The sequence below is a fragment of the Excalfactoria chinensis genome, chromosome 1 (assembly GCF_039878825.1).
Source record: "Excalfactoria chinensis isolate bCotChi1 chromosome 1, bCotChi1.hap2, whole genome shotgun sequence".
Taxonomy (NCBI): domain Eukaryota; kingdom Metazoa; phylum Chordata; class Aves; order Galliformes; family Phasianidae; genus Excalfactoria; species Excalfactoria chinensis.
The window spans coordinates 34,333,634-34,477,812 of NC_092825.1; the positions used below are offsets into that span (position 1 = coordinate 34,333,634).

Here is a 144,179-nt window from a genome sequence, read left to right on the forward strand (position 1 = left end):
TCATAACCTGGGTGGTATGTAGGAAACAGTATTTTGCCAGCCTTTTCAGACTTAACTATAGATTCAGAAACAGCATAGCTGAAAACCTGTGACTAATCCTCCACAGCGCACAGCAAGCAGCTTGACCAACCATCCAGCCACCAGTTTAAACAAGACTTGGGCTGGAACTTGGTTATTAATCCGGTTGCGAGCCCTAAGCGTGGAGCCTGTGGTGTGACTTGGAAGGGGACAAAAAAGAACAACCACAACACCGATGTGGCACAACAAAAAAAGGCTCAAAATGTTGCCATCCTCGCCGCTCCCTCGGCTTTGAGGGAAAAGAAAGGAGGCAAAGAGGGGGGCAACCGCCATTTCACGACTGCTCCCCGCGCGCCGCTGCCCTGAGGGAGCTCCCGCCCTGAGCCGAGCCCTGAGGCGCTACGGCCGCCCCGCCCCGGGTACCCCCCGCCTCCCGCCTCTCCCCGCCCGCCCGCTCGCTCGCACGGCGACGCGGGCAGGGCCGCCGCGCTACGGCGGGCAAGGCTGGGGCGGCGTCAGCGGGCGCGCGGTGCCGGCCGCAGGGCTTTAAAGCAGCGTGTAAGCTGAGATGCTACCACAGACAGCGGCGCGGCGGCCGCAGCTGCTACACGAGCCCAGCCGGCCGCGGGGCGTGCGAGCCGGGACCCATGGCGACGTCCCGCGCTGCCCGCGCCCTCCTCCTCCTTCTGCTCCTGCTTTGCCTGCCCGCGCTGAGGCGGGGGGCGCGGGGCGGCGGGCAGCGCCCGCGGGGCTGTCCTGCGCCGTGCCGCTGCGAGCAGGAGGGCATGCTGCTCCGCGCCGACTGCTCCGACCTGGGGCTGACGGCCGTGCCCGCCAACCTCAGCGCCTTCACCTCCTACCTGTAAGTGCGGGACGGGAGGGGGCGACTTCCATAAGCGCCAACGGCATTTTGAGCGGCGGGCGGGCTGTAAAGCGTTTATGGGCGTCTCGCTGTCGGCGCGCCCGCTCCGGTGTCCGTAGGGGATCGCCGTGCGATGTGCCACTCGGAGGCTAATTAAAAGCGGTTACAATGGCAAAAACTCGATTAGATCCGCGGGATATTATCTCCACCTTCGCTTTCCGGGACAGCGCTTTGAGCTGCGGCTGCTGCCGGTGTGACAGCGGTTAGCGGCTGAGAGCGGCGGGCAGGTGGCCGGGCCCGTCCCGCAGCCTCCGCTCTGCCCCGGGCACTGCCGCAGGGAGCCCCGCGCCGGCGCCAGGTGAGCTCCACGCTGCGCAGCGCCGTACGGAGCGGCCGGGGCAGAAAACCGCTGCATTTACTGTGATAACAATAATAATCCCACGGAAAGTTTCTTTCTTTGCTTGCTTTTGAGAGGGCTCGCCGATAAACCTCTCTCGGTTTTGTGCTGGTGCACAAAGGTCTTAGTACCCTTTTAGTGCCGATTTCATGCAGTTCTTCGCGGCTGCGCGTTTAGTAGCTTGTTAGCGGGATGCTTCTCTGCATCCAGCATTTCTTGTGTCTGTCTTGTCCACCTGTGTATGACTGCTGACATCTGCGCTACTGTGGTTACTAAGCCTGTGAGGTCCTGATGCGGTAACTCTGAACTAACTTGTCAGTGCTGTGCTTCAGAGGGCATAGGACATACGTTGCATGTGGGGAAGTGGATGGCACTCGGCTAGAAATGAAAGACGTGACAACATAGGCAAGGTAGAAATGAAATTCAGCCAATAAAACTTAAATAGTGTGTTAGGAGAGGGCTTGGTTGAGAGAAAATAGTGGCTTAGAAAGAGGATGTGCAGCTGAAAGCCTTTTCTAAATATTCTGCACATCAATACCGTTCTGGAATTTATCTCCGTAAGATCAATTTTAGCTTGTTTTATCCTAAACATTTCAAAGTCAAACCTATTATTAATGTTAAAAGGCGGGAGTCCATGGCATTTAATGGCTGCTTACAGCAGAGCAGAACTTTGGCTACAGACAACTGAACAGCAGTCTTTAAGATGGGCACATCATTTTTCACTGGTTTCTCAAGCAGCAGGTGAGGACTTGGGGCATGCACAAGACTCAATACTTTCTCGTGCTTTGCAAAGTCATTACAAGAAAGATAGGTAAAGAACGTATAACAGCGTACGTATTTAAGCTGTACATGTCCTGTGTCAAGAAATAGATCTCCTAAACTCGGTACTGCTTGTAGGAATGCTAAAACTGGGAAATAATAATAATAAAAAAACTTCTGAGATCCTATTGTTTTACTGTTTTATGAAGAAAAAGAGAACATAAATATGCGTGATGATGTCAAAACACCACTGCTATGGACGTCTGCTGTTCAAAAGCTGTGTGTCTCCAGCAACCTGCTTCTAAGCTGGTTTATGACCTGCTCCACACTTTTGTTTTTTCAGCCCTCTTGTCCTTTAGTGGGAGAATGTCTTTCTCCAGTCAAGGATTCTGTTCTGCTCAGTAGCGTGCACCCTGAAGTGTAAAAACTCCACTGCAGGGCAGACAGACTTCTGAATGACCTAGGCTGTTTGCATGCAGTGCAGTAGACAAGTGGGCAAAAGACTGGCACATGCACTGGTGCACCCACACTTACAAGGCTGTTATTCTTGGATTGATTAATTATTGCCTAATTATGCAGAGCTGTAGCTCCTGCCTGCCTTCTGTACTGAGCTGCCAAGACTCATTTTCTTTAGATGGCTAAGCAATGGTAAGTTTTAAAACATGCCTGCTCGTTATAGAGATGTTTCCCTCCTAAAGTTTCATGGTGCCCAACCAATTGCTTTTTGATTTATTCTTTTGCCTTTGGTTTTGTGTCCTGAACACAACAGAAATGTCTTTTTGGGCTGTGACATTTTTTGCTTTAGGACAAAGCAGGAGGTTAAAGCTTCATGCTCAAATTAACTCTCCTTCCAGCAAAGAACATCTTCTCTGGCAGATTCCCCTATAGTACAATATAGTACATCTGGCCAAAAACTGCCTGTGGTAATAGTACCTTATTCTAAGGTTGTGTTTTTGTAGGGGTTTTGTTTGTTTGTTTTGTTTTGTTTTTCTTGATTTTCTATCATTAATGTCTCGTCTAAGGCACTTGCATGGGGGGAAAAAAAACGATAACGATATCTTGTATTTTGCTGGATATTGTGTGAAAATTTGAAAAGCTGAGGCCATGTTTGTCTTATGCTGGGACAAATGTGTACAGATGACAATATGTCATGATGGCTAGATTCCATTTCTTGTATGAAGGTGCTTTTTGCATTAAAACCAAATGTAGTCTACAGCTGTACCTGTTGTATGTTTCCGCATTCTCATACGAAGTTTCAATCCTTGTTTCCCCATCAAATATCATTTCATTGATGGTTTTGTATCTGCTGCCATGAACTGTTAGACTTTTTAAGTACAGACCAGGAGAATCCAGGAGTTTCTTGCCATTTCTTCTTCATTTGCTTCCAGGCTAAATAATGTACTCAGTGTATGTAACGCAATTCCTGTTGACATTAATGTGAATTCCATGTGCTGGTGAAGGGCAGCACTGAGTCTCTGTTTCAAATTAAGAACATGTCACTTTCCTATCAGTACACAGTGAAAAGATGAAGCCAGGATCTACAAGTCTGTGGCACATGGGACCTCATTAATTCTCAATCCAAGCCTGTGAGTTAGTGAAGTATTATTACCGTTTATTGTGATGTGGAAAACTGAGGCAAAGAAGGGTTTGCTCAAAGTTAAAGTTTATGACAAAGTCAGTAATTAAAGCCAGAATGCCTTATCCTAACTCCATTCTTTAACCACAGGCTCAGCCTATTTCTCCTACATAACTGCTCATTAAAAATAGCGTAAGATTTGCCTACTTCTGCTCAAGAATATTTAATATGACAAGTATATTAAAAGAAAAAAACAAAACTGTTTCATATCTCTTGTGATGACAGTCCAGAATATAGTATTTAAAGATCCTAAGGGTCTTTGTTATGTGGTTGGGTAGCACAAAAAAGAAAATTAATCATAAATGCCAGTGCTGTCCGACAGTTCAGCTGCTGTGTTCTTCATGATCAGAAACTTTCCATGAGGCCCTTAACAAGAAACTCTTAAGTGGAATATCTTCATAATGTTAAAATCTTGGATTGATATAGATGTATGTGCATACAGGTGTAACTAGCGCAGGATATGGTGTGTTACCTTTTCCGTCATGGTTTACTTAATAGGTTATTTTAGGATATGTGTTAATCGCATTTTAAATATGCTAATTTTGAGTACATTGTAAATCTGTATAGTAACATTTAGAAAAATCTGGTTCTCGTTATTGTTAATCCCTTATAGGAATTACTCGTTCAAAAGATATTCTTTTTTAAAACTATGTTAACACTGGCAGTATTGCAATCAAACCTATGAATATAATAAGTTTTGTAACGTATTCCTTGGATAAACTTTGGCCTTCTCTTTCATTCATTTCCATAACGTTGTATTTAATAGTAATTACTCCTGTAAAGCCCACTCAAAGCTTTTGAGGGTCTTTGAAAGTATCTAAGAGAACCCCCCAAAAAAATAAAAAGGACAATTCTGGGAGAAAAATTATTTATCTTTAAAGGTTAAAAAGTACATTTGCATGAATTATCTGCACTTCTGAAATGAGGCAGTGGCTTCTGTGTTGGGAATATAGAAAAGCGTGAAGCCAGACTCTTTGGGGTAAGTTTGCCCTGTTTTATTATCACATTCTAATATCACAGTGCAAACTCAAGTTCTGTGTGCCTCTTCATGTAGCGTTCCATGGGAATGACTGCAGTGTAAGTAAGGTACTATCTTCATCAGGAGCGAGCTTTATAAAGTCTCCAGCAACTTGACAAGGCTGAGATGTTAGATTGCTAGTAAAATGCCAGCCTTTCCTTAGAAAGTATTTCTTTACATAGCTACAAACTTGGTAAACCATTTTTTCTCCTTTCTAGTTGGAGTGTTTGGCACATGGCTTCAGGTCATAATCTGAGCCTCGTCCTAGTTAAAGATGAAAGTAAATCCAGATTCTGGGTTTAGAATTTAGTGTTACATTCCCTTTTTGTAACAAAAACAGGGCGTTTCCTCTCTACTTGTGGCAATGGTCGGTATAGAGAGGTAAAATGTATGCACAGGTAAATCAGAGATGCATGAAAAACAGGGAACTAACAACCTATTTAATGTTCCTGTTCATCAGCTTCCAAGGGACTTGCTTTAAATTTCAAAACCTAACGTGTCAACTCAAAGTTAGTTTCTTTGTGAAATAATTTAGATTGAGTTTGACAGTGTCGCTCTTCACACTTGAGAATACAGTGCTCAAATTAACTCTTTACACTGCTCTCAGTATAAAGGTTGAACAGCCTTGTGCTGCCCAGAGGGGGGAAAAGGCGCTCGTGCTACCTCTCTCCTTCTTAGCATTTACTGTGTGGAACTGCTGCAAAAATTGACAGAGAAAAGGAAGCTGTCTTTAAGCTGGAAGAATACAAGGAGTTGGCAGGGTGGAGGCACCTTCAGTTCGGTTTGGTGTCTGAAGTGTACAGGACAATTGGCCGAGCAGAGGGGGCCCGACTCCAGCTGGGAACGCGTGCTCCAGGCTGACCTTCCCAGCCAGCATGCCAGCAGAGATTAGACTTCCCTCAAGTGCTCCCTTGTTAACCCAGTCTTTGCTCCAACATGATTTGTCTTCCAAATGTGTGAAATTGCTACTAGTTTTGCTGTCTAAATTGCTTTCTTTTATTCTGTGTTTGCTGGCCAAAGATAATATTTCATCCACATGCACTGCTTTCCTAATTCTCTGTTGGTCATTTAAGTGGTCTCGATTAATGCAATTTATGGTATTTTCCTTCACTTACTTCCTTGAACTGTCCAGCAGATCTGATTCTTTTCTCAGTAAAAATCATGGTAAATAAGGTGTGGTTCCTTTGGCTCTGAGTAAACTGACTGAGGGCAGAACATGATGTGGTGTTTTTGACATACCAAAACAGCTTTAGACTTCGGCTCAAAGAAAATACCCTAACGTCTTTAAAAAAGAACGAGATGTGATCAAAGCACGCTTACTCCTCAGAGATTTAGCAATTCAAGTGGCAAATCCTTATGCTACATGCTCTGTACTGTTTGCTGAGGAGGCCTGAGTAATGTCTGCTCTTCTGATTATCAGTTGTGGGAAGGTTAATGCCTGAAGAACTGTAAGAGAAATAAATGTAGCTGGAGAGGGGTAGGGTCTGAAGTGGTATTGCTGTTGTGCACTGTACAGAGTACAGTCCTCTTGTCTCTCTTGGAATGGAGATTTAGATGAAAACGGTACAAAGATCTATCAGCTGCTGCTTGGAAAGAAGCAAGTATTCAAGCTGGGAGAGCATGAGCCCACTGGTACAAGGCACAACCATTGTAATTAGGTACAACTACCACCTGTTACGCTGAACAGTAAAGAAATGCGATAGCAGTGCAGACCCCCAGGAACTAGTACAGAATGTTCCCATCTTGATATGGCCTTTGCAGAGCCAGCACGTTCTGTATCACCTTTAGACTGATGATTTTGCTATGTTTTATTACACTTTTTTTAGCTATGAGCTTTAGGTTTTGGGATCAGTGGCCACAGCAATAATGTCCACCTTTAGGAAAGAGAAGTGTCCTGTCTAGATACTGCTGCAAAAGTAATCATTCTAAAGCACAGTGTAATCCAGCAGTGATAACTGTCATAATCAACCACTCCCAAAATAAGACTTTATTGGTAACAAATGGACTCTTAGTTCGGGCCCAATTGTATAATTTGGCTTCAGTCCTGCAAATACTTATCCAGATACTTAACTGTAGTGTCAGGAGTGGTTCCACTGAAATCACACGTGAAAATGATTGTAGGAGCAAGGCCTTTTGTAATTTTAAAGCAGTTCTCACCTTCATTTGCGTGGCATAGTTTTATTGCAGTGTTCTTCCACGCTGTCTCATTGCACAGCCTAAAGCATTAGGTATATTATAAATAAACGAAAGGCTGTAGTAAGTAATGAGAAGAGCACTATCTTTCAACAATTATGTAGTTGCAAGTAAGCAATTTTATGGGTAGATTTTTTATAAATACTGTTGAAATACTTTATGCAGTATATTTCAAGAGAGGCGGGAATCACTTTGGCTGTGGATAAGACACGTTTGCATGTAGGGATGTGTGTGGGTAGGCAGGCAAATGTGTAGATACTTTTTTACCAGTGTACCCAAAGCATTTTGGCACCTTACAGTACAAACAAATGCTGCTTCCGTCACACAAAGTTTCTTGCAGAAGCTTGAATAAATGTTTCTTTTTTTATTAAGTGTAACCATGCTTACTAATGTCACTTAATACTTAAGTGTTTGAGTAAGGCAGAAGTATTTGTGGAATTTATACTTTATCTGTATAATGATTGTGTATAAATTGAACCCTTTTCATCTTAAGAATTTTTGTTGTACTTATAGATACAGTAAAACCTGTTCAGTGGTTTCTTGGTGCTGTTCATGAGGGGAATATAAAGATGGTGTTCAGTACTGCTTGTTTAGTGCTAATGCTTTTCTATTTTGTTTATGTTTTTTGCTACCAGTTCATTTACCAAAGACTTTAATCCATTTTGTTGGAGGATTAAACAGTTACAGCACCAGTGTTTGACGGAAATAAAACTTCCCTAGCTCTTGTTTCTGCAGCAGTAAGCATCTTATGATGCCAGTTACACCATGTCTACTGGATCCTACGATAATATAAATGCTAGTCTTAGTGAATGAGAGAGCAGATGTGAGATGATGTCAGCACTAAGAGAAGTGTAACTGCACTGATTTGGCATTCACTGAGTTTGTAAATGAGTCTCTGTGTACTCTGTGGGGAAAAGTAGGTCATAGCTGGCAAAGGAAACAAGATAAGACAAAGCTCTCTCTCACCCATCTCTGAAATTTACCTGTTGTAAACCACCTTGATGAGTAACTTGCCTTTTGGTCTCTTAGCCCAAAAAGTTTAACATTTATTAAATGCCCTGCTTTACAGAGGTTGCCATTTTGGGAGCATGAGGAAAGGGAAGGAACTGCTCCTGCAAACAGGGAATGTGATCAGATAGCTATAGCCAGGATTCAGATAGCGAGACCTTTGGGTTCTGCTGCTGAATATGGTCGTAAGTAATTTACAACTTCGAGCAAGTCATACAGCAGTTCTGTAATCTTACTTTATGGGTGAGGCAGCTATCTACGTCTGAGTTTAACTAATTTGGTAGTGACTGATAAATGCTGGAGATCTATAGATTAAAAACATGTAATGAAGTGCTAATTATGAGTATGACATGGTAAAATAAGGTGAAATCCCAGAGGATTTTTGTGTGTGTGTATGTACATCTCCCTTTCAGTTTTGCTCATGGTTGCTTATGTGGTCTCAAATCAGTGATATATATGATTCTTATTGGAACAAGTAAAATCTACGCAGGCATCTGAAAGCAATATTTGACCTGCTGACAAAAAACATACAGGATCCATATGTTTGGAAGTATTGCCTGCACTCATGCTGAAGTTGTACAAAGACAAGGATTTGGAAAAAGGCCAAAAGAAGTTCAGGTTCAACCTTGTGACCTGACAAAGGTCTCAGGTAGTAAATTGCAGTCCTGTGGTGTCCCTGGATAAAGCTTCAGTATATTGAATTTAACCTGCAACAGGCACACACTATTTCAAAGGGATTAACAGAGGCGTTAAATGCGCATTGTGAAGAGAGAAGCAGCAGGTAGCCCAGGAATCTGTCTGTATTGGAGCTGTGGAGCAGTGAAACGTGCCTCTCATCAGGCAGTTCAACCAACTTTAAACCCCTGGGAGAAGTGACAGGAATGGAAATCACAGTTTTCATTTGTGCCAGGTGTCAGCAATAAGATTTTGTAGGGCACAATTACCTTGGCATAATTATTACCTGAAAAGTGTGTGACTAACTGGACCTACAGGAGGTAACGCATAAGTATGGTTGTGGTGGGGTGAAAAGTATGTGTTTGCTGTGCTGCTGCTGTTTGTTTTGAGTATGGGGCACTGTGAAAGTGCAATTGGAAACAAGATCAGGTGTCCGCATGGTCAATACTGAGAAAGGACAGTGAAAGCTCATAATGCGGAGAATAGCATATGGAAAAGGTGTTTCACAGCATATAGTCTACTCATCTGACCTGTTCTCTGTACATACAGAGAGTAGTGTGAACTGCTGAGTGCCAGAACGTTTCTGGCTAAGACAGAAGATGTGAAAATAAAGGGCACAACAAGCATCATGGAACATCCTGTCTGCCTAAAGGCCAGAGATGGTAAGGAGGGTAGCAAAGTAGATTCTGGAAATCTTGAAGTAGATGCATTTTTATATTCTAAATACTTACTGAATACTGATAAAGGGAAAAATTAATCTCGACTAGAAAAAAACAAAACATTGTGTAGAAACAGACATATGTAGAAGAACATTATACTAACATACTAACATACCAGATTTATATCTGCATGTTACTCCGTCCGTGTGTGTAATTCAATGCTTATGCCAAGAAAGACCTCAGGTAGGTTTATCTTTGCTTATACTGATGGAGCTAAATTGATTATCTGGAATTAGGACTGCTAACACAAATTGAGTTTGAAAAACTCATAGATTTTAGAAAAGTGTTAATATAATTAAATTGAAACATTCATTTCAGTCATAATGTGGTGGCTTTTGAAGGAGAAGCTTCTGATGTGTCATTACTGTGCAGGGTATCTGTCGCTTTCACTATATTTCTTATGGACAGATATAATCCCACCAGATAGAGTTATCAAATCACTTTTGTCCACATATCAGGGCCTCAGTCTTTAATGGCTATCTCCAGTCATCTGTGAAGAATCCTGTAAACTTGAAGCCAGATGTGGTCTGTTTTCTACATTTATCATCTATCACGACTATAGCATCTTGCAGGCATGTAGCTCTGTGTTCCTGCCTGTCTGACCATAGGGCACTGCTGTAAGAGCATCAGATTTCAGAAAGAATTTGCAATATCCAAATTTGCTGGATAGTATTATTTTCAGTGTTATATCTCTGTGCGGGAAGCATATAGGGAAATGCTGCATGCTGTCAACATGCCACTAGTTTAATCTGTTCTGATAAGGGCTTGCGAAAACTAATTATGAACCAGTTCAGTTCCCAATGAAGCTAAAACAGCATCTCCTTGTGAATATATGAATTGAGCTCCCGGAATGTCAGTTAGCTCTACTGTAGTACACTCTATTGGGTCACGGTGAGTCTAGTCTTTATCCAAATATCACTGTGTGTTGAGTATGCAAACAGATTTGTTTTTCATATTTGGTGAATGAATAATTGCCTGAGAACACAACGAGAGTAATTAATTGTAAAGTATATTCATTAGTGGTTTTGTTTATCACTGCATTGAGGGCTTCCATTAAAAATGTTCCCAGCTTTTATAAGATAGCATTAAGGTGGTTGTTCTGATCAAGATTAGACCATAAGGAAATAAGTGTATCATCATGTAATGGTATGAATTCAGTAATGGCTGGCTGTCCTAGCTGAAGGAGAACAATAACAGGAAAACATAGAAGAAAAAAATACTTCTTAGCAGCACAGCACTGTGCCTCTGTTCATTCAGTCAGCAATACTATTACTAACATTAAAGATAAACAAAATGCATATCAAGCTGCAACAGTGTGAAACAAAATCAGAGATGCACCACCATGCCTTCTATTTGCTGTTTGCTGACAGCAACATAGTGTTGTTCATCGGAAGCAATTCAAGAATATAAAACATTTGGTAATCTAACATTTACTGCCAAGTTTAGACACTAATCTGAGTGCACCTCCATGCCACCAAGTCCATCGCAATAAAATGCCTCAGACCATTACTCTCAAGTGTGACTCTGTCTGACAAACACCTGGTATGTTTGCAGACTTTTTGACTCATGGAGCAGCTCCTGGCTTATTAGACAGGCTGAGGTGTTCAGCAGTGTGACAGGCAAACTCCTGCATTGGTCCCCTTGGGTGCAATTAGAGCAGGCCTGTTGCTACTGCAGTGACCTCGGGTGCACTTTGGGAACACGTGGCTCACTGCTGCGTAAGCTGACCTGAAAGAAACAGCCCAGGGCTGCTCCAGGTGGGGAGGATGACACAGAACAAAGGGAGCTCAGAATTTTTCTTTATGTACTATGGCAGAATTATTGATGTAGTTGAAATTGATGGAGGTGGAATTTCTCAGTAGTGACAGTGAAAAAAATAGGCTTTGAAGTTGTGATCTAGGGTGATTCTACAATGGTGTTTCAGAGTGTATCATTCTTTAGTATGTTAATGATGTAATGCATATATGTTTTTCACTTCTAATTAGAAGAGTTTTGAATAGCTTCTAAAACATCAGGGCAATTACAAAGAAATAGTTGAGGCTGAGGTTTTTTATTATACAGGTAGTGAAGCACTGAAATGGTTTGCCCAGAGAGGTGGTGGATGTCCTGTCTCTGGTGACATTCAAGGTCAGGCTGGACAGGGCTCTGAGCAACCTGATCTAACTGTGAGCGTCCCTGTTCACTGCAGGGGAGTTGGACTAGATGGCCTTTAAACGTCCCTTCCAGTTCAAAAGATTCTGAGACTCTATGATCTCAGTGCATGAGGATCTAGGTGTGGAGAAAGGAATCCTGTCAACGTTTATGAATTCGAACTCAATCTTACATCAAGGTGTATCTGAATAGATAATGCAGCTTATGTAAAAACATGAATGCTATTTCCTGATAACATTTTTATTTATTTAATATTAATTACAGTCTTGCTGACAAGGTTGTCTCTGACCATTGGATTTAGTAAAATTATGTAGTTGTATTTTCTTATTAGAAAAGGTGACGGTTAGCTTTATTGCTGTTTTCTGCTGGCATGGGATCATACACTACTGTAAAATTGCTGTAAAGCACTCAGAGCACAGATAGCATTTCTGTAATATATGAGAGTATTAACATAAGACACGTGATTGGTGGATTAAAAATTCTAACTAGAGAAACGAAAGAACAAGATTGACCATGAAATACTGTTGATAAACTATGACCAAAAAAGAAAAAAAAAAAAAAAAAAAAAAAAAAAAAGCCTAAAATGAATACAGGATTGATTTTAATACCAATTCTGTACCTCATGCTGCTCATTCAGTATTTTACAAAATAACAACATGCAGCTGATTTTGAAAGATGCTAATTAAGAATACTGATTAAAACCACTTCTATAAGGGATACTGAAGTAGAGCTTATGCTGCTTCTAAAAGCCAGGTCTGGCAGGGACAGCTAGAGGTTTCTTCTGTATTTTTTTGCGTATTTCCTACCCAACGTAGGCTACTTAGGACAGCAATACAATTTACAGAGAAAATGTAGAAGAGATAGAAAAGAGATAGAAGTCGTCGTAATTTTTTTCAGTATCTGAATATTTCCGTTTGTCAAAGGAAAAATACTTTTGTTGTTCTATTAGATAGATCTGTTAGATTAATTAGATACCAATGAATCATGTATTCTAATATGTTAGGCAATGGTGTCGTTTTGAACAGAGATACAGACCTACTTATTTTGTGTTTGGAAGGAATGACAGATCATGGTGTAACTTGTGTGACATCGGGTAATACAAATGTGGCGACTATTACCTCCATATTATCCACTCAGTGCCAGCTCCATTCCCAGTGTTTGCTATTTGCATCTGTAAGTGCAAGTACTGCTTTTAAGTTCTTTATCCCTTCAATCTTGAAACTATTAAAATAGGAAGGAGATGCCTTACAATGGAAAGCTAATAGCTTACTCAAGCTTCTCAGTTTACAATTCCAGATCAAGGAAGAGATTGTTTATAAGAAGTTTCTAGCTATTCTGTCTGAATTTAACCTCCCTTTTATGATGTTAGCAGATAAGATGAAGAATGGGTATCAGAAGATTGCCTTTGCAAGTTGCATTTGGTAGAACACAAATATATTTGTGCACTGGTATGCAGATTGGGAAAGAAGTTCTGACAAATATTTGGGACTTAGAATATTTATTTTTACATTTATTTTTATATTTTATATTGTATAAATGTGACTGGTGCTTTCTTTGAGGACCTGCTGATGTAGACACGTTCTGGCACCTTGGAAGGCCCTTTTTCTTGGCGCACCTCTCCATCTATATTGTTCTTCTTCATAGGAAACTTGTCTTTCTAGGAAATCCTAAATCTGTAACTCTTCACAGCTTACAAAAAAAGTGTTTTGGTTTCTTCTGCTTTTGAATGAGGAGATTCTGTGCTGATGGAACCGGAAGAGAATGTGCATAGCTATATCAGGAAACAAAGCGTATAAATCAAGCTTGTACCAAATACATTTTGTAATCACATTTTATATATATTTAATATATATAACATGATAAGGATTTGCATTAGAAGTCTAACAAGATGAGCAAAGCTGTATTTTGTAGCTTTGGCTCTCCTACAAAGTGTTTAAAGCAAAGAAAACTGCTATATATTCTGTTACAAAAAGTATTTCTTAAAATTGACTTTATTTGTTTTGCAGTTCAGAAGACTCTGCAGGTAGTCTGAAGAGCATGTACATTTCATTATTATTAAACCAACAAGCAGAGCTTCTTTCTGCCATTCTCTGGCAGGATTAATGGATTTTGGCACGATTTTGGCAAGAGTGAAAGCTCTTGCTGCGTAAGCTAGCAAGCTTGACTAATTCTCAGTTGTGCTAACTTCATAAACCTATTTTAAGGTTTTAACTTTGACTAAAGATTAAAGGTAATGACTTCATGCTGCTGCCTTTGAATATATGATACTCTAATACGATTACAGTTAGTAAGTGTAAATAAAATATAGCATACGTGTATCTTATGGTACACATGAAAAAAAAATGCATGTAATGGATATTTTACAACTTCCAGCAAACTCTCACGTTTGAGAATTTAAAATGAGATTCCACAAAATAATTGATACATTTATGTTAAACACACGCAGCCATTAAAGTGCTTGAAATACTACATGACAGATGGAACTAGTAAGCTGTGTAATATGAACAGATCATCTATGTTTCTAACAATTTACACTTGAATCAAAAAAAAAATGAACAGTTTTGATTTGATTTGCTCTGATTTAAGGCTGGCTTGCAAAGCAAAGCCATTTTAACCTGTAGAGCATTCCAGAGCCTATCGGGTTTTTCACCTTGCCAGACAACCCTAGAATCAGCATTCAGAAAAGCCTAAAGAAAGGAGAAAAGAGAGGAAAAAATATTTTCAGCCTGTCTGACAAGACTACATAAAAAGCTCGTGATCAAAGGGTCTTAAATACACGTTACTGGTGTGACAAACAACATTTTTGTCCCTTTATTAGATTTATTTTTCTTCTGAAAACTGCAGTGGCCAGTGCATAGCTTGTGAAAGAAAGCTGGCAGGGTTGTATTCTTTGATTCCTAATTAACACCTTCAGTCTCAAAAGAGAACTAACAGAAATACCATAAAATGTTGCAGCTGCATTGTTATTCCGCTTGGTTGGTTTGTTAAAAGTCGGCTGGGCATTGGCAGCTGCAATAAAGGAATAGCTCAATGGATGTTTTGTATTGTGCCCACTGAAGTGAAAGAAGGCAACCATTTTATTTTCAAATGGGCAGCTGCATAGTGATGTTTAAATGGAGCTAAATGTGAGATTTACTGTTAATTTATAGTAATTGGTTATAAATAAAGTAGCGGTATAGCTTGGCTTTCATGTGTTAAAGCCATAGAACACAAGTTGAAGGGAGACTAGTTATGAAAGGCAAAAAGTGAATCGTAAGATACTTGAATGGTAGGAAGTGCTGCTTAAAGCAATTACTTAGACGGAGTAACATCCAGTTTTGCAATGTAATGTAGCAGGCACCTTGAAAGCATCCAGCCAAGTCATTCTTTAGGTTGTGCTATGAGAAGTAAAGGTAGACAGTGCTTCACCAAAATTGAAGTGATGGGATCAGAAGCAAATGCAACTCTGCCTGCAGTGCGTAGATTTGTATTTTGGGTGGTAGAATAAAGGAAGCATTTAACTCTGGTCAGATAAATCTCACTCACATTCAAAAAATGCAATTAGGGAAATATGTAAATCTAGATGTTTCATCAAATGCTAGCAGAGGGGTTACCAGTTCTTTCCGTGCACAATGACTGAACTAAAGAACTTCAGTGTCTGTGTAAGAACCATTGTCCCAGCCTCAGAGCCTGTTGGAAACAGAGTCCAGACCGGCCGTGGGAAATACCTACATATTTGACACAGGCCCCATTTCTGAGAGAAAAGGGGGTGGAATAGAAAGTATGGAGATTTTACTGTTGCATTCTAATCAGCCATGATCTGCCTAATTTGCTTTGATCGGGAAGATAAACTAATTTTCCTATAGGCTGGATAAAAGTAATTAGCAATCCAATGCTTTCATGTTTTTGAAAAGGGTGAAGAAAGGAAGAGCAGAAATTGTAATGGTGGGAGCAAAGTACATCTTTTCGGCTCATTTGAAATCATTGTTCCTTGAAAATAGGATGGTGCCATAAGAGAGAGGCCCTGATTAAGGTGGTTTTGTGGGCCAGGGTATCATTGTACACTGTGATCTATAGCGCTGTGCAGCTAATAGTTTCTGAAGATCAGTTTAACTTGAGTTTTGGAATATTTAGATTCTGTTCTCCTTTATGGGAAAGAATTATCCCTCATAAACAGTGCGTCTGTCATTCTCTAAGGATGCTGTTTGATTTCCCAAGGTATTTTGGTGTCTTTCTCCATAGTCATTGAAGAATAATTCAGTGGTTAATTAAAGGTTGGATCTGCTGCTGACATAAGACTTACAAATGAGGGTTTTTAATCCCACAAAGTGAAAGCAAAAAAGCCATAGCCTAACCCAAATTACTGGACATCTTGATTCCTGATTCAGGTAGGTAGCAGCTCTGCAGGCCTCGCTGTGGCTGTCAACCCAGCACGTGCATGTGGTATGGCAGAACTCAGCTAGGTTTTCTGGGAAATGTTATTCTTCTTCTCCTTGGCTTCAACTATTCTATTTAAGTATAATTCAAGATGCCCTGAAAGAGATTAACTTTCACTCCAAAACCATTAACATGCAATCAGCATGAAATGCCAGGGCACAGTCCTGCAGTCTTTACCCAGACAAACAGTTTTCACTCATACAACGTTACTGAAGTCCATGGGTTACAAAATCTTCCACTTTTAATCCCTGTCTTTAAAATGAAGATTGTTCTGGAAATGCCTACTAACCAGCCTAACTAGTACTATACTAAGAAGCCTTCAAAGAATATATGTGCCTGTCATTTTGGAAGCTTGCTGCCAATCAACAGTCTGACATTCTGTCTGTAACACATCTACTATTGTAAGCAGATCTCTAAATTGCCCATCACATGTGACTTAGAAGAAATTATTGAACTGCTCTGTTCAGTGTTCAGCTATCTCACTTTCACTAATGTGTCTTACAAGTATATAGAAGGTATTTTGTGGAGGTTATTGGAGTTTAAAATACCCTTTCCATGCAGGTCCAAGATGAACCTCAGAGCCTCGCATTTGCACATATACTTTCGTGCTATGTAATAATAATGCAGAGAAAAATTATATAACTGTACTAAAGGAAGGTTAGGGATCACATCTTCCCCCAGGCTTCCCCGTTTTTCAGAATCGAGTAGTTCAGCAGGCAACTGCAGCCAGTCTGCTTAATAATTCCATCCACCTACATCTTTATATACTGAAAGTTACATTTAAAAGTCAGATAAGCATAAGGATTCTATTTATCATTTGTGTTTCAGTTATATTGCAGTCCACAGTCATAATCAGGATTGTGGATCCACTGTGTCAGGTACAGTTAAAATACAGAGGTAGGCTCTATAAAAGCTTTTCCAGGGAAAGAAAAAAAACAAAAACAGCTATTTGTGATGAATGGGAAACCATTTTATGGTGTGGGTAGAAAAAATGGGGCATATGTTCTGTCTCAAAGACGCTCCTATTAAAAAAAAATAATATCCTTTAAAGACTGAGTTTGGAAAATTAATTTCCCCTGCCAGCAAGATGCACTGAATAGTGTTTGGGGGGGGGGGAAGTGTATTTCTGTATGATGTCATTCATAAACTGGTTGACTTTTTATCTCCTACAAAATGTTGGCATTGTAAACATCTGCAGTACTTGTATCCTGACCTATGTGATGTCAGCTGCAAAAGCTATGTTAGTTTGAATGTGAGAACATGGTCCCAACAATAAAAACTGATGGAAGAATTGCAACAAAATGTAGATACATTCATTGAAGCACTACTGGCCCTTCCAGGAGAAGAGGTAGCAATTGTGTCTCAGAACTTTAAGTTACATCACATTTTCTGTACAATGCAAGCTAGAATGCAGATACCTACAGCTCTTTATCCACAAATCAGAGGAAGGATGAGGTTGCCTTTTCTCTTTTTCTGAGCTGCAGAGGAGTTAGCTTCCTCAGCCGTGGGCCTATTTGGAATAAAACTGAGGAAATAAAAGGATCTGCGACTCCTACAAGAGGAAAACACTGGCCTTTGTTATGAAACTCATCCTTCTTCCATTAAAAAGCCAAGTTTTTTTTAAATAACATTCTCATGGCAGTCTGGCAATCCAGCTCTCGTAGTGGTACAGACAAAGTTTTACAAGGAACACTTCACTCTTCTGTGATAGCACTCATTCCTAGTCCCAAAGGATTCAACACACATTTGAAATAACATCTACCCAGATTTTTTAGAAAGAGGTGTGAACTCAGCCTGTGTTCTGACCACCTGGAAACCATCAGCAAAACACTGAGTCTAACCTTACCTGGCAGGACAGTGTGAATCTCAATCTCAGAATTCAGTGTAATTGCCAAAACATAAGTAACTATAGCACTTGATTTGCCCTAGGATATCCTGCCTGATCTTCAACTGTGTCTTCAAAAGGTAGTGGGTCTTGTTGTAGATCGTAATGTTCTGTTTGCCATGCCATCATGGATATCTCACATAACTTAGGCTATTTCAGATGGCTCTATATTTAGCTAACTAGATTGTTTCTCTGTTCTTTAATGCAGTATTTAGCTGCTCACACATACTTAACTCATGCAAGCTAAGGTACCTCAGGTTGTCTGACGTATCCCCATGGGGTAAAAAAGAAATAATCTGTGCAGGAAGCACATCCCCTGTGGTGTGGAAAGTATTTGGAAGACAGACAGGATACCCTAAGGCACCTCACGGAGGAGCTCAGAGATAAAAATCTGTCGCAGTTTACATTTAATCAGCCAAGATACCAGTGGCACAGTTCCTCCAGAAATCTTCAAGATAAATTATTGTGATATTATTAATACAGTAACCTGGAGTATGGAGAGGTGCCAGTTTTGTTTTGGAAAAACCCTGCTGCTTAGGCGGCGTGGCACACTTCAGATTAGTTTTGCAGTAAGTTGGACTGAGCATGGATGATCTGCTTGGCCACATTCATGCTGCAGCTCATACTTAAAAGTATGAAGTCTCTTCAGCTGGTAGCAAAAAAAGTGGGGGGCACTTGTCCGCATAGGTTGATAATAAGTTAAACAAAAGAAGATGATACAAGAACTGCCGTTCAGGTACGGTTCATGTAAATTCATAGAATCACCAAGGTTGGAAAAGACCTAAAAGATCATCCAGTCCAACCGTTCACCTATTACCACTCCCACTAAACCATGTCCCTCAACACAACATCCAGTCTTTCCTTGAACGCCCCCAGGGTCGGTGACTCCACCACCTCCCTGGGCAGTCCATTTCAGTGCCTGACCACCCTTTCTGAGAAGTAATACTTCCTAATGTCCAGCTTGAATCTCCCCTGCTGTAGCTTGAAACCATTCCCTCTGGTCCCATCACTAATGACACAAAAGAAGAGGCTGACCCCCAGCTCACCACAACCTCCCTTCAGGAAGTTATAGAAAGCAATGAGGTCTCCGCTGAACCTCCTCTTCTCCAGGCTGAAGTTGCGCATGTATATATGAAGTTGCAAATTTGCATATGTAAATTTGATTATGATTTTCCCTTATGTCAGAGAACGGTGATCTCTGGGTGATCTCTGGGTATCCTTGTAAGGGCTGTCCAGCGAATTTCACCGATTCCTAGTTTGAGTATTCTTGTCACTCACAGTAAATGATCCATTATGGTGGATCTATTTGTTCAGATGCTGAGATCTATCTGGACCAGAAGAAACTTGGCAGGGATGTGTTTTCTCTTTTGTTTTTTAATTTAATATTAAGCAATCTGCCTGGCATTATGTCACTGGCCAATTTTGGTTCTGTTTTTCTTATTTTCTGTGGTGCAAAAACAGTTTATCTTGATTATTTTAATAGTAATAATAATTAGATGCTTTGTATCATTCAAACTGGTATCACTTACAGTTTGCAAAATGCAAAAAATAAAACAAAAAAATCAGAAATTATATAGCACCAACATTAATAGGTCATACAACAACTGAAATAGAAGTGTGTGTGTAATTAAACTTTGCAAATGCATAAAGTTTTTATTAAATATTAGAAAGTGAGAGTGTTGAGCTACAATTATTACAGAGTTCTGTCTTTACTTTTACTTCAAACAAACAAACAAAAAATCTTCTGATTAAGGGAAAAGTTAAACTGTTTCATTAGATGAAGCAATCAGGTTGTGCTTTAATCTGTTTCATTGTTGAATTAGAAGAAACATACCTTCCACTCTTAAAATAGTAATGTAATTGTAAAGTTGTCAGTGGGGTTACTATTTGAACTGATTACACTTGATAAAAATAACAAGCCATGACAAATAGAGGGGCTAGGTTTCAGTAATTCACTAAAGAATGTCTCTACCAAGTCTTTGTGGCAAAATGTCTTGTTTGCAGGACAAATGCAGAGTTGAAATAACAACCCATGAATACCACTGGTGAAATGGCTATGTACACAAGGTGAATGCTAAAGTTTTCCCTTCTGAATGGACCTTTTAATCCAGGCATTATCTAGGCTCTGAAAAAGTCTTCAGTGGCCTTATGTACAGATTAATGGGAAAAGCTGAGACTCAGAGTTGGGCTATTTGCAGAAACAGTTTTCAAGATTTACTGATGGTTGACAAATGCCATTTAAGCTTTCAAAGCCATCAATATGCTATTGAAAGGGATTTAGAGGGAAATCTTCCCACTATAGAAGACGAGGACTTTGAAGGATCTCGGTGGAAGCCCTTGGTCTCCCCACCCCTCCAAACCTTTCACTGCCTTCCTTCAGCATATAGAGCCTGAAACGCGTGGCTATGGGAAAGGGGGGGAAGGTCCCTTTCAAGGGCGTTTGTATATAACCAAATGTGCCAATCTGCTTTTGTTCAGCCATGAGAACTGAATAGGAGTGTTTCTAGAAAAAGTCTCTTGTGCTCACGGTTAGCTTTTCAATAGGCTTTCTGCTAATAGATTTTTAATATGTGAGCTGCAAATGGTGAAATACAAGTTTGAAAATTTTATTGAATTGAAAAATTGCCCAGAAAAGACCGTCTGCCATATAGCATTGGCTATCAATGCTACCATTTCACCATTTCCTTCTCTAACTCTGACTTTTAAATAAAAGTATCCTCATACATTATACATGTGACAAGACAAATCATCAGAGCTTTGATTTTAATTACTTAAAATAATGCCCTGTCTTCTTTTTCCACAGACATTTTAAAACACATTTCTATGTCTATTCTTTTCTCTGGTTATTTAAAAGCTCATTTACAAACCACATGTCTTTATTAAAAAATGTTCATTATGGGACCAGGTTAGTAAAAAAAAATTAAAAAGACCTTTGACTACCATGTTTTTGTTAAAGGGGTTTTAATTTAAGATCAGAATAGCATGAAGTCTTGGGTTGTTGTTTTTTGTGCATTGTGCTGGATCCTCAGGATGAAAATTCTGAAGATTGTGAAAATTCTGAAGAACTTAATAAAGCTACAAAAGAAAAAAGAACTTGCCAGAGCCTGTGGTCCTCTTAATAGCAATGTGTTAATGCATGTAGAGCCATGCACTGCCATCATCTTCAGTCTACTGCAAGTGTGTGAAAGTGTTGCCATCCAAATACCAAAACCATGACTGAGAGGGGAATCCCTCACCTAGCAAGTCTTCGCACCAGCCTGTGGGCTGGGGTAGTCTCTTTGTGTACCAGGTCTGTGGGACACAGACCTGTCTGCACCAGTCTGAGTCCCACCAACCCTAAACACTCCTTGGAGAGAAGGCCAGGCTGACTGGGCTTGGGAGAATGCGGGCAATAGGATAGCATCTGTGTTTCAACATCTGTTTCTGCTTTGCAAATGCTTTGACTTTATTGCTGTCCTATATTTCACTATCACCTGTGTCATCCTCAAGCTGGCATCCTTTTTCTCGCCTTGTAGGGAAAAGTTGCTGCCACAGAGGAGATAGACAGTGTTGTGGTCACTTGTGCAACTTGACCATCACAGGGTAAATTAAGCCTTGAGAAGATCTCCCAAAGCATCATAGAGGCTGAGCCTTTAGTTCCAAAATGTTACTTCTTCACACCTAAAAGACTATCATAGTATAGAACATTATGAGTGGACTTTCTGTACTCCTGGTAGAGCTGACTGGAAAGCTGAACCTTACATGAGACAAAAGTCAAGGAAAGGCTTGTGAGGAGGAGGAAAGGAAAGGCAACCAGAACCAACAGATTGCTTTGGAAATAGATGAAGAGTTAAAATACAAGTACCCAAGTAACTGAAGCAGCCATTACAAGGAGAATAAATAAATGAAGGAAATAAAGGATTTATTGGTGAACAGTATGAAGTAAAATAAACTGAGATAAACTACATCTTTACATTTTCTGAATCCTCTTACTTGGAGAAAACAATAATATTGATTTTCAGCAGCTATTATTGGACCTCTCTCTCCTTACCATTCCATCTTTAATTCAACAGATTTTAGAAATGATAAAATAAAAGGGCTAGAAAAAAAAAAAATTAAAATAAAAAAAAAGAGAGAAAAAAAAAATGGTAGCAATCTTCCTAGCGAACCCAGCAGTGCTCCTATCACTACTCCAGGCAGAGATGTGCTGTTGCATGACTTCCATGACTATGCAGTACTGCCTGTTGGTAGAAGCTGGCACGAGACACCGCAGGAAGATGTCCTGCTCCCATGAGTGTCAGTGGGAGCTCTGCTCCCAGCATCAGTGGAGCCAGGTGTTTGCCCCCAGGCTCTGCTGCAGTGCTGACATTGATTTGCTGTACTGTAAGTTGTAAGTCATGTAAATAATAGGACGACTGATTCTTTACAGCATTTTTATGGCATTTGGAACTGCTAGAAAAAAGAACCGAGATCTTGGAAAGTTCATTTCGTGTTCAGAAAAGAGCAGAACAGACAGGTGCAGTATAGGGAACACACTTATGTCATATACATACCTGTGTGCATGCATATGGCTCTGCTGCCAGCTGTTGCTAGAAAACTCTTGCTGGTTTACATTTGTTAAAGGTTTGTTTTGCCTACTGATGTCTTATAATATTGCTTTGTGTTATCTCCAGGAAGACCCCAGACTGGTATTTGATACTTGAACTAAGACATAGCAGTGGCTGTAGCTGAACAGTGCCCATTATCGTGAAGAGATTTTCTGCAGATCATTGTAACAATCACAAGAAGTGGTGGGTCACTGGCCTTGAAATGAGGTTGCCAAACAGTAGATTGTATAAACACTGCAAATAAAAGGAAGGAAACAGGAATCACTTAGTCTGAATCACGGTCTGCCAGCTCCACTCAAACTAGGTGTTAGTCAAGCTGATCTCAGAAGAAATAGTTGTGAAGTATTTTGCCTGCATCCATTTTGCATGTACAGCTCTGGTTCTAGTTATTTAAGTTATGGAAAAGGTAAGGAAATTATCTGAAGAGACATGTTCATAAAAAAAAAAAAAAAAGCAGTGCAGCCCTTTTCCCTGATGATTGTGCTGATATAACAACATATGGATATGCATGCCAGCTCTGGCCTGAAAAAGTGAGGTCTCTACTGGAGCTTTCTCCTTGGCATAGTGAGTTTGTACTCAGCCCTGTTCCATGAACTGAATTCCTTACAGCTACTTCAGGTATCTGCTGACATGAAGTACAGATGTTCAGTTAGAAGCAAACAACGTGTGTGGACCAGGTATGGATGATGTCTGTCTAGCATTAAGGATTTGATGTCTATTTATGGTCAGAGTATTTTATACCAGCCCGTGTGGAAGTATCTGATGATGAGAGAATTTTGAGCATTTCAGGAAAAAACAAACAAACATAACTTGATGGAGAAATGCAGTATTTTAAAGTGTGGTGTCTTTGTAAGAAAAATAAAAGGAAAAAAAAGAAAGCTATAACTTTTGGTGTTCAGTTTGCTAGTGACAAATCTGGCAGTTCTGTGATTGCACAGAGCTCTGTGGAAGGTGTTGTAAGAGGTTGTCTGACAGGAGATGGTTCTGTTAGGAAGGGAAATGTGTGCATAAAAAAATGCACGGCTTTGTATACTGAAAGAATATTGAGAGTATTTACATCCAAAGTATAAGACCACCCCTAAGCCAACATGGCCAAATGAGAAAATGTTCCGCTTCAGCTCCCTCATTTGTTTCTCCTCTGTACATTTTTTTGTGGTGGCAAGAGCAGCAATGCAATGAACCAGATCAGAGAATTGATTTGTGTTAAAAGTCTTTATTTCCCTGTTGGATTTGTTTTAATCTAGATCAGATGCAACTTTGATTCAAAAACATCCTTAAAAAGAAAGGGCAGCGATGGGATAGGAAGAGATCAGGAGTGATTATTCTGGTAAGAAAGGCAACTGAAAGAGTGTGCAGGTAATATGGCACCCATTGGATTGTCCACGCAATAAAGAGAAGCTTCTGTAAATAATTATTTCAGCTAAGCAACAGTGCAAATATGGTCATGTGAATAATTCAGACTAGTAGTTGTGATATGGCGTAGCATCATTTACTCTGATGAAACTTTTAGATAACTCTTCAAATACACAAATTTCAACTGAAGTATGGTAAAAGTAACAGTGCAATTAGGATGAAAGAGAACCCTTGGCATGGCTGAATGTAGATTTGGCCATTTCCTTTACCAAGCTAAAACTGATTAAGGAGTACCAAGTTTATATCAAATACATCTGCTATTGTACCTCACAGAAAATAACGTTGGGCAGAGTTATTCCTCTATCAGGAATAATTAGCCTGTTTGAGAGCACCCCCCATGATTAAAATAGCTTCCAGCTCCAGCCCTAGCTCACTCACCTGTACCTGGGGCTCTCAGCACATGGGCAATGTAGCATGTGTATTTCCTGCTCCAAATGCAGCACAAATTTCTGGATACTCAGGCTCACAGCTAAAATGCATTTGCAGTAGGTCCTGTCAGAGCTGTTCAATAGTTAAATCTTCAGAGCTGTGCTATGGAATAGAGTTGGGGCAAATTAACACCAGCAGAAGTTATTTTAGAATGTATCTTGTCATGAGTGAAATCAGGCTGATCCTAATTCATTTCTACTCTCAGCAGCCTCCCTGTAGTTGTACTGGATGTTTTGATGAAAATGAGTTTTAAAATTGATTTGTATATTGTGATCTATGCTGTGTGTTACTCATCTTGGTAGGGGGTCCATAGGCTGTGTGGCCTATGGCTTCCTTTATGGCTTTAGACCTGTATTTCGAGTCTGTCTATATTCAGGTGTCTTCTGAATTCCTTTCTGATGCTGACAAGGTGTAGCGGGCCAGTAAGGGAAGTATTCTGTGCTTTGTAGACCCTCTCATATCAGTAGTCGTAAGTTAGGAATAACTTCAAGGAATTCTGAGGGATGAAATGACAAACCTTAAAAGGAAGTTGTGCCTACTTTTTCTGAAATAAATGAATATGTCACTTTAGGGGAAGAAAAGATATCAAAATTTTGGCATTGTTGTATCAAATAGTTGCAAAAATAAGCAAAATGTAGAGTTGCAGAAAATATTATGGAACTAAGAGAGACCCCAGTACTTTTTCCTAGACTTGGTCACTTCTAACACATAACTTTTCTGAAGTTAACTGTGCTGTCCTTCATCAAAAACAAGATAAACAGTACCTGATAAACAAATAGGTAATGACAAAAAACAGAACAAACACTGTAGTAGACTTCTTCATAAATTGCAATAAAACCTGTTGTGTATTGTCTTCAGCATTTGAACAAGATAAATAGTGTCTGCAGAACTCATATAATCTATTTGAATTAGTGCAGCACAAACAAGTAATAACTCACAAAGTAAAATCATGCTAATGCAATCTGTGGGCATGGGAGGAAGAGGAATTCTATTCAAGCCTCTTTTAATTGCTCCTGCTGGCTCCTGTGCTATAAAATATTCCTTTAGATATTTAAGCTGTAAATTATATGAGTTAAGTACAGTATATGATTGACATGTTGGAATGTTCTTGTAACTTATCCTGCTAATTATTACTTACCAGACTGAGTCTTCAATGCCAAGCGAAGAGCCATGAATCAGCTTTGAAAGTACGTGGGTAATTTCACCTAGGGAGCTTTGTGAATTTGATACACAAGAAAAGCACAGCACCAGAATCGTTGTACCTAAAATAAAATGTCAGGTACTTGTCAGATTAATTCAGCACTGTGTTTGTTTGATCTGATCTTTGATCTTTACTTTCTTTTTGACCTTAATTGTTTGCTCTGCCCTGCTCCCTCTGCTGGAGTCTTGGATAAACTGAATGGCAAAATTGTTTCCTGAAAAGATTAATCATGCACGTACTGTTTGCTTTACAAATGTTCTGCAGTCTAGATTTAAGCAAGCCTTTGATGGCTGTTTATATGACAAAATTGCCTACCACATTCAGGAATAATGCATGCTAGTTAAAATGAGGTTGGTACAGAGATGCTTCGGTGATAAACAATTTTACTTTCTATGATATTAGAGGAATCCAGTGACAGGTGTCAGGAAGTTCAGATTTTGACTGCAGAGTTTCATCAGTTCTGTTAGTTTGTGTTGAATCCAGCCACAACCTATCAAGATGATTTGCCTGGATCTGTTACTCAGCATTCACCCAGCAGCAGAGAAGAGGTGCAGACAGAGCACTCCTGACCTTCCCTTTGATGCTTCTGTAAGTTCAAGCCCTCTATAAGATCCTTCCCATAGGTATCTATTTAGAATTGAAGAGGTTCCATCATTTTTAAGCAAAATGCACTGCTGGAAGTCATACCACTGGTGTGCAGAAGAAAGGGAAGCTAAGTGCTGAGGGTCAGAGGAAAAACTGGCCCCAAACATTAGCACAAAGCTCATGGAGGGGTGCCAACACACACACTGTCACCGCAAGCTCTGTTCTGATATGATCTGGAAGATTTTTCTGAATAAAATGTTTGCTGCTTCAAATGTAAACCATGTGGTGGCAATTCACATCTTAATCATAGTTTTGCGATGGAGGCCTTCAAAGAACCACAGGTGCAGTTAGCAGCTCGTTTTGAGAAGAAATGTCATACTTTAACTGCTAGGAAGTGCACACAACATTTATGGCTCCTCCCTGTGCTTCTCTTCATGGGTGTGTTAAACATGGAAACACATGCATACCAGTTTGCAAGTTGATTTTGAAAGACTGTATAATCCAGAACCATCAGACTGAAAATATGGTCATAGTTTTGTGTAGCCATTTTGTGAAGCTGTTGACAGCTCATGCATCCCCATTTGGAAGAGTACTGTGGGAATGCTTTGAGGTGCATTGGTGATCTAATGGAAAGGGCACTGCACAAATCATAGAATCATAGAATCATAGAATTACTCAGGTTGGAAAAAACCTTGAAGATCATCAGGTCCAACCGCAGCCTAACCAGTAGTCTGTCTCTTAGAAAACAACAACAAACCTCTGCTAAATCATATCCCTGATGTTTGATTCCTCGGTGGCATACAACTACATTTGTCTGACAGCACATCACTTCACCATTAGATGTCTTAGTTTCCCTTCTGTAAAGCAATGATAATTATTCACCTATTTATATATGGAGACCCTTGAATGAAGAAATACTATAGGAATATATTTTAAGAAATGGAAACTACTAGTGCGGTGTTTGCAAGATTTATCTGTTTTAAGTAACTGTAGCAGATGGAGTTGTTTTTAATCTACATAAAGAAGCAATTGTGGCAGTAGACAGACAACAAGCACTTAATAGCTAGCATATTCCTCCATCAAACAGCAGAGCTGGTAAAGTGTTCTGCCAACAGTGAAACCGAGTACACTGCAGTAAAAAAGATAGACATAGTGAGGGAAAAGAGATAGTAATTCTCACTCCTTTTCATTTTGTATTGAATCACTATGTATATGATAGTGTCCAAAATGTAAATGGATTAAGGAAATGGCCTAACTTTAGAAGCTGCGCTCAGCTGGTAGGAACTCGATGTATTCAGACTATTGTCAGTATTTTTATGTGAGTGCTTTCTCTTTCAAAGATTGCCATGAAAATAATTATTAATACATCTTGTTGGGGCAAGGCAGGCCTAGGGAAAAGCATAACTAGCAATCATAATAGTAAGGCTTGATCATTTTTTAAAAATTAGACTACAGCTGTTAAAAAATTATAGACTACAAAATTCACTGTCTTTCATCCTGGATTATTATATTAGCCCTGTGATGGGTAGAGAAGTTTGTACCACTTAGTATAATAGAAGTGTAACCTAGTAATAGATGAATAGGTTGGTGGAAGCCAATAGAAACCTCGCATATGTCCGAAGATGGATTTTTGTTCTCCTTTAAAGAGCAGAAGAACAATGTGGAAAACTGATTCCAAGGTGAATAGTCCCTGAAACATCTCTTGTAATAATAGCTAATAACAGGTTAGTAACTTGGCCTCCAGACCCTACTGTTATATGTTAACAACTAGTTCACTTAACTTGTTTTACTGGCTTTGGAGAGTTTACTGTGAACTACTCACTTTAAGATGATAACTGCATATTTTTTTTCCAGCTTATGTATGCGTAGACAACAAAACTGGGTGGGGAGAAAGACCTGTATATTTACCCTTCTGAGCTCTGTTTTGCAAATGCTCGTAGTTTGTTCATAGCATCACCAAGAAAAGAAAAAAATAAAAGATAGATGTGGGTTGCAGATTGCAGTATTTTCTGCTCTTCAAAAAAATAATCTGCTGCAGAAGCACCTGACAATTAAATGACAGGTAGGATACCTTTCTCAAGTCACCAGAGACACAGCTGATGATTGATTGGTATGAAGTATAATTAAGATATCATTATAATGAGCCATGTTGCCAATGCAGTCATTGAAGCAAATCTTTTTATCTCCTGAAAAGATGGAATTATCATTTGCTGGTATGTTGCTTTTAGAATCAGCAGTTGGAAATAGGCTGCAGGAATACTAATGGGAAAAGTGATGATATGTTCATTTGACTATTCAAAATAACCTACTGTCTTTCTAGCGCAGTTCTTAAGCTCATGCTGAGCTTAATTTTCACATATGTTGATCTGATACTATTGATATACAATAGGGGCATTTTAAAACTCAGCATGCACTTTAAACAGTGCAGTTCCTTACCAGCATCAGTGTAGTCTTCAGGTACTTTGATGGTGGAATATAGGAAAGGTTGTTTCCATCAACTCATTATAGATTTTTCAACACGTTAATAATTTTAAGTTTTTCATCACAGGAGCTTGTAAGACTACTAAGTTGGATAAGAATTGATTGCAATTTCAACTGTTTCACTTCTGCTGAGTATGTATGCACAAGCACACACGGCAAATGGGGAAACAGATTTGATACAGAAACAGAATAGTTTCACTGGGAATGGTTAAGAGACTTAGTACCTTGATTTTAATATTTTCTCAACATTACAATGCAAACCCCAATGTACAAGCCATGTTTAATCTCCTTCTGTTTTCTAGTAAGAGCAAATTACTGATTTTGACAGGAGAAATCAGAAAACCTGTTTGATGTGCTTTTTGAAAAGAACTCATTGCATTTGAAAGGCACCTCGTATAGTCACATAAGCCTCCAATTTACCACCTTGCTCTTCCTGACGATTAGCTGTGCTTGATCTATCTAGTAGCTTCAGATCTATCTAGTGGCCATAAACCTCATCGTAGATAGGTCTTTTTGGCAGTATGGTCCAAAGGCTAGCAAGTTAGCTGAGAACCTCCTTTCTTTGTCTTTGGAAAACTATGAAGAATTTCAGCTCAGCAGCTGAGACTTTACGGTGTGATCCTTACATGAGATATGATTGGTTGCATTGCATTAATGCTTTGTACTTGTCTCGCTTCTCTTAGCATCACTCCAGAAGTAGCTTCAGATCATGAGACTTCTAAGTTCCTTAGTTCCTTCAGCAAATGAAATTGGATGAAATGCATCCATGGTGATTCTGACCCAAAAGAGTACTCTGAATCTAGGAACTATAAGTGCAGATAAATTACTGCTGTGCCAGTGCAAGTGATGTAAGGTTTTTACGGGTGAAATAATGTCATCTAATCAGTCAGCTGGTAAGTTGGGAAAAGCAGAGGTTTTTTATTCTTCTGTTTGAAAGTTTATAAGTATTTCCAGCTGTATCAGCATAATCAGAAGATATTACCTCTCCTTGTAGTAGTCTTTCTGAGATTCTGAAACCATTAAGGCTGCAACAATAAAACACTGACAACATGAACTGCAGCAGTATATTAGTTAGCAGTGTGTATAAATGAGCTTGGAAAGGCATTATTTATCAAATCTGGAAATAATTTTGGTTTGTAAGAAAAATGTTAAAAATATACGTACTTATACAGACACATGATGTCTGCTCTGAAAGTAATGCCTCCTATTTTATTATGTTGGTCCCTGACATCAGAGGTAAATGTTAGTAGTATGGCAATACAGGTTGAATCTTCCCACCGATATCCCACTACATGTTGTGCTGTGTGACAGAAGGCAGCAGAGGGGCAGTCTGACACAGTGGCATATGATATGGAAATGCATATGAAGCAATGTCTCTGAAATACTCTTTGCAGAAATAATTGCCCCCATTGATATTCATCAATGCTTGATGAACTTGTCTGGAGACCAAGAAGTAGGCATGAGTGGTGCTTTGTGTAAATCCACCTATAGGTTTTAAAGATGCTTTTAATTAAATTGTGTGTTGTTGTTCTTCTGATTTTGCATCAAAGCGTGTAACCAAAGTGGTGTTTTGTTCTGGTCCTCTACAGATAATAGAGTGAGTCTGGTCTGCAGACTGCATATGAAATGTGTTATCAAGTATAGAACAGGAGTTCAGAGATATGGGGTCCTGGGGATATCAGACAAGTCCGGCTTACTACTAATATAAATTAATGTACTATAAAAATAGACTTCATATTTTCCTGATCAGTCATCCTGAGCATTGATTAATGCTGTTTGTAGAGTGCCCTAAATACTTGGCAATTTGAAGAAGAGTCACTCTCACCTTCCATTATCTTTGGCTTTTTGTTTCTAAAATGTGTTTTGGTACGTTTACAAAAACCCATTAGAACAAATGTTGAAATCCCTTTATGAAAACCAGGTTAAAATGCCATTGTTGTCTTCATATTCAGTAATATATGATTCACTGAGCAAGTTTTGCTTTTGCCGTATAAATCCATGTATTTGTTCCTCTGCCAGAATAAATCCTTTGAGCATTTATCAAAACGAAAGGCTAATAACCTGCTAAACTGTATGGAAGAATTAGGTGATAAAGTATTACAGTAAAGAATAGATCTTGTAAGTACATTTCTGAAATTATACTTTAATTTTGAAGTGGGTGCAGAGGGACCTTACCAACAGTGATTTGATAATTGTTGTGAAGTATTACCACATTTCCTTTATTTCTTAATCTCAACATGAAGTGTTTTTAAATTACACATTTTTAGATTCAGAAAAAGATCAAACATCGAAATTAACAATGCTGACTAAAAACATGTATTCTATAATATGAAACAGACTGTGAATAATAGAAAGTGGATGGAATAGGAATAGGAATAGGAATAGGAATAGGAATACGAATACGAATACGAATACGAATAGTATGCCTACCCATGAAAGTACAGATAACTTATTTACCTTATAAGCTATCAACAGCTGGAAGAAATAAAGTTATTCAAATACAATCCAAGGCCACTAGAACCTGTAAGTGTGCTTTCAAGTATATACGTTTATACTGTTTTATTAAAATGATCACATAACATTGCATAAAATATGCCATCCTCTGATATTTTTAATTTAACAGCATCTATAGTAATTTTGACATAGTTGTGTAAGGTTTATCTTCCATGTAGAATTTTATTATGCAGTCTGTTTACAGTTTTTATTCCTAACGTAATTCAATTGTAATGATAGTATTGGGCATGGGGAAGACAATGGAAAAAATGAAGGAACACCTACAGAATAAGCACTTATTGTATGAAATGTAGCCTGAACCATAGCCTGAATGAGCTCTGACAGAGCTGATATGGCTGGTTGTTTCCTGTGCCAGGAACTACTGTGGAACCCCACCAGGAAGTGTGCTACAGAGAAGGATCACATTACACCCTTGTTTTATGGTTCATTTCATTTATTTAATGCAATTTGAGAACCTGCAAAAAAAGAGCATTCTAGAAGGGGGATGTTTATTTTTTGAAAATATGTCCTTTCTTTAACACAAGGGAGTTGGGTTCTGGGGACGCCTAATGTGACACAGGGAAAATCAGTAGGCTCATACAGCAAGTTGTACAGCAAAAGCACACAAATAGTTTGCACCTGTGCAACTTTGCTTGTCTGCTTTAGTAAACCCACGGTATGCTACAGTGCAATGAAAATGAATATCAGAGTAGTTTTCCTTTATTACACCAAATAAATTTTAATATAGTACAGCGGTTTATTAAAATTATGTAGCCTAGAAGGGTTGTTTAGTATTCCAGCTGATTTATGGAGAGTGATAAAGCATTCCAAATTTTTTGGAAATAAGGAACATGCCATAGCTTGTATTGCTTTGACAAAGCCAATTTCATACAAAAGTAGAATGTTTAAAGTGCTAACTAGATAGTGATTCATCAGTTCTGGCAGAGGAACTAATTTTTGTTAATGTATTACTTAAAAATGTGTGGAATGAACAGCTGGATACCACAGTTGTGACATGCCATATTAAGTCTCTGTCTGTTTTTCCCTACAGTGATCTCAGTATGAACAACATTACTAAGCTGCCCTCGAACCCCGTGCACAATCTCCGCTTCCTGGAAGAGCTGTAAGTATCATTGTATCCTTGATGGGCATGGTCAGCGCTAGACACATTCCTGTGTTTGTCTCTCGTACTTACTGTGGGAACCAGATAAAACAGTGCAGGAAAGCTGTCAGCCTGACACTTTTGGCACATGCGGAAACACTTAGTTGAAAAAAAAAATAGATTGCTTGTGATTCTGGAAGTGAACTTATAAAAGAGTTACCGAGAGGCTACAACTTCGCTAGGCAGGGACAGAGCCAAACAAATTAAAATTTTCAAACAAGGGCTGTTTAAAAGAACTGGATTGCTTTTTGGAAATAGTTAAGCAGCAGGATATTAAAAGTTTGAATACTGGCTCATGTTTATTAAAATCGCAAGTAAAGCTATAATCAAAACCAAATCTCGCTGCTTCGTTCTGCCTGTGTCAAGGACAATTGAGTCCACATTTCGTAGTATCAAGGCTTCTTGTCCCAATCACTTTTAATTACTGTTTCCTTACTCTTAAGTTTAGCATCCCTGAAGGCTGACTGTAAAATGCAGAATCCTACATAGTGCTTAGTTAGGCTATCTAGTACATTCACTGAGGGGGAAAAGCACACTGCAAAAACCAGCTGACCAAACACCACATCAAAAGAGGAATGCTGGTTTGAAGTGATGGTGACTAACCAAAAGTGAAATGCATTGTGCATTCTTGAGACCTGGATTTAGCAGTGACCCTAGTTACAATGACCCAAGCTTAAAAGAAAATTTAGGTTCCTGAGGAGCGACGGAGACTCTGTAAATGATGCACCAGAGCTCTTGTGGGAAAAAGCTGGCACCTACATATGCATCTGCATGAATACCTCTAAAAGTTGATTAAAAGGCATCAACACCTCCTATGAATCGTGCTTTACAAGCTTCTAAAACAAAAGGCCTTTTTTTTTATAGTGAGTTTAGCTACTAACACACCATAAAACCTACATAAGAAATGCAAAGTCATGATTGTGCCCTTCTTGCAAAGCCACAGTATATTTTAAGCTGTGAAACGTGCACAGTCCTCTGCAATTTAAATCACCTTTGGTTGTATATTGCACTGATGACTTCTGGTGTCCTTGCTAACACTCATTAGAATTTGGATACCTGGTATTTGCAATTGTCCTCTACGAAGGCAAAAATAAAGAAAGAAAATAAAAGATAACCATTTTAGTGATGCTGAGTTTGAACAATTTTTTTGTTGTTGTTGTTCTGTTTCCTTTTCATCTTATATATTTTTGTCTTAATTTTATTACTGGTAGCATTTACATTTACAAAGCATTATTTCTTTTAATTCTGCCTTTTCCTTTGCTTTCTTCCTTGCTTTGGTATTTATTGCTCCTGGTGCAGGTTTCAACCAAAGCAAGCACATAACAAGGAAAGATGTCAAACAACAAGTGTTACAATTTCATGTGCACGTGAAGGGAATCGTGCCACAAAGACTTTGTGAATGTTTTTTATGTTCATGTTTGCTCACTCATTCTCAAGGAGAAAAAATCAAAAGTTTGGGCTTTTCCTGGAATGGAGTTTTCATGCATCAAGCCAAGTTACCTTCCCTCTCAAAATTAAATGACCCAAATAGTGAGACTTATATCACTGCTTGAGAGACTATTTGGCAATCTACTTCATTTCCCTGGTCAAGAAATATGGAAGTATTTAGAAGTGTTATTCTTGTGCTGGACCTGTATGTTCCACCTTAAATATGAAACCACTGTCCCTGTAACCCTTTCTTCCAAATTATGTAATTTCAGTTTCTCATCATTGATAGTACCAAGAAAATACTTCATTGCTACATCTTGCTTTCCATGCACACAGTCTGCTCCCCATTTGTTTCACGCAGTCTAATCATTCTGATGTTGCTTTATAACAACCAACAAATTTATATTCACTTTTCAAGTAAGTGTAAACAAGTGAACCCTTTGAAGATGTGAGGTAACTGATTACCTCTTCTTAAGGCAAATTCAAACACATTATGCTGGGAGCGTCTGGTGTTCAGAGCCATGTATAATACAATTCAGTCTAGAATTACTTAGAAAGAAGTGTAGACAATGGAAGGGGAACTGGATATTAAGTTCTGAAGCAGGCAGTAAGAGCCACTGTAGTTTCCATGCTCCTTTTATACTCATCTCTGAGTACTGATAGCATGTATTAAAATTATTTTAGCCATCCAAGCATCGCTATGCTATTTTTACTCCCGGCTTACCTGGGAATTCTATGTTTTTTTTATCTGTCTCAGTTAAGGTGGACTGCTGTAAAATGTAACTTGGCCATTAATGCAGACATGGTAAAAATAAGATTTTACAAGATCTTTGTATCAAAGCATTGTCTCCATGAGATTAAAATGCATCTTAGAAATACCTATCCACTCTTTGAAACACAGCAACTGCAGGAGCTTAAAAATGCAATTTCTAGGGCTTTTTAACATTGAAAAATGTACTAATAATCCTTTTATCGTAGTCCTGGTTCAAAAATCTGATAAAGGTTAACGATTCATTGACTTTGATTTAGCTTAAATGCTACGTGCTTGATGTGTGGTTTGGCAATACTAGCATCTCGTTACCCTCAAAGAACTGGTCAGGTCTGCTCTACTAATTCTGACCTCCTAAGCTGACTGATCCACTGTTCCTGCCGAGGTTCAGCACCTTTGCAAGCAGCATTCTTGAGGTCCTGATGATTGTGCCTGGTATTTATCTTTCACCAAAGCCTTTGATCATTGAAATGCAGCAACATATTGAAACTGTGCCATATTTCTGAGGTGCCTTTTCCTCCAGAAATTTCAGAAAATATTGTGGCACATAAAATTGTTCTAGCCCCTGAAAAGCTAAGTTTTGAGCATGATCTTTTCTTGCAAAACCATTTCAAAATGATTTTTTTTTCCCCAGGACTTTGAGACCCATCATCATTTTTTCTTAAAATGCACATGATGGAACTCCCACCAAGAAAAAAAAGTATGCTTCAGCTGCTAGATTATCAGCAAGTTGCTCTGTATGGACTTGTACAACACTATTAAGTAGAGTTCTTCATTATAAATTCAAAATAACTGCAGATATTTATCAGTATTACTGAACCCAAGACTCAACCCTCTGTGGAGTCTTTCTAGATGTGTGTCATTCTACAATATATTTAGAACACTTGTATTAATAAAGCAGTGAGTTAGAGCAACAAATTTAAAAAAGCACTTTCTAAAAAGTGTAAAGAATTAGCTATGTTAGGACTTCTTAAGACAACATCTGAACGTAAGCATATCTTTTTGAGATCACTAACACTTCAAAGCAGTGCCTGAAAGTGTTTTATTTTATAAATTGATATATCTGTGAAGAGTGAGGAAGAAAGCCAATCATCATTTAATGTGATATGATTCAGATCTAGCTATAAGCATCTCCAGCTAGTTATCTCCACACATAAGTGGATACATACATATATGCATACATATAAATATATTCACACACACCCATGCACACGTGTATATGAGACTTTTATTTCAGTTTTAAACACAGGAACTCTCTACAGAAAAGCAAATCTCCAAGTGATTCTTATAGTACTTCACTGTTTTTCTGCAACTCAGAATAAATGTTTTAGCAAAATGGTAACAAAAACAAAAACAGGACTGTTTTATTATGTTTATTTGACCTACAGAGTAAGACAGATTCACAAAATCAAGTGACAAAGACACCTTCAATTAATAGCAAACTACGTACAGGTACAGGAAAATTTACCAAAACCCATGACAACATTGTTTTCACATTGCCCACAGTATTACTATATCAGTTATTCAGGCAGGAGTGACTTTAATCATGCATTTTAATACTATACTGCAGGCAGGATCACAGATACAGTGCAAAACAGATAACAAATGTGAAACTCACCATCACATTTATTATGTGGAACTACCTTTGCACTGCAGAAGTGGTTAAAAGACCACTCTATGCACGAAAAAGAAGTTCTGAATGACCAGGCATGACCCATTATCGTCTGTTCTTACACATTATTTTCCTTTTACTTCCCTTTCTGTTTGCTCTGTTTTCCTACAAAGAGGTTTTCAAAGCTGTTGGTGGGAGTCAGGTGTTATTTTCTCTGCCGGCTCTTTAGTGGTGGGACTGAGCTCTTCATTCATTTATGTCTTTGAAAACTGAGAGCATGGCTCCTGGGGTTGTGTACCATCCTTTTTGTGCTGGTACAGATACTTCAGGGCTAGCACCGGAAACTTCTTCTACACTTTTTACTATTATATAAGCTAGCAGTAAACATTACAGAGCTGCAGCTATAGTTCAAAACATTTGGGGGAAAGTGAGGAAATCTCTTAATCTACTTGAATACACTTTGGACAGGATGCTGAAAGTCTTTCCCAAAGATGAATCTGCATAGTCTTGGAAACCTCCGAAGAAAGAAAAGTAAAAATACCTACAACAGATGTGCACAGCAAAAGTAAAACTAGTTATTATCTAGTGTCTCAAACTGTCTACACATAATGTCAGCTAAACAACAGTTTTATGGGTTTTGCACGCCAGGTTTTATAGCTGCTGTTCCTGATGGAAATCAGCTTGTGCCATCTCCATCAGCGAACGTTTCAAGGACTTTCCCTGCTATATGACTTCCCATCCTGTGCATGATTCCAGTGCTGTGCACCAGCTGACACGTGATCTGGATATCCATTCTCTTCACATGAATTCTGAATTCAGTGTCTTCACTTCATACATGTACACATGCAAAGGTGATCTGTTTGGGATATGCCCTGTGCTCAGTGCACAGTGTTTATCAGTGGCACATGGCAGTGGCACATCAGAAATCCCATTGCTGTGGAACAGACTTTGTTGATAACTCAGAGTTGTGGCTTCATGCCTTTGCAGGGAGGCACTGGAAGTCCTGACAGAGGGAAGTGCACCGTTCCTATGGAAATTGACTATGTGCCAGTAAGAACAGTGGGAAGATATTGATCAAGTTAATCAATTGGAAGCGATTGTAATAATGTTCATGCTTAGCTTTTACACAGTTGCTTTGATTTACTATGAAAAAAGAAAAAGAAAAAAAAGATAAGAATGCAGAAGCTTCCTAATGTACAAGATGACAGCCCTGGTGCTTTTGGAGCTGTCACTGCCTTTGTCTCTGTCCCTTTGATGCCACCAAGCTGAAGGACAACAAAGAACTTCCCTGCCTGGCTGGGTCATCCTGGCACCCCTCTTGCTGTGTTATCAGTGACGACAAGATGAGGAACAAAAAGAAGAAAAACAATAGTGCAAATGCCTTACTAAATTAGAGCAGCTTGCATTGCTTGTAGAACGGATTGTGCTGACAATTATTCTTGAAATGTTAACACAAATTTCAGGGAGCAGCCTTGACACTGCTGAGCATGTGTGGTGTGAAGGGGCAGTAGGGAAGGTGAGGGGATCAAGATGATAAAGAGAAGTGAAAACAGGGAGACTTGTGCAAGTAAGAACAATGAAGGTTGATAGCCAAGAAACTCTATCAATGCTGCTGCATTGCTCTTACTGAATGCAAGATAAAGTGAATTTTCAGCTTGTAACTTGCAAGTACTGATTGGAACTTGTAATTTATTACCAGCAGTATTCAGTAGGAACTGGTTTATGCTATCAAATAGTCACAGGAAGAGCTTTTTGTGTTTTGCGATCAATACAGATAGTAAAATTATACTTAATTAACTTAGATGAAGCTATGCTTTATTAAATGTGTTATATTTATATAGATCCTGAGGCAGGGTTTTAATTTAAGTCTTACACATTCTGCTTGTACTGCAGTAGCAAGTATGCAGAAATTACTTTTTGTCAGTGGAAATTCAGCCTGTTTCTTCACTGCTTCGTTTCAGTGCAGTGCACAGTTCTGATACACACTTCCATTTTTCACTTGCTTAGGATTATAGGCACTGAATTCAGCCTGTGTTACATTTATGTCTCTTTAAGCTCACAAACACAGTTCTTAAGTTTGGGTTTGATTGTTGTTGTTTTTAATTATTATTTCCAAACAGGAGTAATTTCTCCTTAGTTCTTTAGCATTGCTTCATTGTACTTCTTGGAGATAAGCTGTAACATCAAAATTTGGAACTGCACAATCTGTGTCCTTTGCCAACGTCACAAGAAGGACAAAATAGTGTGGACAGCTTGTTACTGATTGTTGATTGTCATGCTTCATTTCACAGTGCAAATCAACCAATTCCTGTTATCAGTGATGATAATTTATCCCAGTGACACCGACGCTATGGGGATGAAACCAAAATCAGTATCAGAAGTGTAAGCAACACTTTGAAGGCTAAAACTAGGCCTTGTTGTTTCATCTTGCTGCAACACTGAAACACAGAGGAAGGAAATTTAACAAATTTAAGATTACTCTGAGACCAGTGATTTGGTGGCAGCATTCTTCAAAAGTGGAAGTGAAATTCTCTCTCTTACTGCAAGTAACTTTGGAATCTGATCCCGTGAATCAACACAGGATTTCCTGGCTAATATTGGCATGCACCCTAAGAGTTCACTGTGCTGTAAGTCAGAGGGCAGGTACCTGGCTTGGCCATGTGGTAAAAGGACACTGCTGGAGCCCTCTGGTAGGACACTGGCCTCTGCCATGCTGAGAGCAAAGCAGCTTGTTCCTAGCAAAGGCCATAGTCAGCCGCATTAATGGAGCAGTCAGTTGTCCTTAGAAATTGTAGGGTCACAATACTGAATTGTGCAAGGTGCAAATAGAATCTTCCCCTTTTATAAGTGGAAAGAGAAATAGTAAGTCTTAGACCACATCCTCAATTGACAGCAATCTAAGATCTCTGTTATGAAAGCCAGCTCAAGATCAAATACACACTGATTTCATTCCAACTGCTTAAGGTCAGTTGGAGTTATTCCAGTTTACACCCTCTGAGAATTTGGCACACACGTTTTAAAAGGCAATTAGGCCCTAAAGCAGGGACAGACTGTGTTGTATTTGAATTTCCAACAAAATTGTAAGTAGCAATAAATGTAATGTACAGCATAATTATGATCTGCACGCTTCCCTCCTTCTTTCTTAAGGAAAGGAGAGCATCTTTATGTTTTCTTCTTTGATCTTTCTGATCATCAGATTTTTTTACTATATCATTTGACCCACTTTTTATGTTACTGTGATTACAGTTTTAATTAACATGACAGATTGAATTATAAAAAGATAATTAAAATACACAATAACATTTAAATTCTTAGTCTAATCAAGTAATTCCACAAAATCATTCTGAAAAATATTAGCTGATATCATCCCTTAATTAAATAATAATTAACACAGTAATTACCCACCAATTATTTCATCAATTTCTGTTGCATTGGCCCAAGAATAGTCATTAATAAATATCAAACACTTATCTCAAATTTTAATTCAGTTTGTGTAAGTTCTTGATGAGTATCCAGCTTGTCAGAACTATTTTAATGAGTAAAAATACTTTGTTTTATCTACGTATAGATGCATATGGAAACTGAGGAAAGCTATTATAGTAGAAATATATTATATATTGACTGTACATTTATATAAACTAAAGGTGTATACAGTGTATGTGTTGTGTACATGTCTGTCTTTGGTTAGTTTGACAGGAAACAAAACTGAAGCAAGCAATTTAAGGTGAGTAATTCTTCCTTGAACAGGCGGTATATTTTTTATATTCAGAACAGGCTTGTTTAGGGAAAAAAACTAATGGAAATATATATTTTCATGTTATGCTTCCATATTGTTTCTCCAAAAAATGCTCCTAGGAGAAGTGAATCGCTGTCAGATATGATACTGGGACATGATGCAGGTATGAATCCAATGTCTGCTTATGTCAGCGCAAATATTTTCGCAGACATCAATGGGTCTGAGATTTCACCACCTATCAGTTGCAGAGAACAATTATGGCAGTTGGAGAGTTTCAAATAACAAAAATAATAAGTTTCAAATTACAAAAGCAAAGTTATCTGTACCCACGTTATAAAAGAGACAGTTCACAATTTCATAAATGTTAAGGAAATTTTCTATGATATGGCATTATGATGTTTTAGCACCAAATTTGGCAAGGTTGGTACTGCAGAGTAGCAGAAGTGGCCCGACTGTGGGGATTTTTCACCGTCTCAGGTCTTCTACACTTCCATTTTTTATTTGCAAAAACAACGTTTCCATCACCAGTTTCTAGGTTAGTCTGTATATTTCGTTTTCAATTTTCTGTCTGGAGATCTTGTTAACTGCAGAGTGTAATGTAGCAAGAAAAGAATTAAACCTGTTTTCAAGGAAAACGGGCAAGCATAAAATTCATTAAGTTGTAACAGTATTGATGATAAACTACCATCTTTAAACATACATTTATATCTATATATATGTAGATATGTCCAAATTCATTGGCATTCTCTTAGTATATGCAGTCCTTGTTCTCATTTCTCAAATACAAACAGCAGAATAATGATCAGAAGTAAAATACAGAGTCAAAGGGAGATAAATGCATGATAATTCCTGTAGATGTACCTTACTGTATTTTCATAGATGACAGATGATTTTGAGTTACACTCAGATATTGAATATTGCAATACATGTAAGCAAATAGCATATGGAGTGATTAAATATAATTCAGCATGAGTGATTAGGGTGTCTTTGATACCTATGATATGTAACTCAATCTGTACAAGAGGATATACATTCTCCTTTAGTATACTGTTCAATATCTCCTTTATAAATAGGCCAATATATTTGCCATAAGTATGAGTGTAATGGAGTTCTACATAACTGTGCTCATTCAGTATGAGAATTAGAAGAGATTTCTCATTTCTTAATAGAAGAGCTTTAGACTTCTTGTACTGCTTATTCCTACTATGTACTAAGCCATACCAAGATCTACAGCAATATTTACTCTTCTGCATTTCTGCACCTTGCAAGACTTGAACAGTAATTTGTTCAAGAAAATTCTACTGTGCTAATCCTCTTACAACACAGCACGAGTGTTAATTAATATAAATGTACACTGTTTCCCAATCTTCCTTTCTTATCTTTCCTACAGTTTTGATACTACAAGATTTTGAAATGCACTGTACAGGTGCTTGTTCAGCATTTGCTGGAGTAGATCTTACCTCGGACAAAGACAGAAATCAGTCCCTGCCCCTGTCTTACTGTCACTACTTGCAGCAGACTGTGAGAAGTAACTTGGTTAGGTTTGCAACAGTTTATAGTGGATACTGAAAAGATGCTTTCTTTATTAAGTACCACAGTTCATTAGCTATAGAGAAGATTTTTTTGTGTTTTGAGTTCATCTTCCTTTCCAGTAGGTAATGAGGAGAGGCTTGGTGCCAGGCAAAGTTTCTTTCAAGGCAGAAAACATACAAGCAGAAAGCAATTTTGAGTCGGTGAAAAAAAATCTTGTTCTAGAAATGTAATGGAAATACTTGACTGTGTTCAGTCACAACTTCATGTCTATCTGCTTCTTTCTGATGAATGAGTTTGTTCTTTTTAGACATGAGCAAAAGTAGAAGGAAAACAAGCATTTCCTGATCTTTTTTAGAAATTTCTGTGGATGTTTTATCAGTTGTGCTGTCTTTAGGATTGTTCTCCTGAGTTGGGGATGACCATTTCTCAGGACCGTGTTATTTCAGGAGAGGTCAGAATATACAAAAGGGATGCACAGATGAACAGAGCTCACAGGAGACACCACGTATGCCTTTTCTTAGATCTGAACAAGGCCATGAACCCGACCTGAAGCACTGCAGCAGTTCCAACACCAAGTAGAGATTGCCAGCTGGGATGAACTATGTTGAAACATACTTCATAAATTGCTGCCATTTGAAAAGATAGAGGGAATGTGCTTTTCTGTCAGCTCATTTATTTTACATCTTTTAGAAACAGATATGCAGTAGTAGAAAAATTCAGCCTTCGCCACTGCCAAAAGTAGCCCAGTATCTTGTCTTCAAGAGTCTCAAATAGCAAGTACCAAGGGAAGTATACAGTGATACATCCCCATACGTTTTCCAGCTGCCGTTAATTTCTGTCTTAATTAGCAAAAGAAATGAAACAGCATTAGTAAAATACAGTTATAAATAGTATAGCTATTTTATATATAGAAATATGATCCAAAGTCAGCAATACTTTTTTGATTATCTTTAATTAGAGAAATGATAACTTTGAGCCTAAATTAGTTTAATGTGATATTTCTAAAATAATGAGTCTCAGAAATGCTGGAAAAGAATTTACTCTTAAAAACTGAAATTTAGTGGTCTTTTAACAGTAGAAGCCGGCCATTTCGTTATTTAAGTGTTATGAAAAAGCTAGTTTATTCCTCCTCTTGGAAATCATTAACTAAATGCTAAACTGTAGAAACAGATAGGATGTCCATCCTCATCTATTCAGGGAAAGCGATATTTACCTATCCAGACTGAAATCACTACCCAGAGTCCATCCAAAGTTCAGTAAAAGTACTGGGCAACTTCCCTGAAATAGCTTAGGGTAGTGGAAAACAAAATCCCTGATATGGAGATGAGTAAACCCTGACAGATGCTTGATAGATACCTGTAGAGTCAACAGGGGGATTTATTTTCCCCTGTGCCAAGACTGAGAATAGAAACACAGCAATAGCAAGAAAGAAATCCAGAAGGAAGGCATTAAAATGGTTGGGAACAAATAAGCCAAATTTAATGAGCTTCGCAGTATGTCTTAAAGAACTGGTGTGCTAACTTCCATCCAAGAATATTGAAAGAATTAAACAATGAGCCCAATGAATCATTATTGCTGATTTTTTCCAAATCCCACAATGCTGGGGAATTCCAAAGGGCTGGGAAGATGCTGCTGTTGCGCCAGTGTTCAGAAGTGGTCTCATGGAGCATCCTGGGAATGGATAGGTGGTTTGCCTGACTTGGATTCCATGGAAAATCATGAAAAGGATGTCATGAGAAAGAATTTACTTTGGTAACTAGAGGTCAGACAACATCATTATATAGAAAGTAAGTGTTGCCAGAAGTCTGCTTTTTCTGATGTTGTCAGCTTGGTAAGAGAGCTGCACAGACATACCTCTATTTTGGCACTTGTGATGTATTTGATTTAGTCCTCCGCTGAAATATGGTGAGCTATATGTGATAAACATGATCCTTTGCTACATAAGCAGAGGAGTGTCATATAAAGTGATAGTAGTTGCTGCCTACAAAATCAGTTAGAGCTCTTTCCAAACTGAAAAATAATCAAAGCAGAGCTAGAAGAACAACCCAGGGCTTGAAAAACTCATAAGGCTTAAACACAGAAGCTCTGCTTATGAAATAGAAGATTAACACGTGGCTTCCTCTGTCTAAAGTGGACTTTTTTTAATAAATGAAAAGACATTTAATTGACAAGATATTTTATAATTGTGAAGCTGTGATCTAACAGGAAAGGAAACAATACAAAATGAGATTTGAAATCTGAAAAAAAGGCCAAAAAAAAAGAAAAGTGGGAAGAATTACATCTCGCTTTAACTGTGCAGGTAACTATCATTCAAATCACTCAGGAACAGCATCTTTTGCTTATAGCTTTTTGTCAACTTCAGATATTCCTCTGAATGGTGGAGCTGGGGCCCATGCAGATGGGTAATATTCTTGTGGTGGTTGTGGTTGGCTGGATAGTTCAAATAGGCACTACAATAAGAATGGCAGAAGTATGGGAAATTTTCTCCCAAAGACAAATGGTTGTTTGCAACAACTGACAACAGAAGGAAACAGGGATAAAAAGCTACGTGGAAAAGTAAATATAACTCTGAAGTATAGTCTCATTAAAACTGTGCTGAATGCCCATGAGCCATTTAGCTGTATGTATATGAATATCTCTGTGCATAGGTATTTCTTTCTGGCTTTATTAGTTATATATTACAGGTTCCATAAAACCATTTTAAAAATTATGACTGTCCATTTAAAAAAAAAAATAAAAAAATGGCCAAGCATTAATGCTAAAAATGGCCAAGCATTAAGGCTTACCACAGAAAGACTTGTTGTTAAGCTAGAAAGAGTCACTATTGCACACTGAACCAAGAAAAAAGCTGGTTAGTGTCCCAATTATATTACCACAGTGCTGCATTTAAAGCAGGGAGGATCAAGCTTACCATACCAGAGTGCTTAAAGTGCTCTAATTTTCTTAGCTAACTTTTTAAATAAAGAATATTCCAGTTTTCCAGTTCCGAGAAGCAGTATGAACACGTACTGTGTCTGTTAGTTTGCTTTGCAGCAACTGTGAAGTTTATTGCAACACAGCCACTCTTAAGACAGGATGGTGCCCTGACAGCGCCAGCTTGAGTCTAAGACAGGAGTTCAGCCACATCAGTAAAATAACAGTGCAAAAGGCTGAGGGAGTTAAACATCTGTAGTCTTTCCAGAACTCTATGTAATAAACTGGGATCAGCATTAAAGAGATTTCTGACTTCTGCTGGTCTATGATCCACAAACAGCATTTGATTTCAAGGAACCAGTGCCCACTCTAGTACATGCCTGATTTATCCAGTAGCAACCCAACAGTCATTGTGAGTCCTTTCCATCCAGAATGAAAGGTGAAACTGCAGGAGCCCTTCACACATTAAAGTCAAGTCAGCTTAGCCATTGAGTGCCTCTTTGTCTTCACACAACTGTGTGCCAGACTCTGCTCACTGATTTGCCTGCAGGAGTGCAGGTGCACATACCCAGGTCTCAGATGCCTGAACCTCAGACCCTGGTGCATCTCATGTGAGTGATGAGCTCAGCAGCTCTATCTTAGTGAGCTCTGCAGAAGAGGACTTCACTCACTGAGCAAGGTCACACCAGTCAGCAATTGTGTGTGCACAGGGAAGATGCTTTTCCACAAATTTAAAATGCCTGAGTAGTCACCAGAGTTGGCATCTAGAGTCACTGTAACCAATACTTTTCTGTATGGAAGAGAAGTCTAAAGAACAGGTGTGCCCAGGACCCTGTAATTATCTTGGGACAAATAAGCTTCAAAGGAAGATGTAGTTTAAGAACAGTCAGTGCTGGGTCTTTGGGATTACAGTTCCAAGCACCTGGCACTTTCTACAAACAGGATTAGCAACTCTGGTGCCTACTTCTGTGCTATAGGTTCCCCTCTGGCAGCTCAAGGCATTTGATGGAATTCATCCTCTATTCTTTCCTAAGGGATCAAATGCCAAATTAAATGTCAGTTATGTCACCACATCGGCTGGCCTGTGCTAACTGCAGTTTTGATCTACAATATCTTAGCTGATGAGAAATTTCAGGTAATTCTACTTGGCTTCACTTGGTGTGCAAATAGGGTGACCAAATCATATCAACCCACAGTTGTGGCCATCCGAGAGCAGTCAGCAAGGCTCTACTGACACACAGTAACTTGACTCTCACCCCAGCCAGTCAGTTTTCCAGTGTTTTCCATGGCACATTCCTGTTGAACTGCAACGTCAGGAGGGTGAATGCAAGATGCTCAGCAGTTCCACTGCTGAAGAACATACCAATGGCATTTCACATCAAAAATATGGGGGGCTGCTCCCAAAGGCAGTGTCTCCTCCTTTATTATATTGGCCCAAGACAGCAGAGGTACAAACTGGTGGCATGGCAGTACTGGTTGAATCTTTCCACCAATATTACATTACATTTTGTTGCTGTGCAACAGATGGCAGCAGAACGGCAGTCTGACACAATGGCATCTGACATGGAAGTACATATGGAGCAAAGGGGTGTCATTGAATTCCTCCATGCAGAAAGAATGGTACCCACTGATATTCATCACCACTTGCTGAACATTTATGGAAACCAAGTAGCAGTTGTGAGCAGAGTGAGATGGTGGGTGGTGCATTTCATCAGTGGCAACAGTGACAGTGGGGCACCTCTGCTGGTGCAGACTGTTACAAGCATAGCATGCAGGGTGTTATTCATCACTGGTAAAAATGCACAGCTAATGGTGGTAACTATGTGGAAAAATAATGTTTTGTAGCTGAGAATTTGCTCTATCAAATAGTGCTGTTGTGCTCTCTGTAGCACTTTCTCTGGAATTAAATAGGAGGCATTACTTTCAGTGGAACCTGTGAAGAGTTTCTTCCATAGGAACAAATATTACATAGCGCTATCTTCTATTTTGTAACTTTTTTCATCAGAGTACCATATCTAAAGGAGATATCTGTTGTACTTAACCTCAGTCTGTAATGTATTTTGAAGCATTCTCAGCATATGGGTACAACAGAAGTAGGGGAAAAAACCCACAGATTTTAGCAAATACACTGTCATGCCACCAGCAGAGAAGTTTGGGGTACTTTTATTGTAAAATGAACTTTATTCTTTACTATGTGGATAGATTTTGATACTACATAGAAATGAGCTAATGCACAGCTGAGTTAAATGTACACAGACATCGTATATATACAGTGCCAAAACTGTATGCCTGTAAGTCTCCTGATGCTAATTATTGTTAGTGTGTCTGTATTTTAGTTACTGAGGTTGTTCTAATGCTTAAAAAGAGAACTACAAAGAATTAAATGTGCGTTTTAAGCCATAATCTTGATTTATAATGAACTTGCATTTTGTCTCTGCAGTCCAGCTGTCAGTAAATCAACTATACAGCTAAGGACTCCTCTTGATATTTTGCTTTTAAAAGTATATTAATGACAAAACAAGGCTCTTTTACTACTACCTCTGGCATCAGTCTTTCAAACATAGCTGTGTTACACTTTTTAGCAAGCAAATTAATTCCACATGAAGGCAAAAAGTATTCACTCCTTTTTTTCTTTCCCTTTTTCAAACTTTGCAGACGTCTTGCAGGAAATGGCTTGACATACATTCCTAAGGGAGCATTTGCTGGCCTTTTCAGTCTTAAAGTGCTGTAAGTAAACTGTGTGTTGTTTGATATATTTCTGATTTCCTAAATGCTCCAGGGAACTAATTAACCAGTGAAGTTTTGATCAAGTAAATTACATATTTTGATCAGCTCATTTTGAACAATTCAGCCGAAGTGAAGATACATATGAACATCATTAAATCTTTGTTTTTTCATATAGAAAATATCCTAAACACAAAGGTTGGAAAGCATTAATCGCATTCTAAAAACAACTTGCTCATCAAGTAGATGTCTCTGTACAATATCAAAGGTAAAAATTGGTTCAGTTCATAGTTTCTTTAATTGCCTCAAAAGTTCTGGGTTCAGGACTAAAAACCTTTGGACTTCTCATGATCACACAGAAGTGGGAGTATATTGCCTTTGCCTTTTCTTGAGGGATGGGAGGGAAATAATTGTAGAACATGGTGCAATTTAAAATCTAGTTCTTATTTTGTATCTTGTTTTATGTAATCTAATTAAGATAAGTTATTAAGAAAATGACTAAAATGAAACAATGAAACTATATATACAGTTGCTAAAACTATTAGCAGGCCAAAAGTTACTGTATATCTGTAAAAGAGGATCTTTTCTTTCAGTTCAGAGGCATTCTTTTATTTGCAAGAATGCCAATCTCTTAGGCAGTGTCAAGCCAAGCCAGATGCTACTATAAAAGCATACTGAGCTATACTGCAAGATATTAGGTGGGAAAGAAGTACAAAGAGCTACCCAGTCCATCTACTCTTAAGTTGGGCAGCTGTAGCTCTCGTTGGCCTAAGGAGCTTCAGGCCTGACAAAAAGGATTTCATTTACAATGCCCCTTAAGTATACCTCGTTTTGAAGACATGTACTATTCCACTGTTACCCAGATAGAATCCTTTTGTATATGAAGGACTTGGTCTAAAAATGGATGTTAGGCAGTTTGAATGAAAACGTGTTCTAAGGTAAGAAAAGTTTATCCTGGAATTTAAAAGGATTTTTCTGCCTTTGCAAGCTAAATCACGTGACAGCTTCAGAAAATAAGTTTGTCAGGTGATTGCTAAAAAACTGCTTTATGAGAGAACTGATTTCGCTGGGAAATTTTCAGCAGTTCTCACTGAGACAAATTCATACAAACCAAATCATGAACTGCTCATACAGTTAAAAGTGGTGTTGGCCATAGTAGCTTCTTCTTAAGTGAGAATTTCAAGAGTTGGTCCTTCAGAGCTTTAACAGAATAAGAAACAGAAATACTGCTGAAGGAAAAAGAAATCAGTACATGCGGATGACAATTTCAGAATCACTGAAGGCAATTAGGAACTCAAGCTCTATCAAAAGCAAGCAAGGTTTCATCTATTAACTTCCTCACCTGCTCTGAAAATCCTACTTAAAGCTGGTGTGTCAACAGAGCTAACATACTATATGTAATTGTTTGCTTAGAAGAGAATGAGCATTTTGAAAGGAGTGAGGGGAATGGAGCATCTGTGTAGATTGTTTCTTTGCTTGTTATCTTGAACTAAAACCAGTAGAAAGGAGGTAAGCTCAGAAGAAAATTTGCAGTAGAAAAAATACCTTCACTGTGTTGATTCTGTTGTTTTGTGTTATTTTTTGTGTGTATGTGTGTTACTCAAAATGTAGAATGCTGCAGAATAACCAGCTACGCCAGGTTCCTACTGAAGCACTCCAGAACTTGCGCAGCCTGCAGTCTCTGTAAGTATATTTGGTAAATCAACATGTGAGCTTGCATTAACAATAACATGTAAGATTACCTATTAATTACCTGTTGTATCTCTCAGTAATGTCTTGAATCTGTCTCTTCTTTTAAATCTCTCTGAAATGCTTTTCAAGAGAATTGTACTCTTTAAAAATCAAAAGTGACTGATTTCATTCTAGTAATTTAGTGGCACTGACAACTTCTTTGCAGTGTTATAAACCAGTTTACCACCTGAGAAGACATTCCTTGCTCCTCAGTACATTCTGTCAGTCAAGAAGAATATGGTCCCTGGGGCCTCAGTCTTTCCCATGATTTCTTATTATGGCTTTTTACAAGGGAAAAGAAGGAATCCCAAACAACAGCCTTGCTTTTCTATATATATTTTTTTTCATTTAATTTTTTCTTTTTAAGCGATATGTAAAATACTATAAGCTCTTGAAACAAACTGTACTAGAGGACTCTTAATTATATTCTGTGCTACAGGCAGGTCTCCATATTTATAGTTATTGACTGGGTTTGTGCTGATTCAGTCCACAAGCTTCAGTTTTAACAGAACTCCTGCCAGATTTCCTAGACTAGGAGTGAGGATTGGCTGCTTCATTGTATGAATGAAATTATTTTGATGTGCTTCTGCCTCATGACTTAAAAATGGTTGTACCACATCGTGCTAAAAGCTGATCTAGCCCTAGCAGACCTTCTATAGTAGATAGTGAAGGAAAACTAAAAGGTCAGGTGAAGAATAAAATAATACTCCCTTGGTAAACTGTCCCAACTGCCAAAGCTTGGTGCTCAAGGACTTGCTGAGCGGCTTCTTTGAACTTGATAGCTCTTAGAGGATTTTCTTCTGTGAGCTTGTACATTTGCTGTTTGAGCTAATGTAACACCCATTATTTTCCATAGCAGCATATCTGCTGATCAGCTAACTCTCTGATGAGGTACCTCTTTGTATTTGCTTGGAATTTACTATCACATTTGATGGTAATAGATGCTAATAGCTGCAGGCTCGAGAAGGTATAAACAGCTGTTCCCTATTGAGGCACCCTGGATTTTATGTACCTCTGTCCTATCTCCAGTGGATTCTGCACTTTAGATGGTCACCATATATTTTTTACAGAATTACTATGAATTAAGGTTATTTTCAAGTTCCTAATGTGAAAATCATTAGAGAAGTTCAAGTGATTATTGCAAAAACTGTTTCTGCAGTGTGCAGTGATTACTGACATCACTGGTAAAAGTCTTAATAGTGACAAGAGCAGCATATATATACCAATCTATCTAACCTGCTTAGAGCTGAGATCTATTGGGAAGCATACTGTGCTATAGATGTTCTCTTGTTTTTTGTGTGTGTTCTACCAGAAAATCCACATCTTTTGCACACATTCAATTCAGATGAAATTTGAAGGCCCAAATAATGACTCAATTGCTAGCAAATTTTTGTCATTGGTGTATAACTTACCCATATACAGACACACATTATACTATTTTAGCTTCCAGGTTCTTACGTCTGTCTTAAATACTTACCTCCTTAATATACAAAGAGTTTGTTAAGGTTTGTAAAGGTGAAAGAGCCTTAAGAATTAATTATCTTCTAAATTGTTATTTGGTCTGTACCTTTTTTTTCTTTATTGACCAGGCAGACTGAAATATCTTAGCCATATACCTTTGAGGTTACAGTTCTTTCCTTTGATCTTCTAAAAAAAAAAAAAAAAAAGAAAATAGTCATGAGAAAATGCTGGTCTACTGACTATATTAGATTTTCTTTTTGCTAAACAAACAAAAAAGAAAATATTGCTGAGATCACATCATTCTATACACATTCTGGACCAAAACACGATAAGCCAAGCAAACAAGGGTTCCTTTGTTGCTCTGAAAGAGACTGTTGAATTTCCAGCACAGTTTCTAAACAAAATGACAGTCTCACTCATTCTTGTTTGAAGATATTCTTTTCCATAGGTGAAGAAGCTAAAGAAGAGAACCAAATATAGTTGCAATGTGTAGTCTGCGTGAAGGACTGATATTTTGTGACAAAATTGAGACAGACAAGAGAATAGGGGCGATCAGCAGAAACTTTTAGACAGCTGCGAGGCAGTCCTAAGATGGAACGATACGGGTTTGTACAGAAAAGCTACTATCAGCTGAAAGACGATCACTGGCAAAAGAGACCTCTTTGAGGGAAAGAAAACTATTATTCTTTTGTTTGCTTAAACTGGGTTGTGCTTGTCAGATAAAGGTGTGCATAGATTCAATTTCTTGTTTCTTACAGTCTAGGAATTTTCTGCTCACAAGGTGGTTCTTGCATCGGTTTCTGATTTACAATAGGAAGTATTTCTTGAAACCTTTGAAATAGCAGCAGTCTTTTCAAGAGTGTAATTAAGAGGTTAAAAGCCTACACAAAGGCAAGTTCTATAAGATAACAACTTCTTGTGTTTATTATGTTTAACTAAACAGGTGGCATGGTTTTCAAAAGCCTCATTAACCCTTTTCTTTAGGTTAGCATAGCTGCAAAAAACTGAAATCTGATGACAGGGCTTAGAACTGCCTTTTGTGTTTTCACCCAAGAAAGGCAGTCATGTAGAGAAGCAATCCATACTAACCACCTTGATACCTTAATGAATGTGAAGAGGATTATGTTAAAATCATCTTTATATAAGTATGTATGTAATTGTGTGTGTACGCACATTAGATGTATACAAAGGCTGCTCTGAAAGTAATGCCTCTCATTTTATTACGCTGGCCCACAGCTGTGTTTATCTCCATGTTCAGCATGTTCCGTGGGCTATAATTTCCTTTTGAAATTTGTCATGAATACAGATGGGTACTGGTTTACTAGCCCTAACAATTCAGATGATGTTTGCTTCTGCTAAGCCAAGAAGAGGAAAGTATGTTCTCAAATTCCATGACTGAAAACAGCCAACACACAATGAGTGCTGTCACAACTTACATCTTGGCAGCAGGTTTTGAAGTGTCACTTGGATGCCGTCTCCCTTGTTATTCGCATTTCTGTAGAACTGACAGTAAGCAGACGGTCTCTAGATTTTATATTTCCCAAAGCTCCAATATCTCCACTCAGCTTTTAAATCAAGAAGACTTTTAATAATTTTGAATATATCTGTGTAATCCAAAAGCCTTCTATGTAGGTCTACCAACTTATTTTTGTAACATAGCTATTAATTATCACCTTGCTTTCTGACCAACTGTTTTCACTGAATTTAAGTACTTGTTTAAATAGATTTTTTTTATTATTATTATTTTTAGTGAGATCACTTATGTACCAGAATTGGCATTTCAGTATTTTTTAAACAGGCAGGGGTTGGTAAAGCAAATAATGATGCACAAATTATTTTTTTAAGATTTGTTCCCTGAGCATATTAAAACAAATGTTATGTTATTAGCAACTGACAAGTTGCAGATTTTCACTTGCAAATTTTGGTACATAAAGGAGGCAAGTCTAATTGGCACATCTGATGGAGAAGCAAAGCTTCTGCTGCTCTTCTATTGGGACTATTCTAATACAACGTCTTGTATTGAATGCCACAGATTAATTCAGTTTATTCTCTTGCTTAGAAATCATTGTTTGTTAATAAGAAGCTTTTCCTACTGCATATTCAGAGAGAAATGATAATCAAGAATAGATCAAGTATTATGTCACTGTCCATGCTAAACCAGTCAGCAAGGATATTTAGAAACAAGCATTATTTACAGTAAGAAATGCCACCTGTTTTCATTCTTGTAAAACTTCAGTACTTCAAAACTTCAGGGAGTTCAGTAGTAGAAAACAGAGCAGAATGCAAGACAGTCTCTCTTCCAAAGCACTGGAAACAAATGGTAAAAGAGAAAATAAACCATCATTTTTCCACTGAAAACCTGGAGTTTAGTGTAGCACATGGATTTGTCTTTACAAATACAGGATTAATATATATATATATATTGTAAATAAATTTGTTTTAGCTTTCTGACAGTTTATTTATCACTTCAGTTGATTTTTAAGATATGTCGATATGTGCAGAGCACTTGATGATGATGCATTTTTACATGAAAGATGAGCTAGGAATCACCTCAGGTGTTCTTACAAATATGCTTGGCTGGAACAGGTCAGAAAATGGACTTTTCATCTCCTGCTCCCTGCTTCTCTAAATATTTGACATTTCCAAAGGAATTCCTATTCTAAAAAAGGAATGGAAGACTTTGATGGTACAGAGTTCTGAGATGCCTCCAGTTAGCCTTGAAACAAACAAGCCTTTTTTTCAGAAGCATTAACATTATAAACAGGCTGGTTTTTTTCTAGCATGATGCCTGTGTTAATAATCCTGACTTTTAGTTAAAAGACCAACCAACTTTGATGAAATTACATTCTCCCAGGAGAACTGTGTTCATGAAAAGACAGGAGCTTCAGCTGTGGTTTTTCACGTCACACCCAATGATAATGAAGCCCACAGAAGGCTTTATCCTTCTTAGGAAACCCAGTACCTCAACCATTACCCTCTAACTCCCTAAGGAGGAATTTCCCACAGTTTGAATCAAGGTAGTATGTACTCATGCATACAACTATACACATACACAAAGATATCTCAAAACTCACAGCTGCGGTCTCATTTTACTTCATGTTTTATCTACATGAGCTTCTAGAACCCTAGGGCACTAGATAATGGAAAAGGGACTGAATGGTGGACTACCAAGGCAGTGTCAGAGCACCCTTCTCAGTCACACTCTTTTCCTGCTTGATAAGCAGCCAAGAGGGGGACAGACATGCAAGGATCCCCAAACTGTTTTGTGCTAATTTTTGAGTCCAGTCCACCAGCTGTAGGCTCAGATTGCTTTCAAAGTGGGGTACAGTTATTCAAACTGGGTCAGCAGTTCCAGGCTGCTGAGTGGTGTTTTCTTGCATCCAGTAGAAGCTACTCAGTGTCTGACTCCTTTCTGTCTGCTGAACAATCTCTTAAATGAGCATTGTTGTTTTTGTTTGTTTGTTTGTTTGTTTGTTAATCACATCTGTAAAGAGATGCATTTCTCAACCTCAGAACTGCTAATGAGAAATCTTTCTGTGTGGCTGAATCCCACCAGGATGTACACTGCCTGTGGGAGAAGACAGCTAAGTGCTGAAATGATCAGCCATGTGAGGTTCAAATCAGATACACAAGAAGGTCCACGTGGGCATCATGTGGTGAAATAGTATTGCTGGAGCCAGTCTAGCAGGGCAAACAGGGCATAGGACTGCTCCAAAGCACTGGTCATGACCATCTGCCCTGCTGTCCTGTGAGCGGGGTCCTTGGCACACTTCTGACTGCTGCCAGATGGGGTTTGGCTGAGCAGCTACCTGGGGCCACTTGGCAGCTCCTACAGGCCTGGGCCATTCTGTCAGCACCCTGCATGCAGCCGCCTGCTCTGGGAGGCCAACAGAGGTTACTGGCAACATTCCCAGACACCCAAGATGTCTGGTCTTGGACCTCTGTTCTGCAGCCAGGCTCCTAGCATGACCCAACTATTCTTGCTGGCCCCACTTTTTCCCACTTTTGGGGCTTTGAGGCCGGTTTCAGTATGAAAATAGCTTTGGAACTGGATATTTGTGCTTTATACGACATGCTAGTGTCCTGGCACACCATCCAGGATACACCTGAGCAACATATTTGGAAATAAACAGCTAAGGATCACAACTCTCAGAGTTGTTGAGATCTTCTCATATTTTATGTGCAGATGGAGTTTAACTAAGCAGCAGGGCAGAAACAAATGTTCCTAAACAATAACTTGTGACTTTTTTTCCCCCTTCTTTCAGTCTTGCCGTTGCTGTGCAGGGTTTCTTGTATCAGTCTTGTACAAGCTCATACAAGGCCTGAAAACTGTGGGAACTGCTGTGCTGGCACGATGTAATTAAGCTTTCACAATAGCCCAAGCATTTTTCCCTGAGGTTTGAAGGGGGGTATCCTGCTTAAAGGGACATGTTGGAGAAACCTTGCTTACAGTAGCCAGTTTTATTCTCATTGCATTCACTTTTCAAAGCCAGTTCTGATGTCACTTTTGCCATTCCTTACATGTGGCCTTAACCTAACTACTATGAACAAACTCGTGAGAGGGTCCATGTCACCACAACCTGACCTGCAGTACCACCCCACATCTGCCCTCTCCCCAGTCCTCATTCATCATTGCTCCATGCCCTCAGCAATGTCTGCGTGATGTGGAACCTAGCATTTCACTTAACCTTGAATGAAGGAGAAAGACTCACTAAGAAGACTTTAAGTATCTTCCTGGGCACTAGGTATTTCACTAGGTTGTACCTGGGCTTACTTTTGGGATAAAACGCAGAGAAAGGAAAAATATATCTATTCATGTGGAGACATAACAATGGCACAAAGCTGGGTGTCCATATTGAATTGATACAAAAATATGAACCAAAACTTTAAAAAAAAATCTACCTTCACCCTTTTTAGAGTAACAGCGAATTAGTCATGCTTTCAATCCTATATGAATAATATCTTTTCATCATTTATAACGGATATGGTCCTAGCATTCACAGCATGCCACAGGAAACACCAGTGGGATACAGTCCACATAGCTCAAGCATTTTCACTGAAGGGTTTGGACATTTTAAGTGAGCTCATGGTGAATTTCGTACTGTCTGCTTTATTTACATGCCGCCTATCAGAAGTGATCAAGCTTTTCCTTTTCCCTAAATTGGCTTTCTCTGGAATATAATAGCAGCTTTCAAACTCACCACGTTATCTGTGTATTTTCAGTTATAAATAGGGTCATGTTTGTGAGTTAATGGGTTTAGTTTTGAAAGTGCCAAAACTTTGATCAACGTATGTAAAACAATTGGCTGAAAACAACGATTTTGATCAATGCTTTATACATCAGTGTGCATTACCTACAGCATGACAGGAAACATAACCACTACAGAAATGTTTTATTATCTGCAAAAGGGGAAAATAGTACTTGGAAATTCTAAAAAGATTAGATAACAAAAGAGCACTTGAGGCAGTGCTTATGAGCACTGGTAGGGTGTATAATCCAGCAATAGGACGTGCAGTACAAATCATTGTAGTTTCAATTTTTCTTATAAAGTTTATTTAAGGAATAAGCCAGCGATTTAGAATCTCATTTATATTACAGCAGTCCTATGTTGTCTATTTTGCTTACATAGTAGTAGTGTGTTTATATTTGGAAACTTCAGTAATAAACAAAATTGCTTCCTTGATTTGCTGCTGAACGTTGGTAAGGTAGAAACCCTGACCTCTCTGAGGACAGCAGAGGTACTTCTTCTGCAGCCCCAGGATCACACAAACAGCTGACTCCTGGCTTTGCCACACAAGCAAGAGTTCTGTGAGTAACTCCTCTGGAGTCTCTCCTCCTCTGGGCGGTCAGAGCTGCACAGTCAGCCTTGGCACTGAGCAAGAAGCTGACTGTCACACAGTAACACATTTAGGTTGAATAAAGCCTCCATTCTTTAATCAGTGTAACTGTCAAACTAATACAACTGTAAGTTCTTAGTTTACATACCAGCATCACACAGGGAAGAAATTTACTTCTGACCAAACACAAAGAAACCTCATCCACTCATTCAAATTATACCTTATTTGAAAACATAGGCATGGCACGGTTGTTGCCTGGGGAATGGGGGAGGTACAGCATGACTATTTCTAAACATTTCCAGCCTCACCCATTTGTTGACCGACCCTTGAGTTATTTTGAAAGTTCTGTCTCTGCTGCCTGCCATGTCAGTTATTATATTGAAAATTTAATTGTACAGGGGCTTTGACACTGAACTTTATAAATTTGTTCCAACTGACCTTGTCTCAGTTATTTGCCAGCCTGGCACGAAGCCTTCGCATTCATTATTTGTTCTCATGCAGAAGGTAGAAGGAGCGCAGAGCAGGAGATAGAATGGACCTGACGTTTTACATGACTGTAAATGAGGAAGCAGCTTTAAATAAAGAGATTATCATGCCCATCACAGAGTGTATTACATTTCTCTTAAGCGAAACGAATTTAGGTTGTACAGAATTACTAATTTGTACCTTGGATATGTCTGTTTGTTTTATGGTATTTTCCATACTTCTATTTAAATTTGGTTTTATTTCATCTCTGTACTCTTCTGAACAGACATCTGCAAGAAAAGTTTTAGAGACTGTCTTCTATGACATAGTATTTCTAGTGCCATATCTGCAGAAAGTTAAGTAGATTTAATCCTTACTTGCAGAAGTGTGAAAGCAAGGTATCACCTGCAGCTCTGGAAAGGTGCAGTGTAGTTGAGCTCCCTCTATTGGCTCTGCAGCAGCTGAAGTGCATCAGATAGCTTCAAAGTGAATCAACTGCATTAGCAACACTAAAACTGTAACACTAAAACTAAAACAATAACAACTGTATAAAACCATTTTGCTCTACTTTTAAGAAATGGTATGTTCATTGCTCACTAGAATAAATGGACTGTGCAGCTCTTAAGGAGTAAAACATGAGTGGAAACCCAGAAATGATTTTTATTTTTAGCTTTTAAAATGGATGGGTAGCATCTGGAAACTCAAAACAGCTTTCAGCACTGCAAGTCAGTGATTTATAGATTATGAAAGAGAGCGTCATGCTGAGTTTCTTATACTTCTTTATTTCATACTTTCAAATAATTGGGAAAGTAAGCAAATTTGTGACCGGTCCATAGAGAGGCTCTGTTCAAAAGTGATTAGTCCATGCTCTCAGTGAACCAATGACCCCAAAGCAGAGCTGTGAGCAGTGAGCCAGCTGCCTAGGAGATTTGTGAACACCATGTGAGGTCCCAGAGATAATGTAGCAAACAAGATGGGAATATAGAATCTCCTGGAAATGAAAAATTGATGTGACAGATGCTGCCTATCCTTGTTGTGTTCTTGATGATGGTTTCTTGTGAAAGTCCACTGTTCTTTCCTCAGAATTAATTTTCTTTATTTCTTTCTCCTCTAGACGCCTGGATGCCAACCACATCAACTACGTGCCCCCCAACTGCTTCAACGGTTTAGTCTCCCTCAGACACCTGTGGCTAGATGATAATTCTTTGACAGAAATACCCATCCAAGCTTTTAGAAGTTTACCAGCACTTCAGGCAATGACACTGGCACTGAATAAAATTCATTACATACCGGACTATGCTTTTGGAAACCTCTCCAGTTTGGTAGTACTGTAAGTTTTATCAATTGCTTTTTAGCCAGAATCTTTGCTTCTTTGCAGGGCTTTGACCTCCTTGTGATTAATTACTTGAAGATACAATGTTTAATTTAGATATTACTTGAGACAACCTAGTCTGTCCCAAGTAGTAAATGAGAGATAAATATCTGTATACATGGATTAGCTAAGCCTCTGTTTTTTTCTGTCCGTGCTGATATTAAACTTACGTTATCTTGGACTACAAAGCTGTAGTTCTTCTTTTGCACTAGGTCTAGTGATGATACTCTGTATGTGTTCAGTCCTTGTTGTTATGGAAAATGTTGTTTTTTAAATACAAAATATTTTTTTGTTTGTTTGTATAAGTACTATAAATGTTTTGTTTTTATTATTATTATTATTATTATCTTAGAGAAACTGAATCTCCACATCATCTTAAAGTCACATTTGCTAAAGTGCTTAAAAGTTTTGTCTCCAGTATAAGCTAGGTAAGGGAATTTTTAAATAGTCGCCATATCTGGTCAGCAAAAGTCACAGGAACAGGTGAATTTTATGCTTTCTAAGGCAGTACTGCATGGAGAAAGATTAGTAAAAGGAAATGAACTGAAAGCTTTCTGGGTGACTTGGAAAGAATGCTGCTCAGGTAGAAATTATGTATAGTTTCTTCTTCAGACCTATGTGTAGTTCTACTTCACAGGCAGTATATGTTGCTTTATATTTTGATATAGTACACGTAAATGAATAAGCTGCAAAACCGACACCAAAATCTGGAAGGAATACTGTGGAACATGGTTTCAGTTCTATCTTCTGGGAGTGCACCAAGTGGGAAAAAAAACTAGAAAGGCTGGATAAACTAAAGAGGAAACTGAGGAGAAGTTATTTCAGGATACTTTGGAAAATGTTAGTATTATTAAGGAGAAAATAATCTAGTCAAGACTTAAAAGCTGGCAGAAACTATAGTCTGTAGGAGACTTCGCATATTTTAGCATATTTTAACCCCACTGTAAACACTGAACCTGGCACATTTCAAGGTTCTTTACTGAGTATTGTAGTCACCATCTCTGCCTAGTGCTTAATATATTCACTTAAATGTATAGAGCACCAATTATAGGTGTACAGTAGCTGCCTTGTAGTTAGTACACAATCCTTGCCCTATGTTTACATTGAGTATAAGTCTCATTCCATTTAAAGCAGATAGAGGAGTAGATAGACTTGTTATTTAACCAAGCTCCTAGACATCTCAGTAATGCTGAGAAAGTAGAGAATGTCTTGAATGGAATGTCATTTTCTAGATCCCTACCAGATATGCAGAGATAGGAGAGCATAGAAGAAAGCCAGGAGAAAATGATCTTTTATTCCCTGATTGCTTCTGCTCACTTAGGTCCCCGTATTTTGATCTGGCTTGCCTACTTCTGGTCTTCTGGCTTCATATTGTTTAATCATTAAACTATTCCTCATTATCTACAACATCTGATACTGAGCTGGGGCTTTTCAGCCTGGAGGAGAGAAGGCTACAAGGTGACCTGAGAGTGACCTTTCAGTATCTAAAGGGAAGATGCAGGAAAGAAGGGGACAGACTCTTTATCAGGGCCTGTGGTGAGAGAACAAGGGGAAATGGTTTCAAGCTCAAATAGGGTAGATTTAGGTTGGACATAAGGAAGAAGGCTTTTACAGTGACAGTGGTGAGGTTACCCAGAGAGGGAGTTGATGCCTCATACCTGGAGACTTTCAAGGCAAGGCTGGATCAGGCTCTGAGGAACCTGATCTAGCTGTGGTGTCCCTGTTCATTGCATGGGAGTTGGACTAGATGGCCTTTAAACATCCCTTCCAATTCTAAGGTTTCTGTGATTCTATGATTCTATGATTTTTGGCTCATCAAAATATTCGTGTGCGGTTCTCCTTTCTTTTGTTTTCCACTCTGTTCAGACTGGCAAATTTCCAGCTCTGTGTGAATATGCATGTTCAGCTGGCACAGGTCTGAAGCTCCTTCACTAGCAATCCAAACTGAATTGGAATTTGTAGACATTCTTCATGCTAACATTGCATTCAAAATGTAACCATTTTAAAGAATGATTAATTTTATTTCCAAGGGAGGGGGGAAACCTACAAAACATTTGTATTTTGCCATCCGGAACCATGGTTTTTATGGACAGAGATACTCAATGTCTCTATGTTCTGTGATCTTTAAAATTATTTTTAGAGCAGAATGAAGCATTAAAGGGTATGTAACTGGCAGCTCCTCAAACACAACCCATCTTTTCTTTTGAAGTGTTTTCCTCCACCATGAGAGTGGAGCGTGAAGAATAAAATAAAAGTCTACAGGGAAAAATGCATCCTCTTCAAAAGGCAACTTAAATAGCACTAAGTTGTACCTACTCCCATTAATGAGATTAACACAGATTGATTTTTTTCTGTGTCAGTATAAAAATCTTAGAAGTAGGTAGCATTATGATCCTTCACGTGGGAGGGTTTGACTGAAATGAAACAAGCAGCAGTTACTAATGGTGGCTGAACATTTGAGAAGTAGGTGTTGACCTACAGGTGTTTACAGTCTCAAAGGAGAGCAAATTAAAGCACCCTAAAAATTGATTAGTTGACTCATCTCAGTGAAGCTGTGACTCCTTGTCTTATGGGTTTGTGTCTTCTTTCATTCTGCAAGGCTAATGACTGTTTCTGCCTTATTATCCTTCTGTTCACCTGCTATTCTGTGCCATCCCCTCTAACAGCCTCTGAATATGCATCATCCAAGTAAACACCTCCCACAGTTCTAAAGGCAACATGTTAAGTAGTGATGTGTGAGAATACGTATACAATTTCACAACATTTAATGCTCAAAACCCACCCTAGAATTCCAGGTTATGCCTTTTTTAAGCCACATAGTTGGTTGTAAAACAAATCCCTTCTGTGGAACCAAATTGAATGCCGCACGGGTGGAGTGATGTCAGGAGAAAGTGAAAGTGCCTCCTCTACACACTCTTGCGAAAGCATGACTTGCATATAATTGGTGCATGCCTGAAAACAAGTTTATTTTGATTTAAACATCAAAATGTTTTGCTTGAGTCCACCGTGGGCAATGCGCTTTCCTGACTGTGCCTTAATGTTCCCTTGCAGACATCTCCATAACAATAGAATCTACTCCCTGGGAAAGAAATGCTTTGATGGGCTCCACAGCCTGGAGACTTTGTGAGTTGACCTCTTATTTGTTTCTTTCTTTTTTTTTTTTTTCTTTTTTTTTCTTTTTTTTTTTTTTCCTCCAGTGTTTTCATTAATATTCTGAAAGAATAAAAATAGCCTAAGAACTAAATGTGTTTTTTGGCTTGCCTAATCACTACAGGATCTAAGTGATGGCTTACAATGACTCTATGTGGCAAATCCTATTTTTGACTATAAAATTAGCTTGACTTTTTAATAAGCATGACCGTTGATAAATCATTTAAAGGACATTTGAGAACTGTACTGGGCATTGAAAAAGAAGTGGCTATTCACAAGCAGTTGTGTTTGCCTAGTTTAGTACTATTTATTTGTCTTGTTTAATCAATAAACCTAATGGCTAGATTGGGAAACTGTCACAGTGAAAAGATTTACCACCAAGATACTGTCTCGCCATAGAAGAGAGCTGTGAAATCAAATAATTTTCTGTTTTTTATCCTGGAAAAAGAGGAAGTGCCAAATACCCAAATCGTGTACATTTTACAAGGAAGGAGATATCTCAGTTGAATCTAAGAGTTTGCCTTTAAAGAGCTTCACTGAAGAATAGCACAGATAAAGATTCGAATTGCCTCAAGTTTTTCTCAAAGTTCTGTTCATATCTGCTAGAGTAAGCAACCGAACCCAGAAATGCAGTAGGAAAGGTAAAACCATGCACATCTTCTGCTCTGCCGCCTGCCACAGTCAGCTAAATCCTCCTCAGAGATCTTAGAGATTTCACCTAACCAGGGCAGAGGATGAAGATTTGAGGAGCAAGTAGACAAAATATCAAATCCGAATAACGCTAGTTTGAAAGTAACTATTTTCTTTCTCATCCACAGATGTATGTACTGCTCACTTTCATGATTTAGTAAGATCAGAAAGCAAGAAATCTTGAGCTTTTTTTATTTTATTTTTTTTTTTCCTTTTCATTCCCCAGTTTCAGTTGCGTTGATCCCTTCAAACTGAAATGTAGTTTTACAGTTTTGACTTTGAGTCTGCTGTGAGTTGAAAGGAAGTCCCTTAGTGTAGCTCCGGAAAGGGGGGACAGGAAAGAGAGAGGGAAAATGTAAGTTTGTTGTGTTTTTTTAAGTGAGATTCACATGGCACTTGGTCAAAAATGGCGAGGAGGGGGTGGAAAGAACAATGGAATAAGTAATTGCAAACCCAGTCCCAGCCACCTGGTATGAAAGAGATGAAAACTCAGAGGATAATCATGAACCTGGGAATAAATATAGGTGCAGTCCCTTCACTAAAGTGTAGCACTTGCATCAAACTCACTACTTGGGTATTGTATAGACCAGTTTCAAGATAATATAAAGAGATCTCAGCATAAACGATGGAGGTCAGCTTTAAGATCATTTGTTTGCATTGATGCATAGGTCTGGAAATCACATATCACTGGAGGGCAAAGCAAAACTGTGCTTGTCTGTAATCTCTTTCTGTCAGTGAGCAGGAGAGAGAGATTTACAAGCAGGAAGGAAAGCCTCGTTGAGTTCAGACAGCAGTTTCCTGCCTGAATTACTTCAGCCTAATACTGTTTCAATTTCCATCTATTGTAAACTGTGATTTCTGTTTTGCCCATTCCATAAGGCTGCTTCTCAGTTTTTTTCAGACTGTATTCTTCACAAAGCAGTGCTCAGGGAGCATCACGCAGGCGCATCTCAATTTTAGTTTCAGGTGTCTTCTGAATAATAAAGGATGCACATGTCTTGCTCAGGGCACAAGTGTGCTTATAGTTCATTCACTTTACCATAATGAAGCCTAATTGCCACTGCAGCATGAGCAGTTCTTAATGCAAAGGTCACTACCCTAGCTAAACTACTGCTTTTGCAATTTGTATGGTTAGAAACATTTTCCATGTGAGTACTGCCAAAGCTTAAATTGAACAACACAGATAATGATAAAGTTGGGCTTATTGTATGTTTTCCCAGTTGTTAAAAAAATAGGAATGAGAATGTGCCCTAAATAGATTTTTCATTGAACATCCACACACTTTAAAGATTTCCTGGATTTGGGCTATACGTTACTCATTCAGTGCATGAAAAATGATATGATGCCAATAATTCTGTTATTCCTGATGCAACACAAAACCTAAATAACACAATCTATTTTCACACAGAGATTTAAATTACAACAGTCTGGACGAGTTCCCCACTGCTATCAGGACACTAACAAGCCTAAAAGAACTGTAAGTCGAGCATTTATATTAGGATGGAGGATGTTTTGTCTACTGTGTGACTGATTATTTTCTTAATGCTGGTGATTTTGTCAGTAATCCCTAAAAACTGATATCCTAGGAAAAGCTAATAAATGTGCCAACATGCATAAAAGTTAATTTTCAACATGCAGTTTAGAGCATTCAGGTTCTGATGACTTTTATACTGCATAGTGCAGCAAATTGTTTTCAAGAACTTTATCTTTGGAACCCAGCTAATTTGTTTTGAGTCCCAAACACAGCAGTTGTTCTTTCCAAGCAGTCCAAAATATCACAATCTGCTGGACTAAGGAAAAACATGGCCCTCCTACTGGCTAATCAAGTTTAAATGTTTTCTTCCATCCCTCCTCCCCCATTGAATTAAAGCATTCTCTTTTCAACTTAAATAGTCTTTTGTAGTATTGTAAACAAAACACTTGTGGATGCACAGACATAGTTTCTGTAAAATAATGTCAACACTGAAATGAAGCCAGCCAAGTTTATTGTAAGAAACAGCTGAGTTATAAAAGAATGAATGAAATATTCACACATTGTAAACACGATGTGTACAACATTGTGTACATCCAGAGTTCTTTCAGTTTGAAGTAATTGCCATCTACATGTGCCATCGGTGTAGATTTTACAAAACCTAGGTAAAACTGGACACAGGTGTAGTATTAGTGCATCATAAACCATCAATAAAGCCACTTTATGTGGCTGGGATTTCTTTGGAAGTGGGGAATCCCCAAGTAGTGTTGACTCCAGCTCAGTTCCTCCTGTGCTGCCCAAGAGTGTGGCTCTGTGGGGCTGTGAGTTTCTCAGTCCAGCTACTCTCAGCTGCTGTTCTGCTTCCTGAGGCCTAAAATAATTGGCTTGAAAACCAGTGGCCTTGAAGAACTGCCTTTTTGCTGACCTCTGGAGTCAGTAGCCAAACATGGACAACCTAGGTTTGCAGTAAATGCACCTTGTCCAGTCCAGCAAACTGCCTGATATGGTTGAGATTTCTGGACCCTATAGGATCTCACGTCTAAGTATCAAACTGCTTGTGGCAGCTGATCTCCCCTGCGCAGGAAATCTTTGGAGTGTGAAATTGTAACCTGAATTCCCAAATCCAGCACAGAACTTGACCATGTGCAACAGTGTTTTGCTTGGGCCCTGGAAGCTGGTCATAAAAGCATGAGGTATCTCCCACAGGGTTCCTTCTCTTCTCACCAAAAGGAACCCGGGGCCACAAAGGTTCATTTTATTTCAGGGCTACATTACTAAGATGTTTCTGGGTCAGGCCTCTTTTCTCTCTCAGAATTTGTTCTTGGACTGAAAACAGTTGGCTTTTTTTATGATTTTTTTTTCTTGTCTTAGAGACAGCAAGCCATCAAGTCAGAGCTATACCAGTCTCACATGCTCTGCCCTTGGTTATCTCAGCTGTAGGGGCTGTTCTCTCCAGAGTGGATATAGCTGTTAGGTTCTGAAGATGCCTGTGAAGCATTTTTCCCAGTGTGGCCTTACTATAGTGTCCTTACCCAGGAGTGCAGATAGATTTAAGCTCTTTTGCTCAGTATGTGAGCTGACAGGCAGTAACTTACCTTTGGTTCAGATGAGGTGCAGTGCACAGGGTGCAGGCTATAGCCATGATCACTCTCTCTCCCAGTCACCTCAGAAGTGCTGTAGACTCTGTTTTACAGAAATGCACCACAATTTCCTTTTGACTGATGATGGGACTGCTCCCACAGTCTGACCATGTCAGTGGTGATGAGAGGCCAGACACTGCCCCAGGAAGAAGTCGTGCCATTTCCTTTGCTTTTCTCCGTACAAGGAATCCCATTCAATACATCCAAAAAAACAGTCTGTTCACTGCTTCTAGATGAAACGGGATCCTCATTCCTGCTTGGAATCTGTGTCTGCATGGATGCAGTTTTTATGGCGTGCAGAAGAACAAGGGATTTAGAGCCTTGTTCTGTCTCGTCAGCAGCAGCACGGTGACTAAACAAGTGAAACCAGTAATGTGGAACCTGTTGAAGTAATGACCAAGTGTGCTTGCATCAGTGAACAATTTGAGGCTTTCTAAATATATAAATTTAATCTGGGAAGCCTTTTTCATACCCGACTGAACTAATGGGAGTTTCCCACACAAATCATCATTGTTCTTTTGAAACCTTGGTTGTTTCTTTTGTTTTTCACAATGGAGAAGTACTCATATGAATAAAATCCAGTAATTAATGACGAGACCAAGTTTTGGCCCCCCATCCAGCGGGCACATTGGACAGTTTGTTCACGTCTACATCTAAAGTATTTCAACAACAATGTGGTTGTGGGAGACTCAGACTTTATACATATATAATGTGTAAAATCATTTACCTTATAAATTTATGTAATTCATTATTATCACAGCAAATGAAATAGCTGCAAATGAATAAATGGATTGGGGGGTACATACATACATGTAAATATGTGCTATTTGATGTCTATATTTACATTACATATACATCTGTACCTACATGACATACAGCTATGAAACACTGTTTCCTGCTGTGAGCATCTGAATTTTAAAATGCTATTTTGCAGTTTATTTCACCCGCACGGCACTTCTCATGTAGAAGAGAGCCCAATTCTAGACATTTCTTCACTTTTTCTTTTGCTCTTGCTTTTACCAGTTGTCTTACCCCAGAAAGCAAGAAAATATCTTTACACACCAACGCCTTCCTTATTACAATTGAAGAAATTGTTGTGTGTTGTGAATACAAATTGTGCCTTTTCATTCCTTTTCTTTACTGTGTAAACCATTTTTTTTGCTTTATAGAGGATTTCATAGCAACAACATCAAGTCAATACCTGAGCGTGCGTTTGTAGGTAATCCATCACTTATTACAATGTAAGTGGTAACAGTTTATTCAGTGACACTTTGTGTTAGAGAATATGGTCTTGAGTACCATGTTTGTTGCTATCTGTCTAATGGGTCTGCTTGTGAATGCACATAATAATGCAAGTGAACAAGCTTATATCTTTCTAGCCTTATGAAAAGTGTAGCAATTTGTGTACCCTATTTAAAGGGAGGGAGTACCACTACTTCATCGTTGAACTTTAGTTGAAATACCAACCCTTCATGGGTCTCTTATTGTTGCTGGTAACGTAGATGATAGAAAAATTATTCATGATGGATTCCAGGCTGAATTCCCATTATTTTACATGACAATACATTTAACTGGCAAACCTCAACATAAGAAATTGTAAAGAAAAAGTAATTGTAAATGATCTTTCTTTACAAAGAAATTGTTAATGTAAGAAAAACAGCCACACGTTTTGAGCAGTATATTTTTATGTGCAAAAGTTGTACTCCTTTACAAGCGCAATGCTACTCAACTGCTGTGGATGGACAATGTCCTCCACATATGTGAAGTTCTGATTTCTTCATCCATCAGCTTTGCCATATGTCATAGCAAAGTTCTTCATCTTTGAGTTTTAATCTTTCTGGGAGAAAGGGGAAATGTCAGGCTTATGGTTTTAAATCCAGGGAAAATGAATACTCCAGTATTAAAAGCGTACTTGATGGACACAGGCTAGCAGGTGAGAAAAGGCCCACAGGTGCACAAAATGCCTGTGAGCATACAGAGATTACTCATTTGTATGTAGTATAATCATATAACGTGTTTTGAATCTTTTAAAATATTCCATGTAATATTTTGTGTATGTGTTATCTGTATATCACTGTTTGTGTATGTGTTATTTGTATATCACTGTGTATGTAACACTGTATATAAAATGTCTTTTTTTCTCTCTTTTTGCAGACATTTTTATGATAACCCCATCCAGCTTGTTGGAAAATCTGCTTTTCAAAACTTACCAGAACTCAGAACTCTGTATGTGTTTCATTTATTTCATCTGTCTTTAGTTGCCACTTTAGAAGTGTCCCTCAAATTCCTTACTGCAGTTGTACTGAAATGATGTTTTAAATTCTAGGACTTTAAATGGTGCCTCACAGATAACAGAGTTTCCTGATCTGACTGGGACTACAAGTCTGGAGAGTTTGTAAGTAGGAGAGGAGTATTTTTCTTTGGTTTATATTCTTTATATTTACTCTAAAGAATGCCCCAAAAAATAAGCATTTGTTTTGCAATCTTTAAAAATTATTATTATTATTGTTTTTATGAATTCTCTCAACAGGACACTCACAGGAGCACAGATCACCTCTCTCCCCAGATCAGCTTGTGACCAGTTGCCTAATCTCCAAGTGCTGTACGTTTCAGTATGATTACTAATTTACATTAATAAAAAAGATTAATGAGCAAATTAAATCATTATGATTTCAAAATTACCCCACTGATGCTATTTTTGTGTATCACATAGAAATCAGAGCAGGGAGCAAATCCCAAATGTTACTCAAAAATGCCATCCTCCAACAGTTCATATTCCACATAGCAGTTAGTATTTCCAATGCATTGCTGAAAAAGGTCATTAATTCTCACGTTTTTCGGAGATGCTAAAATGGTTCATGATTGTGTTTTAAAAAATCAGAGCTACGGTCATTGACTTTACTTTCATTAATTCTGTCTCTCCTATAGCACTTCTGTTTCCTTTCTGAGGCAGATAACTCAGTGAAGTGAATGGAAAATATATCTGTGTAAGGAGTTTAGCTTTGAGTGCTTTTTATGTTTCTCTTTTAGATTCTTCTCCAGGCAGGCTTAAGTAGTTGACTGAAATTTTGATAGACTATTACTTGGCATTGTTGGGGCATAGTTCTAAATATCCAATATTATTTTAGCTTGGAAATGTCCTTGGGGTTTGCTTAATCACTAACGAAAGTAATCACTGTGTCTGCTTCTTTGAGAATCAGCCAACGCTTTCCTCTATGTATTACATCACTAGGAATGTATTTTGTATTGCTTTTCTGGCCAACATCAAAATAGGACTAATTATAGCACACGATTTGAATACCAGTGTGGATGTCATTAACGTTTCCAGAAAAATTAATGTGTAGTTGATGGACTCAGTAGAATCCCACACTGTCGTTACTTGCACCATTTTCACAAGTCGAACGTAGAATCTACAAAATAGTCAGAATAGTAAAGGGGAAGATATTTTTTTCCAAGAAAGCAAATGGGTCGATATGATTCAGTTTTAAAGGACTGGAAGCAGGGATGAAAGTAGATTACTCTTTTACTTATTAAATAACTATGGGAAAAAGACATTTTTTGTAATTACACGTGTAAGTTTAATTCTATATTTTTTCCACCAGCAAAGTTCAGATTCAGTTTTCCCCAAACAAGATGTATATATATATATCTATACATATACATACATACATATATATATGATGAGACTATTGAGAGTGGGTAGGAGAGGGGTGTTTAGTTCTTTTCTTCCTTTTTTTCAGCCCCTCCAATTTCTGCAAATTGCCTGGGCTTGTTTTTGATTAGTTAGATTATACTATAAATCAGTCCAGATGTTTCAGTTATTCTGTAATTTGTTGAGTTTGGGCTCAAGTCTTTTTAAGAGCTTTTTTTTTCCTCATGTAGTGATTGATTTCAAAGTTAATTCTTATATCTTTAACCACAGCACTCAGTTATAAGATGTAACAGTTCTAAGAATCCAAGGCAATACTGCTTAAACACATAGAACTGAAAGCTAATTACAGTCCATTGTCATTGCTGCCAGAAAAATATAGCATATTCTCAGACAAAATGTAAATATACATTTAACTTATTTGTAAATATATACTTATTAGTGCATTTTAAATGGTTTAAATATTTATCAGAAGTTTAATATGATGAAGATGAAGTCCGTGATGCAAAGCCAGTGCTCCCAATAAGCAGACTGCCAACACTGTTACTGTAAAACACTCAGAAGTCTGCACTTCAGCAGGAAATTGTTAGACAATGCAAGGAATTTGCAAAAGCAGTATCTGGGGTTAATATATCTTTCCTTATCCCCTCAGTAAGAATTAAAAGCTGACAGATGAGAGATAATAGCTGAGTCTGCTCATTTCTATTCTCCTGTAAAATAAGTTATTTTTACTTGAGCAAGAAGAGAGCGTTACATTGAATGTTAATCTTTTCTTTTCTTGTATGTTACAGAGATCTGTCTTATAATCTGCTGGAAGATTTACCCTGCTTTACTGCATGTAGAAAGCTACAAAAAATGTAAGCTTCAAACTATCCTAAAATACCTAAAAAGAGGCATCTAGATAAAATTTGCTTAAGCATCATTAATTCAATTACTGCTGATCAGTTTCACATACCCAAATACGTACCCTTACAATGTACTGAAGTGGATCATAAGTGGTCTACAATACTGCCTAGTGTCTTCTGGGTACCTTTCAAACTGACAGAATTTTTATTACTGTTTCAGTGACTTGCATCATAATGAAATTGATGAAATCAAAGCAGATACATTCCGACAGCTGGTTTCTCTTCGTTCTCTGTGAGTACAGCACTTATGGTGGTTCACCTGGGTGCTCAAACACATGGGGTATATTCGCTATCTATTCACTGTCTATTCACTGTCTGTCCACTGTCTGCCACAAGACATCTTTATTTCTATTTCTCCTCACTTTGATCTTTCATCCGTTAGACTGTAATTTTGAAAGCAGAATAAACACTGTTTAGTATATGAACAACAAATTCAAACATGCAAACTTACAGATATAAAAGCTGTTGCTTCTAAATATTTATGATAGAGGTTAAGAAAGATGCTTTCCCAGAGCTAGTATCTGTTGGCAGAATTAGCTCTAAGGAGCATGAAATCTTTATAGAGGTAAGTGTTCTCTATGAAGAAGAACAATAAGAAATATGTAGGTCATTCCAAAAGTAATTCTTCCCATGAAAACAACAACAGATACGAAAAGCACAATAACATTATTTGATAGAACAAATTCTCAGCTACAAAGCACAACTTTTCACCATGGTGACCATTAGCCGATTTGCACGATGAGCTGGTTAAGATGCTCTTCATTTCATGGTGTGACAGCTGTGCATGGCTATCTGGAATGTGGCTTGTCTTTCACATCACTGTTGCCACTGTTGAAATGCACCACTCACTGCCTCACTGTGGTCACATCCTCTCTTTGATCTCTGTAAACATTAGCGAGTGTCAATGTGTGTCATTTTTTCTGCATGGAGGAATTTGGTGATGCCTCTTTGCTTCATATGGACTTCCATGTCAGACACCATTTTATCAGATTGCCCCTCTGCTGCCATCTGTCACACAGCAGCAAAATGTGATGGAACATTGGTGGGAAGGTTCAGCCTCTGCTGTCGTACCACCAACATCCACTTCTGATTGAATGGGCCAAATTAATAAAATAGGAGGTATTAATTTCAGGGCAGCCATCATAAATTCCAAACTTACATATGTTTCCAGTGTTCGTACGGACACAGCAGAATAATTCTGTAGAGCAATTACTAATGAGTATTTGCAGGATCAAGCCAGTACATACATATATATTATGTAGCTACTTTAATTCATATCAGTTTTTCCTGCATAGTGAAGTTTGTGTCTAAGAAGTTAAATCTAGTGACAATGGATTTGCTGTTACTAGCCATATTATAGGGGCCTCTTAGAAGTAGTCTGTATATCCCACTCCTCTTTCTGCTGCCATGGGAAACTGAAGCAGACTGAAAACAACTGAGTTAGATTGTAAAGGGCATTAAGAAGTCTTAGAGAACGTTGTCACATTAGTAACTAACTCCATTAACTGACTAACATAATGTTTAAAATTTCAATAAGATTTTGCAGCATGAGATTTGCAGAAGTTTATTGAAAATATTTGCATGTAATTAATACCTTTTTTATATTTAGGCACCCTAATCAAGTGTATGAAAACTTCCATATTCACTCAGTGGGTATGTAATTTTCCACTCACTTTTCTTGTAGGGATTTAGCTTGGAACAAAATTAAAATTATTCACCCCAATGCCTTCTCCTCTTTACCATCTCTGATCAAACTGTAAGTATTTATATATCTTTTACATTTAAATTTTAACATTTTTCTTGCAAGAGCATACAAAGCACTGGGAACTTGTTAATTGCCCCACTCAGCAGAAATAGAGGCCGTCTCTGTTCTAATCTTCTGGTCTCTCAGATCTATATCTAAACGTCTGCTTTCTTGTACTTCACCAACTCCCATAGGTATTATGGCAAAGCTGCATGTACCACAGAGTGTAATCACGGTGATTAGGGCTCCATGAAACATATCAGTGTATCTATCTGTCATTCTTCTTTCAATTTATTAGTCATTTACCGCCTTTTAACAGTGGGGCGGATACCTTATTAGTCATGTATCAAAACTAAGGAAATTGATTCAAAATTAAATTACAAACATTGTTTCTCATTGCATGGAATAGTTTTTCTTCTTTAGTACCTTCAGTCAGAGTAGTTCATGGACAAAACACCAAAAATCCAATTGTGCAGGTCTTACTTACAAGCACGTCTATCTTTACTCTTTCCTTCTTCCCACTATAATTGCAATACCTCTATAAGGTGAATCCCTGGGGTGTATCCTTGGGGACAACATGAAAGAAAATTCCTCTGGAGTTACCTTGCTCTGCAGTTGTTCACAAATGCATGCTGACAGGTGTCTGATCACAGATAATCCAGTAGTTTGATTGGGGAGTTACAGGAAACAAACATTTGAAAAGAGGCATTAATTTCTTTTGATGGACTAAGCCACCCCTCTGAATGGTGGACTAGAAAATGTCCATGAGGAGAATATTGCCTATGGCATCCTTTTTGAGGGATCCTCCTTAGTGCTTTCTTGCAGAAGGAGTATGGGAACGTCATGCTGCCAGCAATAAATTCTGCCTTTGTTCAGTAGTACAGAAAAACCCTTTGAACATAAACCACACACATAAACCATTGTACCAAGTGTTACCTGAAATGCCACTCTGTAGCCCTCATCTGAATGAAGTCATGGTAGAGTTCAGCAATTCAGTTGGACCAGAATTTCGCCTTTGGTATTTAACTATGTTGTGAGCAGTAGGACATACGCATGCAAAAGTACATGCACATTAAACATAAGAAGGAAGCAGACCAGTACATCAACAAGTCTCTTATTTTATGACTAGCCCTTTAGATTTAGATGTCCAAGGGACAAGAACTTTATAGTCCACCCATAAAAACATTCCAGTGGCATCAGACTCTCCTTTCTTCTTCTCAAGCACTGACCATCTTAAGTATTGCAGTGTAGTCTGCTACATGAAGAGGACTGAAACAGCTTACTAACTAAATGGAAGGGAGAGGGAGTTACAGAAAACAGGATGCATCTGAACTTCTGTCTTTTCTTACTCTCCTTTCTTCCCTTGATCACTGTTAGCTTTCTGCTGAAAATATAGGTGTATACTCCTGAGTGCTGTCACGGTTTTGCTCTGTTGACTGAGACTTGTGTATAACATGGTCATTTTTGATTGGTTTGGAAAACTACAGCCTGTTTTTCCAACACGACACTTCTAGTACTGAATTAAAAGAGAACCCGTAAGCTGATTTTTATTTGCTGTTATGCAGGGATGTGTCATCCAACCTTTTGTCCTCTTTTCCTGTGACGGGGCTACATGGTTTAACTCATTTAAAATTAACAGGAAATCATGCACTACAAAGTTTGATATCATCTGACAATTTTCCTGAACTCAAGTGAGTATATCATTAAAACTAATAAGCTACATTTGTGTTCATGTGCAGTGGAAGGTGTGTCAGTGTGTAACGCATGTTGTTTCATATTGTCAGTCTTTGATCTGTGCTATTAAAACCAAAGCAAATATGATAAAAATGATAGTCTTATTTTATTGTGCTCACTTTTAACTGAAGAAACTGTGAAGTGTTTTGAAATATTAACCCCAGTACTTGGTTAATATGAGCCACATCTGCTTCCTGGTGATATGTTTCAAAAGCTGTTAAAGCAATATTGTTAGCGCCTTAGTGATATGTCTTTCTACTGGCCTGTGCTTACAGAATTTCCCTTATGTTTAGAGAGTAAATATCAAAAATATGCTACTGAAGTTTCAAGATATTTGGCCATTTTTGTTTCAAGTAAAAATGAATGTGGGTTTTGTTTGTTTGTTTGTTTCTGTAGTATTTTGTTTAAGATTCAGATAACACAGAGCCATAGAATGACACAATTGCACGCCTTAGAGGGGACCTCAAGAGATCATGGAGTCCAACCACCCCCCAAAACTTTGCCATTATTACTAAAACATTTTGATGCTAATAATTTTCTGATAGATGCTTTGTGAAACAAGAAGGAGATGTTATCTAGAGATTATTTGCAGCACTGCCAGTCACTGCATGACCGTAGAGGAGTCACAGTAAACAATTTTGCCTCTGATTTCAGGAATCTGGGGGGTGTCCCTTAACTTTCCCTTGATTTTCATGTTTTAATTGGAAGATTCTAACTGAAAAATACTTTTTTTCCTCGCTTTAATGTAAAATTTTTGGTACCATAACATTGAAAACAGTTCAACAGTATGAATATAATTACAGAATTACAGAGTGGTACAGATGGGAAGGGAACTCTGGATGTCATTTAGCCCAACATCCTGCTCAAGCAGAGCCACCTGGAGCCAGTTGTCCAGGCCTATGTCCATACAGATTTGAAAGTCAGTAAGGAAGACTCCATACTTATATCCTCACTAGATTTGCATTTTGCGCTAGAATTGTTCCATAAGTCGTTGTATACAGACAACTCAAGGAGATGTGCTACTGATGGAAAGGACTGGAGTTTTTGTAGTTACAAATAAAGGTGTCATGAGTAGAAGTAGGGAGATGATTAAATGATTGAATAAAGCTCTGGATAGAACCACACTGGAGTACTTCTATGATGGTATGTTAATATAAATAGAGAGAAGAGCTGCAAAAAATGATTCAAGGGTCACGAAACAGTGCTTTAAAAGTCTTAATATACTCAGTATTTGTAGTCTGTCACAGAGGAGATTGGGCAGTGTGTGAAACTACTTTATAACATAAATGTTCAAAGTACTAGAGGCCTTATGTAAGTCTTCAGATGAGTCTCAGAGGTCAAGAAGCAAGTATCATATGAAGTTGTGAATGTCTGAGCCTGAGCTTCTGCCTGTTTTTCTTCACTCGCTCACCTTGCCAACATGTTGAGGCAGGTGATAATTACAAAATAGAAAACATATAGTAATACATAGACCGTGTATATACCTGCAGTGGTCCTAGAGCAATTTACTGTTTAACCGAATTGTACAGCTAAGATTTTTGAATTCTTTTATGAATATTATACTTTATGTGTTTGTTTTTTTTCACTAGATAAATTACACATATATTGCTAAAATGCAACTACAGTGTATTTAGTTGAAATGAGTAATTAAAAAGGATGCGTCAGGCAATGGCTTACTTCTTTAAAAAGATATAAGAAGTATGACTGATATATCTAGAGTTGATTAACATCTGTAAAAGCAAATTATATCCATTCAGGAGAGAACGGGGTTAAATCCTACCCTGGATCCATTAGGACTTGTACCATAAATTAAAACGAGGCTAGGACTTCATGCAGGATCATTGCAGACAGTGCATGAAGCACCAACTTAAACAGAGATCTGAAACAAAATGAAATTTCACCCTTTCTAATTGTTGGAACTAGGCATTGGTTACAACATTAAAGACAAATTCCTGTATAAAAGCTTCTTGCTCATCTAAATGGGTCATTGCTGTTCAATACACAAACACATCAAAGAGCTGAGCATCCTCTGCCCCACCTTCAGCAATGGCTCAAGAATGCTCAAAGAGCCGAGCCCAGCTTGCCTTAGCAAGCTATGAGGAAGTAAAGCCAGGCTGCCAACCACTCCTTCCCTCTTTATCTGATGCTTTGATTCAGTGCTATAAAGAGCTCAGAAACTAGCTCCATCCGTCATAACTGTGCATTCCCATTCACCATCAACCAACCCTGCACCTTTGTGAGGTGGAAAACAACCTTGTGTTCCCTGCTGTTTGATCTAAAATCAGGAAGCATTAGTACAGCCCCTTCTTGAGTACTGTGCATAGCTCTGGGCTCCACAGTACAAGGACATTAAAGTCCTTGGAAACATCCAGAATAAAGTAACAAAGCAGGTAGCAGGGCTGGAAGGTATGTCCCATAAGGAGAGGCTGAGAGCACTGGGCTGCCCAGCCTGGAGGAGAGGAGGCCAAGAGTAGCTTCTTGCTTTCACTTCTTGAACCCAAAACACCCACTAGCTATTTCCACAGCTCTGTTAATGACTTCATAAGGTTTAACACCACAAGTTGCAGTGATCACCTCATAGGAATTTCAGCGTTTCCTTTTTTAAAGTGTTTTGTGTTGGTTTTTATTTGTTTTTGTTTTTGTCAGCCCAGGCGACTAACTGATGGTCAGTCTAGTAATGTGTGGGTGTTAGTGATAGTTTATTTCAGAAGAGTTTCTGGGAAAAGTTTACAGAAGTGTTTATTCAGGATAATCTTCACATTTTAAAAGATCACATGTAGAGAAATGAGTTAGAAATTGAATCTTTAAATAAGTCTGATGGCATGAAGTTGCATTCTAGAACTGACTGACTTTTCTTGAACTCTTAATGGAGTACTGAAAAAATAACTTGTGTATTTGTATTGGTTACATGACTACAGATTATTGTTGCTAATTCCCAACAGAACTATAAGCATATAGAGTCTAAGTGCCTTCAAATTCACCTCAGAGCTTAAGATTCAGTCTGTTCCTCTCTAAACTTGCTAGCGTGCAAGCTTAAGTCCTATTGGCACTGGGCGCAATTCCCAAACTGATTCTCTTGCAGACTTTTCAGGACATTAAATGTTGCATTCATTATATTAATTTACATGACTAATTTCTTGAAAGTAACCTGGTAGTAGGATACAATTTTATTTTATTCTTCTTAATTTAAGTCAGAATAACATTTAGTCACATCTTTGCCTCTGAAGGTATATTGACCTCTTGAAATAAAGTTGAATTGTTAGGTTTCTCTATGTTACTACTGGGGACCTGTAGATTATATGTCTTTACTTCCAGCGCATAAAGTATACCTCAAGAACAGAAGGAGTAGCCTTTAGAAGTTGTATATATGTAGTTCTTCCATACTACCCCAGAAACTGCACATCCACAAAGAAATGGATTCGAAAACATACTGGAAATCAGTAATTTTCAGGCAATAGAAAACCTCACCATCTTTGAATATCGCCAGTACCCATTTTTGTGTTAGGAATTCCAGTTTTACTAAAGGAATTAGGAATGTTCATCCAGTGTCCTTCGACGTCTGTGCTCATTCCTGTGACAATTAATAAACTAAAAACCTTTCCTTCAGTGACATCTATTTTCACATATGCTGCATTTGTGATTCATTCACCTTTCAGTTCAGAACACTACTTTCTTGGTCTACATACAAAAGGCAATCTCCTTGTCGCCATTTTACTGTGAAAAGTATTTGATGTGAAAAGAGAGACATAAAACTATGAATCCAAAAATAGATCTTATTTCCCAAAACTGGAGAAATTCCATTTGGGAAATGAGATTTTTGTTCTGCCTGTTAGAGAGGTTAGGCACAGTCATCATCTTTCGGTTTTTTAAAATAAACCATTTAGAAAGTAACACAGAGAAAGCACTGAGTTACACTGAAAAACTATTATAAGACAAAATAGAAATGGCACTCTCAGAGTAACGTTCATTCAAGAGCAAAAGTCATGTCTTCTATTTCCGTATCTCCCATGAAAATGTGTAAGAAATTTCTCTGGGCCTTTATTACAAGTACCCTAGAAATCATCTGCATTTCTGGTGGGGAATTCTATCTGTGAATCTTCAGTTTGTATCATCATGATTGATTTTTTACCCATAGATATTTTTACTTTCAATTCTGGCTATTTAACCAAGTTCATTTGCACTAACATAGTTAGAGAGAAGTACAATGAAGTAGCTGGTGCTCTATGCCAATGTCATGGTATATTTCAATGTTCTTCTACAGGGTCATGGAAATGCCGTATGCTTATCAGTGTTGTGCCTTCGGAGCATGTGAGAGCCACTACAAAATCTCCAGCCAATGGAACAAAGATGAGAATAGTAGCACTGATGATTTTCCCAGGAAGGATATTGGGTTGTTACAAATTCAAGGTAACTGTCACCTTTCATTTTTTAATCTCCCTGAAGGTTGTGATTTTTCCCGTGAGCAGCCTGTGATTTTAATCTTATCCAATACTCTTCCACAGTCACAGAGGCAGCCTCTCCCTCTCTTGCCTGACAATATATTATTCGAGCGTTTTTATGCTTAGGGAACTCATTTTGTCAGGATTGCCTTTCAACTCATCTTTCTGTACAAGTATTAATGTGGGCAGTGAAATCTTCCCTTTATCTGAGAGGCAAGGAAGTGGTGCTGGTATGTAACTCTATAAAATAATCAAGCAGCAAGGACTTAGGTTCTTGCCAGCCTCAAAAGTAGCAGCGCTGCCTTCACTACCCATGCTTCAGGATGTCACAGAACTTGTGTGGTTACTTAGGTGTAGCTGCTGGGTTTTTTTCCTGGCACTTCCTGGGTACCAGGAGTGCATCTGTTCTCCAGAGCAGAAATTTACTTTATTTTTCTCTCCCTTTACCAGAAGTTCTGTTATTTGACCTGTCATGTAAGTGCATGCATACATGTTATACCAACCTGCTGCTTTCATTGCTGTCTCCACTCCTGAAGACTAGTAGGTCTCAGAGTTCAGGGCTAGTTCCATCAAGAACGGAGCCAAGAGTACATGCTGGATCAATGACACACAAAGAAACACAAGAACCTGGGTTAAATCTTAATAGAGGGGCACAACAGTGGAATTTGTATTTTTAACTCCTTCCTACACAGTTGTCACACTGCAAATAAGGTAAAGGAGAAAGCACCTTTCTGAAAGGGATTGTTTTCAGAGAGGTGATGATGCCAGCTTTTTAAATAATCCTGAGTAGAACCAAGGAAGCATACATCTGCTTCTACTTACAGTTTGGCAGGCAGAGAGATGAGAATAGGCCCTAAATACCCAGGACTTTTTTGCAGCTTGCACAGAAAGAAGTTTTCTTGAAAAATGCAGTGTCAAATCTGAGTATTTTCTCCCCCACAGACGAGCGTGACTTTGAAGATTTTCTTCTCGACTTTGAAGAAGATTTGAAAGCTCATCATTCAGTGCAATGTTCACCTTCTCCAGGTATAGAACTGCCAAAAGATGGGAATCTAAGAGCAATATTACTGGATATTGTAGATGCAGTAACAGGGAATCTAAGAGCAATATTACCGGATATTTTAGATTCAGTAACAAACTCTGAAACTAGGATGGGTACAATATTATGTGCAGTAGTATGTTGTACAATAATATAAAATTCTGCACAGAAGTCTGGAAAACTCTGCAGATACTGAATTCATCTATGAATGTACCAGAAATTTCACACAGTTCTATGGCAGATCCTCTCTCTTTTCCCTTTTCAGAGGTACTGGTCCCCTTATGAAGGGGACAAGAAAGCAAAGGTTCATTTCTGCCAAGAAACAGATAATAATATAACAGAGCCTTTGCTTGCTCTTACCTTTGCAAAGCTGAAGTAATTCTTCTTCGAGTTATTCTACACTTGAATTTTTTGAACAACACACAGTTTAATGTCTAGGACATATGAAACGCTATGATATCGAAATACATGCATTCCACCACAAGGAACACCCAACAATGTCACTTTCTTTGGAGAGTAGTACAACCTTGGCTTTGCAGTATGAGAAATAGGTTTTAAGGTTTAAAAAATAAAAAGTGTTTTAACTGCAGAGCTACAAGCCACCCATTAAACTTTGAAGATGAAGAAAGTATTTGGAATGTAGCTTCTAGGTTTAGCATCCTGTTCAACAAACATTGTCTCTAGTTGTTCTTTGACTGTGAAACATGAACAAAAATCAGCTAGTGCTTTAAGACTCGCCCCAAGCCAAGATTCCTATATTTCTCTATGGTCTCCTTTGTTATTGAGTTCACAAAAACATTGTTGTCTTCATGATAAGCTGTCGCAAGAACCAAGAGAAAATTTAGCTTCCGTGCTCATCGTTCAAATGACATCTTACAACCACCTGTAAACTGACACAATGGATGCTTTCCCCTACTCAGTGGCAACAGCTGTAGTTGTATGGAGTACAACTCAGCAGCAGGGGTTGTCTTTATGGGGAAGGTGGATGACTTGCTTTGTGGTAGCATAGCTGACTGGTACCAAGATGAATAATGTTTCTTGTGTGTTCAGTTTCAGTCACACACTGGACAGCCTGGTCTAGTGTGTGGCAAAAGGGATTCAAAGATCTTTAATGCCCCTTCCAACCTAATCTATTCTGTGATTTATCTTCACATCTTGAGAATGTGTCATTCTGGAACTGCCATGTCAAACAGTTTACCAAATAATACTTTTCACTTTCTGCAGTGTTCCTTCCTTACCTTGTCAACTTATGCAGAAAAGTGTATCTGAATTGTAAGTCAAAGATTTAGGGATTCCACTCTGGGGATATTTCTCAAGTGGAGCGATCCCAGGAAATCTGTTTGCAGCCAGAATAAAACATGTCAAATCTTCCATCATGAAAATTCTTCAGGAACCCTGATCTCCTCTAAAAGGTCAGATTTATCATCAGAATCTAAATGGAATTCTCTCAGATCTCATAGGATCTCCGTCCAAACTAGTAGATTACAGTGCATTTGTCTTTTGTAGATTTAGTATGCATTACTTTAGTGAGAATGCTGGAGATGATGACAGACTTAAAGATGGCACCCACATTTTTCTTTCTCAGCAACTTGCCTTTAAGGATCCATGCCAGATTCTTGACAAAAGATTAAAAAAATCATCCTGAATTTATTCAGAATTTATTTGTTCAGAGATCTTCTTTCTAATGATTCATGTATTAAAGTTTCCTTCCTCTTGCATTGGATGTTGAAAAGTAGGTCTGGCCTTTAGCTTTCAAAGGTCAAAGTCATTTGAGTCCCCTCATAGAATCGGCAAGGATGAGAAAATGAAGAGCAAAACACTCCTCTGAAAAGACAGTGCAAAGGGGCCTGGGTCTGTGTAATGACATGCTGTTAGGCAGCCAAAGTGAATCTGTCTGTATCAATTACATCAAACTTCACCAGGACTCATTAGCAACTTGTTCTAGTTTAGCAAGAGAGATCTTTTTCAGCTTCACATCACAGCATTCACTGAAACTATGAACTGGAAATTCCATTCAGTAAGTAAGAAATCTGGTCAGTAGTTTCAGAGGAAAGTTTGGCCTCCGACTACTAGTTTAACAACAGTAAAATACGTATCCAGTTACTAATGCAAGAGGCAAGCCTTCAGGATTTTTCAGGGAAGCTTCCTGTTTCCCCACATGGTGTTCTGCATATATATAACAAGCCCATAGTCGGTGCAAAAGGAAGGTGTAGCTGTCCTTTTCTTCCTTGAGGAATTTTTCATGGCAATCACACTGCACTTGTACTAGTAGATTAAAAACAAACATCAGAAAAAAAAAAAAGAAAACAAAAATAGAATATTCAGGTTGAGGGACAGACTCATGCAACGTTCATATAAGCAGTGTGTTATTGAGATCTCTTATTACACAGAAGAAAGATAAAACATCCAGATCTCCTTTTGGAGTGAAATTCTCTGCTTGGCTATGCTAAGAACAACGTGAAAAATTAAGTTTTACTTTACATGAGTTTTTCTTTCTCCTTTTTTTTTTTTTTTTTCTTGTCTTTTCAGGTCCCTTCAAACCATGCGACCATCTGTTTGGTAGCTGGTTGATCAGAATTGGAGTATGGACCATCGTTGGTTTGACCTTCGTTTGCAATGCGCTGGTGACAGCTACGGTTTTCAGATCTCCATTATATATGTCCTCCATAAAGCTTTTGATTGGTCTAATAGGTAGTGTAAATGCCCTGATGGGTCTTTCCAGTGGAGTACTGGCTAGTGTGGATGCATCAACTTTTGGTAGCTTTGCTCAGTATGGAGCACAGTGGGAAAGTGGAATTGGTTGCCAAATGACTGGTCTTCTCTCCATTTTTGCTTCAGAAGCTTCCATTTTCCTCCTTACCCTAGCTGCGCTTGAGCGTGCCTTCTCGATAAAGCATGCTACAAAGTTTGAAACCAAATCCTCTATTGCTAGTGTAAAAATTGCCATTTTCTTTTGCTTTATGTTGGCATTAGTGATCGCAGTGATACCTCTCCTCACTGGGAGTGAGTATGGAGTTTCTCCACTTTGTTTGCCATTACCATTTGGAGAACCCACTGCTATGGGCTACATGGTAGCACTAGTATTGCTGAACTCACTTTGTTTCCTGGTAATGACTATTGCTTATACAAAGCTCTACTGCAGTTTAGAAAAGGGAGAACTAGACAATATTTGGGATTGCTCTATGGTCAAACATATAGCCTTGCTGCTTTTTACTAACTGCATTCTTTATTGCCCCGTGGCCTTCTTATCTTTTTCCTCCTTACTAAATCTTACCTTTATCAGCCCAGAAGTGATAAAGTCCATCCTGCTGGTGATTGTCCCACTGCCTGCGTGTCTAAACCCACTCCTTTATATATTGTTCAATCCACACTTCAAGGAAGACTTGGGAAGTTTGAGAAAGCAAACTTTGTTATGGAGGAGACCAAAACATGCTAGTCTGATCTCTGTGAATTCAGAAGACATAGAAAAACAATCTTGTGACTCAACACAAGCACTGGTAACCTTCACAAGTGCTAGCATATCATACGACATGCCTACCAGCAATTCACTCATGCCATCGTCTTATCAAATGACGGAAAGCTGCAATATTTCATCCGTAGCATTTGTTCCATGTCGCTAGTTTCAGCAGAAATGCAGAAAATATTTATGTTTACAAATTTTTTTAACCCAAAAGTAAGTGTGGGTATGTGTTTTCAAGCTAGAGATTGCCTCTGAATTATTGTCACATGCATCACAAAACAGATGATGACTAAACTCGCAGCAGGCTGAAAATCCAGTAGTTTAGCCTTCTCAGCCAGTTTCAGAGCTGCTGGAATGAAGAGCAGGTGGATGGTCAAGAGCAGAAATACTGAATTGGTAATGTTTTTCTTCAACACACCACCTGGCACAGTTTGTTTCGTGGAATGGCTTTTTTTGTTATTTTTTCCTGCTTAATATAATTTGATCTTAATAATAGATCTTCAGTGCCAAGTCTGTTTTTATAAACGCCTGCATATGGCCCTCATTCAGCAAGGTAGCTAAGTGGAAGAGTAGTTCTGTTGGAAAACCTGAAGGTTTTTGCAGAATATGCTTCAATGAAGCTCCACGTTCAACAGATAAAGTCCATTTAATAGTTTACTTGTTGCTGGGTTTGGTTTTTCAGAAGTTGTCTGACATGACAAAGTATTTGAATTGCTGGCAAAATCTACAGAATTAATATACAGTATAAAAGCAATTAATCAAAATCCTGATAAGCACTTAGAATGGAATCATAAATGGCAAGCCCTTGCTACATGAATATTTTTTTTCCTAAGCTTCTGCACAATCTGGTCATGAATTACCAGCATGCCAGTAGAATTACTGTTGGTAATACTGGCAGATTAGACACTCATAGAATTGGAGGGTAGGAAATTCTACACAGAAGGTCACGAATACAGGCAAACTGGTGTGTTGAGTACAAATAAATGGCATGAAAGGCACTCATACAAAACGCTGATGTAAGGTCAGTTGTCTAGGAATGAAAATGATAGTCCTGCTCCAGGCATTTCTAGAAAGCCTCTCCAGGTCATTAGTTGAAGATGTGGAGGTCACTGTGTCTTTTTAACTAATGATAGGTGCGGGAATACAAGGAGTGAAGGTTTTGTGATCCGTGTTCTTAGCACTGGTGCGAGCAACACAAGAATATTTCAGACAGTTCTTGTATTCACATGCTGTAAAGAACATTGGGAAAGTAAAACATTTGAATGTCACAAATATATATATATATATATGTATTTTTTTAAAAAAAGAAAAGCATATCAAATAAGCAGCTTGACCACAGTTTGTAAGTAGCTACTTCTGGGAAACAGAAGTTTGAGAGGTAGAACTAAGTCAGGAGGAGAAGAATCTGGTAAGATCCCATGGAGGTTGATGCTAGGTGTGTATACACAGCATAAAAGTAAAGGTGTGAATTGCTGACAGTAACAGTCATTGCGAAGTAGAAGCATTTGCCACGGCTTGGAACGAAAACTCTGTCACTGAGGAAGTTCAAATTGGATACATTGCCAAAAAAAGGCTTTGGAGCAGCTATTGGAATTCAGGGATGCCTGATGGCATTAGTTTAGGAGTCGGTTAGATTAGGTTAACGTAGAGTTACCTCTCTTGATTGTAATATGTTAATACTTTGCTGAATCATGATGTGTACATTTACACATCATGCAATTAGGTGAGAAGACTTCAGACCTTTTCCAAGTGTACAGAGCTCCCTTCCTTTGCCCAGAAGACAAGCAGTCTTCGACCTTGGCCGAGCCATCAGAGGCTTCCAATCATCTTTTCTTAGAGCTGGCATATTTTGCTCAAGTGAGCTGATCATTTATGACACGGAAGTGCACAGTTTTGTTAAAAATAGCTCCCTGAGGAGTAACCTTTAATAGCCCAGTAATCACTTCACAGTTAATGGCCACTCAACTTCTAGGTGAATGAGACTAATTTTTGAACATTACCACAGTTAGGCTAGCCCAGTAATTAAGGAAATCAGTTACAGATGGTCGTTGTTCATGTGTTACTGTATATGCAACTTTCTGGGACCCGCAGGATGGATTTTCACAGTGAAAACTCTATTGCCAGCAATGGATATGCCTTGGCTTTCTTGTCCACTCACACTGGCATATTTGCAGTTTTGCAGTTACAGATGGCATCAGTTGACTTTGGCTGACAGGAAAAAAAAAATGAACCGATGCTGAAATTATGATGTATGATAAAGTCAGCTGAGTACTTATCTGAATCCTTTATCTCTTGTGGGTTTTGAAGCAGTGCAGCATACAGCTGGGGAATGATGCCTGAAACCACTTTGAATTAAACAGAGGATCAGTCAACCATTGCACAATACCTATTATCATGTTTACTTAGCTTTAATTTAACTGGGGTCTGTCTGTGCTGCGCTGCTTAATTTCAGTGAAATTCCTTTCAGCTCGCTATATTTAAGAAGTCTGTAAAGTGATTTGAGAATCAAAGTAATGTTATAATTCTAAAGACTGGTTAAAGAAAGCTTCTCTTATCAAAACTTTTTTAGCTTGCAGAAAGTCCTAAAAGCTCCGTGTCTTATTTTTATAAGCATGTTTGAAATATTTTGATCAAATATTTTAAACTTGAAATTGTTAAAATTCATTTCATAGATTTTAAAGTAAAATTTGTAAATATAGAACTGTATTTATTATTACAGTGAAATGCAACTCCACTATAGGACGTGAGATTAAGCCCTGTACAGTTTCGTATTGATATTTGCTATATTTTCTGCTCAAATATATTACTAAAGTCATTATCTGTAAATAATATAATGTAAATGTGTAGTGATTGTAAATAGATATGTGCTTTCTTTTCTACCGGTGTTCCAAACATATGTCAGTTGTAATAAAATGTGTCTACACAGTAAAGAGCATTTAATCAGGGCCTGACACCTCACAACACCGTGTATATCACCAATTAATCCTTCCCAAGATATTCTAATATTGACGCAAGCATCTCCAGATGTCCAAAATTCTTGGCCAAGTATAACTGACGGGTAGTGTGCTCTCACTCTGTGCCCTGGGGAGCAAAACAATATTGGAAAACAGTGTTTCATTTCAGCATGGGCTGAATCTTCTGCAAAGAAAAAAACAGGTTCTGCTCCCTGCTGTCCGTATTTCAATGACAACCACTCATGGCTGCCATCTCAGCTCAGAGTGTTTGACACAGGCATGCACCAAGTCACACAATGAAGGTACACGGGTTGCTTGGTAGACATCCAGCCTCTGTGGGCCACACGGGACATGACAGGCTGCCTGCTGTACTGGCTGCTGGTGTGTGCAGGACAGCAGATTCTTCCATATACATCTTCATTTTCTCTCCAATGCCGTACGTGGCAGGCAGAGCTGGTCATTCATCTGGCAAAGATCAGACTGTTACGCAAGTAGTTTGATGGTGCACATATGGTCCCTTAGACACAAACCATTGACCAAGTCTGGGATTAGGAGCGGATCCAGCCACACCTGGGCTCCTTACCTTTGTGGTTCAAGGAGTTGAGAAAGCAAGGAGGTCCGCTCTGAACTTTGTGACTCAAGAGGAGTGGCTACTCTATGTGTGTGTTTAACACTCCCCTCTATGCCGTAAATAGACAAGTGTATCCATCCATCTCAAATCTTGCTAAGTTGCTGTTAAATTACTACATTATATAATATCAATAAGTATATCCCTGCTTCTCTCTTACGAGTGAAGTGCGTAGTGTAGATGTTCCCATTTGCAGCACCTACAAGAAAAGCAGAAGTGGATAAAGGCCATGCTTTAGCTTTTAGTGGAGGAGAAGCCTGGAAAACAGCCTTTGTAACCTCGTAGTTGTTCCTGGTCTCAAATTAAGACCCGCTCTTTGTGCAGTCCTTGCTGCTTCTGCTCCAGGCTCGCATTCTGGCCCACTGACCTGCATATAGAAGCCAGCAAGAAAGCTGCTGCTGCACCAAGTCAAACCATCTCCTGTCTGTATCCTCTGTAATAGGAATTACAGCTCTGGGCACCAGTTATTTCCTGTGGCTGTTGAATGAAACACTGCCAGAACAATAATCTCACTATCAGGCATTTCTCTCTTATCAGTTTAGGTCACTGTATGAAAGTTAAGTTAAAGACTTGCTGAAAACCTCATTAGCCAACCTTAAATTGTTTTGCAGCAAAATTAACGTGCATCCTCCAGGAAAGCACCAGAAGTCACAAAAGCAGAGATAAAGGAGTAAGAACATGAATACGGGAAGGCTAACAATGAAAGATCTCAACTAGGATCACAGCAGCAACAACGTTGTTAGGAAATCCTTTGCTGATCTGTGGGGCATAATAATGGCACAAAAGCTCAGGTGCTGCAGGAGAACACAGCCCTCAGCCTCCAAGAGAGCTGCACCCTCCCACCAGCAAAGTATTGGAACAACATCTCCACCAACCACAATAATCAACCTGTGTTCTCTTTCAGTAGCGTGCCAACAATAATTCTGCAAGGGATGAATTTATCATTCTCCAACAACGTTATTGTTAAAAGTAATGGGATGTTATTGCATATTATCAAAACTAAGCTCAGGAAATTGATTCAATACATATCTGTCTTTGCTAGAACAGAATCCCAGCTCTAAGAGACTTGAGTTTTTGAGGAGAACGCAGATTTACCCATGCTAATAAATAAGTAAAGGAGTTCCATCTCTATACCTAACACAAACATGCTGGAAAGGAAAGCCAGTATCAACATTAAGAACATCTTGTTAACATAACGAGAATCACAGACTTCTGCTCCAGTGAGTCCAGAGACAGAGGAAACATGAGCATATTCCTTCCATAAAACAATTTGTTGTGGCATTGATAAAATTATCTATGGATCCAATCTCAGCCACAGCTAAAAACAAACATTAGGAATATTCCTCTTGAGAGCTGGCCCATGGCCAGGCATTCTGAAAAGCTCAGTCACAGACAAAGAGTCCACTCAGAATCCCCATTTAATCTTTTCACAGGTGGCAACATTTTCCACTTGTCGAGCAAAAAAAGAAATGCCTTCATTAGCAAGGGGTCTTCAACTGGCTTTGAAAGTCTCAGGACTGCAAAACTAATACTTGAAGGAAGTTTCAAACATCTCCTTTTTCATCTGGAGCCATTCTTGATATGTAATCATTGTTTTGACAGGTGTCCACACTTATTAATTTTGTTCCGTGCATAATAAGAAAGTCTCTCTATCTATAGATTTCTCTGCAGTTATCATCAGCATTTCCAATTAGCAACCTTTTTCCTTGAGGAAGAAGCTCTCCCAGTCTTCTCCTATAGGAAGAAACACAGTCTGTTGTGGAATCCTCCCAGGCCTCTTTTTCTTGTAAGCTATGAATGTGAAATCCAGAAGGTTTCATGTAGTCAAGGAATGAATTCTGGGATCTGAAATTGATCTTAAGTCTGCAAAGGTCACAAGTGCCTCAGCACTTCCTTCCCTGAACGCAGTCATGGGTCAGCAAACAGAAGGGGAGCTAAAAACATTGCTCCGGGGATTACATGATAGAGATTGGTAAGGGATATGTAAACCATGACATTCCAACCAAGGGGAAGAGCCATCCATCAGCATCTTCATTCCTCAAGTGAGAAGATAATTATTTGATTTGATTAAATGAATCATAGAGTCATAGAAGCACTAAGCTTGGAAAGGACTTCCAAGATCGTTTAGTCCAACCATCAGCCCAGCATCACCATGCCCACTAACCAAGTCCCTCAGTGCCTTCTCTTTGCTGGCAGAGCTGGAGCACCTACACAGAAGGCACAAACTCCCTGCCCCAGACCAGCCTCCTTCCCCTCGCCTCTCAGGTCCTTGCTGTCCTCATGGGCTGTGAGCAGAGAGCCCAGCGCCATCTCTGGCCCTGCAGCTGTGACCACAGCTGACTCCATTCCAAGGACGTGTCCTGCTAACAGCACCAGCCCTGAGAAGCTGAGAGGGAGCTCTTTGTGTCTGGGGGACAGCAACATTCTCGCTGTAAGGCAATAACATGCATGAGGTGGAAGCACACCTAGGAACACCTGCAGCAGAGCCGGAGTGTACTCCTTATCAAAAAGACAAAGAGGCAGTATGCTCTGCTAGAGAAAAACACCATTTCTCTGTAATAATTGGCCAGGAGGTGAAGTCAAAGCAGGCTGGAACCTCTGTAATGTCACTAAGGGTCAGAAAGTTCATGCGATTACCTTAGGAAAGTGGAGGCTGCAAGTCAGGGAAGTACCATTTCAGAGCACACTTTAGAGAACATGCTCTGGCTCTGCAGCCCCATGCTGCAGTTGGGGGCTGTTAGAGCAGTGTATGGTGCTGGAACATCCGATCCTGACAGCGCCACCCCTGGGCCAGCTGCAACCTTTCTGCTCCTGAATGAGAAACTGTGCCACTGGAAGCCACCAGCCCTCCTTTCTCTGGGCTGAAAGTACCACAGGCTCTCTGGGGGAACCTCACTGAGGCCTTCCAGTACTTGAAAAGAACTCATGAAGAGGAGGGAGACCAACTTTTCATATGGTCTGGCAGCGATAGGACAGTGGGGAATGGTTTTAAACTAGAAGAGGGGAGATTTAAGTTAGTTGTTAGGAGGAAATTCTTTACTCAGAGTGCAGTGAGGCACTGACACTGGCTGCCCAGAGAAGCTGTGGGTGTCCCATCCCCAGAGGTGCTCCAAGCCAGGTTGGATGGAGCCCTGGGCAGCCTGAGCTGGTCAGTGGCAGCCAGCCCATGGGAGGGGAGAGGGAATATGGGCCCTTTCCAACCTAAACCATTCTGTGATTCTGCAAGTAATACTGGCCCAACTCTAAGAAGGCGAAGACAGAGGTACTATATAAAGGTTGGAAAGTGGCATTCGACCCTGGGAAGAAACAGAGGAAAAGTTAAATCTTGCAGAAGATGAAGCAAAAGCAGTTAAAAATCTCATAGTCATAAAGAGCTTCATTCCCAAAAGCAGCCAAGAGAAAGTGAAATGGAGGGGGGCAGTTGCACGTGTTGCACTCACACCAGGCACAAGGGAGGACTGACAGTACTCCGCTGGTTTTGCTGGGGAGAGAAAGATCTCTGGCCTTAAGCACAGAGAGGTGTCTTCATCACAGGTATTGGCAGGCACAGAAGGAATATGAACAGCCAATGCAGAAACACTTGAAATGAGAAATGCCTTAAAAATGCTTCAGCTTTACGCAAGCATCAGTAGAAAATGAACAAAACGGTAAATCGCTGTGGTTTGTTGGGTTCATCGGGTGTTACGAGCTGTTCAAAACCCAAATATTTTATTCTGTTCACTTGGATGGGACTCAGTGCGTGTGCTTGTATAGAACTGATACACTTCACAGTGTTTGTGTCTCTTTTTGTTCAAGGAACGTTCAGAAGTTGTACTAACGAACACGGTTTAGTGGGTAAATATTGGTGACAGGTGGACGATTGGGCTGAATGAACTTCGAGGTCTTTGCCAACCTTGGTGATCCTGTGATTCTATGCAGGGCTCAAGAAATTACCAGCATCCATAGTTTAGTTCTATCTCTGAGGATTTCTTTTCCACCAACAGGAGCCAACAGGTGCTTTTGTTTGTAAAACATTCTCTCTCCATTCCCCGTATTCCTGTCACTGCGCTCTACACGACGCTGCTGGTGTAGGGAGGGCTTTCCAGGCCCTTAAGCCCTTGTTCCACTCTTGGAGGAATTTACAGCTCTAAGAAATCCATTTTGTAAGCTGGAAGTGAACTGTTCACAGTATTGATTGTTCTCTACATCCATTATCATCTCTGTCAGGAGAGCACTCAGGAGCTTCGGACACGGAACACATCCCTCTGCTCTAAGTGCTGTATAAAGACAGTAGGAAAAAATATTGCTGGGAGCTCGGTGCTGAGCTCTCAGCACAAGTCAGCATAAACAGATGGGGAAAATGGGTGAGAAAGCCCACAGGCTCTTGCAGTGTGGGATGCGGAGGCTTTGTGAGAGCCTTCTGCACTTCAGTGCTTTTCAGCAAGCTTCTATTTCCACACCAAAGCTTCTCACGTTTGTAGGCAGCGAACGGCACGGCCTTAAAAGTTGTGGCTTTATGGCAGAGAGAAGAATTTCACATCAAGCCTGGGACCTCATAAATGGATACCCTAGGTCTGATTATTTTTTATTATTTTTTTTAAGGTAAATAAGTGATAAACAATAGTGCCATTGTCCAGAAAGTACAATTCTTACACGGAGGGCCTTTCATAATGAGAGCAGCATCATAAAAGTGCTTTGATCTATGAAGGATCAAATATCTTTGTTCTCTATTAACATAACTTTCTCTCCCAGTGGAACACAGAGAATTCCTGATAATGGCACTCCATTAGGATAATTAGAAAAAGATTGTTCAGCTCTATTTCCCCTCTTAGAGCTCCCTGGCAAATTTCTCTTTCGTGTCATTCAGATTTTCTACCCCAAATATTTCTGTCATAAGGAAAAAATTTAGAACTTTCACATTTATGACTCCGAAGTTGCGGCTGCCAACGTGATATTAAGCAGCCATTAGGGGATTCAGAAGAGGGAGCCATGCAGAAAATTAAGCCATCACCTTTTAAAAACCTAATAATTTCTTTTAATGTGAACAAGACTTTAGATAAGTGTGACATGGATCTTTTAACAAGGTAGCAGGAATGTGCCTGGCTTTATTCGCAAGGGAGTCACAAGACAGTGCTGCAGGAAAGGTTGGCCCCAAGGGACCGGTAAGTGTAGCACGACCAGAAGCAGGACTGTATGGCAGATGACAGACAGAGGAAGACACTTGTTAAGAGAGTATTTCCAGACATCCTGGCAGAAACCCTGATGTCTTGCTCTGTCCTGCAGTGCAGTGGCGTTGCCTCTCCCATTAGGGATACAGACCTGAGGCCGCAGATAGAGGGGGCCAACTGGAGAAGTCTTGTTTGGCCCCACAACCTGTGCCACCATGCCCACACTCACTGTTGTGAAACATCTACCACTCAGCTTCCCAGGTTCTGGTTCAGTAAGTCACCCCTCATCCAGAAACTGCAGAAGGGAGGTTTGAGGGGACTGCCTATGCAGATTTGGGGAATTCTGGCAGAGGGGACACTCCCAGCCTCTCCTAATTTGGTGGTGAAGCAGACAGGCACAGGGCTGGAGATGGGATCCTCACAGCCCAAATCCTGAAGCCTTGCAGGTGAGGCATTACAGCAGGGACATGAGAAGAGACTTACGCTCCTCAAAAGTGAAAATGTCCTGGAAATATCTCACAGTCTGTTTGACTGTTTGTGCAGACTGGGGCACTAATCACCATCACCACCACAGTTTCCATAAAGCTGTATGGAAATAAAATCGCTTTACTAAGCGAGCATTCCCTCTTTCACCCTGCATAATTATTTACTTGTTCTTATTCACTACAGCCCTGAGGCCAACATTTTGTGCTGGCCTGGGGGACCTGAGGGAAAAGCAATGAGTGGAGCCCCATGTGGGAGATGGACCCATAAGCCCAGCATGCTGTCCCTAGGCAGAAAAGTTGGGCCCTGTCTGCAGCACCTGGGGCACTCAGGGCGTCCAGCACCTCAGTTCCATGCAGCAAGAAGCCAGCAGGCTCTGGCTCCAGCTGGCTGTGCTCCCCAGAGCACATGGCCTGGTGAGTGTTTCTATGCACAGAGGCCTGTGCATAATTCCATGGAGTGGGGCTATTCTCTGCCCTCAGCCCATAATCCAGGCCCACGTGCTCATGCTCCCTCCAGTCTTTCTTTGCTTCTAAATAGAGTGGTCTTGACCATAAGACATATGAAGAACATTGTCTGGTCCACATCAATTCACCAAAGAGCAGAACAAATACTGCTTGGGCTAAAACCATGCTGGGGAGTCTGTTAATAGCATGTTGGTTGGTCAGCCTGTGCTTGAGGCCATATCCTGCCCATCTCATTGATCCAACCAGTGTTTCTGAAGTTTCTGGCACAAATCTGATGCTCTGGACTGATCGAGTCCAGATTCAGGGTTAGCCCATCAGTATCCATGGCAGATCTGGAAGCATCGTATTCCAGTATTCCAGACAGCTGGGTGGATTTATGCCTTTTCTTGGAAGTTTTCCAGCCACTCCAGTATCTAATTCCCCTGAGATCCAGCTGATGCAAAATCCAGTTGCCCATCAGCCCATCAGCACTTTGTGACTGGGATGGAGCTTCCTCATTCAAAGAAGTTTCTCCAGGCAGTTCTCCATGCAGCCACTCACCCCAGTTGTGGCCTAGGACTCCCGCCACAGCAGAACCCAAGGCTGAGCAGCGCAGGAGCCTCCCTGCTCTCCACCCAACAACACATTGGGCAAGAGGAGGCCGCAACGAAACAGATGTTTCCATCTCTCTGTTTCAACAAAAGCTTTTCATGGCTTAAAGCCTCCGGATTGCTCAGTAGAATTGGACAGAAAAAAGAAGAAGAAGAAGAAGAAAAAATAAGCAGAAAGATAAACAAATATAATAATCAAGCCTAACCTTTGATCTATGCTGATCTGATAAAGCTCTGGCACAGGGCCTACAGAAACGACTCAACATAGCACTCGAGGAGGATTGTGCTGAATTAAGCGGTACAAACACAAGCTTTGTGTTCATTGGCACTTTATAGACATTGACCCACTCACATGCTGATCTCAGGCAAAAACATTGACTTTTTACCTTCCAGAGGAATTACACTGGTCGTGTTATTATCTCCTCTCATGCAATTATATACCCACTAATGTTATTTATGGTGCAATATCTTTGTGTCTCCCCACTATTCTGCAGACAGTGCCTCAGATCAAAATGGGCCTTTACAACCAGGAAGCACACAAAGCAGGACTTTCTACTCTCCAAGACAAAACTACTCTGCTGTTGGTGTACAAGTGCCGTGTGTCAGTCCCCCTGGACATTCCCCCAGGGAATATGTCACCACTCTTCTTGTTCTTCCAACAATTGATTAGACAGAGCTTGGCTTTTCTTGACTTTGCTGAGATTTGAACTGTGCAGGTCCTGGTGGTGACCTTCCAAGCAGTGCAATTCGTATCAAAATCTAACCAACCTGTTCTGGAAGAAAATGGCATGTTAGCATCTCGTTTAGAAGACAAAAAAACTTCACATCATCACAGAACCATAGGGTTCGGAAGGGACCTCTGGAGATCATCCAGTCCAACCTATTGCTAAAGCAGCTCCTCACAGGTCACACGGATATGTTTCGTATATCTCCAGAGACGGAGACTCCACAACCTCTTGTCCCAGTGCTGTCACCCTCACTGTAAAGAAGTTCTTCCTCATACCTGTGTGAAACTTCCCTTGTTCCATTTTGTGTCCATCACCCCTTGTTCTGTCACTGGAAGAGTGGAGGGAGAAGGAAACCTCAGGAGGGAAAGGTGAAAGTTGTTGGGAAAGGCAGGTGTGATGGCAGTGAGTGGGGGCCATGCAGAAGCATGTGGGCTGTTCCCACACCACATCATCGTAACTAAAACTTCATTAAGAGCAGTCATTTTGCCATTCCACTCATGCTGCATGAACTCTTCTCTGTACAAGAGTTGTTCTCATCATTGTTCTCAAGACTTGTACATAGAAGCTCCTCAGCCACCCTTCCTCAGCCACACAGCATTCTTGAACAGGTAGGAAAATGAACTAAAAAGGACACAAATGGGAGTCAAATCAGCAGTCGTCATAGAAATAAAAAGCAAAGGTAGAATTCAACCATCATCTCAAAGAGCAAAGCCTCCTCGTGGATCACTTCACAGGAGATCGGCTACAACCATCATGTCCTGTGTGTGGTAAGAGTGAGAAATAAATTGAAAATCAATTCCCTTTCAAAAGATGCGGTTTTCCCCGGCTCAGACTCTTTGAACCGAATCATTTTACAACAGCACCACTGCATCTTCTGTGATGTTTTCTTCCAGATCAGACCCTGCTGCCCGCACTGAAAGGCTTACTTCTGTTTAGTCTTCGTTAGCGTTTCACTGAGTGATGTTTACTACCACTCAGTCGCTCCTGCCAGTACCCCAGGTGCAGCACTGCAAAGTTTATGATGGGCTTTTATGCTCCCATTGGCAAACAGTCACACAGATAGATCGCTGCCAACAATTTCACAAGGTTAACTTTCAATCACAAGCCACACTCTGTCTCATTATCTCAGGCAGGGCAACAAATTGTAGTAGGCAATAAAAAGAAAAGAAAGAAAAACAGCAGTTAACAGCTACATCCTCTCTTAAGTCAAATTTAGATCTTGTTTTACTTGGAAACATTAAGCCACCTTGCTGATAGAAATAGAACAACACTCCTGTTCTGTTCTTCAGAGCAACAGAAACCCCTGACATGAAATCCAGACATACTCTGGAAGATGCCCAACTTCAGCTCTCCTCTCATTCCTAAACCCACAGGGAGGATGGTCCCCCGCTCTCAGGTGAAGAAGCAGGGCACGTATGGGCATCTGATGGCTTGAGATGTCCGTCCCATTTCCTTCTGTGCAACCTGACTGCCTCCGCAACCTGCTACAAATTTCCAATGGATTTGAATGCTGCTGAGAAAAACATGAAGTTGCTGCTGCTGCATCTTCACTTGTATTGTACTCTATTGAAGCTACCTAGGAGCACCTCCACATCCACAATCCACTCCCACTGTAGGATAGAGATTTAAGTAGAACACCTTGTATGATACATGTAGGTACAGATAATTAGCAACCTTTCTTTTTCCCACTAGATATATGACCCCCAAAATTATTAACCTTCCAACCAATTACTGCCAAGACTTGCATGCTGACATTCAACTCATTTAGAAACCATCTTTTCAATCTATCAGCTGCAAGTATGTGATGCTACATCCAGTGAAGTTCTTTCAGTTGTTTTGAGGTTGCCAACACCAAGGATATGAGTGACTCCTATTAGCAAAGTGCTGATAGGTAAGCTACGTTTTGCAAGGCAACTCCACGAACTCTATTTTCAGTTGATTCAGCTGGTTTTCACAATTTTCTGTGGATGAACAAAAGATCCCATTACAATTCCCATATAGTTACCTAGCAGAGATGCGACCAGACTTAGCCTGAGAACGGAAATGAGTTTGCAATTGGTTTGAATAGCCACCCGTCACTGGAGAACCTTATATTTGAAATCCAAAGGAACATTATTTGTGGGAAGAGACGACCACGTGCATGTTTGTTAAACTTTTTTGATCCAGTCGTGCTTCCATGGTCCCATGGAAAGAATCTCAAAATTCTACAAAGCTCACAGAATAGCCTGGGTTGAAAAGGGCCACAATGATCAAGTTTCAACCCCCCTGCTACGTGCAGGGTCACCAACCCGCCAGACCAGGCTGTCCAGAGCCACATCCAGCATTGAATACCTAAAGGAATGGAGCATCCACAACCTCCTTGGGAAACCTGTTCCAGTGTGTCACCACCCTCCACCCCTGGAGGCATTCAGGAAACATTTAGATGCTGTACTATGGGACGTGGTATAGAGGGAAATAATGGTGGTATGCAGACAGTTGGACTGGAGGATCTTGCAGGTCTTTTCCAACATTAGTGATTCTATTCTATGATTTCTCTGGGCGTCAGACTTGTTCTAATAATACAGAAATATTGTTGCTTGGTAATTCTAAATGACAGATCTCAGGACAGAAGCTCGACTGATGGGTCACGGAGGAGGGGCTGTCAGTCTGACTGCTTCGTACCCACTCTGGAGCCTTGTAGACAAAACCTCATCCCAGAGATCTAGTGATGGGCAAGCCAAGTACCAGGGTGGGATTTTCCTTCTTCTATCAGAAAATTCATTCATTCATAGTATAATCAGTCTTAATCATCTTCAAGTTTTAGAAATTATCTTTCCAGACAAAAGGAAAAACAAAAACAGTCAATATGCAAAATTGCTAGGAAAGAATAGAACAGAGGGGCCAGTGCCGGTGCTCCTCACAAACATAGAGAAGCCTGCTTCTGCATGGAAAAGGCTTTTATTTTGTGATGCTTTTCTTCCTTCACTGCCTTGAGGAGGAGACTGATGTGATTGTAGCCCACTTACAGTTCCTGTCTTTCCACTTGAAGACTGAGCAAAAAACTGCTATTTAATCACAGTTTAAGTGTGCATCTCAGAAATTACGTAGAGTTGTATCTACCTCAATGAAAGCACTAAAGAAATCTGTAAAGCCTCCTGTGCTGCAGGCACTAAGGTAAGAAGCAGTTACCCCTTAGCCAAAGGCAGGTCACTTGCTTACAGCTGTCGCAGCAAAAGATGGTAGGAAAGAGTGCTGGCCTGGCTCCATGATTTTTTGCCATTTGAATGAGGGAAATGAAGGGACGGGAGGAGCTGATTAGACTAAGGGGGTAAAAGTACACATTCACATTCATCAGAAACAACACAAATGCAGACTGGTGAAGTTTGGGAGCAAACTATGGAGGTTACACTGTACAACCCCTCTGCTCAGGCAGGGCTGCCAACTCAGAGCCACTTCCAGACAGCTACTGAAAATCTCCAGGGAGGAGCTTCCCCCCGGCCCCTTCTCCATCACAGCCCTTGGGTGAACAATGCCACTGTAGTTAGTTACCGCTTCCAGAGTTACAGACAAACGAAGCATAAATTGCAGCAAAAGGCAGCAGCAACCAGGCATATTTTCATTAAAACAATATGGTTTAAAACCAGTAGCAGATAGAACAGTGTTTTGTCTTTCCCCTCGTCTCCATGTGACAACTCCTGTAGGTAGAGCATCACAGGATCACAGAAGCCCAGGGTTGGAAGGGACCTTGAAAGACCACAGAGTCCAACCCCTCTGCTAAAACAGGCCCCTACAATAGGGCATACAGGTTAGGTACCCTGACTGGTCTTAATTACCTCCAGAGAAAGAGACTCCAGAACCTCTCTAGGCAACCTGTTCTATAACCTATGATTATTCCTTGATGAATATTTTAAGCAAAATTAGGCCTGTTATAAAGCCATTGTAAAGCAAGGCACAAAAGGTAACAGAAGGTAACAGTCCTATGTAAAAGAAAAGCTGAGGTTTCAGAACGTGCAAGATAGTGTTAAAATGCTATAACCTTTAATTGCATTATTCAGCAGAACAGGTAAAATGGCATAATGCTACAAACCTGCATGCATTTAGGTGTTGCTGAACAAAGACACAAACACCTTATGAGTTGAGTTTGAAGTCAATATGGGCAACACGTGTAAAGCCAACGTTTAATAGACAAGAAGGTTTTTTATTAAGTAATACATGTTTATAGTCTACTTCTTCATTCTGAGCTGTACCACTAAAGTGCAGTGTGAAGAAATCAGTATGACTGTACCACAATGAATGGGATTGCATCTGCTTTCTTGATACTGGTTTTGCAGTCTGCAGGAAAAGCTGGCCAGGAACCTGGCTATTTGAAGTTTTACTTCTTTAGTAATTCATTCTTAATTCCTTTTATACAATCTTTGTTATTTATGCTGTGTAATCACCCTCCATTCCTTTGCATGAAAAACAGTACTTCCCGCTTTTCATCCCTTTAAAAGAGCTGCTTCACGACTAACTTCACATACAGGTTTTGAAAACTACTAAAATTTTTTAATGTCAGGAGCTGCTTCTCCCTTATTCGCAAACATTTTCAACCAGTTGTTCTCTGCTCAAATCACCTACGCAAAAGGCATCACAATCTTTTCCTGTGTGATTTTGCACATATGAAAAAGGCAGAAAGCCAACCCCATTGGAACAGCCCCATGACAACTCCAGTAGGTTGGTACTATCTCTCTACAGTGCACGCAGTGACTGTGGAAATAGGGCCTCATTTCATTAAAGCTGAAAATGGGAAATATAGCGTACTTTCCGTTACTGATGTGACGTTATTGAAAGGAAAATGGGACAAATACATCCGTGTAGCTTAAAAAAGTTAAAGATATGTAGCTATCCTACATCCGCAATACGTAACTCAACCGCACGTGCTTATATTTTGATCAAAATGTAAGCAAAGGAATACTTTTCGTAACATCAACTGAAAATGTCCGCAAAAATGACCAATGCAACACGGGTGCGCCAATACAAAACAGATCAACATCAACTTTCTTTAAACTGTTAAACTTTATTATAAATTAAAATTTCTTTACAAAAAAATTGCACATAATTGACCACTCTTAGGTTCTGATGCACTGGCATTTGCAATAGTTTCTTTAATCTTCAAGTTTAATAGTCTCTGCCATGAGTCCAATGCAGAAAAGGGCAGTAAGCAACCCTCTTAGAGCCTTCAAGTGCAACAAGCATACTTGTGGCCACGGCAGTTACACTTTCCTTTAGAGCGGCTGCTTTTGTTTTAAATCCTGTAATGAAAAAGTCTCAAAAAAGGTTTAAAAAAGGAAAAACCCAAAGTGGACTACTTGCTTTTTACTGTAAACACAGCCCAGTAAATTAATCCCAAACACAGATCTCTCAGGCATCAGTGAGAGTGTCAAGTGAATCAGGAACAGCAAAACAAAGAAAAACACGAAAATAAAAGAAAAACATGAAAAAAATAATGTCTGTCATTTTGATTAACTATACTTACGTACATGATGCTATGACAATCTGGCAGAACCCAGAAGCGAGGCCAGACAGGAGTTCATTTTTCCAGAGAGGAGGGTCATGTTAATTGTTTCCAGCTTCACGGAAAGCAGACTGGAGGCTTGATATGCTCAGCAATACTCATCTGCCTTATGCAGATCTTAGGCATAGGTCAGCCTGAAGAATCATTCAACTGATTTTGGCATTTAACAGAACTTATGGCTGACTGTACCCAGCGTTCAGAGATTCTTGCATTCTGTTCTGCAAGTGTTTAAACTTAAAAGCTCATCTAGGCTGACTCCAACCTCTTGGCACTTGGATACTAGTTTTCTCAGGTTATCAGTTTTACCTCCTCCTGATGCTTCAAACAAGAGTTGCTGCAAGAGATGGGGAAGCAGATATAAGATTTAGCCAAAGCTTGAGCATCACCACATCTAAGGATATGGGATATGCAGAAAATTTATAGGAAACCTCAAACTGAATCATAAGGAGAAAACATTACATCTTTCCATAGTGTTGCACATAGAGGTAACTTATGAAGAGCTCTCTGATATAAATGATGGACCTGTAAAATAAAAACAAATATTAAGTCAGCAGAAAGCTGTGCAAAGTCAATGCTTTAAAGCTCAACAATCAAAGGTAATACTTTTTTTTTGTTTTAAGTCAGAGTTTTTCAAGCACTACGTTGCTACCAAACGAAAAGGCAAGTTCATGTCTGACCTTAATTCTGACCCTTGTATGTACACGATTAATCACATGAAGACAGCTATTTTTCTTCACAAGACTCTTGCCTTGTTCATTGCACAGGATGGAACACGCTCAGAGAGTAAAGCAGCTTACTATGTCCCTTTCACCTTTTAATTCTGTAGGCTTTCTCCTATGACATCTATCATGTACCCATGCTTTAACACGTCTTGGCATTAGCTTATGTGCCTGCAACTCTAGCAAAACAAAATGGCTATTTTTTTTGTTCCTTGTTTTGTTTTTTTTATTACTATTTTTTTAAAAAACCATTTTACACCTTGAAAGAAGAAAACCAAGAAGGTTTAACCAAGGAGGTTTAAACCTCCTTCAACTACTGCTATTTCAAGTACCAACCCTAACCAGAGTGTAATTGGTGGAGGAGTTTGTTAGCACTTAAAACTTTCGTAACTATCTGTATACTCTCACAGCAATCCTATAAATGAGCTGAAGGGAATGACAGGTTCTCCACGGACAGTAAATCCAGAATCTGAACCATAACCCATTCTTCAAACAATATTTTACTTGTTTACAATAAATTACAGTTATCTGCAACTGTCACTGGTTTGTGCAGCTGTCAACATGCTCATTACATCCCTAACTGGGTACTTCTCCTCTCTCCTCTGCCCTCCCATCCCTAAAAATAAAAGCAAATAACTGCGCTTTGTGTGCCTGTTCATGAGATTTTACTTCACACTGCAAGGTTAGTCAGGTGGTTGCAGAAGAAAGCCATATGATTTCTTCTGGGTATAATCCAACTACAATATTTTGCATATGCTTTATTTCTAATTGGTTCATCTTTGAGAGCCCTCTTCAGAATTCATTTGAAGTATTTTGCCAATTGAATAACTAAATAAAGCAGTGACCTTCTAAGTGAGTCTGACTGTATGTATGTAGTGCCTGAAAATGTAGTCCTCCTAATACAATGACTGAAGCAGGGATCTGTGACTAATTGCAGATGACACAAAATCAATACAGAGACAGAATTAAGGTTGAGTATGCAACCATGCCTTTGATGTCTCCTTACTGAACTATTTGATCTTGCCAACCAAATAACTGCCTACTTGGAAGTATTCTTTTTTAATGATGCTAAAAGACAGTAAAAAAGGAAAAAGACTTCATAACTGAAAGTAACAGTAGCCACACTACCCATTATATGTCAGTTAAAGCTTTGTTTTAAAAGAAAAACTACTGACAGAAGAGAAGGATGCTGAGAAGCAGGCCCTACAAGAATGACAAGTAACGTGATACCACAGAGAAGCAGCTCAGAAATGCCACAACCAAGTGGTGAGTCACAAACCCAGGGCCTCCTGGATCCCCTTAATATACAGCATCTTTCCACAAGTAGAACACTCTGAGTGACAGCACAAGTATCAGGAAGATCCATGCTGTTTGAGCTGAAAAATGACTCTGGTTGCTGTGCCAAAAAACACTTATTTGTGTATAGAGGAATAAAAACACTCTCCACACAAATAATATATATTAATAAACTCATTATTTTAGGAGGAAAAAAGCAGATGGCTTTCAGGGAGATCGCTACTTAAGCCCTCTACATACATTTGCTTGGAAGAACCACCATTCCAACTCCCGTAAACAGCAGTTGTTAACATCTTTCAGCACAAGAAGCCTTTCATCCCTCTATTGTATTTGAAATACTAGTCATCTCAACCAGGTTAAACTAAAGAAAGTAGAATACAGTCTCCCCAGTCAAGGAAAGATACAAACAGCGTACAGAAATACTAAAATATAACCCTTTCTACTCCAATTGCTAAAGGTATTTCTCACACTTGAAGCAAATGCTTCTGTGTTTATAAACAGAGTATTTCAACTATGAAGAAATCTTGAGTTTAAGAGGACCGCTGCTTTACATAAAGCAAAGGAACAAAGAAATCTACAGAACTTTATGATGATTCATTTTAGTAAAGTGCACTGACTTACTTCTCTTTGTCCCATTAGAAAGCACTCGGCAGCAATGGCTCTGAGAAAAAGAAACAAAAATATTTATTCTTGAATTATTTTATGCGCCATTATCGGCAAAATACTGATGTGGAATGGATCTACAAATTCCTTGTGAAGAAACTGACTAACTTCCAATGACATTAATCTACAGTGAAAAGACAGGAATAGCCATTTTTTAAAAACAATCTTACATGAGCAAGACATTTCAGTGGTTCCCCATTATGGACAAACACTGAAGAAAAAGATCAGTTCAGCATCACTGGATAATGGAGATTACTGCTATTGTGATATATAAAGGGGAGGGTAGAGAGGAGGAGACAGAAGTCAATAGTTGAATTTAAAGAGGCAAATTGTAAATACATCATTCATCTTTATCTGTATAATATCCATTCACACAAGCTTCTCCAAGAGTGAAATTCCATTCACTTGTAACTGTAAAGACATGACGGTACCTTGTCTGTTGCAACAAAGTAACTGTTTAAATAAAATAATGAGACTTCCAGCACAAGCCCAATTTGAAGGATGTTTCAGATTTACCTTTGTGATGTAAACCTTATAAACAAAAGTAATATCTATGAAAACAGATGTATGACTGTAGCATTACATTTTCCAGATGGCCAGGCATGTTGGGATATTATATGTAAACATCTTGGCTTGCAGTTTCAGAATTTGAACATTGCTCTCCTCCCAGTATTGCAGAAGTAGTCTGTAAAAGGCATTCGTGAGAAAGGAACACTGCTCTAATCACTGGAAGCAGAAAAGCAACGCAAAGATAAAAACACACTATACCAAATATATTATACCTAATCTAAACCAAGAGCTGCAAGTAAGAAGAAAAGGCAAGGCAACAGACCAAGTACTGAGAATGTTTTCAGAAAAAGATGCACGTTAAGACAGTAACTACATAGTGTAAAATCAGAGAGATAATATGATCTTGGCACAGTACAAGACTCGTTTTTAGCAACTTTACATTTGAAATATTGTTCAGAAACAGTCAGAATTAATTTACTTTAATTGCTTTTGTTTCCCTTAAGATCCTTCCAAAATGATTTGGAAATCACTTACTAAAGTGATTTATCTTTGCTATAAAGCACCAAGCCTAAAGGTAACAGTGTTATATACAGGTATATCCATTTAATCTTGCTCAACATTGAAGCTACGCTTACAATAAACACAAGATTTTAATATACCACTAATATCTTTCTGTACACTTGAAATTTGGACATTGGATTAATGTGCAAAATGGATAAATTTATTAATGGTTCCTATGTCAATATAAACTCTGTAAAAAAACTACAAAGAAATGCAGAATGAGGAAGAGGTGTCGCTTTTCTAGTAGAATCAAACCGCACACATCTTGTAATCTTGAACAAAAAAGTCTTAATTGTACTATCCAGGTGTTCATCTTGATTACGCGTATTTCTACATACCTCAGTGCAAGTCCAGGATTAGCAGGCATGGTAGAACAAAACCTTTCCAAGGTTTTGGAATGTTGAGATTTTGGAATACAGCTCAAGTAGAAGAAAACTACCTGTAAAATTGGAATTATAAATATTAACCCATTTTATAGATGTCTAATTTTTACTAAGAATAATGGAGAAGTAAACGACAAACTTTGTGACCAAAATAATTTAATGCCTGTAAGTCTTATCCCCTCTGTGGTATGGAAGTCAATTCATACAGAAGCTAACACAACTAATACTTTAGTCCTTCCAGCTCTTATTTAGCAAGCAAAAATAAAAGCACTGGGTGTTAGCAAAACAGGATACGGGATTTACAGATCCAGAATAAAACTCACTGAAGTGTTCACCTTGATCTTTCCCTTACTACCCTATTTGTCAACCACTGTAATAAAAACTCACAGCCTAAATACTGTTTCCATCCTACAGTGTTAGAGCTCTGCATACCCCTCTCACTTAACCATCTCTTCTCACCTGAGCAGTTTCTCTTTTCATAAGGAAAGAATAGTTTGCCATTAAATGCTGTATTCACACAATATCAAAACATGTCGCTTATTTAAGCTTCTCTTATCCTCTATTCAAGAAGTCACTGCTGGATACTTCCTTGCTTGGAACACTATACACTCCTCAGATATATATTTTTTTTAATTAATTCCTAGCTGTCAGTGCACAGACAGCACCGACTCTGTATTTTGACTATTAGAAATGCTTGTCAAAAGGGTATCTATCTTTTTGATTAAAAATGCCCACATAAATGTTTTTACCTTGTTGTGAAACTCGTAATTGGTCCAATAATCAGCAGCACTAAAAGGAATTGGGTATCGTGTGGGGACCGTAACCAGACATCTGTTCACTAAGTCAGTAAAAACCTTGAATTCTTGAACTTTGTTGCTGGATCCAACAACCTTGTTATTCATAAAAACAAGGTAACTGGAAGAAAAAAAAAAAAAAGACAGTTCTGGTGGCCTTCACTGAATAGTTTGGAGATTAAACTACTTTCCTCCCCTAGCAACTTACTCCAGCCAGATGTTCTGAACAATTTCCTGCTGCATCACTGCACCAAGAGCTGCTTCATAAGCATCCAGAGCTTCACTAACAGTCGCGTGAAGAGACTGGCACAAACTGTTTATATTGGAAGTTAAAAAAAAGTTATACGTTGTTAACACAAAGTACACACTTGTATTCTAAGTGTTAGAAACAAAGAGCTTTCCATTCTGAGATAAAAATGAAAACTGCTTTTTGGTTCAACCGCACAATGGACTCATTTTATCAGACAGCATATTAAAACAGGTAAATCTCAACTGCTTACAAGGAATAACACAGCCTATACAGTTTAAAATGCAACTCTCAAATTGTCTTCTATTCTTGTAATGTATCTCTTATTAGTTCTTTTAAACAAAGAGTAAGAGCGCTCTGACAAATCCTGAAGCAACACACCCTCAGTTAATGATTAATGTTCTGCAACTGAAAACACCATTTACCCAAAGCCACTAACTGTTTTTCAGAAATATCTTAGAAAGCCTCACCAGTAGATCTGCCAAAGATACGGGATTTGCTGGTTTACAATGTCATCTGTAAGATGCTCTTTATAAAGAGGTGCTGTAAATTCAATCGGCATTGGAAAATTCAAGAGGTATCTAAAAGAGAAAAAGTGGTAATAAATGGTAACATCCCTTTACACTGAAGATTCCTGCATGGACATATCGTTTAGCGTAGAATCTCAATTCAGGAAATGTATTAAAAAGATGCATCTACTGTTCTTAGAGATTAGCTTAACGCTGCCCAGTAAGATTTCTGTAAGAAAGCATTACATATAATTATAAAAACACTTCATATGGAAAGCATTTTATTCCACTACGTGATGATACGATAAATGTTTCTTTCTCTGGCACAGCTATCCCATAAAATACATCAAAACCTAGGATACAATTACCATCAGCTACACTGCACTGCCAATATTAAATTCAATGCAAACAAACTCAACCAGGAATAAAACCTAACACCCAACTTGGAGATAAAAACATTTCATGGCCTTATCTACCTTTAAGCTTCAGCAAATAAGTTATTCCTTTGAAAGCCTTCAAAGGCAGCTAACTTTCTTTTACAGACTTCCTGAAGTTTTCAAGTATGCAAGCTTCCTATAGTTAGGTAGGTGCCCGAATTTCAGATGGAGTTTCAGCAGACCAGTTACCAACCTGCACTTTTCCCAGCAACAATGAAAAGCATGGACCTCTGGACAGAGGCCTTTTGCAAATGCTCTAAATATCAAGTTTAAGACATGAAGTTTTATGCTTCCAGCTTTGAAAAAACAACTTAGGCATACAACACATTTGACTGATGCCCATTTTCCCCACATTCAGATATTAAACTTGCTGTTTTGTCTTTCTTCATCTTATGCCTTCGCAATTTAGTTATGAAAGCACAAACAACTTACACAAACCTTAGAAAACATCAAAGCATAATTCACTGAAGGTTACTAAGGTTTGCCAAGCTAATGCAAAAGAATCCCAGACTATCCTGTTTTTCAAGAAAATGTCACTATTACCAAATGTCACTATTACTTGCACAGAAAATAATATCATAAACATACCTTAAGAGATCCATGGACTCATGCTGTTGGTAGGTATCCTCAAAGAAAGCTGCCACAAATTCTTGCAACAGTGGAAGAACGCTGCCTGACCTTTCCTGTTTATTGTTGGTTTTTTAAAATCAGAAAAATTAAATCAGACATAAACCTGAAGCTGACAAGAAAAATTTAAGCCCAATAAATATTAAGTGCTATCTATCTCTGGGCTCCTTTGCCTTCAATCTCTCAAGAATGTTTAAGTCAGCCAGAAAATAGAAGGGAAAAAAGGAAAACTTATGATGGGACTTTACTATTACTGTCTATTATTCTTGCAAGAGGATACTAGGAATGGATTAGAACAAATAGCTTGAGGTATAAGTTTATCCACGAATACAATTCCTTTGGTTACATTAAATCTTGTCACTAATTTTGGCAGTTCTGTATTAAATTTATATAAAGACAAACAAGACATTGCAAAACTATCATGAAGGTTAATCAGTTTGATTAAGTGTATGAAATGACATACAACCCCCAAAACTTCTATAAAGCCAACAGAAACAGTTTTGGGGTGGGGTATTACCTGTGAAATAAGGAATTTACACAACTGATAAAAAATTTCTGCATTCTGAGGATTCTTCTCAAATGCTCCAATCCACACTCCATAGGCACTTTCACTCTGCTCCATCTGCAAATATAAGGTCGCCAAACTCTCCAAGAGCAGACAATTGTTAGGGCAGAGCTCCAATAAAGATCTACAAAGTTCTGCCGCAGACTCCCACCTAAAATAAAAGGTAAAGGTTAAGTATAAAGAAGTAGAGTTGAGCACTCCTAACTGGAAGTGTCTGGAAACATCTTACCTCTCAAGAAGCTTCAGCAAAGCTATCATGTTCCTATAGAGAGGAAAGCATACAGCTATTCTTCTGTCAGCCTCAAGGCTTTCATCAGTACATGTTTTGACTGCATCTTCAAAACAAAAATAGTACAAATTAAGACCTTAGACCTCAAGTAATGTCAAATGTTACTTAAAGCTTTAACATCCCAGAAATTATCCCTTAATCACAAAAATACAAAAGCATGGGAAGTTCTGAGAGCAGTGTATCATGAGTTATTATACCAGGAAGATGACAATTGTTGGAAAAGTTTGGGTTTTTTTCATTAACATATCACAATGAAGAATGAAAAAAAGTCTTTTAGGAGTTTCATCCCTCATTCATTCAAGGACAACAAAAACTCAAATAGAAAACATCCTACCAGTGAACTATTCAAGCTGACAGTATATCATCACCTACTTAAAACTACACAGCAGTAGCTCCAGTATAGCTGATGAAATCAGTTCTATTGAGGCAAGAACTAATATGCTTAGATCTTTTAACATTAAGAAAACGTTACTAAATTCCAATACTAAACAATACTAAACAACAACTACCTCCACTCCTGCAGGAGGTGTATCTACAAGGATTATGCTTGAATATTTACTTGCACATTGTATTATCATCTGCAGCATACTTACACTCTCCAGCAGTTCAGTATTAGCTTCACTAACAAACCAAGTACTGTCATTCAAATAACACCAGTTATCAAGTCACCCTTTGGTAGCACCTAAGACAATACCATTTTTTCTAATATCTTCATTAGACATCTTTTAAAAAAATTACTGTTTGTTTAAATTCCAAATGAAGATAAACAGAGGCTTTGCTCTGCACCTTCTAAGGAAGCATACTAACCTCCCAGTAAAATAGCTTCCCAACCGATACACCCCACTAGGGATGGGGGGGATAGAAAGGTTAATGAGCACAGAAGCCCGGCTTTTTTAAGTCTACAAAAAGAAGCAATGGCAAACTGTCACAAGCTACTGTTCCCTATCTTGGTAGAATATCATAGTTCAGAGAAGAAAAGCTGCAGCTTCCAACCGCAGTTGAAAAAGTGCATGTATTAAGTATCTAAACCATGGAGTTTCCTTATTGTTCTGTTCAAATCAAGATGAAATATGCACCGGACTTAAATCCCAGTGGTTTAACATATCAGCAATATCACACCACCAAAGAAATTTCAGAAGTTGTATAATATTTTTTCATCTGTAAAAAGTGAGTAATGTATTGAGTAGTTTACCTCCTTAATCTTACCTTCAAACATAGCTAACAGTGTATCAGGATCAGTCTTCACATCTTGAACTGTTTGCCATGGTATTAGAAATGGCTCTTTGTTCATTATCCTTGAGGGACAGATGTTAGCTGGATCATAGAATTTGACTGGGAGAATGCTGAATTCGATTAAATGTATGTAAGACAGCCAAGCCAAGCAACGGTCACTTAAAGTAAGGCGTTCTGATATTATCTTTTCATTTGCTGATTTTAAAGCATTCTGTAAAGGTTAGAAGAAATACAGTGTATGTTTTAACCAGAAAATCTTTTAGATATAAGAATGAGGAAACAGGAAAAATTCTAATGTTCCAAATCTTTACTATGGTGAACAGGAAATAATTCATGCCCAATCAAGATTAAATTTGGCTTTGCAAATGTATGACTAAATTCAAGAAATATACAACTACATAATTTCTGCTGTTCCAGAGAAACCAATGAAGATCTTTCTTTTGCGAAGGCAACAAAAAGTGATTTTGAAAGGTTGCATCTTCCAATGCATTTTCAAGCAGCATTCTGCTTCTCACTAGTATTCCCAATACACCGTCTTAAGCAGTCACGTGCAAAAGCAGAACTAAAACAGCCCAGTTACGCTGTGAGATCAAAATCATTAGAGCAAGCAATGAGACAAAATGTGAACACAGCTGCTCTTGAAATAGAACTGAATGTCATGGCTAGTGATATGCCAACCTTCTTTCTGGAAAAATGTAGTAGCACAACACAAACCAAACTATCAATACTACTGCCTTCAGAACAGCTGTTGGAGTAAGACTAATTTTCTATTTAAAACTGAGCTAGAATAAAGCATTAACTGCCTTAATCAAGAAAAACGGTTTAAGATATAGCAGGCAATAAATGCCCCCTGCTGGCAGGAATGAAAACCTCCCAGTCAAAAATACCACAGCTCCAACTTTCAGGACTGATTCTCACTTTTTCTCCCAGTTTGTGCACTACGGGTCAGCAACAGCAACCTGAATTCTCTCTACAGTAATAATAAAAGCCTGAGATAAAACTTTACAGATCACAGGATCTCCAATGCCTAAGATAACAGTCCCCAGTTTTTGAAGCAGGGGCAAAAATGCAAAATAACATGACACTACATTCTTCCAAAATTTGATCATTTCTGCAGCAACAAGAAACATCTGAGACAAGACACAATTCACAGGTCCCTAAAGAAGCACTCTACTGCTAACCAAAAATTAGAAACTAAAGCAATTCCATAGAAGTAGTACGAACATAATGCACACCCCAGGCTATTAGCAACCCAATGCAATAGAAAACATGCAAGAAACTAAACATATATGCAAACCTGCAATTATATTGTATTTTAAAAGACAAGTCCCTAGGAGACTTCCTCTAACAAATATAAGATGCAACAGCTCTTCGGAAGTTAATACTAACAGAGTCATAGGCATTAGAAAGAAGAAGGTATAAAGTTACCTGCAGCAGCAGAAGAGCATTCTGGTATCTTCCTGTAAACAAGCTTAAGTGAACTCTGTACAGAAGAGTCTCCAGAAGCTGGAACGATAAGAGATTGGGATTTTCCTCTCCCTCAGTCATTTCCATTAGGAACTGCAGCATCCTCCCACATACGTAGTCTTTTCCATCAAAGGAACTCTCCAAATTCAAGAACTAGAGAAAAATAATTTATATTAAAAAAAAATACTTGCAGAGCTTCAAGGTTAAAGTTTAGAACAACACAAATAACATACTTTGAATAACTTAACCTTCCATTTTATGAACAATTTTTCACCCTCCCCACAAACCTCAGAGAACACTTAAAATATTAATGCTCAACTTCCAGTGTCCTGGTGAACATTTAGATTTTGCAAACTTACATTCAGAAAATCCAGCAAATTAAACATCTTGATTCTAAATGACTGATTTTCCTGAGGAAAGGGTGACTATTTCTACAAAAATTCTGCAAACAGAATTTTGAATTACCTCATTGTGAACAGTGCAGAACTTTCACAAAGACACTCTACTGGCTTATTTAACATGAATTTTTCCTTTTGCACTTCCCTACTTAACATACACAATTTCTACAGTAGGAAATGCATACACGTGACATTTTTTACTTACTGTCCACCAGATCTGATAGGATGGGGCATATTCCACTGCTGTTTCACACATTTCCTGTATCTCCTCCTTTGTGCCTCTTTTTGAGAAGAGTCTGAGGTAATGACACCAAATCTCAGGATTTTCTTTGTTGTTCTCAAGAGCTCGAGCCAAAACATTTAGAGTAGAATCCAAACACTCTGACGATGAGCTGTGAAAATTGAAATTATAACATTTAACTAACAGACCTACTGTAGGTATAGTTTTTCCTTAACGTTGCCTTCCCTTATATTTTCTCCCTTGTTTGTTTTTTTGTTTGTTTGTTTTGTCTTTTTTTACTATGCTTATCATTTAGAAAGCGTGTTCTATTCAGACTGGTAGCATCTCCTTTGTAGACAGGCCATTCCATTTCTATCCTATATGATTCAGGTATCCCACTCCAATTGTCACCACTGCTGAAATGCATCACCCACCATTTCACTGTGATCACATCCTCTGTTTGGTCTCTGTGAAATCTGCTTTTAAGTAATAAATTATTTGCATCTTCATTGGAGAAAGCTCCTCAGTACCAGAAAAGAAGTTTGATTACAGTTTTATGAATAAAGCATAAAACTAAGATGTAAAAAGCAGACCTACCCTTCATTCTGGTTCAAGTATTTATATGCAAGTTTAATCCAAAGCTGTACATTACAGGGGTTTTCTTGGACGCTTGCCTCCAAGTTGGAAATGTCATCAGTCTCACTTGTAAAATATCGGATATCATCTGGAGTCACAACAGTATCAAGGGCTGGAATTCTTTTTTTATGTTCTGCAGGGTGGGCTGCAAATGAAAAAAAAAATCTTTTGAGAACAGAAGTGATTTGTCACTGTACAATTCATATGAGGAGTGACATTTATATATACACTAAGTGTAGCCATAGTCAAGCAAAATATGGTTACTTCAGCATCTTAAAACTGTTTAACATGTAGAAAATTGGTTGTATGTAACACATGAAGACAGTAAATAAATAGCAATAGAGACTGCTTCTTCGGCCAAAAGATACCAACTAAGTGTCAGTTTCTTAATGACATCTATGTCAAATAAAGAACTATTTCAAAAAACATTTATACAGGAATACAGAGAATGCCAAGAAATCCCAAAGCTCCCACTTGAATAATTAGTCATATCTCAGGTTACTGATGCTCAAAGCAAGCTTCCAAGTCCCAAATTATGTTTAAAAGCAGTTTTGCTTTTTACCTCCTGATCTCAACACTTATGATCCACACTGTACAAATTTAAGCTAACACACAGTGTGCTACTTTCTATAGTTCTGGGGAATAAAAAACACCAATATCATTTGGTGAGGCTGTAGCATTCCAGGGATCTCTATGTTCCCTTTCATGAAAAGACAGGTAGAAATCCCATCTAAGCTTCCAGTCTCACCTTATACTAGTTTGATGACAGGATTTTTTTGTTGCTGTTTTGTTGTTTGTGGTTTTTTATGTTGTTTTATTTATTTATTTATTTATTTCCCACATATTAAGGTCAACTTTTTGAGAAAAGTTACATGAAGGAACTTAGTATCTGCACACAGAGAAAAGGAAGAAGCCAAAAAAGAGCTAAAGAAAACATAGGTTTTCTTAAGAAACACTTTAAATATGGGGTGTTTGGAAGTGCTTGCTATGTTTTTCTCCCCAGTATTCTTTTTTAATGGCTGCCATGCTTCTAAATTACCATATTTAATAGGTCCAGACTGCTCCTCCTCACTACTGCTGCTATCTAAAAGAGGTTTTCTCCAGTACTTTGGTCTCCATTTCCTTTTATCTTTCCATGTTGTAAACGGAGGTGCTGTAAACAAGCAAAGCAGAAGAAATCATCTTTTACCCCTTTCTAGTCAAGATAGAAATATCTGGGCCAGTTTCTGATAAAAACATTCTACAACTGCAATACAAATGTACAAGTGTTAGTACTTAAGAGTACTAACAGTATTTATTTATGTTTCTTCAGTGCTTAAGTCATATTTTTGACATGGAAAAAAAAATCTAATAAAATTAATAAAACTAAAAAACTAATAGAACTTAGACTATTATATTATGGCTTTAAAACAAATTCTATTCGTTAATCTGAAGTATAATTTACCTGAACAAACTGACACAAAAAGGAATATTGTTTGTTGACATAGTCATAATGTATGAAATGTAATTAAAAAAAGAAACCCACAGAACATTTTATTTATCAAGAAAGTTACTTACTATGACTTTTACTCTCGTTGACATTGCTGGCCAGAAGAACAGCCATTTGATCTACTGACATACGGTCTCTGTTTATACCAAAAAGTTTTTCAACATATTTTTCTGAAACAAGAACATTCGCATCTTAGGTAGGTAAGCAAACAGATAGGTAACTTACCTACAATTTAACACAGTCTATGCTTAACTAATGAAATATGACTGCTTCAAGAGGTAAACTAATTTAACACATGTGAAGAAGATGACAGGGCAAGATTTCACCCTAAGTTCTGCCCCATCCATTGAACCACAACAATCTTTTGAGCAAATCATTCCACAAGCCACTACTGTAATAAGCCTCTACTGAGGACTGAGCTGGACAACTACAGAAGTATTTTACACGTCATATTACATAATAAGTACTTGCTCCCAGAACTTTTAATGGAAACTATTATCTTCAGAAATAAATCTTTAAATACAAAAGTAAGCAAAAATTTCTTAAAACCTGTGGCAGTGCTGATTTCTTCATCAGTGCTTTTTTCTGAACAGCCAATCAGTTCTAAATTGTAAGACAGAATGTCTTGAAACAGCTGCTTTCGGCTAAGAGTGCAATCTTTCATGTGCTGCCTAAAATAAACCAAAAAGCAATTAAAATGTTTATCACAGCAACAATTTAATAACATCCGCAATTAGAAAGTTGTCACTGGTACACACAAGGGTGAAGTATAAAAAAAAAAAAGGATATCCGTGATTAATAATATCGCCTGTTTTGAAATTTCCCTTAAATGTTTCTCTGGGCCTTTTCTGAACTTAAGTCCACATCAGTAACTTAATCCTAGTCTTCATTATTTCACTACAGGCCTGATCATTAGAATAAGATTCTATACACTTGCGTTGCACTAATAGAGCATCACAGTGTTTAAAACTTTCCAGTTCAAATAGGTTAGTTATAACAATTAATATCACTATGGATTTACAGGATTTGAGTTATGATTTGATGATAATAGCTGTGAGTTGATCCAAAAAGCTTTTAACTGCAAAAAGAGTATACTCCTATAGTATTTCTCCAGTTTTCAAATCAAAATGGTCAATACATATCCAGTTGTTCTTCTGCCAGTTTCTTACACCACACAGTATAATGCTGTTTAACAAAGTATTTTAATATGACTTAACACCAAGCTTCAAAGGAGCAAAATAACTTAGCCAGTACTGTACCAGAAAACCAGAATTTCTCTACTACAATGCTATTTTCTTATATAATCACTTAATATTTACTATGTACTTTATGTCCACTTGCAGCATGATACATCTGTAACATGATTAACGCTATCCATTGCTACTTGAAGATTCATGATGGTCTAAAGTTACGCCAAAGCACTAGGTAAGAGACCTCTATCTGAATTGCACAGTAATCAAAAGGTAAAACATTCTCTAATAGTCTATGCAGCTCTTTTTAATATAAAAACTTGTACCTAAACAGCTGTTTTTACTCATGGTTCAGATGCAAGATTTCAAATTATTTTTACTGCAAACCAGGTATTTGCAATAGGATATCTAAAACTTTCTTCTCTAAGACTTGCCCTTAAAATTATAAATGGAGACCTACTGAAGGAAACCTTGCCTATTGTGGTCTTAAATCAGACATCTTTATGAATCAAATGAAAGAGAACTCACCACTGACAGTCGTCATCATTACATGTGCCTGTTAAATCAAACCGGCAGAAACACTGTTTTGGCTCAATCATATTGCTATAGGTTACCGAACTGAGGTACAGTTTTTCCTTGGTTCGAAAATACGGACTAAACCTAAAATGAAATAATGAATTACTGTGAGAAAGCATAAAAACTAAGACATCGATTTTATTATATAAACATTAAAAAAAAACAAACACTATTCTTTAGTACTAAACCTCAGTATATCCAAAACTCTACCACCAAGCAAAGATAGCAATGACCTACAGTGTAAAAGGTAGGTGGAAAACAGATGGACAGAAAGGGAATGGAACAGTATTTCTACATAGATTCTGCTCTAGTATTCTATTCTCCCCCACATGGTAAATTTCAATCATTAAGTTCCCTAGCTAAAGAACACTGCTTCAGGAGACTCAAGTTTCTCATCACAATTCACCTTTCCGTACATGTGTGGATTATCAATGAAAAGCAATGTAGACGTCTTTAAAAATGTGCATACATAAGTTAAAGTACCTGTAGGACTTAAATACTAGAAGAGGACTACGATATGGCCCAAACGGAAATGGTTTTGCTTCAGTTTGCTTATTCTGTGATGTAACAAAATCCATATCCACTGAAATTTCCTAGAAAACAGATGAAAAGGTATGTAGAAATTGCTGCATGACCCAATAAAAGCCACATTCATATTTAAAGCATTTACCTGACCACATAAGAGATCTTCCTTAGGTGCTACGAAGGCAGTACTTTTCTCTAACAGTTCTTTCAAACTGTCAGCTTTAGCATAAAGTTTTTTCAGTTCATCAATGTTCAACCCAAGGAAAAGCTCAGGCTCCTCTGCTGCCTTTTTAGAAAGTTTGTTTATAGGTTCTTGTTTTGGAGTGTCCATGTGTTTAAGATTTGGCTTAGTGTAAGAACTAGATTCTCTGAAAGATCTCCTTCGTTCCCGGTTTGAATTAGACAGCACCTCATCATCAAAGTAGTTTTCTTCACTGTCCAAAGACAATTTATCCTGCGTAAGATCATGAAGCGATGGCTGAGGTAATGCAAATTCAGCTTCCTCTTCTGCCTGAGGTGCAATATCAGATTGTTCCTTGGTTTGAAGTGCACGAGCCTCCTTCAATTTCTGAATCTTCAGAGCATACTCATACTCCAGTTGCTGCAGCCGTTTTTTTTCTAGTGCAATCAGTTCTGCTGAATGCTTTTTTGGACTCGATGCAGGGGAGTTCTCCAATTTCAACATTTTGCTTGGCTGAAAAGAAAAAAAAAATCCCTTTATTTCATTTTCACATTTACTGATGTATTGACAGGAGGCAAATTAAACACGGGCAAGTTATTTAACTTAAGAGTTTATAAAAGTATTTTCAAACTCTTGCCAAGAAAACGTCAAAAAGCAGCAGGAAAACCAGCAAGAAGTCTCCTACAAATCAAATGGCATATATGCACATTTTTCCAATACAGATTACCCTATATTGTGCTTAAGACTTGAACAGAAGTTCTGAGCATATTTAAAAGGTGAACTACAAGACAAGCATCCACAGGAAAAATAAAAGCCAAAATGTGAAGAAGTAGACAGGTAAGCATATAGGCCCGGTTCTTTCATAATTTGTAAAGTAACAAAAACCCCACTTCTGTGCCTTTGGAAGATAGCTCAATGAGATAGTTAATGTCTTATAGACAGCAATTTCCTATCTTCAAAGACATAAAGAGAACAGAATCTATTTCCTAATGACATTCCTTTGGCAAATACACATAGGCTAAGAACAATTTTTTTTAAATGCTATTTAAATGATCTATTGAATTCTCAAAAACAGAAGAAACAAATTAGGAAGATTCCTCCCGTGCTTTTGAAATGTTCTCCTGTTTTTCCTGAAATCCCATCTGAAAGAGGTTTCCTAATCAAAATTGCTACTGCTTTTCAAGAACATTGTTTAAGAGCACTGCTCAACAGCACTTACTCCAAGATGTTCTTGTTCCAGTTTTCGTTTCCCAATTTCCTTACTTGCTACTGCTTTTGCTCGAGCAAGTTCCTCCCCATATTTTAATGCCAGAGCTTTTTTGACTGTAACTCGTTGTTGAACCTTATGAATCTGGAAAACAAAATATTCAAGTTTTCAGATATGATAATAAAATAGAGTTAGAAAGCATATGGGAATGAATTAATCATTCCTCCAAGAAAGCCTACTGTCTCCAAACAACAAAGTTTCCTAGTCCAAGTTTTCTAGTTACAATTAACAGAAATTCAAAATTTACTTGTTCCTGAAGCTTCTTGAGAAACATCTTATTAGCATTTAAGATCTTCTCTGTTGCCTGCAGCTGTTCAGCCAGTTTGTTAATTTTATTTTCAGCAATTCGAACGTTCTCTCTTTTCTTGGCTTCTTGTTGTAACAAGTGTTTCAAGACAGATTCATCCTTCATCAACAGTAGTCTAGAGAAAGATAAGACATGTAACCATATTTTCCAGAGAAATCTCTTGGAGATATCACAGCTCTATTTAGAAACTAAATTGTGTTTAGAGCGATGCTTACTGACACTTCTGGCAAAAACCTAAGTGTCTCCAAATAGTCGTAACATCCATGACACATTAAGCACTGGTATTACATAAAATAATTAAGTGTCCAAGTTTTCACCTAATTCATACTGCTAAAACAAGGAAAGGTAAGCAAATGGCCTATCTTCAATACTCTTTTTGACATTTAGACATCCAAAACCCACATCTTGTTGCCTTGTGTTACACAGCAACCCAATTCTTTCCTAGATCACATAACGCCTCAAGAGATTACAAGAGATAGCTTTAAAGAACAGTTGAGTAGTCAAAGAATAAGAATTTGATAGATGGAAGTAAGTAAAGGGAGAGGAGATGGAATTAAGGAAAGGAAGGGGGATGAACATGTTTCAATACGTCTGAACAAAAGTCAGTTTTCCTCACCAGTCCACACATCATAAAGTGACGATGAAAGCAAAAAAGTATGATGCAAAGTACTTATGATTTTTGCCCCAGCAAAGCAAGGGTGAGAAGCATGGAAGAAGCATACTAAAAGAAAAGGTGTACAGGAAAAGCTTCAAACAGCATGCCTAATCTGCAGAAAATACTAACTCATTTATATCAAGCATATGTCATTGAAACATGCTACCCTCCAAGTGTACTGAGAGGAGAAACACATACTCATTTTTTCCCTCTTTCAGAGTCATTAAGAACAGATAAAATTCCAGTCACTGAATGTAAAAACAGCTGAAAACTGTCACTGTGAGCAAACCTATTTACAAGTTACTAAACACCACACTTGCCCTTTAACATAGCTCCTTTTGTACAGCAACAGAATTCAGGGCTCAACAATTCAAAACCAAAAAACCCCACAAATGTTTGCTGTACTTCAGCGACTACATATTATTAAACACATATTTAGAGCTTTAATCGTTCTAAGCAAACAAGGTAGAGCATGTGACAATGAAAGAGACTCACTTGTTTCTCTTCAGCTTTGCTTCTGCTTCAGTTACTTGTTTCGTTGCTACTGCTATTCTCCCAATTCCATCAACTTCACCATCAGAATTTGCAGGAGATGAACTGTTCTTCAATGGATCAGATTTAATTAAACGTTGCTTCTCACGACTAAAACAGACATTAAAAACAAAGACTTTCAGTAGCTTCAACATTAATTCCTAATTGCTCTAAAACATTCAAAATAAAAAGTAGCAGTGCAAGATCTTCAATTTAAAGAAAAAACATTCCACAACTCCAAATATCTACTGCAAGTCAGTTTGAATCTAATGACTTCCTTCAGACTCCTACAGCTGTCCTATCAAAACCTGATGGTGGAAAGACTGTAAGTGATAGTGATAGTAAGGTCTTCAAAACCTGTTTTTCTTCTAATCACAAAAACACATTGCCAGAGACCTACAAAGAACATCCATTTTACTTAAACAACAATCAAACCATTCTGTACCTAGCAATCTCTTCTTTTAGGAGCCTGTATTCTATCTTCTTATCTTCTGGTAGAGCCTCTGGAGTTCTCATTGGATCGTTTTCTTTTTCTGATTTTGGAGGGGCCTTGATTCTTGAAGCCTTTTATAAAAAAGAAAAGTTAAAGTCATTACTCCTCATGCAAGTTTCAAATACAGCTATTATCTGTTTCTCAGCACAAACAGCTGAGAAAAGAGCACAAAAGAGCACAAAAAGCTGCTCAAGATTAACAAGCCTTCTAACCATCCGCTTATTCCATCATTCATTAAACATACTTTCAATTTGAACTGAAAAAAATGGAATCAAAATATTCCAAGTTGTAAACAGCATGATGCTTTTTCAATCAAAAAGATTTCAGTTAGCTTATGCAAATTACAATTTGATGATTCAGATAGGAGTAATTTATATACTCCTGCCCTTCTCTGATGTAACCCTAATGATTCTTGATTCAACTCTAGAAGTTTACATTCTGTAAACAAAGCAAAATAAACCTATTAAATACTGATAGTTTACCTCAACATTTCTCCTTGCTTCTTTTATCATGGATTCTAGTCCTCCAAATACACTGTTCGTTGAGTTAGATGGCTCTCCATCAGACTCACTGTCATCTGAATCATTTAATGTAACCACAACAGATTTGTGCTTTGGAAGCTGTATGGAAGAAAAAAATATACATATGAAAAAGAAAAAAAACTACAAAGAAATAATTGAACACATTTACAAGAAAAGAAAAAGGAAGTTAAAATCCTTTATTATGGCACGGGATGGTACACTAATCCTACACTGCATGAAGAAAACTTAAGAACTTGTGCATCTCCCCTAGCATCCATCCTTGATAACATAACATGAAAGGTACATCAACAATTTCATCCTACTCACAAGTACCTAGAGCACATGCGTATCTTCATGGTCATAATACATGAATCACAAATATTTCACTCCTATACTTGCATAAATTTCCATTTATAAAGAGAACTATCTGACACTTAAGTGTCACTTCACTTGCTCACTTCAGTGAACAAACTGAAGGGTAACAAGGAAGTCTATCCCAGAAATGCTGCAAAAAAGACATTCAAGACCAGGATTTGTCACACACTTGGAATGTCTCTCGTCCCACCCACAGTTAGAGTTAGCTGAGCTCACAGTGAGCTGCTCAGGCAGTTAAACTGGCAGAACACAACAGTACATGGAGAAGGCAGGCTCCAAGATTAATCACTTTTTGACAGCATTACTAATTGAATCAGCACAAAGAATGATGTAGAAACAAGGAGATTAGATTAGCCTCAGATGTTCCGAAGCTACAGTTGGAAAATAAGCAACTGCCGTTCACATTTCCAGGACTTACTTTCCCATCTCCCAGTATAGGTCAAGTGAACTAAATACAGATTTAAATTTTACATCAGTACAAGATGCGCACACCAAAGAAGTCCTCTATTTTTAAGGGGAAAACAAAACCCTTTCTTTCTGATATTCTCACAATAAGGATCATATCCACTACTTCTGAATGTACTACAGTTGCAGTATCTGCACCACCAGAGCAGAGTGGTGCAAATCCAATTTTTACTGGTGCAGTAAAACAGAGCAAAGCACCAGTTTTCTCCCTGTGAATTATTCTCTGACTAGATTTCCACATAAATCCAACTTGATCAAATTGGGCTTTCCACCCTTCACCACATCTTCAAATGCCCAATATATCACTTCCCTATCACTGGCTTTCTGGTATTCACAGACCAAAGCTGCCAAAATGGTTTTGGCACAGTAGGGCAGCATAAACGGTTTCTAAATCTCCCCTTCGTTTTTCTTCTAGGGAAAAGTTAACAGTGGGGAAGGTCAAAAACAGGTTCTTTCCAGGTGTTACAGCAACAGCTTTCATCACTATAACTTACATGAGACATTTATTATGTTACTCAAACCACCCGACAACTCGCCAGTGGCATGCTCTCCCTCATTTTTGCACCTTTAGTTAAACACCTCTCATTCGTGATATAATGCAGGACAATAGAATAAATGGTTATTTAAGGATTTTTTTTGTTTCAACACGTTTAGTATTTAAACATGGATAAGAACACTTAAAAATGCAAGCACGAGTGAAATGATTGTAGAAAGGGATAACAGGCTCAAAGATCACATGTTCCTCCAAATTTACTAAAAACAGAATAAATACTAAGGCACCAAACAATGATAGACTCATACTGCTCATTACAGATATCCTGCATGTGAAAGAGTACGAGAAGCCAAGTTTCCTAAGATGCATTTTTCAAGGAATTGCTAACTTCTGTTCACTGCCAAAAATAGAGCAGCATATTACATGGACTTCAATTTGGCACAACACAGGCAAACACTTTTTTATAACATGCTTCCAGCAATCCAAGATGTTTGCAGACACCACAAATCAAATGCTAACTGAAGTTAGACATACTATTCAAATGAAGTAGACTGGAGCTAACATAATGAAGGCTGTTGCCATTAAAAGAGGAAAACACCCTCTCCTCCACCTTAAATCTGCACTGACAAACATGTCACCTGTCACCAGTTCTGTGTTGATGCTCACATAGTTCATTGAAAAAAAAAAGAAATAAGCACACTACCCAACCCCACCACTACCTCTGCAGAAAAAAAGTTCTTATCACCCCTTACAACATTTAGTTTTCTCATTAACGTAGAAAGTTAAATAAGAAACAGGAATGACACTCCAGACAGTCTACAAGGAGAGATACTATCTGACCAGAAGCAAAAGAAAGACCAGCTTTTGAGGGGAAATAGCAACTGAGGGATTACTCTGACTCGGCTACCACTGAAGGGCACACAGTTTCAGTCTGCGTTAATCTGAAAAAGGAATTAACTGAACTACATCTGGAGTCTTAAGAAATCCAAGCTTCGTAAACCTGAAATTTATGCAGCTTTAGTAGAGATTAGCTATATCTATAGTAGCAAGAGGCACAGAACTGTATTTCAAGCATCTTAAAGTGAACTGATTCTGTGTAATAAACACTGCAGCTAGAGTTCACTAGTACAGTCTCTGAACTTATTTGTTTGGTTTAACAGAAATGATGTTCCTTTCTACAGTGAAAAGAAAAGGGCATTTTCCAGTTCAGATAAGCATGAGTGTATTTTGATGCTTCCTCAAGCTGTTAAATTCTTAATTCAACACCTAATTCTTTCTAGAAGAGAACATGGATTAAAGTTACTAATTATTCAAATGTTTAACTGAAACTCCACCATTCCATTCTGTACCCCTAGTAAAAATAAAAATAAGCCTTATCTATCCGCTCTTCACCCAAACTGATCTCAACTCCAATTTGCAGTCCTGTTAAGAGAAAGCACCAATATTTCCTTACTGTGATCACTGCTCGTGGAGGCCTTGGTACTCTAACAAACTTTGTATTTTGTACCCGTGGCTGAGATACAGTATTAATACTGACAGCAGACAGATTGCTTCTTGGCACAGATTGCAAATTATCTGGAACAGGAGGGGAAGGAGGACCACTGTTACTCGAAGTTTCCTATAAAAAAAAAATAAAAATAGTCATTAAAAAAAGGCATAACCCACAGGTATCTTACAAGACAAACGTAAGCGTAAATATTATTGCCTAAATCATTATTTCAAGTTTGAAAACATGCGTGAAATGGACTATCCAACTATATTAGATAAAACTTGTATCTGCAATAATGCCAAAATGCAGTGATGTTAAAACAATCACAACCTCCAAAACCATAAACCTTGTTTCTCACAAAGGATCACATACACCAATCATGTTAACTTTTAGAAGTTGCCTTCTCTCACTGCAAGTTTGAAATGAAGTTAAGCAATAAACAGTTTCGCAGAAAATCCCTATTTCCTCCAGCATAATCAAGATTTTGGTACTTAAGAGTTTCATAATCCCTTCATAAATAAACAGTAAGCCACAAGTTACAATTCAAAGGTTATCCCTGGAGTTGTTTTTACTTCAGTTTCTTATCAAGTGGCAGAAATTGATTTTTAAGAAACCAGAAAAGCAGCCTTCAAACTCCAGCAGGTCACATCTAAGTTCTGGTCAAGATTGCCACCTAGAGGTTTACATTTAAAAACCAATGGAGTACCTCAGATCTGAAAGCCCGTTTGTTAGCTAAAGACTTGAGTAATTCTTCTCTTAAGAGCATCTCCTCTTCTTCTTCCTCATCTGCAAATGGAGGTTTTGGTGGCTGCTCAGGTTCTTCAGGTGGAAGAGGTGGAAGGGGTGGGGGTGGCTCAAGAGAAACACAAGAAATACCCTCCATGTAAAGTTGGCTCAAGGACGGTAGAGGCTGAGTGAAAAAATGAAAATAAGAGTTTCAGGCTTCAGAAGCTTACTATTTCTTTACAGTTATTCAGCAGAGGTTATTCCATACAAACTATTTCATGGTTTAAAATTAAACTCAAGTGGATTTAGACTAATGTCAAAGGCTGTAGCTAAACACCTGTAATAACCCCATAAAAGATGGAAACAACAAAGTTACATTTGGAAGATGAAAGTAGTGCTGACATACAACTATAAATGAAAACTCAGAACCAGAGATAGTCTAGCCACAGAAATAAAGCTGATCCGACAGGTTAGGCCAATGGATTGTATCAAACTGCTTAAAAAGCAGTCCCAAAAAGGTTGTAGAAGTTTATCTTGCCAACAAAATTCCACACTTCTTCACTCAAAACAATTTAGAGGGCATCAGGACAGGGAAAAATAAGTGCCTCCTTTCCTCTTGCTTTCCCAAGAAGAATAAAAAATGTTCACTGAAGAAAAGAGGTGGGGAACAACTTTCATTCTCATGGTACTTTGCTATACAAAGACTGATAGAAACAGCCAAAAGGCACAAAGTGTGAAAGCACTGTGACTAACTAGACAGCTTTTTTCCCTCCTAGGTAACAAACTTATTTGCTAAGAAACCATGTAGCACCATTAACAGTCCAGAGGAAAATTTTATTCAATACAGAAAACTACAACTGAACAGAAACTATCATTTCAAAACGAATCAAAAAGCCATCAAATAATTCACGATTAAATGCATGTTTGATAAAACTCTAGCGTTAGAAATAAGAGAAAACGCTAATTAATATTTTCAGAAACACATTCCTTTTAAGGTTACTTACTGGAATTGGAGGTGGCAGTGGCAAGGAAATCGGTGGTATTGTTGGAGGTGGATAATACCCTACTGGACACTCAAAGTAAGGAGGTTGTACTGGAGAGGAAGCTGTAATAATAAAAAACAACTGAGCTTAAGAAATACTAAATTCATACTTTTATTGCAACAGATTTAATGCAGCAGCAGTACATTATTCCCTTTTAAATAATCAGTGCTTTGTATGTCAGCATGAAATGCAGACAGTGCATTTAATTCCTAAACACACAAAAAAGTTACACATGAAACGCAAGTACTCCCAAACAGTACTGCTGAGGTAGTAAGGGATAAACCATCCCAAGTCATATTTTCTTAATGAAGTCAGAATCTGCATTCTTAAACTACGTATCTCAGTAGAGCGACTCCTGGCTACTGCACACTAAAACCTCAGTACAAATAAGGACTGATGCAGACCAAAAGTAGAGTTCACACTGAATTCTGAAATGCATCATTAGAATTTGAGATGCTTCATCAAACACTGAGTCATGTAGCAGAGCACTGCTTTAGCAAATTAACGTATAACACAGATTAACAAGAATGGAAAAATAAAGAGAAAATAAAGAAGATGAAAAGCAGATGAATAAAAATTACTAATATAGCATTTTGATTAATTGAGCTCTTGCAACACTACACCTTTTTCAGCATTTTCACACAGAATAAGAAAGCCTGAATAACTTAAAAGCACCTCAGAGTCATTAAATATTTCAGGTTCTAAGAGATTGCTGAAGTCATTTGCCCTAACACGGTGGTTTAATACAGTGCTGAAGTTTGCTAAGCGATGCATCCACTCAAGTTCCAAGTATCTTTAAAGGACTGAGTTCTCACATTTCAAGGCAACCCGTTTCAGCATTTAATTGTTTTCTCTGTGAAAAGATTTGCCCCTATATCTAAAATTTCTTCTGTTACAATTTAAGCTTTTTCCCTTATCCTTCTGCTGCCCAGTCCACAGACAAGTGGGCTCTATCTTCCTTATAACTGCCCACGAGGTAGTGGAAGACAGCAATAAAGACCTGCCTCAGTCTTCTTAACACAATCTCCACTCTTGTGGTCTCTCTTCATAAATGACGTGTTTCCGTTCCCTAAAAATCTGGAGGTCCTCTGCTGGACTCATTCCAATACATCGTTAGTTTTCAACTACGTGCAAGATAAAGACAAATCGATCTCCTAAATTCTTAAGAGAGGAGAATAAGCACTTCCCTCAATCTTTGACCACTCTGTTCAGCCTCAGTGCTCAAAAACCCAGGCTGCAGCTTGCCTTCATCACCCAATGCTGCACTTCTGACTCATGTTTCATTTAACACCCATAGTGAGCCCAGGCCCTTTTCTGCAAAGCTGCTGTTTACTCACGGGCCTCAGCTTTCTATAGACACTGCTTTGGAATGTTAAAAAAAAATATCTCTATCTATCTATATATATCTCACAGTACTGCCATGAGAACAGCATAACCTTGCACACCTTCAAATGATCACTACAGAAGAGATAGAAATGAAGTAAGAGTCAATATTAGCATGTTAGTGACTTTTTTTTTTTTTTAATGTAAGCTGGTATTGTACATCATAATCCAAAATAACTGCTCATTTCCTACCTTTTAATCAATCATGTTATAAATAACTGTAAGTCTTACCTGGAGAGTTAGTTTCACTATCTGTATCCATAGCAACTTCATCGTAATTATCATACTGATATATGCCGCCTGCACTATCTGTAGACTGTTTATCCAAAGACCATCTCAAGTCCGTATCTGAAGACTGAAAGCAACAAGAACTGTATTTTATTTAGCTGTTCTTATGCTATTATTTTAGAACAAACCTGTTTGTAAAAAATCTTAAGAGACAGGCCCTTATAATAGTCTTCTAATTACTTTATAAATACAACTTACTCAGCTTATTGAAAAAAAACCAATTGAATATTAACTTCCAATTACATCTATTGCAGGTAGTGACTTTAAACAGACAGTTTTTTAAAAGAGTTCTTAGAATTTTGGGGGAATAGGAGGAAAGCCTACCAAGCTTATACACTCAAGCCATTTTTAAATACACGTCAAGTCATTTATCTGGTAAAGTGCCATGGTTACACATTTCTTAAACACCAGAAAGGAAATAAATTCTAATTGTTTCTGTTAGATATGCCATGGTAATTAACAAGACCATTTAAACTACTTTTATTAGAAACAAAACTGTGCATTGATAATCTTCACTAAAGCAGAATTTGCGCATTTAGCCAAAACACTTCTCAGTTGTTATAAAATCAATGTTTCAGGATATGAATCCTTCAATTGTCTCGCATGAGACACACATCACACTACAACATGCCAAGAGGCTTAAATTTAACTAATAAATCAGAGTAGTAATTAATAATGAGAAATGAAAAGACGCAGAAAAGATAGTTATTTCATAAGACTTCTTGATTTGCATCTTCCAGAGGCATACAGTACACCTGCTGGTAGCTTTTAGGATGTTTAAACACTTCAAGCCTCAATTTCCCCAACATTTCATAGGAGTCTTGTATTAAAAGAATTCAAACAGGGAGTTACAACTCCCCCAGCTGTTGTTTCATTTCACATTGGAGCATCAGCAGTACTAACCACTTGACACAGATGCAGCTGCTGTAAGCAGCTTCAATGATAAAAAAAAAACCAACACTGAAGAAATACTTTGTTTTCTTTGCAATGTACCTATGATTTAAAGGCAGAATGTGAATGATTCAAGCACATTTTACTAGTTGCAAGAAAGGAGGAAAAAATCCTAGGAGTGCAGCAAGACCACTACTGCAGTAACTCTAGACCTTCAGAAAGCTGACAACTCTCTCATCCTGTAATGAGGTTTGTAGCAATTACTTTTTGCATCTGGGCATATTTAGTACCTTGATAGATTAAAAAAAGAAAAAATACTACAAAGAAATTAAAGCTTGGATGACATTTTGAAAGCAGTAGGTCACTGAAGTTGTAAACAGAAAGAGAAATTAAAATTGTGGAGACTGAATTGCAATCTAATGAAGGAAAGTAAGAAGTTTGGCTAAACATCTCTAGGAGGACAATGTTTTATCATTATCATTAGCTTGCATGTATAATTCATACAAAACTGATCTTACTAAATCCAAGTGCCATTGTGCTCTTGCATCTGTTGTAGTTTCCATAGAAAGAGTGACATATGTATTCTGACTTTTAAGGGGATAAGGAAGAGTTAGAGTGAAATCAGAAGGAACATAAAGACAGGAATCAGTCACGAATCCCAAACATACCACCATATATGAAACTACAAATTCATTACCCTGCTTCTTGATCTCCTTTTTCCTCCAACTAGCTTCATAAACCGATTGTACTGCTCTTCCTGATTTGAGAGGTCCCTAATTTTTCTGATTTCTTCTTCTCTCTTTCTTCTCTCCTCTTCCTCTTCTTGTTTTCTCTGGTCTTCCTCTTTCTGACGCCTATCTTGCTCCTTTTGTTGCTGTACCTTCTTTGATGTCTTTGTCTGTTGTTTCCGCAAAGTTTGCTTGCCTTTAAGTAAAAAAAGATACGTGATTAACTCAACTTTAACTAAACAGTTTCCCAAACCATAGAATCTTCAGGAGCTTTGAGAAGATGAAGACCATACCAGAAGGATTAATGGCTCATCACTCACAGGTTCACACAACAACATACTATGTCTTTTTTCAGAGCACCTGTTGTAGTCTCTCATTTCAGCAACATTAACTTATTACCTGTAGAACTTGTCTTTTTTGTTGAATGCGCTTTTGCACTGGCTTTGACCTTCTGTGTTACAGTTTTTGTTTTTGTTAATTTTTCCTTGCTTTCCTTCATCACCTGCTGCTCCTTCTGTTGCCATTTTTTACTAGCAGACTGAAGTGCAAGAAGCCTGAGCTGCAATTCAGACATCTCTTCTTCCTCCTCAAGCAGTTTCTTGAGAAAAAAAAAAAAAGTTGACATAAAATCAAGAAGTGTCACTTAGTAAGTCATTAAATAAGTGAAGCTTTTTTGAAAGTCTTTAAGTCTGCCTCTACATTCCTTACAAAAAGACAAATACTGTACTAGTAGTGAAGTGCTGCTCCCACAGAAGAAATTACTTCAATCACTGAAATGTTTCTGGACTACAGTTTGGAAAAAATTGTAAGAAATACCATAAATCAGTGATAACTTATTTACAGGGGACTACTTTCTTACCTTTTCAGATGTTACATCTGAACTGCTAGGCTTCCGTGTTGATGTTTGTTCTTTGTCTTCTGTACCTTACACGAGAAAATGGTTTTGAGCAAGATGTTTCTCATAAAACAGCAGAACTATATTAGAATTACATACAGAAATGAATCTGTACAAGTATTTTATAAATATCATTGGTACACTGCATAAAACAGAATTGCAATTTTAAGTATATTAAAATTAAAGACATTAATGGTGCATCTGATGAAATTTGCATCATCAAGACGGCATAAACCTAAGGCAAGGTTTGACTCTTCAAATAATTCTCTGGCTGATACATACTTCCCCAAGAAGCAGAGCAGAATGTATCAAGAAACAAGATGAGAGTAAAGCTTCTCGCCATCGGTTATAGCCAGCATCTTGTATCAGTTACTGCTCTGAGCACTGCAGATTCCACTGGCAGATATTTTGAGTAATGGGTCGGTTGTTTGCAGAATGAAATAAAGGCTCAATGCTGCAGTAAGAACGTACTTGGTTCATTTCACACCAAATACAGAATCAATCTATGAAAATGAAGAGCAAATAGTAGTGCTTTCCCCATAAACATAAGTATACTGACAAATCGATTTGTTAAGACTGCCCAAAAGCCATGAACCTGTTTATTATGTGTTTTACATATTTACATTTAGCATACACAGCGCTATATCACTTAATAAATCTAACTGATCCAAATTAACATGATCAGTATTATTATTATATATATATACACACACACACAAATAGTCTATTTAACATTGTAATGTATAATTATAACAGAAAATATAAACAACTATGAACAAAGAGAAGTTCTGCAACCCTCTCCTGTATCAGCCATTCTTCACAGAGACTCCTCACCAAGATCAGTGGAATGACTGCACTCAGCACAGCTTTCATTCTCCTCAGTATTTCATGAAAAGTCACTAAGAGGTTGCTGAAAATACACTATAAACTTATACCTAAATAAAAACAGTGCACAGTGAATGTATGGACATGCATGTGATTTTTTTAATAAGAGAAAAATAATACTACATTAAGCAAAGTTCTCAGCCACTCAGTCAGTGGGATGGAAGTGAGGAGATGCAGATAAGGAAACAGTACATAAACTAGGAGAGGAAGACATAAGCAGAACAGACTAATGAGGAGCAAGAGAAAGAGAGCAAGCAATAACAATGTAAAGCCTCTGTCAGTGCAGTGGACTTGAACTACAGATAATTAATTCTAGAATACATAAACTTTACTCAGTTTTGAGACAAATTCTTCAACTCTAGAAGGTCTGGACATCCAGGAAACCAGTTTGAGAAACCAGGTGTTGATATCTTAATATACGCATAACTAAGTAGCAACCATTTACTTGATACCCATTAATCTTCAATAATAAAAATCCAGATTTTTCCTATTTTGTAAACGTGCATTGCATTGCCATGAAGGTCTCTATCTCACACCATTTCTCCACTTTCAGATATCTTTGTCATACATTTAAGTGAATAGCTTGCAAAAATCCAGATGTTCTTAGTACACATACTACAATATTTATTCCCCCTATCATAAGTTCAGGTATTTTCATTCTCAATGCTTATGAACTTCAAAGGCAGATTTGCTTGCAGACTTTTGCTTTTGAAATAGGCCTTTTATTCGTGCTTTTCAGCTTTCTCCTGCAAACTACTGTTGTTCTTCTTCTTACAGTCAAAATTGATAGCCTCTGCTTCCCCTCATCTACCATTAAAAATTAAGTGCGTTCTTAAAGAATACCAAAATTTTTGTTTAATTAATGAGAAAAAAACAAGGGGAAAAATACCTGGAATGACATGGCTTGTCTAGTAATTATCAGTCTTCTCTAGCTCTGCGCTGGTTTCTCATTTTAAACAGCCTCTCCCGTCCAAATTCTCATACTAAGTTGCACGTGAATTAATCACTTTGACTTCCAGTGTTCTAGCCGTACCTTTCTTCATGCTCCCACTAATTACTCACTCCTATCCTTAGCCCATTCATTTAGCAGTTTGTCTCTTCCCACTCAAACTGGTAGTTTATGCACACTGACAAATTAGCAACCACAAGATGACAAGTGATATCCATTAGCACACCCTCCAAGACAATAAGCATCATGCAGCAGAACTAGATGGAGGCTCAAGTTAGGAAATTTAAGCTAACTACCTCAGTTCCCTCAACTTAAAAGTAACTTCAAAGACCTTTACCAGAGGTCTTTACCTGTCAAAAAAAATAAACAACACACCACAACCATGCTTTCAAGCAGATTTGATTAATTACATAGAAGAGGAAGGCAATACAGCAAGTCCTACTGTACTTACCGTATTGCTTAAAACTAAAATACTAAAATGTTTCAATTACAATGTTATTTAGTACAATACTTTCAAACACTTGATAAATACGATAAACCAAGGCATGCAAAAAGAACTACAAAACAAACAAGCTACAACAACTTTGTAGGTATTTACCTTGAGTGGATTCTGTGACTTCAGATTTCTGTGACGACTGCTTTGTTCCTTCTTTGACTTTTTTTAACTTGCTCCTCTCAGCCGGAGTGGGCAGTTTTTGTCTGAGAGGTTTCAGTTCAAATGCCTGAAAGGCCATAACCGGATTTTTCTCCTCAGGAGAAACTTCTTTTATAGCATCCGTTTTAATACTGTCATTTTCTACAGTTAATTGGTCCTCAGTGTCTGCTGATTTACTATCATCTTGCTGTTCATTTTCTTCCTTGTTGCTCAGAGCCAATCTTTCATCTTTGTTAATGTATTCAAGCTCCAACTGTATCTGCTTATACTTCAGGAGCAGATCCTCAAAACTTTCTTCCACAGAGTTTTCACTTTTAGAAGAATAGTTCTGTTTTCTAGACGGAGACCTTCCAAAAGTTTTGGCTGAATTACCAGTTAAGAAAAGTAAGACGAGCTCATATAACATTCACATAGCGAAGTCATGACCAATGACAAACAGAACGTAAAGCTGAGAAGGTTCCATATTACAAAGACTAAGTTGAACTTCTAGAGGTCCTAACTCTAGTTCTGGCTACCCAGCTGATCTTTTGAAAAAAGATGGGTTTAATTCATTCTCCCCGATTTTATCCTTTCATAAAATGCTAACATCTAGCCACGGCACAATTAAAGACTGCAGAAACTGTAGCTCAACAAGTGAGGTAAAGTATCACATAACCAACAGCTGTGGGGAAAGAAAAAATGTTGGCTAAAGACCTGCAATCAGAGCACCCAAGAACAACAAGAGAAGATTTGGAAGTTTAATTAGTCAGAAAAAGTTGTCAAGAAAACTTGTATCCGCTGGGCACAGGTAGTCATGTTGTTAGGGGCAGGCAGCAGAAACATTCTTAATGAGAGTCTTATGATGAAAATCTATTCTGCACACAGCTGCCCTTCACGAAATGTCCCAAGTTGGACAAACACCCGTAAGTACCATTGAGTTTAACTCCAGTTCCTCCTACCTTGAAAAGCTTTCTCTTAAAGTTGAAAGCAAAACAATCTAGTAAAATAACTACCCCCGGGAAAAATATATATATAGGATACTGAGTCAAGTTTGACTCATTCAACTTACAATATTAGCACTGACTCGAAGAAAGTTATGGGAAATGCTTTTTCACCAACATGGTGTCAATATTTTGAGTAAAACTAAGAGCTAAAACAGGTAACATTTATCTAAGAAATCCTGAGAAGAAAGCAACTCTGTCTTCAGCTCACAGAATACATCAACAACTTGGGGTATTTCACAATGTTTCAAGTGTAAAGACTCTTGCTGTTTATCCTACATAAACAAATCTGTATAACAAAATGTTTCCTGCTCTAACAATGCTCTCCTAAGTGTCAGCACATAAATCCACACGGCAATCAAAAATTGGAGGAGTTCTACAAACACATTGGAAATACATCCAAAATTAAAGAGCTTTGTGCAAAATAGCCACAAATCATGTAAGAATGCTGTCAGACTCACAGGTTTCTACTTCTAACAAAACGTTCGTAATTTCACGAGTCACGGGAAAATCTGAAGGTGATTAACCTATTAAACACAACTTATAAATCTAAAAAAGACTTGATAATTTCAATACTGACACAGTTTCTGGAGACATCTGGAGTTGGGTAACAGAAGACAAAGTTCAGAGGAGTTTTTTTTAAGCTTGGATTAATGATGTTGCTAGAGCTTCCAAAGAGGTATTCATAAGAAATGTGGCGTTTGCTGTAGTTTTGGATTTCAGCTGTGATAGCTAATTTTCTTCATAATCCTTGGTATAGTGTTTATTTTGGATTTAGGATGAAATTAGCAGTGATAACACACTGATGTTTTTGTTCATGCTGAGCAGTGCTTACACAGAGACAAGGACGTTCCAGTTTCTCAGTCTGTCCTGACAATGAGAAGCTGGGAGAGGACAGGACTGACCTACATGGCCAAAGGGATGCTCTGTGCTACCTGGCATTGTGCTCAGCAATAAAACGGGGGCAAACAGCCTGGGTCAGGGGGGAGTTACTACTGCTCCAGTGCTAGCCAGGCATCAGTCAGTGGCAAGCAATCATGTTTCGCACCACTCTCTTTTGTTTGTTTTTTTTTCCTCTTCCATTTCCCTCTGAGTTTATTAAACCATCTTTATCTCAACCCTCAAGTTCTGGCCTTTTTATCTCTCTCAATTCTCTACGTCATCCCATTGGGTCACATTCCACTGGTACTTAGCCTCCTGCAAAATTAAACCACAACAGTGTTTCATGGATGTAGGTTTGCTGGGTTCTTTTCTGCATACAGCTCTAGATAGAGTGCAAAAGTAGGTGAGCGATATTAGAGGCAGACAGAAGCGCATTAGAACAACAGTTCTGTCAACACTGAAGAACCTACAAACTACAACCAAAAAGAGACTAACTCATGAGGAAAAAAATTGTGAGGTCAGAATTCAACAGTAAACTACATCACACTATGGTTCCATAGTTTCAGACCCAGAACTCCACAAATCTCTATGTAAGAATTTCTCCAGAAGGCTCATTCAACAGCTCCACATTAAAGTAGCTAGGAATTAAAAAGATAAATCTATTAAAAGCTAATATCCAAAGAAAAATTAAAAATAACTCTTTAACTGTACGTGATTTACTCCTATTCATTTACATTTCTGCTCCTACAGAGCGCACACAAAGTAATGGTTACGTGGGTAAAGAAAAAAAGCCACTGTTTGTTAGCAGACCTTCACGTTTCTCACTTGCTCTGTGAAATTCCAAATATCACCCCATGCAGTGAACCTCCTTGTACAGTCCATGTGTAGGTTTCTTTTGGCATCACTTGCTAATTGCACCCCTCCTCCATTCACATTAACAATATGGAAGTACTTCTATATGCAGGGATACTGTAAAACCAACTCATTTAGATAGCAAAGACATGAAAAATACAGCACTTATATTTTAGAGAGAAAATCATAAGTCTTCCTTAACTAATCCACTAGACCCAGATGCGACTTAAGGGGCAACCGCATTAGAAAATCATCTATAATACTTAAACAGAAGGCTGCATTTTACATAATAGTAATAAAATATTTCCTTCATTTGCTCATTTTGTTTGAAAACTGGATTATCAGTTTCCAAACGGTCTCTTAAAGTGTCCAAGAAGACTGTATCTGTATCAGCCACTGTAAGGTCAGCTGAGAATGACTAAACATACCTGCCCTGCAAATTACACATTACACAGAAAGTAACCACATTCTGGTACTTTGAGCAACACTGCAAATACCATCTATTTTCAGCACTGGCGCACTGTGCAACCTTAGGCAAATCACATCTTCATTCCCTGCCTCCAAGATAAGAAACAATCCTTGAAGAAAGAGTTACCGAGACTTAAGGAACACTCTTAACATCACAGATTAGGTACAGCTCTTTATCAGCAATTTACATATTCCCTCTGCATACCAAAAAAGAACAGTTGACACAGATACATAATCTAGGCTCTAAAGTAGCACAGGGATCCAATGAGCAGGTTTCAAAGCCTTATGTCCTAGCACAAGTAGGGAAAATAAACCCTGTTCTTGGAGACGAGCAGCTCAACCAAAAAACAAGTTGCATCCTTTGACTATGACTACAGTGGACAAAAAAGCAGCGTTAAGATTCTTGAAAGCAACTGTATAAAGTTGGTATCAAAACTGTTTTTTCCTACAGTGAGTGGTTCCAGAAAATGTAAAGAGCTTTTTCCACTGCTTTTGTTATTTCTGCTCTTAATGGGAGAAAACGTTAAAACTGATGAAAGCCACCTCACCAAACTTACCCAGAAGCAACTGGTACAGAACAACACTCAAGAAAGACTGGGTGTGGCTTTACATAGAAACGGGGCATTCCACGTTACCCAAACTGCCATGTAACGCACATTCTGTGCACAGAGAGTCCCAAGTTACATTTAAATCGATGTTAGCTTTGGCTACACATAACCTCGGAAGAGCTGTAAGTGAAAATGAAAGAAGAATAGATCCTTCATTGCCCAATAAGGGAAATTAACCAGCTTAGCATTTGTTTTGTAACTAGGACACTTCAATCACATACTGTCTCACTGACGCCACTTTTCAAGGCTCACTTCAGGCTAGCACAGCAACACCTAAAATCCAACAGAACAGGGTTATGTTTCAGGCTATGTTTTTCTCTATCCCTGATCGGGCCGGGCAGGCTGCAGCGCCGTCCCAGCGGGAACCCGGCTGCCCGCAGCCCCTGGCGGCGGGATGAGAGCCTCCCACTACGAGAGGCAGAGCCTAATAAGCCGCGGCCCACCCCGCGCCCTGGGCCACGTAGCGCGGCGCTGCTACAGCGGGCCCACCCGGCAGCGCGGCCCAGCACCCCCCGGCTGAAGGAAGGATACATTTCCGAGGCGAGGGCTCTCTCCAGCCCTGGCTGCCGCTGAAGCCAGCGCAGCTTCCCCCTCCGGGCGGCCTTCCCGGCGGGTTGCCGCCCCGTTCGCCACCGCCCCGGCTCCTACCCCAGCGCCATCCGCCCCTGTAGGGCCGACCTCTGAAACGGAATCGGTCCAGGGCGTTGTGGCTGCGCTCCCAGAAGGAGAGCCGGGGGCCCGTCTCCGAGTGCGGGCCCGACGGCATCCGCGGCGCAGGCAGCGGCGGCGGGTGGGAGCGGAACGAGTCCTTGGGCCGGTAACCGCCGTGGCCGTGCAAATGGCCCATCTCGGGCGGGGGCTGGTGCCGAGACCGCGGGAAGCGCCGAGAGGACGAGAGGGAGATGCCGCCGCGGAGGCCGGGAGGCGGCCTGCGCCTCGAGTAGGGCCTGTTGCCCGCCAGGCCGCCGCCGGGCTCGGAGCCGCCGCCGTACGGCCCGGAGCCGTTGTTGTCATCGTCGCTGATCTCGCCGTCTTCCAGCTCCCCCTCTTCTTTCGGGGAAAGCCCGCTAGAATCCAGCGCTGCCTCCGCGGGTGCGGCCTCCGCGGCCGCCATGGAGCCCGAACCGACGGCGAGGCGCAGCCAGAGACGCGCGGCCGGTTTCGTTTCCTGCGCAAGGCAGCCCCACGCCTCGCCCCTTCCCCAGCCGCCCACCCGGCGCGGCCCCGACCCGCACGGATCTCTCGCGAGACCACGCCCCGTTACGCAACGGCAAAAAGAACGCGAGAGTTGCAGACGACTCCCCCGAGCGCGGGGCACTCTGGGTAACGTAGTTCCCAGCTCGGGACGGGGCCGAGAGGGGCGGGGAAAAGCTCCGTCTCAGCCAATAGCGTGGCGGTGCGGGTGCGGGCGCCAATAGAAACTCGAGCCGCCATGTCGGTGGAGGGGGCCGCCATCTTGTTGAGGGGAAGTGGGCTGCTTGGAGATGGAAGGTGGTGAAAGAGTTGTGAGGAGCTGCGTGGTCCGTGCGGTCATTATTTATACGCTTCTGAATCTTGAAGAAGACTGATGCCCAAAGCTTTGTGCTCAAGGCCCTTTGCATCTCTTTTGCCCCGAGGGGACAAATACATGACTATGAGTACATGCCCTTCCAATGAAGTAGCTTATTACAAATTCAGAGTAATAGAATCTGTCTGGCACATCCTAAATCTCTGCAGTGCCTTCTATTTAAAGCAGTGCAGAATCTATTAAAATAGTTTAAAAAAGAATGATGAAAAAGCTGTTTTTTGTTTTTTTTTTCCTTTCTGACAATCCATGACAACACAGTGATGTGCCGTTTGTGTCAATTTTATTTGGGTGGGTGTAACCCATTGGTGAGTTGCCATGTTTTAGACATTTCGTGGTTAAAAGGTCTCCAAAGGGCTGCTAGATGAGCACAAGACCTGCTATGAGCATCCTGAAGGAGCTGCAGGAAGCCAGTCAGGACTTCTAAAGCACTGTTAGCCTCCTCTGTCCATGTCAGAAATCCAATCTGCTGCGGTTACAGATGTTTCAATTTCACCACCTCTAGTGCTGCGAAGCGCAGAAATTTCCCTGCCAAGAGCTGTTTGTTTATTTGGGCATCCCAGAGCTTTGCATGTATATGGTTTCCATTTTCTTTGTATGCAGACAACTAACTCTGTTTCTAAGTGTTTTCACACAGCAGTAGTTACCAATTTCAGCATTTTGCAGAGGGGAAGTGCTTACAAAACTGCAAGGAATTGGCAGAGAAGTAGCAACTCAGTGCAAAGTTAACCCTATGTGGTGTTCCCACTCCATTCAATGCTGCTGTTTGATTGCCCAGAATTCATCCGACAAGTCAGCTGAATTTATTCAGTGCCAGTATGTGACCTGCGCTGTGAATTTCTACCTGAGGTATTTAACTATCTGAAAATGAAGATTCCTAAAAACCTTCTAGTGGTTTTGCATGTCATCTGGTATCATATGATCACACTGTATTATGTAGCATGATATTTTATTTCAGTTATATGACACTCTCCTTTTTCCTCCATTATAGGGTTATGAGGCAAGCAATTTTATTTCTGAATTTCCAGAAAGAAGATGATTCTTCCACTGTATTCTTCACTATTAATAAACTGATTAATTGATAATGTTCTCTACTATAAAGGGAATAAAATGGCATGAGGAAAAAGAATGTGCTGATCTGATATATTCGGTATCCACATATTTATACAAGAGCACATGAAAACTGCCTTTCTGAAATAAAACATAAATGGAGAAATTCTGTGAGGTTTTCTTGCAGTTTGTAAACGTAAGATGAAATCCAAAACAAATTTTCTCTTTGATGTATTTGACTTCATACATTCAAAGGATATCAAATATAGCTGCTGGAGCACCATTTTTGTTTTAAATACTGAACGTATTCTCAATAAATCCAGATGAAACAATTTAAAATATCAGAAAGCATATGTCTTAATATAGAGTGTGGAATTTGATTTTACCTTTGTCATATTTCCTGCATATTTTCTGCACCACTAGACACGGACAAAAAAAGCACTGGGGAATGAGTATGTTTGTGGAAATGGATTTCTAAAATTCAGAGTGGAGCCTTGTCATTTGAAAGCACAATCTGAGATTAAGTATTGGGCAGCATCTGCAAAAATAAAGGGTGTTAGATCTCCTCAAGTACTACAGAGTTAGTATGGTAGAAGATGCAGAAGAGTAGTTTGCTTTTTGTCTTCCAAGCTGCCCATTGCTTGAAGACAGGCTGGACATGAATCTGCTTGTGCAAGGTGGCATGTGACTTCCTTTGCTTTGCTTGTTTTTGTAAGCTATTTATCTCATGACCTATGAGTTTTCTTGCTTCTGTTCTTCCTATGAACCCCTCTCCCACTGGTGGTGGGGAGGTGAGCGAGCAGCTGTGCGGGCGCATAGCTGTTGGGCAGGGTCCACCCACTGCAGCAGGACACATAACTATATGCAGTTTATTCACATGTTACTAATAAGTGCTTATTCATATTCATTGGCTTTTCCTACTCAAACCTGTGACAGTTTGAACTCTAATGATTTGTATATGATTCTCCAATAAGCGTTCCTGGAATGGAGTGTAATGCCTTTTGTTTGATAGATTGATTTCTTCTTGGTACTCAATAATTGTAGTTTTAAACATGATGGGCATCACGTGAATAATGAGGATTAGGTTTTCTTCCAATTTAAGAAAACATGAACTGGCTAAAAAATGGGTTTAGGGAATGGGTGAGGACAGAGTATGTGAGTGTTAAATGTTTCTTTCATAAGGTTTGGGGTCTTACATTTTATGATGAAGGGATTCTACAGAAAGACTTGAACATTGCATAGATTGCATTTGAATTTCTGAGGATTATGAGGTTGATCCGTAATTTGGCTCTGTGCAAACTGCACAATTTCACATTGCTTTGCAGTTCTATTCCTGGCATACTTCTGTAATGCCTACGTGTTTTCAGTTTGCTTAGTTATTGAATTAAGCAGACAGCTATGTGAAGAAATCTTCCTGAGATGGAAGAGGCTTAGAGGCTTATACCTAAGAAGAAATATCCAACTCCAAAATGATCATTAATTGTAAACAAGTTCTTAGTGAATGCAATTAATACCTTCAAAATACGTGCAAAAATGAATTATCTATTACAGGAGATAGTAAAATTGAGAAAAAAGGAAGGCATAGCTTCACATCCAAGCAAACTAAATTAAAGGTCTTAAGAAACTTTCCCTTGTATGAGTTGAAAATACAAGATAAAATATGAGATATTTATATGAAATATGAGATAAAAATGAGATAATTTACAGAAGAGTATAAAAGCTTTTCAAATCAGAGAGTAGACTATAATCTTTACCTGTTTTGCTGAATTAATATTAAAAGCGAATCAGCCACATTGGTACTCACTCAGTGACAACAAATCTATTTCTGGGGACTGTTGAATTATTCACTTCCCATCAGTTACTAATGAAGACTTCTTTAAAATGTGAGAATGTCAAGGTTGTCAGATGAGGTAATAACAGTGTCTGGTGGAGGAGCTGCAAGTTCAGTCTTTCACTAAGTGTAGACAAGAAGATTTTTTCTTTCGCAAGACTTTATTATTAGGAACAAAGAATAGTTACTGCAGATAACTTTAAATGGAACACACATATTCAAGGAGCAGTTAACTTCTTCCAGTGATATGTTCCTAAAAAGAATACCAGTTGCCTCCAGAGATCATAATGCCCTTTCCTTTATCATGAGATCAGCAACTGAGGAACTTGTTGGCATTTGAGACTCTAAACAAGCCTGCCTCTCTGTAAGGACTCATAGAAATGTATGACATGCAAACAAGGTCAGAAACTGAACTGTAGAACTCATGCCATCATTAAGGAAAAGACAACTTCAGCTGAGTTTGTATTGTTCTCAAACCTAGTACATCTAAGTTAACACCAAAGACCCTAGTGAGCGCATAAAGAAATTTTTTTGCCCTGTACAGGGATGGATAGCATTCCTTAATTCTTCAGATTGTATGCATGTGTAATCATGGTTGATCTAAATACAGGGCTAGAGATATCCTACAGTGTTTTTATTTATTTGCTGTGTTAACATAGGCATGTTTTTTTTTATTACTATTTGTTTTGTTAAAGTATCTTTGAGTCAGATTCCTCTTCAGATTAAGAGAATTGTTGTTTATGGCACATGGATGCTACAGTCAATGTCATACTTGCACTGGATGTCAGGTCTTATGTCTGCAGTCTTTTTTCTTGAGTACTTCCAAAATACTTGAAAGAGATCATCTGCTAACGTTGCAAATTAGCATGTTTTTAAAGAGTAAAATCAAGTGTAGCTTTTCTATCAGATGTAAATACTGCCATGGGCTGCATGCAAAATATCAGATCGAGAAAGAAGTGAAAAAAAATAACCACACATTTACTTCATATGAGAGCTTTCTTTTTATGAGGCAGGTGAAACTGTGCATTTCATCCATATGAACAGCATTTTCATCCATATGAACATCCAGGATCTTTCATAGGATCATAGAATCATAGAATCACCAAGGTTGGAAAAGACCTAAAAGGTGTCCAACCGTTCACCTATTACCAATAGCTCCCACTAAACCATGTCCCTCAACACAACATCCAGTCTTTCCTTGAACACCCCCAGGGTCGGTGACTCCACCACCTCCCTGGGCAGTGCATTCCAGTGCCTGACCACCCTTTTCTGAGAAGTAATACTTCCTAATGTCCAGCCTGAATCTCCCCTGCCATAGTTTGAAACCCTTCCCTCTGGTCCCATCACTAATGACACCAGAGAAGAGGCCGACCCCCAGCTCACTACAACCTCCCTTCAGGAAGTTATAGAGAGCAATAAGGTCTCCCCTGAGCCTCCTCTTCTCCAGGCTGAACATTCCCAGCTCCTTCAGCCTCTCATATGGCCTGTGCTCCACTGGTCTCAGACACAGGTCATAAGTTAGCTGTTAGGATGATAACAGGAGTCCTTACCTACAAGTTTTTTGTTTGGATGGAGAGAATGGTGAGTTATAAGACAGTAGTTGTTTATTTGTACTGGTCATGGCAACAGAGTTGATAAAAATAAATAACTATTGACTGGGAAAGAAAGTTTTCTTCTTTACTTGCTCTTCAGAACTGCATTTCTGGGTGACTGAGAATGCATATCTTTAGCTTGGGAGCCAAGGACTTGTCATTTCACTTTATATAACTTCCACATATTATATAAGTAGTAATTTCTCAAGTGCAAAAACTGCAGAATGTATCACCCCACTTTTTGTGCATTATATCAAAATTCTTTTCAACTAAGTCACTCCCTGGTGTCACAGAATAAACACACAGCCTATTTTGCAGATTTAGGTCAGGCAGAAGTGGGTTATTTCTATAGCTATGGGAGACAGCACAGAACGACAGACAGAGCTTCAGTCCTCTATCAATACGAACTTAAAAATATAAACATTTACAGCAGATACAGTCAGCTTTGTAAAGGGACTGATATGGCAGAGCAGCCTCGGTGAAGGAGAAGACTTTGGCACAGCAGCTGTGCTAGTGTGTTCCTCGTGACTGAGTCTGCAGCCTTGTAGTCTCAACATATCCCTGTTCAGCTTGCCTGTCCTGCAACACTGCTGTGCCCTTGACAATCTTTTAATCACAGGGAGCCTGCTGTCTCCTTCCCTCTTTGAGATTTTATTCTCCTACTATCTGAAAGACCCTTAGTGTGCTACAGACAAGACACAGGCATCATGGCTCTTCTAATGAAGACTGCTGCCTTACCTGCTGTCTTTGCCTGTAGAGTTAGGTATCCAGCATCATCAACTTTTGGATTTCACCTTCACTTTCCACCTCTGTTTACTACCTGAATCCCATTTGCAAGGCTGGGATTAGTATGGTTACAGCAGTAACTCTGCATTTCTTAATACTGCAAATACAGTTCAAACAACAATGGTAATAAGAATAAAATACTGTACAATTTATTTTTACCTAGAAACCCTCACTTTCAAAATAATTACAGAGCAGTTCCACAACCTCCAATTATTGGATTGCATCACTTTGGCTGTCTCTTTTTTAATGAGTACACTCAAATCACAGATGGGTGCAAAATTGCCTGAGATATAGGTAAAACAGTGCATGTTTCACTACGAGCCAGCCAAGTTTTGTCCTGTTCTGACTGTACAATATCAGACATTTCAGTCCTTATGTGGTAAAAAGGATCCACAGTGTTATCAACAATTTGCTTTAAATAATAGCTGGCAAATTACTATTCTTTTAGTGTTTTTTGCCACCTCATGCATGGGAAGCATCACAGCCCAACAATTTTCATGTTCTGAGATAGCTCACATTTTCTGATAATATTCAGAAGGGAGAGAAAAAAATGTTGAATAGCTGGGGTTATTATATAGCATCATCCAAACCAGTCTTGTCGGAGCTAGGGTATGCAAATATACAGATCACAGAATGAATCACAGAAATTACAGGGATGCAAATATACCCTGAATAGCATAGGCTGTTAAGGAAGCAGGTATAGAAGATGAGTTGAAATCAGTTCTGCGAGTTGTCAAATAACTTCATATTGTTCTATACTTTCACAGTTTGGGTAAGATTACTGTGCCCCATGTAGTATTTTGCATTTGCTTTCAAGTAGTGACTGTTCTCAGGAGCATCCAGTCCCAGGTGGAAAGCAGAGTAGGAGCTTCGCACTTAAATGTATTGGATTGACTTGGATCCGTTCTACTTACTGTCATCAGATAATCTTGGACAAGCAATTGCTGCCCTGTGGGGATTCCAATCCGATCTTTTATCTAATAAATTGCATGCTATAGGACATATGGGGACACCTTCATTAGAGTGGTGAGGAACACTGAAACACACCCAACATTTTGCAATATCTAAGTCATTCTTGTGATGATAAGCCAACTCAAACCACATAAAAAGTCAGTCCCCTTCCTGCTTATTAGCTCCCTTCAAGTACTGAAAGGCTGCAATGAAGTTACCCCAAAGCCTTCTAAACAAGCCCCAGTATCTGGAATTATTCTGGCACAGTACAGCATTTATGTGCATCTTCATTGCAAGAGGCAGCTCACAGTGCTGTGGGGTTAAGGGTAAAAAAGCAAACAAGAAATGCTGGCTGAAAACTGGAGTAATATTTGTTCTCACTTCACCACAATTTGTAAATATGCTGGGCATTCCATTTTAAATGGAGGGATGTAACAAGGTGAGAAATAGCAAGAATTAAAAGAGAATGCAGGATTTTTTCTTCAGCTTATTCTAAATAGTGAAAATGCTGGAAAATTAAAGAATTTCCAGTGCTTTGTCTAGTTCTAAACACCTGTTGTTTGCACTGTCTTCAGGAAAGCTCAGGAACCTTCACTTGGCAGAATGCATCTTTAAAACTGCAAGAAAATACACGGTAGGGACTATATTCACAAAGGCATTAACTTGAAATACAGAAGGCTAATATTTGACTTTGTACTGCTAAACAGGGCCTCAAGGCCAGCTTGTGCTTAGGACTAGCCCAGTCCTGGGGGATCTCCTAGAAACAGCTGGTTCAAGCAGTCCAAGTGCATCTGGAGAACAAACTTGCAATTAAGCAATGTGTGGATTATGGAGAGGCCAAGTGCCTGAGCTGCTTCAAGGACCTGTTTATTTATTTAGCAGTACAAAATTGTCACCAAGGTCTTTTCTCTCAGCTAACAGACAAAGAAAAATGTCTTCACCAGTTGCTTCAGTTCACTCAGTGTTAGCTGACTGCAGAGGGAGCACACAAAAAAGAAATCATCTTGCTTTGACTAATAGGAAGAGAGTGGCTTCTATAGGCTAAACTTGAATTTTGTACGTGCATCACGAGTGTCCTAAGACATGAATCAGCAACCATCATAACCGGTGGCTTTTAGTTGTACAGAAGGTTTTCCATTACTAGTTGCACTCAGGATCCTGGATGCAAGCATTTGTTTAAATGTGCGTCTGTGTGATAGTGCTGACTCTGTAATGCAAATTCTTTAATTGCAAGAGAGAAATCTAAAGCCTTTGACAAAACATCGTTTGTGTTTGAATTTTTAGGCAAAAAAAAGGAAAAAAAAAAAGTGGTTTCTATTTTAACACAAATACTTTGTTCACAAAGACTGGGTCAGCTTCAGCTTACAACTAAATCTGTAGCTGATACAAGAAAAATTAAATATATAAAATAAATTCCAGATAGGTTAATGGGCTCACATGTGGGGAGCTCAAAAAAGTAACATTCAAGCAAGCTGACTGAAATCTCAAGACAGAAGAATGCAAAATGTATGTAAAAAAAATCATGATCTACTAAAATAACCTAGGATGCTAACATATTCGCTTTTTATTCTCTTTAGATTTATTCTGATAAGGTCTTGTTTGAATTCAATTCCTTTCTCCTTTCTGCATACATATTATCCAGTGCCTACATCATCAAGAAAAAATGCCAAGTGGGGGAAAACTTGACAACCATGAGCAAATCTCTTCTTGTTATGGTGATGTCCCAAACTCCCCAAAACTGAAGTATTTTACATCTATGTGGAAAAGCAGAACACTAAGTTTTGTTTATCCTTGTTATGACAATGCTGGGGAGCACGTGCAGACTCCTTTCACAAACTAAGAATGTAGTTGTTGTGGGCAGTTAGCACAGCAAGTCAAAACCACAACCCTTTCTGAGATAAATACAATGGCACCTTAAGTGTTTGTCACAGTGATAGGGCACTGCAACTTCAATACCAATTTATGACACTGGGTGGATCTCTGAATTCAGAAGAACAAGAAAAGAAACCCTTTACTTGACACTGTCTTGGTGGGAGAGATGTGAGTTGGGTTCCACCCCATTAGTGAGCTTCTTGATTTCTCCACTTCTAATCTGCTTCGTGGCAGGGTGTGCTGCTGTGGCATCACAATCGCTGCTGTTTGTGGCTGCAGGAATATGGCTAAATTATCATAGTAAAGAAGCAGAATAGACAGTTGAATGTTCCTTCTGATGAGACTTAGTTGTATAAAATGTTGGGAATCTTCAATTCTTTGTCATAGAACTTGAGTTTGTCTTGCTTTTTAAACACTCATTCAGTTCTACTGACTCTGGTCTGAGCAGAAGTCTTGAAAGGTAAGGGAGATTTCTGCTTACCTTTTGAGTGCACATCTGTTAAGTAAAATTTTTGTTCTTTACTTTTTCTTTTTTTTTTTCTTTCTTTTTTTTTTTTTTTTTTTTTTTTTTTTCCAGAAAATCATGACATTTCTTGAATACTTATCCGATTTCTATAGCGAGAATATTTTCACATGGAAGTCTTCCCAGTGCTGTGCATTTGAATCTAGGTGCACTCCTCAGGTGGATATTCCTCTTGAGAATTTTCCTTGCAGTTTCTTTGCTAGTTATGGAGGTTAAGCATTGAAACACAATCGTGGAGTTTATTGAAGAATCCAGTGCCTCTGGCTAGGGTTCATAGCATTTTTTTACAGATGTTTAATGCAGTGTTTCATTATGTGTGAAAAAAAAAAGAACTAGCAGATATCTGGTTTTGTGTGGTTCTTGATTCACTTTCTCATGTGGCCTGGATGAACACACTTACCACTATTATTCTCTTCCCTTTAACTTTGCTGGAACTTAATGCTAGTGAAGCTCTTTTAACTTCTAATGATTTAACTGCTACAGAAATGCAAAATATGTAATTCAAAGAGAGGGAACAGCCTCAGTACTTACTCTGTAGCTTTGTGACTGATGCTCTTGCTTCTCAGATGCAGTATAACATTCGTAGTGTTATACCAATATTGTCTTCAAATCATAAATCATTCGGTTTAAAATTCAGATTGCTTTTGATACTAGATTTTCTGCTAATCCATGCTTTAATAACCTGAAACAGTGAAATAAAGCTGCTTTGAAGTTGATTTATGAGGCATTTTGCACGCTCCACTAGATTTTATATAATGGATTATACACTTAACAGAAGAACATATAACTGCAGAAAAGACTTTAGAAAGCTATTTTTCTGTATTTCCCTCGTCAGAACTTAATTTTGTACATAAACGGTAACATCTGTTGTGTTAATCAACTGAAAGAAATATAAATGAAGATTACATTCAATTATGTATGAAGTGATTACTACCTTTTTTTTTTTTTTTTTTTTTTTTTCCAATCAGAGCTACCAGTAACACATCCGTATTCATCATATAATTCAACTGAAATGAACTTACACATCACTGGAAACGTGAATTGTATCACTTTCATCCATGCATCTAAAATCAGTCCAAATTGCAATGGCTTAAGCGGCTGAAGCAAACTAGTAGGGACAGCACCTTAGTCGTCTGCACTTCTCTGTTGTGTGTCTATCAGCTCAGCAAAAGCTGGATTTTGGCCAATTGCTGTTTTGTCTATAGTGAGTATCTGAGCATAATTCATCCTCTGGTTTGAAGGAGTTATGTAAACAAGGCAAGGCTAACCCCAAACCCAGGGCTTTTCTGATTTACCACTCTGAAAGAAAAGTTGTTACTAAGAAAAAATATCCATTTTCTATATTAATTTTTCAGGAGCAATTAAAAGAAAAATAGTGGAAATTTAATAGGGAACATGAAACAAAAATATACAGGGAAAAAAAAAAAAGATTTAATCAGGGTTTGAGAGCCATTATCTTCTTTAATCAAACAGCAATTTCCACTTTTTCCTTTTCAAATAGTAATTAGTAAGAAAATACATCAGCCTGATGGTGTTAACAGCATCT

The 144,179-nt window shown here is 38.7% G+C and overlaps 2 protein-coding genes across 4 annotated transcripts; one reads left to right on the forward strand and one right to left on the reverse strand.

Moving 5' to 3' along the window:
* Positions 1-499: 499 nt before the first annotated feature.
* Positions 500-84,425, forward strand: LGR5 (leucine rich repeat containing G protein-coupled receptor 5). Its single transcript, XM_072333308.1, has 18 exons — positions 500-880; positions 31,977-32,048; positions 46,734-46,805; positions 48,414-48,485; positions 57,412-57,627; positions 60,721-60,792; positions 62,918-62,986; positions 65,790-65,861; positions 66,775-66,846; positions 66,947-67,015; positions 67,151-67,222; positions 69,061-69,126; positions 69,335-69,406; positions 70,859-70,930; positions 72,484-72,609; positions 76,914-77,059; positions 78,034-78,117; positions 80,660-84,425. The coding sequence occupies exons 1-18, from the start codon at positions 666-668 to the stop codon at positions 81,748-81,750; spliced, it is 2,730 nt and encodes a 909-aa protein (XP_072189409.1). The 5' UTR covers positions 500-665; the 3' UTR covers positions 81,751-84,425.
* A 13,184-nt stretch (positions 84,426-97,609) lies between these two features.
* ZFC3H1 (zinc finger C3H1-type containing) lies at positions 97,610-133,716 on the reverse strand. Of its 3 annotated transcripts, none has more exons than XM_072347826.1 (35): positions 132,996-133,716; positions 128,618-129,037; positions 126,150-126,214; positions 125,690-125,888; positions 125,260-125,486; positions 123,615-123,738; positions 121,962-122,062; positions 120,938-121,141; positions 120,196-120,360; positions 117,371-117,508; positions 116,841-116,959; positions 116,360-116,506; positions 115,150-115,324; positions 114,855-114,986; positions 113,600-114,148; positions 113,413-113,522; positions 112,882-113,013; positions 111,713-111,834; positions 111,232-111,333; positions 110,714-110,827; positions 109,636-109,819; positions 109,024-109,210; positions 108,382-108,573; positions 106,927-107,164; positions 105,661-105,766; positions 105,384-105,582; positions 104,828-104,922; positions 103,764-103,874; positions 103,255-103,359; positions 103,002-103,167; positions 102,208-102,308; positions 101,382-101,483; positions 100,757-100,796; positions 98,580-98,642; positions 97,610-98,454 (listed from the first exon to the last, which is right to left on the reverse strand). In XM_072347826.1, the coding sequence occupies exons 1-35, from the start codon at positions 133,576-133,578 to the stop codon at positions 98,317-98,319; spliced, it is 5,955 nt and encodes a 1,984-aa protein (XP_072203927.1). In that variant the 5' UTR covers positions 133,579-133,716; the 3' UTR covers positions 97,610-98,316. The 3 variants fall into 3 exon arrangements, with proteins under 3 accessions (XP_072203927.1, XP_072203905.1, XP_072203917.1); XM_072347804.1 differs by having other exon boundaries at positions 126,150-126,208; positions 132,996-133,704; XM_072347816.1 differs by having other exon boundaries at positions 98,086-98,454; positions 98,549-98,642; positions 132,996-133,704.
* Positions 133,717-144,179: the final 10,463 nt, after the last annotated feature.

What these genes read in the sequence shown, in the direction of transcription:
- LGR5 (XM_072333308.1), top strand. Translation starts at nt 666, where the DNA reads ATGGCGACGTCCCGCGCTGCCCGCGCCCTCCTCCTCCTTCTGCTCCTG. An exon ending in CTCCACAGCCTGGAGACTTT is followed by an intron (nt 60,793 to 62,917) that starts GTGAGTTGACCT and finishes ATTTTCACACAG; the next exon opens with AGATTTAAATTACAACAGTC. An exon ending in GCAATGTTCACCTTCTCCAG is followed by an intron (nt 78,118 to 80,659) that starts GTATAGAACTGC and finishes TTGTCTTTTCAG; the next exon opens with GTCCCTTCAAACCATGCGAC.
- ZFC3H1 (XM_072347826.1), bottom strand. Translation starts at nt 133,578, where the DNA reads ATGGCGGCCGCGGAGGCCGCACCCGCGGAGGCAGCGCTGGATTCTAGC. An exon ending in AACGGGCTTTCAGATCTGAG is followed by an intron (nt 120,361 to 120,937) that starts GTACTCCATTGG and finishes TTTTTTTTATAG; the next exon opens with GAAACTTCGAGTAACAGTGG. An exon ending in ATGCTCTTCTGCTGCTGCAG is followed by an intron (nt 107,165 to 108,381) that starts GTAACTTTATAC and finishes TAACCTTTACAG; the next exon opens with AATGCTTTAAAATCAGCAAA.